Source organism: Pituophis catenifer, unplaced genomic scaffold (genome assembly GCF_029215685.1).
Source record: "Pituophis catenifer annectens isolate HBS135680 unplaced genomic scaffold, rPitCat1.0.hap2 SCAF_5, whole genome shotgun sequence".
Taxonomy (NCBI): Eukaryota; Metazoa; Chordata; class Lepidosauria; order Squamata; family Colubridae; genus Pituophis; species Pituophis catenifer.
Genome location: NW_027256885.1, coordinates 64859647 through 65003825, shown reverse-complemented (window position 1 = coordinate 65003825; position 144179 = coordinate 64859647). Strand labels below are relative to the sequence as shown.

Here is a 144179-nt window from a genome sequence, read left to right as displayed (position 1 = left end):
AGCTTTTCTAAAAGCTTGCAGTTCATGATTGATTGCTGAAATTGCTGAAGAAGTGGCATTAATGGTTTTTGCTAGATTACATGCAATAGCATTAAGGTTCCGATGAGCACGCGCAGCAAGTGCTGGCACACCCACCATAGATATAACCAATGATCTGTATTCTGCTTTATTAAATAAAGCTACTTTAGAGTTACAAGTGTCATCTAGGGTGACCCCACGCCGAATACGGCTCAAGTGAAGTTGTTGTTTAGAAAGCAAAACAGGAACCAACCAGCTAAGACAACACTGCACTTCACTAATATTAGCAGGAATATAATTAAAGGTTTCTTGACCACATGTAAAAAACCACCCTTGCAATAGCCAAACATGAGCAAAATTAAAGGAGCCTCCTCAAAAGCTGTAGAGTTTAAAACAGGTGAACTAATGCAAAGACAGTGAGGATTTTTGCTTGAAGAAGTACAATTAACCATTTTTACACATGTTACATTTTCAGGGACCGCCACCACTGGAGTATGCAAATCAATTGCGTTAGGAGGTGGATAATATGCAGCTACCCCCCAACTAGCTATAGTCTTATAGTTATAGTGCCCTTCTAACAAATATCTACCCAAGCCAGTAAGATTCTGAATTACAGCAGTAGGGATACAAACAGGGATTAAACATGTAGAAAGCAAATTTTCCATATCATAAACTTCAGACAAACAAAAGGCATCAGTTTTTGTGATGTTTGCAAGCTGCACCCATAAGTTTTGTTTCATCCGTTGTTCAAGAGAATGTTTAGGTGGGATGACAGCTGATGATGCCAAAGTACAGTTATTAACAATCAAGCACAAACAAATTATGACTAAGGAATTGGCAGTTAAAACCGCAAAAATGGCAGCGCACAAATTCTCAGGTGTTTGTTCCACTTGTTGCTGCTGCAGTACTGCCTGTGCTTTGGTGGTCAAATTCTTCACATCCCCATGTCACTGGATGACTTGCACGACAGGATCGGGTTGGTTGCTGCACCGTCTGTAGAGTCACCTTTGCCATCTCTGGGACCGGGTTCAGGGGCTGGTGCCACGACATCCTTGGCTGGACGAACACAATGTGCTGGAACCCACAAAGGTCCTGTAGATGTAAGCACAGTAGCATAGCCACGCCCCCAAGTAATCAGAGGGACCGGTCCTAACCATGTTTTGTCTGGTAATGCTCTATAATATACCAGAGGAGGCAAACTTGTTTTTTGTTGAAAATGCCTCTGATAAGCGGTCGAATTAGAAATTGAAAAATTCAATTGATTCAAAGTAAATAAAACTTTTGTAACCTGTTGTGTTACCCATGACAAATTTGGGACCCGAGATCCCTCTTTTTTATTTGTTTGTGAAGGCAGTCCTTAAAAGATCTATTAGCACGTTCCACAATGGCTTGACCTGTGGAATTATAGGGAAGACCATGTTGTGGCCCGCCAGTGGCCTGCGTGGATCGTGGCTGATCCCGACGACGAGGAGGCTGGTGTGGGGTTATGCCAGCAGCCGGTGCCCACGTTGGACAGCGAGGAGGCTGAAGAGGATGTGGTTCCAGAGGCAGAGACTCAGCCAGGGCCTTCAGAACCTCCAGAGGCTCCTTCTAGTGGAGAGAGCGAAGTGGAGGAGCCTCTCCTCAATGCTCGAGCACGCAGGGCTGCCAAAAGGCAGGAGTGGCTACTCAGGAGAAGGAGGTCTACTCAAGAGTAGGGCTTGAGGATAATTGGCCACTCCCTTAGCCTATTTAAGTCGCACGCAGCTAGTGTGTTCTTGCTGGAAACAACTATTATTATTATCAGAGTATTTTGGTTTATCATATCTTGTTTTTTGGGCTGGTTGCCAACCTTTGCCGGTCTTGTTTATTCTTGCTGCTTAATAAATTTGATAAGGACCATTGGTGTGTGTCAATATCCTTGGAAATCCGGAGCTGGGGCAGAATAGACCATGACTAACAACAATATTCCAGGTTGTACAAAATTGCAAAAAAGCCTGTGAAGAATAGGCAGGCCCATTATCTGTTTTTAAAGAAGAGGGCTTGCCCAGAGCTGTAATGGCCGAAAAAAGATGAGAAATAACATGATTAGCTGTTGCCCCTCATTGAGGCGTAGCCCAAATCGCTCCAGAATAGGTATCAATAGATAAATGAATATATTTCCAAGGAGCCAAAGAAGGAACATGGGTAACATCCATTTGCCATAATTGATTAGAGGTGAGACCACAGGGATTAACTCCCATGTCCCCTGAGGGGGATGCCTCAGAACATTGGGGACAGGATGAAACAATTTGCTTAGCTTGCTCTAGTGGAATGTGGCAAGCTTGTGCGAGCCCCCTGGCATTTTGATGGAAAAAAGAATGACTATAAAAATGGATCTGTAAACAAAGTAGGTAAAACATGAACAGCAGCATCAGCATGACTGTTGCCTTCAGAAAGAAGCCCAGGAAGGGATGAATGACTGTGTATGTGAGAGACAAAATATAAATGCTTCCGGTCTTGTAGAAGTTGCTGTAAAGTGAGAAATGGAGCCATAAGATTGGAGTCAATCCTGGGCATGATATAAGCACCTGGAAGATTAAAAATAAGTTGACACACATACTGAGAGTCAGAGATCAGATTAAAAGGTTGTTGAGAAAAAGTGTGGAAAGCTAAGATAGCCGCAGACAATTCTGAGCCTTGTGGTGAAGACTGTCCTGCAGTGTAAGATACTTTCCAGATGTCGTCATGAGGATCTTTGTAAGCAATTGCTCCTCTCATTCGTCCTCCATCAGAAAAAAACAGTAAGAGCTTGCGGTAGTGGAGAAGAAGAAAGCAATGAGCGAATAGGAAAAGAGGAAGTCATTAAGCAAGCAAACCTAGGATCTTTAGGCAAATTTATTGATTGATTGATTGATTGATTGATTGATTGATTTATTTATTTATGCAGTTTATATGCCGCCCTATCTCCGAGGACTCAGGGCGGCTCACAACGGTAAAATGCATAATTCCTTATTAAAATGATATAAAATTAAAACCCAATTTAAAACAGTTTAAAATTCATTAAAAAACCCCCATCAGTCCAGGCTATGGAACAACCAGGTCTTCAACTCACGGCGGAACGAGCGAAGGTCAGGGGCCATCCGGAGCTCCAACGGAAGTTGGTTCCAGAGGGTGGGTGCGCCCACAGAGAAAGCTCTCCCCCTGGGGTTCGCCAGCCGACACTGTCTGGCCGATGGCACCCTGAGGAGGCCCTGTCTGTGGGAACACACCGGGCGATTGGGGATTTTCGCTGGCTGCAGGGGGTCCGACAGATATCCCGGGCCTAGGCCATGAAGGGCTTTATAGGTGATAACCAGCACCTTGAACCTCACCCGAAGGGCAACCAGTAACCAATGCAAGCCGCGCAGGAGGGGTGTAACATGGGAGTGTCAGGACGCTCCCATCACAACCTGCGCAGCCGCATTCTGCACCAGCTGAAGCCTTCGAGTGGTTTTCAAGGGCAGCCCTAGGTAGAGAGTGTTGTAGTAGTCAAGACGGGAGGTGACCAGTGCATGAGTAATGGTGCATAGGGCATCTTGGTCCAAGTAAGGGCGCAACTGTCGCACAAGGCGAACCTGGGAAAATGCCCCCCTGGTCACGGTCATCACATGGTCTTCCAGAGACAACCGTGAATCCAGGAGGACACCCAAGTTGCGGGTCCTATCCACAGGGGGTAACACCTCACCCCTGATGGTCAACGATGGAACATCTCGATCGGAACAAGATGCCGGTACCCACAGCCACTCGGTCTTGGCAGGGTTGAGTCAAAGCCTGTTCCTCCCCATCCAGGTCCATACCACTTCCAGGCAACGGGACATCACGTCGAGGGCATCACTGGGCTGGTTTGGGGTGGATATAAAAAGCTGGGTATCATCAGCGTACTGATGATACCGCACTCCAAAACCACGGATGATCTTCACAAGCGGCTTCATATAGATGTTGAACAGGAGAGGTGAGAGGACCAACCCCTGGGGCACCCCACAAGTGAGGGGCCTCAGAGCCGACCTCTGCCCCCCTGCCAACACCGCTTGCGTACAGCCCTAGAGATAGGAGGAGAACCACTGTAGAACGGTGCCTCCCACTCCCAACCCCTCGAGCCGTCACAGCAAGATACCATGGTCGATGGTATCAAACGCCGCCGAAAGATCCAAGAAGACCAGAACAGAGGAATATCCCCTGTCCCGAGCCCTCCAAAGATCATCCACCAGTGCGACCAATGCCACCTCTGTGCTGTACCCTGGCCTGAAACCCGATTGGTACGGATCCAGGTAGTCTGTATCCTCCAGGGCCAATGGGAGCTGCCGTGCCACCATGCTCTCAACAACCTTCTCTACAAAGCGAAGGTTGGAGACCGGACAAAAGTTATCCAATATGGTTGGATCCAAGGCAGGTTTCTTGAGGAGGGGTCTCACCACCGCCTCTTTCAGGGCGGCAGGGAAGATCCCCTCATCCAAGGGTGCCATTATTACTGCCTGGATCCAATCCCGTGTCACCTCTCGGGCCGCATAAGCTAGCCAGGAGGGACATGGGTCCAGTACACATGTGGTGGCACTCAACCTTCCCATGATCCTGTCCACTTCCTCAGGGGTGACAGGATCGAACTCTTCCCAGATCCCAAGACCAGCTGCCTCCTCACCGTCAGACCCTGCCCAGTCAGAGTCCAGACCATCCCAAATCCGAGCGATCTTGTCCAGCAGATGCTGACTAAACTCCTCGGCGCGTCCCTGCAAAGGGTCATCCCCCACCCTCCGATTTAGGAGGGAGCGGGACACCCTGAACAGGGCGGCCGGGCGATTATCTGCAGACACAATGAGGGCAGAGAAGTATACTCGCTTCGCTGCCTCCATCGCCACCAGATAGGATCGTGTAAACGATCTCAACTGGGAACGGTCAGATTCGGAACGGCTGGCTCTCCAACAGCTCTCTAGGCCTCTCCTACGGCGCTTCATCTCCCAGAGCTCCTCCGTAAACCACGGAGCCAACTGGGATCTGCGTCGAGTCAGAGGCCACAAAGGCATGACACGGTCGAGTGCCCCTTTTCCCAGGCATCCACCAGAGCCTCGACCGGGGCGTGGGAGAGGGAGAGAGGTATTGTCCGAAGCTCCGTCTGGAACCTCTCCGGGTCCATCAGGCGCCTGGGGCAGAACCAGATGGTTGGTCCCGCATCCCAGCCGGGGGGGGGGGGGGGTTGGCATTCAGGAAGCCTAGCTGCAGGAGATGATGATTGGTCCATGACAGGGGATGGATAACTGGTACTCCCCCACTGAAGTCATCGTGCCACTGTTCCGAGATAAAAACAAGATCGGGGGTGTGCCCCCCTCATGAGTCAGGCCCTGAATTATCTGGGTCAGGCCCATGGCTGCCATGGAAGCCATGAACTCCTGGGCCGCCCTCGACGCTCCACCCAGGGACGGCAGATTAAAGTCCCCCAGAACAATAAGTTTAGGGAACTCAACCACCAACCCCAAGAGAGCATCGAGCAGCCCGGGCAGGGCTGTTGATACGCAGCTGGGAGATAGGTACGTAATCAACAGGCCCAACTGCCCTTGCGGACCCCATCTCATAAGGAGGAACTCACACCCGTCTATCTGAGGAAAAGTGACCTCCCGTGGGCCAAGGGACTCCCTAATAATAACTGCCACCCCCACACCCCTACCCTGGGCCCTTGGCTGGTGTAGCACCCGAAAACCTGGTGGGCAAATTTCAATCAGAGGGACCCCTCCCTCCGAGCCCAACCCATGTTTCCTTAATGCAAGCCAGGTTATGATATATGATAATGAAATGAAATACAGCCTACATAGTCAGTTAGAGAACACTGAAGAGATAAATTATTCTGAAAATAAAAGTGAAAGTCAGATTTTGAGATAGGAAGAACAATATTTATTAAATCAGTTCCATTTCTTTGACAGGCTCGAGTATGCCTCAAGGTTATAATTTCAGCTATAGCTTGGATAAAGGCAGGGGTGAAATGCTCCCGGTTCGGACCGGCTCGGGTGAGTAGGTAGCGATGGCGGCGGGCAGTTCGGAGAACTGGTAGCAAAAATCCCTGCCCCCGCCCCCTATGCCCAGCTGAGCCACGTGATCATCAGAGCCTTTTTTTTCCTTTTAAATGGCTCTGACGAGCCAAGCTCTGACGAGCCAAGCTCTGACGAGCCAAGCTCTGATGAGCCAAGCTCTGACGATCCCAGCTGAGTTGCCTGCTAATCAGGCAACTCAGCTTGGATTGTCAGACCCATTTAAAAGAAAAAAAGTTTCTTTTTTTCTCCCCCCGCCCCCCCGGAGCCTCCAGCTTGCTTACCTTTGCTGCTGGTGGCAACGCCTGCCTTGCTTCGCTTGCTGTAATACCTGCAATCCGTTGCATCAGCAAGCAACTGAATCTCCCTGCCTGCAATCAAGCTCATCGGTGAGCAGCTCTATCTGCACTTGTGGACTTCAACTCCCAGCAAAGCTGGCTGAGGAATTCTGGGAGTTGAAGTCCACAAGTCTTAAAGTTGCCAAGGTTGGAGACCCCTGTTCTATTGGGTAAGTTTTTTTCCCCTTTGGGAGCTTTAAAAAAATAGTTAATGGGGGTTTTTTATAGTTGTTCTTTTTTTAGACCTAGCCATTTAAAGTTTAGGAAGTTTTAAATGTAGCTGCTTTTATATAAAAATAAAAATAAATAAAAATAAAATAATATTTGTGGAGCTTTCTGAGATTTAGTGTGTTTCTGTAGTGTTTCACTCTAACTACACAAACACACAAAATCTCACAAATTTGTATGTGGAATTTTGTGTGTGTGAAGTGTGAAAGTTGGTTTTTTGGGCTTTTTGTGGCTGTGTGAGGTTCCTGCTTGTTGCAGGGGCCATTTTGGGTCTAGCACAGCTGCTTTTACATTGTGGGTGAGCCAGTTGTGTTGTGTTGTGTTGTGTTGTGTGTGTGTAAAGTGTGAAAGTTGTTTTGGGGGGCTTTTTGTGGCTGTGTGAGGTTCCTGCTTGTTGCAGGGTCCATTTTGGGTCTAGCACAGTTGCTTTTACATTGTGGGTGAGCCAGTTGTGTTGTGTTGTGTTGTGTGTGTGTGTAAAGTGTGAAAGTTGTTTTTTGGGGCTTTTTGTGGCTGTGTAAGGTTCCTGCTTGTTGCGGGGCCATTTTGGGTCTAGCACAGCTGCTTTTACATTGTGGGTGAGCCAGTTGTGTTGTGTTGTGTTGTGTGTGTGTGTAAAGTGTGAAAGTTGTTTTTTGGGGCTTTTTGTGGCTGTGTAAGGTTCCTGCTTGTTGCGGGGCCATTTTGGGTCTAGCACAGCTGCTTTTACATTGTGGGTGAGCCAGTTGTGTTGTGTTGTGTTTTGTAGGTTAAAAAAGGGCAAAGAAGTGACATTGACTTGGCCACGCCCACCCAGTCACCTTACCATCAAGCCCCGCCCACTAATTAAGCCACGCCCACAAAACCGGTAGCAAAAATTTTTAGATTTCACCCCTGGATAAAGGGTAAAACATTTTGAATTGGTGTATTTGGCAAATAAAGCCATTTAATACAATATGCTTTTTGCTGTTCTAAAACAGCCAATACTCCTGTGGGCAGTTTACTAGTAGGAAATATTAAAAGAGATAACTGACAATCTCTATGAGGGATTCGATCCACAAACTGAGTACTCAAGATGTTATTAATTTTCTCAACTGTAGCAAATACTACAGATGGAACTATAATTAAATCTCCTGGCTTTTTTCCTTTAGTCAATAACTCAAATAATGGACTAAGTAAATGCGTAGGTAAAGAAAAATATGGGCGGACCCAATTAATAGTACCCAGCAATTGTTGCAAATTTCCTAAGGAAATAACTTTGGGTAACTTTAAATGAGGAAAAGCCGGAGCAGAAAAAGACTGCAACATTTTATGTCCTAAATACAGATAAGGAGCGTGCAGCTGTATTTTTTCTGGGGCAATTTGCAATCCATAGACACATAAATCATTTTGTATTTCAGAAAGCCAATTAGGTTGTATTTTTGCACTCCAATTAAAATGTCATCCATACGATGATATACCAGGGTTTTGATCCCTGATGAAAGAGAGGGCAAGATGTTACAGACATGCCCCCCCTTGAATTTTTACACTCTCTTTTAAAATAACCAGGTTTTCCACAATCGTAACACTTTCCTTGAGGTTTGCTGCCTGATGATAAAGCAGCTGCTAACAAATTAGTTTGATAGGAGATTGTTCCTATATCCTGGCATGCTTTAATCATATCTGCCAAATCAGGATCTTTTCCCAGCCCAACAATTGCTCTTTGACACTCAGAAGTGGCGTTGTCTTTTGCCAGCCTCATCAACAACTCATTTTGAGCTTCAGGATTGTCTATCTGTCGCCGTAAAGCATCCTGTAATCTGTTAATAAAATCAGGATACAGTTCAGTAGCCTTCTGTCTGATGTTAGAGAAAGCTTGTTGAGGCTTGCCAGAGACAGGCACTTTACCGAAGGCTCAATAAGCACATTCAGAAGAAACTTGCAAAGTGGGAACTTCTGGTTTGGCGTCCCAGCGATGCAGTCAGGGAAATAGCGGGCTCTGATGAGCCCCACGAAAACCCTGACTGACGAGCCACCACCGATGGGTCTTTGGACCAAACCTGTCTTGTAGGGACAGGGGAAGGAGAGGGGCGCCTCAGACGGCCGAGAGGAACAGGCAAGTTCCTCGGAGGCTGGAGGGAACCCTCTGAGTCGGCAGCGGGGGGAGGCAGCCATGGCGGCTGCCACAAAGCTGGGACAAACCAGGAAAGAATTGTGTAGGAGGAAAGAAGAAAGAAAGAACGATGTGCTTTGAAGCTGGGTGAGTGACACCAACCCTGGCGAGAAACAACGTTAGACTATGGACTTTTACTAATAAGACCCCCAGCCTTAAACAGCGGCTGTAGATTTGCGGGGCTTGAAGATTTTGTAAAGTAACAATAGGGGATAACGACCCATTAAGGAATTTACTTTAGTACTGATTATTTTGGACGAATTGGCTATTAACAAATTAGAAAACTGAGTTTTCCTTCAAATTGGAACAGATTCGATCTTTGGAAAAAGAGAAAAGCGACAAATAAGGATTTAACACCTTTAAAAGTTAGATGAAGCAAGGCAAACGGATGGTTACATAATTGCTACAAAATGGAGATTGCTGTGACTAAGCAAAAGTGTAAATTGCGGAGACTCGCCTTCTGCTTGAAAAATAACTATTTTGACTGGCTATTTACCCTGGATTACTTAGAAAATAACTATGGATTTTTGGATTTTGGAGATTCCTATTCTGCCTATGGGTGGTTTTATAAAGAAAGAAGAAATATAATGGAACTAATAAAATCGAAACTAAGTGGCGCAGGGACAAAAGAAGTGGCACAGGAACAAAAGAAGGAAACTGATGGATTCTACATGGCACAGACTTTACAATAGAATTAAAATGATATATAGAGTTTCAAACATGGATATACTGATTTTGAAGTGGAATACTTATGGACAGATAGGGAAATGAAGAAATAAAATAGATAAACTTAAAATGTAATGTTTAAATGTTTAAATGAGTTTTAAATATAAGCAGGAGGTGTCTATGGAGAAATAAAGATGGAAAATAAAAGAAGGTAACTAAAATAGAAATTTGATGTTAAGGTGGTTAAAATTATATTTTTACAAAAGCATAAGAGTATATATTAATATGAGACAAATTTAAGAAAATTTATTAGACTATGGGAGAATAAGTGGAGAATATGTCTGATGCAATATGTTGTAATTTTAAATTGTAAAATTTATTAGACTATGGGAGAACAAGTGGAGAATATGTTTGATGTAACATGTTTTAATTTTAAACGGTAAACAAAGTTGAGAATGGTAAATATGATTAAATGTGAATGATTAATGAACTATTGGATGATAAAATAAGAAACGCAGACTTAAGTAACAAATTGCAATTGAATTTAATGTATGTTGGAAATGATCAACATTAAGAAATAGGATGGGAAACACCCTAGAAGAGTATATTTGGAAATAATTAAATAATAGATAAATATACTGAAAAGAAAACACTCAAAACAAGATATGCTGTGTATCAGCCAAATAAGAGGTGGAGATGTGGAGGAGAATATGCTGGAAATCAGCCAAAATAAAATATGCTGGAAATCAGCCAAACAATAGTTGGAGGTAGGGAGGAAAATATGCTGGAAATCAGCCAAAATAAAAAAAAAAATGCTGGAAACCAGCCAAACAACAGTTGGAGTTATGGAGGAGAATATGCTGAAATTCAGCTAAAATAAAATTTGCTGGAAATCAGCTAAACAATAGCTGGAGATATAGAGGAGAATATACTGGAAAATAGTCAAATTAATATGGGGTGAAAAAGAATATGTTGGAAGACAATTAAAATGAAGAGAAACAATTTTGAGATTATTCTGTGTAAAATGAAATGTGTAATAGATGATAAGCTCAAGAAAATTAAGTGTAAATTGACAAAGTTTAAGATCTAAAGATTGGAGGAAATGGGTCCAGACATTAAGAAATACAGATAGAATTTTGATTTATAAATTGAAATAAAAATAGAGTTGTATATATTGTAAATTAAGATTTGTGGTGATAAAATAGTAAGGTAAATACTTAAATTAAGAGGTTATAATATTTCTTAAATTAGTGTTTTGATATTGATGTTAAAAGAAGTGATGGAGGAAATTTAGGAAAGAGTTAGAATGAACTTTGATTTATATTTGCGCTTCAAGGTTTTGGTTACCACCTTTAAAGCGCTCCATGGCTTAGGACCTGGTTATCTACGGGACCGCCTACTACCACCAATAGCCTCCCACCGGCCAGTACGCTCTCATAGAGAGGGACTCCTCCGGGTGCCGTCAGCCAAACAATGTCGGCTGGCGACCCCTAGGGGGAGAGCCTTCTCTGTGGGGGCACCTACCATCTGGAATGGGCTCCCCCCAGAGATACGGAGGATCCCGGATCTGCGCACCTTCCGCCGCGCTGTGAAGACCTTTTTATTCCATCAGGCAGGCTTGGCCTAATCTCTTCCCTTTTTAAATATGTAAATTTTAATCTGTTTTTAAATTATTGGGGTGTTTTAATTTGTCTGGGCCAAAATGATTTAATTTGATTTTATCTGGTTTTTAAATTTTTTGTATCTATGTTATTTTATTGTTTGGCTGTTCACCACCCTGAGTCCTTCGGGAGTAGGGCGGTATACAAATCAAATAAAACATAAAACAAACATTTGGATATAAAAATGAGTGGAGTTTATTTGGGAATTAAGATTTGTGGTGATATAATAGTATGGCCTAAATTAAGATGTTAGAATTTATGTTAAAAAAATTTGTTTTGATTTGTAATTTTAAAAGATGCAATGAGGAAATTTTGAATGGAGTTTGTTAAAAAATGTAAGCGATTGTACCTATTTATGACCGGATCAAGACTTCGTTCTTATTTTATGTTTATGTTTGAAAAAAAATAAAAAATATTTAATAAAAGAAACTTGCAAAGTGGCTGCTGGCAGAATAACATGAGCATCAACTGGAGCAAAAGGACCAGATCCATACAATTGATCAGGAATAAATGCTTCTCCCAAGTGGAGGGCACGCATGGCACATTGATTTTAAATTCACTATCCCAAACTACATATTGCGCTGGAGTAAGCAACATGCGAAAGGTAGTTTTCCAATCTTCAGTTACTAAAATATGATTTCTCATCAAAGCTTCTAACATCCCCTGCATATAAGTACTTCCCAACCCCATATCTCTAATTCCTTTTCTAAGTTCTGTTAAAATTGCATAAGACAAAGGACGAAATTCCACTATTTGAGCCCCATTCTGATCTAATTGGCCCGTGACATGCACTGGACAAACAGTAAGCATATCAGCAATTTCTTCTATATTTCCCCCCCTCCCCCTTTGTCTAACTGTTTCTCTAAAATCTGCCTAATGGGGGTGTACAGTGGCCGTGGGGATGCAATATAACCAGCTCCTTCAGAAGGAGCTGATGGTTCAATTAAATATGGTTTTGGGGGAACAATTTTAATTTTATCATAATCAGGTGGAGGGCTTGTAGTTAATTGTTGCCCTTCCAAAGCATCAGAGCCATATTTTTCTATTGCCTGACAGCATTGATACCATTGATGTAATATTTTCACAGGAGCCCAAGGTTCAAGATGTAATGTATGTCCTATCCTTGTCCAGTCCCTTAAACGAAGTGACCCCCTTTCAGGGTACCAGGGACAATGTTTCCCTATCTCAACTACCAGTTGCCTTATGTCAGTCTTGCACGTAGTAACGCCAGACTTGTGCAAAAGAATCTTAGTTCCTGCACATGCTTTTGCTGCTATTGAGACAGATTGCAGCCCATCACTTACCACTAGGGATCCCGTAGGATGAAAGGTGCGCCAATACGGGTCTATTTCAGACGATAAGGATGTTAAGGATGCTGCTCCCCATGGAGGGTGTCCCGCTTCGGGCGCCAGATGTTGTAAATCAGAGGTCCAGGCTTTTACTCTGTTCCAAGATGTCTCTCCCGCTTTCGTAGAGAGCTTTATTTTTATACACTTTTACAGAGGCAGATAAAAGACTGGACAGTAAGAGTATTCTAATTGGATAGAAATTATTCACCCCCCTCTCAAGATGCCATCCTCTGAAGGTACAATGAGATAATCCAGATCCGAGCCAACATTGAGGTAAGCAGTCAAGATCCACAGAGCATGAGCTAAGGCAGTGTGCTGCTCTTAGCAGGCACCATGAACCTTGACCTATTTACCTACACTTGGGCCCTAGTTTTCTGCTGGGCACCTTCAGATTCAGATATTTAGTGGACAGATATACCTTCTGGCCTACCTGAAATGGACCTTGTTGTTGTCTCTTTTTGTCAGCATAATATTTGTATGTTTCCCTTGCTTTAAGTAGGGCCTTTCTGACTGCTTCCCACATGCTTTGCATACGGAATATCCATTCCTGTAATCCTAGACCTTCAGCTGTTTGTTGGGGACATTCTAGTATAGGTACAAATGCCATTCCAGTGGCTACTTGGAACGGGGTATATCCGGTGCTACTATGAACAGCGTTGTTATACGCTACTTCCGCGAAGGGAAGTAGGTCCGCCCAGTCTGCTTGTTGGTGTTTCACGTAGCACCTGATATATTGTTCTATCATGGCATTTGTCCTTTCTACTGCACCATTAGTGTCCGGGTGAAATGCTGAGCTGAGACCCTGAGACGACCCTATTTTGATCAGGAAGTTTCACCAAAATTTGGCGGTAAACTGAACCCCTCGGTCAGATATGACTCTCCATGGCACCCCATGTAACCTGTAAATATGCGTAATGAAAAGCCTGGCCAGCTTCCTTGCAGTGGGTAATTCTGGACAAGCCACAAAATGGGCCTGTTTTGAAAACAGGTCGATTACTGTCCAGATTACTGTGTTTCCCTGACTGGGTGGCAAGTCCACAATAAAGTCCATGGCTATCTCCTCCCACAGCCTATTTGGAGACACTACAGGTTGTAACAGGCCGATAGGCTTGCCTGGTTGTTTCTTCATTGTGGCACAGGTTACACAACTACGGACGTATTCTTCGACGCCCTTCTTGAGCTGAGGCCACCAAAACTGACAATTCGTCAGATGGAAAGTTTTGAGGAAACCAAAGTGTCCTGCAGCTCAGACATCGTGACATCATTGAAGGACTTCCGTCCTGAGGCTACTTGGTATGCATATTTTTGACCCTTTCCAAGCCAATCCAGCCCTCAGGCTGAGAGTGTTTTGGTGTGCTTGGAATCACTCATCCTTGAGAAGGGCCTCCTGAATGTCCTTGGTTAGCTCGAACATCTGGGGTTTTCAGCGAGAGGCAGCCACTCATTGTGTTACATTGCCCTCCTGCGGCTGTGACAACACCAGTATTATCCTCACGGTTACTGGAATACTGTGGCATGCAAGATAGGGCATCCAGCAAGAAGTTTTTCCCCCCAGGAATATATTTCAGTCGAAAATTAAAGCGTCTGAAATATAACGCCCATCGTACTTGTTTAGGTGAGAGCTTACGCGGGGTCTGGAGGGCTTCCAAGTTCTTATGATCCGTCCAGAACTCGAATGGTAAGCTGCTGCCCTCCAAAAGGTGTCGCCAGGTCATCAAAGCCCACCGAACCACAAATGCCTCCTTCTCCCATATGGCCCATTTACGTTCGGTTTTGTTTAATTTGTGGGAGGTATATGCACATGGTTGCAGCCGGCCATCATTATTTGATTGCAAAAGAACCACCGCTACTGCAACATCGTTGGCATCTGCCTGTACCACAAATGTCTCAGCAGGGTCTGGGTGTTTTAGGACTGGTTCTTTGGCAAACAACATCTTTAGATGTTCAAAGACCTGCTGACACACCAGTGCCCAATGCACTGGCTGCCCTGGATGTGGTTTTTGGGATAAGTGTTTGGTTTTCAAGAGATCCGTTAATGGGAGAGCTACTCGAGCAAAGGATGGAATGAACTGTCTATAAAAGTTTGCAAACCCCATGAAGCTTTGCAGCTGTTTTTGCGTTCTTGGGGCTTGCCAGTCCAACATGGCCTTTACTTTTGTGGAGTCCATCTCTATTTATTTATTTATTTATTTATTTATTTATTTATTTATTTATTTATTTATTTAATTTATATACCGCCCTTCTCCCAAAGGGACTCAGGGCGGTGTACAGCCAGCATAAAACACACAAATATAAAATTTAAAAACAATTTAAAAATATGAAATAGTTTGGCCCACATCTAATTAAAATAAAGCTACCCAATTTAGACATTTAAAATTAAGAATTAGCAATTAAATTAATAATTAAAAAATTAAAATTAGACCAGCCCGGCTTGTTGAAATAAAAGCGTCTGAGGGCCTGGCGGAAGGTATGTAAGTCGGGAATCCTCCGCATCTCGGGGGGCAGTTCGTTCCAGAGGGCAGGAGCCCCCACAGAAAAGGTTCTCCCCCTGGGGGTCACCAGCCGACATTGCTTGGCCGACGGCACCCGGAGGAGCCACTCTCTGTGGGAGCGAATTGGCCGGTGGGAGGCTATTGGTGGCAGCAGACGGTCTTGTAAATATCCAGGTCCTAAGCCATGGAGCACTCTGAAGGTGGTAACCAATACCTTTAATTGCACCCGGAGGACCACCGGGAGCCAGTGCAGCTCGCGCAGGAGGGGTGTTACATGGGAATGCCATGACGCTCCCATAACCACCCGCACGGCCGCATTCTGGACCAGTTGGAGCCTCCGGGTGCTCCTCAAGGGGAGTCCCATGTGGAGAGCATTACAATAGTCCAGGCGGGAAGTGACGAGGGCATGAGTGACCGTGCGTAGGGTCACTTTCCTGATCCAGAAAGGGACGCAACTGGCATATCAGGTGAACCTGATAAAAAGCCCCCCTGACCACGGCCATCACATGTTCTTCCAAGGACAACCGTGCATCCAGGAGGACACCTAAGTTGCGAGCCCTCTCCGTGGGGGCCAGTGATTCGCCCCCAATAGTCAGAGATGGCACCAACTGACTATATCGGGATGCCGGAAGCCACAGCCACTCAGTCTTGGACGGGTTGAGCTTGAGCCTGTTTCTCCCCATCCAGCTCCGCACAGCCTCCAGACACCGGGACATCATGTCAAGGGCATCATTGGGGTGGTCCGGGGTGGAGATGTACAGCTGGGTGTCATCAGCGTACTGGTGGAACTGCACCCCGAAACCACGGATGATTTCACCCAGCGGCTTCATATAAATGTTGAACAGAAGGGGTGAGAGGACCGACCCTTGCGGCACCCCACACATGAGGCGCCTCAAGGTCGACCTCTGGCCCCTTGTCAACACAAACTGCCACCGGTTAGAGTGAAAGGAGGAGAACCACCGCAACACGGTGCCTCCCACTCCTAACCCCTCTAACCGGCACAGCATGATACCATGGTCGATGGTATCAAAAGCTGCTGAGAGATCTAACAGGACCAGGACAGAGGAAAAAACCCTGTCCCGAGCCCTCCAGAGATCATCAACCAATGCGACCAATGCCGTTTCCGTGCTGTATCCAGGTCTGAAACCCAACTGGAACGGATCAAGATAGACCGCTACACCCTTTGGAGAAATGCGGAATCCCAAATAGTCCAATTATGAGTTGTGGAACTCACATTTTGACATCTTGATGTATAGCTTGGCGGCCAACAATTTGCTTAAGACCTGGCGTACAAGGGTGATGTGTTCTTCCAAAGTTTTTGTATATATCAATATATCATCCAGATACACGAGCACCCCGTTGTATAGATGTTCCTGCAAAACCTCATTGATTAGTTGCATAAATACAGCGGGTGCTCCCTGTAAGCCAAACGGCATCACCCGGAACTGATAACTTCCCAGCGGGCAGTTGAATGCTGTCTTCCATTCATCGCCAGGTCTTATGCGTACTCTGTAATATGCCTCATGGAGCTCTAACTTAGTAAAGACACTACCCTCCACCAAGAGAGCTAGCATTTCTTTCATTAACAGTAGGGGGTATGTATTCACACAAACAGCATTGATTTCCCTAAAATCAACTCACAGTCGCAACCCTCCATCCTTCTTTTCCCGGAAAAGAACAGGTGTGGCTACCCTAGACCGAGCCGGCTGTATAAACCCCCTTTTCAATTTTTTTTCTATATAAACCCTCATTTCTGTTAGTTCCTAGGGGGTCATCGAATACATCTTAGGTTTTGGTAGGGTTGCCCCTGGCAGAATTTCGATAGTGCAATCTGTAGCGCGGTGTGTCGGTAAATGATCGCACTCCTAAAAATAGTCTTTATTTACATTTTCCATTAAAAAGAGAACACACACACACAAAAAAAAGAACAACACACCATATAAATAACATACAAGACAATGTAACAAATAATAAACATATCTGCAAGTACATTATATTCCGAGGGAGACAGAACGACTTATCTCTCTTTATACATCAATTAGGTCTATCCGACCTCACTTTATTAATATAATATAGGTTTCTCAAGAAATACTTTTCCTCTTTTCAATTGGGTTGAATCTTTCTCTTCGCTAACCAAGTATAAAATTTTTCCCAGGATAAACATGTTTGAGTTAGATCTTTCTCTTTTAATTTTTTAGTCAATTTATCTGCTTCCGCACATTCCAAAATCTTTTTTATAGTTGCTTCCTCCGATGGGATATTTTTGTTTTTCCAAAATTGTGCGTATATCAATCTCGCCGCTGTGATAATGTGTAGAGCTAAATACCATAAATCTTTTTTTATACAGTCAGGTCCAGAAATATTGGGACATCGACACAATTCTAACATATTTGGCTCTATACACCACCACAATGGAGTTGGAATGAAACAAACACAATGTGCGTTAACTGCAGACTGTCAGCTTTAATTTGAGGGTATGTACATCCAACTCAGGTGAACGGTGTAGGACTTACAGCAGTTTGTATATGTGCCTCCCACTTGTTAAGGGACCAAAAGTAATGGGACAATTGGCTTCTCAGCTGTTCCATGGCCAGGTGTGTGATATTCCCTCATTACCCCAATTACAATGTGCAGATAAAAGGCCCAGAGTTCATTTCAAGTGTGCTATTTGCATTTGGAATCTGTTGGTGTCAACTCTCAAGATGAGATCCAAAGAGCTGTCACTATCAGTGAAGCAAGCCATCATTAGGCTGAAGAAACAAAACAAACCCATCAGAGAGATAGCAAGAACATTAGGCGTGGCCAAAACAACTGTTTGAAACATTCTCAAAAAGAAGGAATGCACCGGTGAGCTCAGCAACACCAAAAGACCTGGGAGACCATGGAAAACAAGTGTGGTGGATGACCGAAGAATTCTTTCCCTGGTGAAGAAAACACCCTTCACAACAGTTGGCCAGATCAAGAACGCTCTCCAGGAGGTAGGTGTATGTGTGTCAAAGTCAACAATCAAGAGAAGACTTCACCAGAGTGAATACAGAGGGTTCACCACAAGATGTAAACCATTGGTGAGCTTCAAAAACAGGAAGGCCAGATTAGAGTTTGCCAAACAACATCTAACAAAGCCTTCACAGTTCTGGAACAAGATCCTATGGACAGATGAGACCAAGTTCAACTTGTACCAGAGTGATGGGAAGAGAAGAGTATGGAGAAGGAAAGGAATTGCTCATGATCCTAAGCATACCATCTCATCAGTGAAGCATGGTGGTGGTAGTGTCATGGCGTGGGCATGTATGGCTGCCAATGGAACTGGTTCTCTTGTATTTATTGATGATGTGACTGCTGACAAAAGCAGCAGGATGAATTCTGAAGTGTTTTGGGCAATATTATCTGCTCACATTCAGCCAAATGCTGCAGAACTCATTGGATGGCACTTCACAGTGCAGATGGACAATGACCCAAAGCATACTGCAAAAGCAACCAAAGAGTTTTTGAAGGGACAGAAGTGGAATGTTATGCAATGGCCAAGTCAATCACCTGACCTGAATCCCATTGAGCATGCATTTCACTTGCTGAAGACAAAACTGAAGGGAAAATGCCCCAAGAACAAGCAGGAACTGAAGACAGTTGCAGTAGAGGCCTGGCAGAGCATCACCAGGGATGAAACCCAGCATCTGGTGATGTCTATGCGTTCCAGACTTCAGGCTGTGATTGACTGCAAAGGATTTGCAACCAAGTATTAAGAAGGGAAAGTTTGATTTATGATTATTATTCTGTCCCATTACTTTTGGTCCCTTAACAAGTGGGAGGCACATATGCAAACTGCTGTAAGTCCTACACCGTTCACCTGAGTTGGATGTACATACCCTCAAATTAAAGCTGACAGTCTGCAGTTAACACACATTGTGTTTGTTTCATTCCAACTCCATTGTGGTGGTGTATAGAGCCAAAGATGTTAGAATTGTGTCGATGTCCCAATATTTCTGGACCTGACTGTATTATCCGGTTTGGAGCCAAGCAAGCATGTCTCTGGTGCCCAATCCATCTTTTGGTTTACAATCTCATTAAGCCATTTTTTAATTCTTCCCCAAAACTTAACTGCTTCCGGGCATGTCCACCATTGATGATAGTAACTGCCTCTCTCCTGCCCACATTTCCAGCATTCCGCCGATTGTCCAGTGAACATTTTAGCCAATCTGTTGGGGGAAAGGTGCCACCTGTATATCATCTTATAGATATTCTCTTTATATGCCGTGGATACCACTGATTTTATGTTCTCACCCCAAATCCCTTGCCATTTGTCTAAATGAATTGGGTAACCAAAATTTTTCCCCCAAGCGATCATTGTATCTTTGATTACCTCCTCACCTATCTCTAATCTCATTAATAATTTGTAACTTTTTGCAATCATACCTTTTTCTTGACCCATCAAAATTTTGTCTAATTCTTGTAGGTCCACATGTATGCCTTTCCCATCTCTATCTTTCTTAAATTTAGATTGAATCTGTAAGTAAGTCCACCAGTCCACTTGTATTCCTAAAGAGTTCAATTCCTGTTTGGATTTTAAATTTCCCTGTGCATTCAATAACTCCTTATATATTAATTTCTTTGTCGGATTGTAGATTTTGGGGTATGTCAGTGCTTCCACTGGTGATATCCAGCACAGTGTTTTAATATAGTATTTTTTGCTAATCTTTTCCCAGTTTCAAATTAAGATGTTTCTTATATAATGTCTAGTAAACCATTTACTTTGTGGGTTACTGTCTCGCCAGAGGGCCGAGTGCCAACCCTGTTGTAGATCATAACCTTCTAATTTGAGAAGACGATTGTTACCCAAGGTAATCCATTCTTTTACCCATACTAACAAAGCTGCTGAATAATAATTCTCCCAACAGGGTAAGCCCAGGCCCCCTCTTTCTTTTATCTCCTGCATCATCTTTCTTTTAATCCGAGGCTTTTTCCCTTGCCAAACAAATTTAGTTATTATCTGATTTAATTCCATAAAAAAATTTTTGGATAGGTTCACTGGAGCCGTTTGAAATAAGAAATTAAATTTCGGTAGAATATAGGATTTAACTGTTGCTACTCATCCCAGAAGTGAAAGTTGAATTTTACCCCATTTATCTAAATCTTTTCTTATTTGAATTAATAATTTATTATAGTTGTCTTCTTGTATATTCGAGCATCTGCCAGATAACCAAATTCCCAGATATTTAACTTTATAGTATAGTATAGTTTATTGAATAGCCCGAAGGCCTTTTCAAACAAAACAGAAAAGAAAAAGGGGAAAAGATAAAACAGTTACAAAAATAGCAATCTAAAAATATATGATAGATGACATTAAAATTTTACAATATCAAATTTCAATAGCTACGTTGCCAAGACTAGATAACCCAAATAGGCTAGCTCCTCTCTAACTGAGCTCATCTTCCTTACAATCGATAAAATGTTTTTTGATATAACTGGCTCATATTGCCGTCATTCTTTTAAGGTATCGAGTGATTGCTCTTACCAGGGGAGGAGAGTCAGCCCTCAACAGAAATGCTAATTTTTGGCTTATATTCCAGTGGGGAAATTTATTTATAATTGGGGACAGATATTGTTTTCTTACTTCTTGATAGAGACTACATTCGAATATTATATGCGCCGTGTCCTCCACGACGTTTACCCCACATATGCATATTCTTTTGTCATACAGGATTTTCCGATAGCGGCCGAATCTAACCTTGGTATCTAGAAGTTCGAATCTAAACTTAACAAATAACTGTCTCTCCACTGATGGCATTTCTAAATGTAAATACTTTTCCAGAGTGAAAGTTGTTTTAACTGCTGTCAGCAGTTTAAGGGAATGATTAGTTGAAAGGGTTGCCATGTCCATTTGCCCATGTATATCTTTAATCCGTTGTTTAACTTGGTTCAGTGTGTCACACAACGGGAACCCTACGCCATATCGGTTCAATATTTCTGACAGCCGGGTTAGCCAGGAATACCTTTGAGGATTTGAAATCTGCTGTTCCTCTAGACATATTTTAGGGAGTCTGCTGGCATCCATCTGGGTCATTTTTAGCCAGTAGGCTACCGCCCTAGTGATTGTATAGGTGTACAGTGAGAAATGTCCCAATTCAGCTCTAACGGCTGCAGCTGAAGTGGAATTGTTTACCCCAAGCATCCTCCTTAACAAATTATTTTGAGTTCTCTCTAATATGGGGGCCTCTGTAAGACCCCAAATTTCAGCACCATAGAGCATGATCGGAACAAGTTTAGCCTGAAAGACTTTAAGAAGAGGTAAAATGGAGTTTGGTTGGATTCGTTTACTTAATTTGGATACAAGGCTTGCTCCTGCTCTGACCTTTTGAGAAAGGTATTGATGGTGCGGAGTCCAACCTCCTGCACTGGAAAAAACAATTCCGAGATAAGTATATTGGGTAACTTGCTCAATTTTTGTGTCATTAATCTGCCAATTGTGCTTTTTATTCTTATTGCCAAAGACTAAAACTTTTGATTTAGCTACATTTATAGTCAAGTGGTTTGCAGTACAGTAACGTGTGAGCTTGTCAAGAAGTCTTCTCATTCCTATTTGGGTTCTACAAAACCACACTAAGTCATCGGCATACATTAATACGTTAATAAATCTAGAGCCTATTTGCGGGCTGTGCGTCAGAAGATCATCCAGCTGCGCTGGGATATCATTTATATAAAGGTTAAAAAGAGTAGGGCCCAGCAGGCAGCCCTGCCTCACTCCTCTAGTTGTCGGTATGCTGTTTGTTGAGGCCCCATTTGCTGCATATCTGACTCTAATTGCCGTATTAGTATAGAGAATCCTGATCAACAAAATAAGTCTGGGGTCCATCCCCATAACTTGTAGTTTCCTCCACAAGTGGTTCCTATCTATAGAATCAAAAGCAGCAGTAAGGTCAATAAAGGCGGTATACAGCTTTTTCCCCTGGGTCTTGTATTTATTAATTAAGTGGGAAAGGACAAAACAATTGTCTATGGTAGACCTACCTGATCTAAAACCTGCCTGCTCATTTGCCAGAATTTCCTTATCCAAGCACCAGTCCTCTATTTTATTTAGGAGATGTTTCATATACATTTTTGAAATTATATTAAGAAGACTGATGGGTCGGTAGTTGGATAGGGTGGCTCTGTCACCTTTCTTAAAAATTGGAAAAACTATAGCTAACCTCCACCCTTCAGGGATTATCCCTACTTTATCGATATAAGTAAACAGTGCTACCAGCACCGGTACCCAAAAGTCAATGTTGGACCTAAAGAGTTCAGGAGGCAACAAGTCCTCTCCAGGGGCCTTCCCGGCCTTTAAGGATTGAATTATATGCTTAACTTCGGTAGGGGTAACTGGTGTCCATTCCGGACATTTCCTTAATTCTTGCTGGAGGATATCCAATTGCAAGACATTTGTTGTATTGTTACCATCAAATAAAGCAAGATAGTGCTTCTCCCATTTTACTGCTGATATATCAGTGTCCATAAATGGGGAACGTTGTTTTAATATACCGGCTATCTTATGCCAAAAGATCGTAGGGAATTGGGATTTCGTTGCCATTTCTACCTCTTTCCACATCCTGGTGTTATAGCTACTTTTCTTGTTTTTCAGTAGGGATTTGTATACTCTCCTGAGTTGAACCATATTTGAATAATCACCATCCTGTCTGGATCGGTTAACTTTCTTGAAAGTTTCCTGTGTATTCCAGCAGAGAGAGAGCCCGACAAGCCGGCATCGAAATAAGAAAGAAAATTGTATTGACAGTGTCCATGCCAGAGAGGATCGGTGAGAAAATTTAAGACCAGCACTTATTTCCCTTTTTACTGTGAACACAAGTAGACCCAGCGGAGGCTGAAATTGGGTGGATCGAGTTTGGCTTTCTTTTTTGCACTGAACAGGAAGCTCAGCCATTAGAGTGACTTGACGGAGGAATAGCCTGCCTAGCAGTGGACAGTCTGGCAGCAAGAATATGATAGAGTGCTGAACTTGGAGGACTCATAGAAGATCAGAGACTGGGCAAAAAAGAATAGACTATTTCCCAAAAAGGAATAATAAGTATATATATATATACATAAAAAAAAAAAAAATTAACAACAACACTTGAACCTTTAGATAATTTGTCTTTAGCATCCTGATTATTAGATCTGTATATATCTTGATAAATTGACTTCCTTTTCTTTTTGACTAGATAATATAATATAATACACTCCTAAGTTTTAATATTCTAAATCTTTCTATATATATATATATTTAACTGCTTAGCATTTATAGTATTTATCAGTATTTTTATAGTATTTAAAATTATAATTATACAATTATAATTGTATTTAAACTTAAGTATTCAAATTTTCTATTTATAGTACTTACAGTATTTTAAGCATTTAAAGAGTATAATATTGAGTCAAATTAATTTGCTTAATTGATATATTGATTGTGAACTGCTGATTAATTGATATTTTGATTTGTATAGTATTGAACTGTCTAACTTATATTTACCAAGCCAATTTAACATCAAATATATTTAAATAACATTTTGAGTATAAGATACTGTGAGGAAGAGGTTAGAACCATCGTATAGACATTGATATTGATTGCCCACCGGAAAACTAGCCATACTTGTTTACGAATTTAGAAGGAAAATTTAGATATAGTAATATAGATATATAAATATATATTTATATATATATATATATATATATATATATATATATATATATATATAAAAAAAAGAAAAGAAAATAGAGGCGCTAAGTGGCGAATGAGAATTTGGAGTAACATCGACAGGATAACTAAAGAGCAAAAGAAAATCTTAAAAGAAATGACAAGCATGGCATCCACTGTGGGGAAAACAGGAAAAAAGACTCCCTCTAACCCCACCATAGCGACAACCTCTCCGGCGACACAAAAATCTACAGAAAGTCTGGCAATGCAAACTCTGCAAGCATCATTAACCCTGATCCAAGAAACGATGATGGCAATGCAGGAAAAATTATTAAATAACCATGTCGAATTAAAATCAGATATACATGCATTGGACCAGAAAATGAATGATATCCAAACATCAATAGTCAATAATGAACTACGAATTCAAAAAGCCGAAATAAGAATAGACCAAACTGAAAAGAAATTAGACATTGTGGATCAAGCACTAACGAGTCAAAATAAAGAGATAGAAGATACATTAGTCCAATTGGAGATGGACCGGGCTTCCTTTTATTTGCGATTCCAGAATGTTGTCGAGGACAAAGAGGAAGACTTAGGAGAAAAAATGGCGGAGCTGATAGCCGATGCACTCCATCAAGACAAACAGGCAATAATTAGGGAGCTGGACGACGTATATAGGGTCCAGACTAACTATGCAAGAAGGAACAAGCTTCCTAGAGAAGTTCATATCCGCTTTGCACGGAAAAAAGTTAAAGATACTCTTTATAATATGGCAAGAGACGAACAGATTACGTATCGAGGAAAAGAAATAATAATCCTAAAACAGATACCAAGAAGAGTCCGGGAGATGAGGAAGGGATATAGATTTTTGGCGATACAGTTGAACAAAAGAAAGATACTATTCAGGTGGCTTCTCCCAGAAGGGATGCTAATAACCTGGCAAGGAAGAAAAATTAAAATAGAAAATCTGAGTACAGCACAGGACTTCCTTGACCAGCTAAGAGGCGCGGAAGAAGAGCAGGGGAGTAAGGAAGATCTAGAAATAGCAGCAGTGGAGGAGGAAGCCCTACATCAACAGAACACGAACGAGGCAACTGTCGAGGAGAAGACAGAAGAAGAAGGAGAAGCCAAAGAGAAGAAAGCGAGACCAGTAAGGGCCGTAAGAAATAAACAAGAACCAATAATCAGATAGGGGCTTAGAGATGAATGGCTTGAAGTTAATATCCGTAAATGTCAATGGACTAAATGATTACAAAAAGAGGAAAAGAATATTAACAAAACTAGGTAAACAAAATGTTGATATAATGTGTTTACAAGAGGTGCACATAAAAAAAGAAGAAAGTAAATGTTTAGAATATAAAAAATTTGGTCAAACATTTGATTCGCTGGCAGAGAAAAAGAAGAGGGGGGTGGCTATCTACGTAAAAAAAGGAATTGAAGCAGAATTGAAATTTAAAGATACAAAGGGTAGGATCCTTATGATTGAAATTAAGATAGGGAACTCCAAGGTATTATTAGTGGGCATTTATGCCCCAAATAAAAAACAGGGAGAATTTTTTAAGAAATTGCATGAACAATTAGTGAAAATGGCATATACTGAAATCTGTATGATAGGGGATTTTAACGGCATTGTAGACCCGGAGAAGGACCATAAGAGCAATAAAGTTAAAAAAAATAAAAGGACAAACTTACCGAGAGCATTCTTTGAGTTAGTCGATGAATTAGATCTAATTGATATTTGGCGTACCCTGCACCCAAATGACAGGCAATATACCTTCTTCTCAAATGCACAAAAGTCGTGGTCCAGAATTGATATGGCATGGGCCAGTAGAAATTTGGGGTTGGAAATTGAAACCGCAGTAATTAACCCAAACGATTGGGCAGATCATAATCCATTAGAAATCAGATGGAAATCTCTCCAGAGAAAACACCAACGGAGGTGGAGGTTTAATGCCAAATTACTGGGCGACAAAGACTGCATACAAAAATTCAAAGAAGAAATAAATTTTTTTTTCAAGGAAAATGAAAACAAAGGCACATCCCGCGCAATAGTTTGGGACACAATGAAGGCCTATCTGAGAGGAGTCGTGATTTCATATATTGCACATAAAAATAAAGAAGAAAGGAAGACCCTGGAAGAGTACTTAAATCATATAGGAGAATCAGAAAGAAAACTCCAAGACAATCCAGAAGATGAAGCAGCCAAAGAAAATTGGATGATGTGGAAGCATAAAGTAAACATCATGGAGCAAGAAGAATTGGCACAAAGAATGAAAAGAACGAAACAATATCTTTTTGAGAATACCAACAAATCGGGGAGGTGGCTGGCCTATAAATTAAAAAAGGAAAATGAAAGGGGAATAATCCATACTTTAGTAGATTCTAAGGGCAAATTATTGATTAACGAGGAAGAAAAACGGGATGGAGTGAGAGAATATTACGAATCTTTATATAAAGAAGAGGAGATATCGGATGATAAAATAGAACAATACTTGATAAAAGCAGAGCTCCCACAAATAACTGATGATGAGAAAGAAATGCTTAACAGAAAGATTACAATTGAAGAATTAAAAATAGCCCTTTCCAAATTGAAAAATAATAAAGCGCCAGGACCTGACGGATTTCCAGGGGAAATATATAAAAAATTAGAAGAAATACTCCAACCGAAATTAGTAGAAATTTTTAATGATGCACTGTTAGACCACAAAATTCCAGAGTCATGGAAAGAGGCGCATGTCACACTTGTGCCGAAAGAAGGTGCCGACTCAAAACAAATTCAAAATTACAGACCAATTTCGCTCCTAAATACGGACTACAAATTATTCATGGGCATAATGGCAGAAAGAATGAAAAAGATTTTAAACAATTGGATATATAAAGACCAGAATGGATTCTTACCGGGGAGACAAATTAGGGATAATATGAGAATTGTACTAGACACGCTAGAGTATTATGAGGAACACCCTGGAAAACAGATGGCTTTGATTTTTGTCGATGCTCAAAAGGCATTTGACAATCTAAATTGGAAATTCATGATTAAACAAATTGAGATGATGAAATTTGGAACAAATTTTGAAATGATGATTAAATCTATTTATAATAACCAAAAGGCGAGTATCCTGGTGAATGGGGATAGGACTAAAACATTTCAAATTAGTAAGGGAGTAAGGCAAGGTTGTCCCCTATCCCCTTTATTGTTCATTATGGCCCTAGAAGTCCTTTTAAGGAAAATTAGATTTAACGATGAAATAAAAGGACTGCAGATCAGGAAGGAGATTTACAAGACGCAAGCGTTCGCGGATGATGTAGCCCTAATCCTTGAAGACCCTATAGAGTCGGGACCTAAAGTATTGGAGGAATTACGTAAATATGGAGAGGTGGCAGGCTTCATACTGAACAAAACCAAAACCAAAGTATTGATCAAGAACACAACTGAAAGCCAGAAAAACGAGATAGAAGAAGTACTAGGATTACAGGTTGCCAAAAAAATTAAATACCTAGGAATTTGGATTACATCAAGATGTTCAACCTTGAAGGAAGACAATTATATCCCCCTAATCAGGAAAATAAAACAAGACCTAGATTGCTGGAAAAAAATAAGACTATCACTTTTGGGCAAGATAGCCACAATTAAGATGAACATCCTCCCCAGAATATTATTTCTATTTCAAAATATACCCATAAATTTAGATAAAAAATTCTTTTTAGAACTAGACAAAATTATTAGAGAATTCATATGGGAGGGGAAAAAACCGAGATTTTCCATTAAAATTTTAAAGGGCAAAAGAGACATAGGTGGATTTGGACTCCCGGACTGGGAAACATACTATAGGTCAGCCAAGCTAGTATGGATAAAAGATTGGATCACCCTGGAAAATAAGAGAATTCTTACCTTAGAAGGCCATGACTTGCAAAAAGGCTGGCACGCCCACATCTGGGAAACGGAGAAGAAAAGGAAGACACATTTTCATAGACACAAAATTAGAGACTCCCTGATACAAACATGGACCCAGATTAGGCAAAAATATTACAAAAAAATCCCAAATTGGCTCTCAACGATGGAGGCCCTGACCCACCCAAATAGGTGGGAGAGGGAGAAAATGGGCAGATATAAAGATATTCTAGATGAAAGAGGGTGGCTTAAACCAAATGATATCTTACGAGAGCAAGGAATAACTTTAGATTGGTGGACTTACGCACAAGTAAAATCCAGATATCAGAAAGACAAAGAACAATATGGTTTAGAACTGGGATCAAACGGACTAGATAAAGTCTTGATGGGAACAAACAAAAAGATTCTGGCAAAACTATACAATTATATATTAAACGAGGATAAGTTCGAAGAGGTCACGAAGAATCAAATAATTGCATGGGAGAAGAATACAGGGCGCAATATAAATTTTGGGGAATGGGAGGAGGCATGGAACAGAAATCTTAAATTGACCAGAGCGGTGACATATAAGGAAAACCATTACAAAATGTTTCATAGATGGTACTTAGCCCCGGCCAGACTAGCGAAGATATATCCCAATATACATCCCAATTGCTGGAAATGTGGCTACGGTCAAGGCACCTTCTTTCACATGTGGTGGACATGCCCGGAAGCAAAAGGATATTGGAATAAAATTAGGAGATGGCTATATGAAATAACCGATGAAGATATTGCATTAACACCAGAGATTTTCCTCCTGGGAATAATAAAGAAGCCATATAGAAAGGAAATGATGCATTTAATGATCCATATAATTACAGCCGCTAGATTGGCATACGCACAGTATTGGAAAGAGAAAATTCAACCACCAGAAGAGCTTACAATTAAGAAAATACTCGAGTGCGCAGAGATGTCTAAATTAACCTATGAATTAAATGATGAAAAGTCAGTTTACTATATGGTGTGGGAAAGGTGGTACAAGTGGTCGCATGATAGAATGAAAGAAAGATCTAAAGGTGTATTAAATAATGGATAAAAGTGAGTTAAAATGTCACCAAGTATTATCTATGGAAATAGTTAAAACACTGCACATCCGATACAAATTGAAAAGCTATATTATGTATATGTTGTTTTATGTTATTGTTTGAATGTTTGTTTGTTTTTTCTTCTTATTTCTCTTTTGTTTTTATCATTTGTCTTTTGTTTGTTTGTTTTTTTTTAAAAGAAAACCTCAATAAAGTTTAATTAAAAAAAAAAAAAAAAAAACTTTCTTAACTGCGGCTCTTAGATTTGACCTCAAGTTATGGCAATCATCATCAAACCACTTTCTAGAGATCCCATCTACTTTTCTATCGTTCTGGATCATTAAGTTCTTAAGAGTAGAAGTTAGCTCTGTATAAGCTGGCATTGGGGTGTTGTCTCCGGGCTTAGATTGGGAGATTTCCCTTGCTAGGTGTCTGGCTTCGTCTGAGCCCAAATAAGTGGTGACAGATTTGACATCAAGTCTGTGCCAATATAACCTTTTATAGTTATAAACCCGGGCGTTTGCTAAGGTGTCAATTTCCTCTCTTGAATGAGGCCTAACTTCTGAAGAGAGTGAAACCAGAGCCGTGATGGGAAAGTGGTCACTTTCCTCTCTAAATATAGCTCTTACTTCTGAAAAATGGTGTACTAAACTAGAGGAAGTGCAGATATAATCGATAGAGGTTGAGGTTTTGTCGGACGAGAAAGTATAGGGATATATATACCCATCACTCAAAGCTGCTGAATAATAATTCTCCCAACAGGGTAAGCCCAGGCCCCCTCTTTCTTTTATCTCCTGCATCATCTTTCTTTTAATCCGAGGCTTTTTCCCTTGCCAAACAAATTTAGTTATTATCTGATTTAATTCCATAAAAAATTTTTTGAGATGGGTTCACTGGAGCCGTTTGAAATAAGAAATTAAATTTCGGTAGAATATAGGATTTAACTGTTGCTACTCGTCCCAGAAGTGAAAGTTGAATTTTACCCCATTTATCTAAATCTTTTCTTATTTGAATTAATAATATATTATAGTTGTCTTCTTGTATACTCGAGCATCTGCCAGATAACCAAATTCCCAGATATTTAACTTTGTTAACTACTTTCAATCCGGTCACTTCCTGTAAACTCCTCTTATCTTCCTCTAAAATATTTTTCGTTAATAAATTTGTTTTTTTTTTTATTAATCAATAATCCTGCGACAGCTCCAAATTCCTCAATCAATTCTAATAAGTATGGGCCAGATTTTATGGGGTCTTCTAAAATAAAAACCATATCGTCCGCAAAAGCCTGGGTTTTGTATACTTGTTGTCCAATTCTGAGGCCTTTTATTCTTTCCTCGTTCCTTCTTTTTCGTAGTAGGGTTTCTAGTGATAAAATAAATAATAAAGGGGATAGGGGACAACCCTGTCTTGTGCCTTTACTAATAGAAAATTCTTCCGTCAAATCCCCATTTATCAATAGTCTGGCCGTTTGTTTGGAATAGATCGCTTTAATTGCATTTGTAAATCTCTGTCCAAAACCCATATATTCTAGCTGTAGTAATATAAACTCCCAGTTGACCCTATCAAAGGCCTTCTGGGCATCTATGAAAACTAGTGCGACCTGTTTACCGGGATGATCTTCGTAATATTCCAATATATTTAACATGATTCTCAAATTGTCTCGTAATTGGCGTGATGGTAAAAATCCATTTTGGTCTATATGTATAAATTCGTTCAAGAAACCTTTTAATCTATTTGCTAAAATTGTTGTAAAAATTTTATAATCCGAGTTCAGGAGAGATATTGGTCTATAATTTTTTATATCTGTCAAGGGGGGGATCTTCTTTTGGAATTAGACTAATATTAGCCTCTCTCCATGAATGTGGAATTTCTGCTTTCCCCAGGACTTCATTAAATAAGTCTTTCATATGCTCTCCCATTACCTCAAACATTGTTTTATATAGCTCTGCGGGGAGTCCATCTGTACCCGGTGTTTTCAGATTCCCTTGTTTCTTGACTGCTCTTTCAATTTCAGTTAGGGTAATTTCCTCTTCTAATATTTCTTTTGATAAATTGGATATTTTAGGTAAATCCGAATTCTCAATATAATTTTTTGTCACCTCTGTTAAAATTTCTTCTTTTTTGTATAATTCTTTATAGAAATCCACTGCAATTCTTTCTTTTCCTCCTTTATCTCTTATTAAGTTTCCCTCCTTATCTTCTAACTGATCAATTCGTCTATTCTGTTTTTCTTTTTTAAGTCTATATGTAAGCCATCTTCCTTTTTTTTATTGAAAAAGTTTTCAATTACAAATTTTTCCCCCTTTTTCCCCCCCTCCTCCCTAACCCCCCCTCACCACCCCATCCCCCCTGTGACTTCTTCAAAATAAAAACCTAATACATAACAGATTATATAATATTTTACCATCCCCTTACTCCCTCCTCCAAATACTGACCCTTACTTCTAATGATATTATTAATATTATTACTTCCCCCTCTTACCATGCACTTCAAAATAACATTCTACTATAACACTGTATAATAACTTCTGATTTAACACAGTAATATTATTATGACTCCCAATTTAACAATAATCTGCCCTTTTTTCTCCTCCCCCATACTTATGTCTGTATGTTAATATAACATTTCAAAACAGCCTTCCACTTTAAAACTATATAATAAATCCTACTTTAACATTTAATCTTTTGTGTATATTAATATAACATTTCAAAGCAGCCTTCCCCATAAATTCTAATTTTACATTTGTTCTGCTCTATCCATTTCCTCCACTCCCATAAATATATCTCTTAAGCATCCCTTTTCTTGATCTATACAATCAATACACTAGCCTGTCTCCACCCACTTTCCTACAAAATTACCATACACAACAATTCTTAATATCTTTGTTCTTCTGCCCACCTACTAAAAAAATATTCCCTTATATAGATAAAGTCCATGACTTTAAACTTATAATCCATATAATATCTTCTTTGATGTCTTTCCACTGGATTGCTGACTCCATCATCCGTATTAGGGTAACATAACATCCCAGTTGCAACAGAATATTCAAAATCCTCAGTTATCATCTGCCCCCATCAATAATGAATATCTTCATATATATAAAAAAAAGAAAACAACCACCCGAGTGACTTTATAATTATATTCCATATAATATCTGTAATAGTGGCTTTCTTCAGGATTATTAATTGCCATCGTCATAATGGGGTAACAGCCAGATCTTCTGCATGCCCCAGCATAACTCTCTTGCCTTATAGCTCAGCATAGATATAATACATTGATCAATGAAAAGAAAACCAAAATAGATGATTCCAATCCAACAATTTAAGGCCCTTTTCACATCCCAAAATTACGGCATTGCAGAAGTCTGTCACTCTCCTCAGGATAATATTAACCACTACTTCGCCTCAACCATCTTTTCATATATTCAGTCATGTATTTTTAAAAATAACTGGCTTCGCTGTTGCTTAATTTAGAAATTTTTATTTTTGTGAGACCTGTTTCTTTTTTTCCTTTCTTTTTGTGGGTTTGATCTCCATCCTAATTTCCTTTCTGCAAGTTGTATATCAACTGATCGGTTTTCATTCTGATTTATGACTTGAACTTGTTGGTTTTGCTTTTGTGACTCATATTTCTTTTCTATAAGTTGTGTATCAACTAGTTGATTTCCATGGTTGTCTGTGACTTGATGAATCATCACGTTAGAATCTGATGCCACTTCTCTCTTATTTATAAATAATCCAGCTGAGGTGTCTGAAGAATCCAAAGGCAATTCATCTACAGAGGCCTCTGTAACTCAATATTTTTCCTTTATTTCTAACTCCTTCTGCTTGTCTTGTGTTGTGCATAAAGATATTAAGTTCATTTTTAAAAAATTTTGATAAAATTCTTCTGCTTTTTCAACAGTATTTAATTGATATCTTTCTCCTTGATATCTCAATATTATACCAACTGGAGCATTCCATCTGAATAAGATATTTCTTTTTTTAAGCTCAGCCACCAGAAAACCAAATTTCTTTCTTTCCAATAACATCTTAGGCGGTAGTTCTTTGTATATCCAAATCTTTCTTCCAAACAGTTGCAAAGTAGACTTAAAAGATTTTTGCACAATATTATTTCTTATTTCTTTATCTGTAAAATAAATCACCACATCTCTAGGCAATTGCCTTTGCTTTGCAATCCAGGAGTTTATTCTATAGACTCTATCGATCCTACAAAATACCTCCTCAGGTTGAACCTTTAAAATCCCAGCCAGAACTTCAGAAGATATTTTCCTTAAGTCATCTCTGTTATTTTCCTGTAATCCTCTCAGTCTAATCGCATATTCAGTAAAATTATATTGCATCATTAAAACTTCCTTTTCAATCCATTGTTGTATGTTTTCTACATTACAAATCTTTGGATCAACTTCCATTTTAGGTTTTTCTTCTAAACTATTGTCTTGAATATTTATCAAATCATTTTCAATTTTTTGTGTTTTATTGTCCAAATTGTCCTCAATTTCCTCCATTTTAGACTCTAATAGATTAATATTTGTATCCAACTTGATCATAAATTCTGAGAAACCATTAGCCATTTTTGTAATCTTTCGTTGCAAAATATCAAACTTTAATTGCACCAGTTCTTTAATTTCCTGCTTAAATTTCTCAAAGTTCTGATTCATAATCTCATCCCTTCTTACAATCTCCTCCAGGAGAAATTCAATTATATTAAAATCAGTTTTCTGAGACTGTAGGTTAAGAACTTGTTCATATAGTTTGTGGATGGGGGGGGGTCCCCCCCCCCACTGCTTGTTTGTCCGGCTTTGTAAGCCTAAACGCCATATTTCCACACAGGCAAACTTTTTTAGAAAAGAAAAAAAAAAAGCAAAGTAAAGAGAAAAAAGCTTCTTTCCAAACGAGATCAATATCAAATCAACTCTCCAGGAAAGAGAAAACACAAAAGTGGAGCTTTTTCTTCACTTGTAGCCAGGAGTATTTATTCCGCTACTTTGTGGCTTAATAAGAAACGGAAGGACTTTCCCTTTTCAGCTTCCCTGCTCAAACTTTGGCAGTCGCCATTTTAAAAGTTCTTTTTTACTTTGTTCAATATCCTTTGCAAAATAAATATAAATACTTGCGATTTAGGGTCACAGGTCCAGGTCCAGATCTCATCCACTTTGCTTAATCTGTTAATTATCTTGAAAAGCTTGTTTTCGTAGCCTTGCTCTGCAAAAATGCAGAGGTCTCCCAGCGCCTGGAGCAAACGGCGAGTGATATAGGGAGCCTCATCCGCTCGCCCCCAAGAGTAAAAAAAAAACTCTGGGGGCTTCGCAGAAAGCTCTACCTACACTCACCTGCTCTATCTCACATTTCCTCCTGGAAATGGAGTTTTTCGAGCCGCCTTTCCGTTGTAAAGGCGGCTCTTTACAGGCGATGGGGCTGGCGGTCCGAAGGGACCGTCTGGCGGCTATGAGAAGCAAACCGGAAGTCATGTAAGCCATCTTCCTAATTTATTAGCTGATTCAAAATGTTTTTGCTTTGCAGCTTTTATCTGATCTTTCAATTTAGCACGGTGTGTCGGTAAATGATCGCACTCCTGTTCACTACAAACTTCACTTAGATCACTATATTCTTTAGGAAGTTTCATCTGTTCCCGGGAGGGATGGTTCTCTGTGTCGACCTTTCCTACCACCTGGGGGTTCTTCACCTGCTCATGCGGTGGTGGATCGGGGCCTATACCAATCCAAAGATGTCGACAACCCCCTCTCCAACAGATTGTCGGACCCCATTTATTGAGCCATGCAAGGCCCAGTACTATATCTTCCATTATCTTGGGGACTACCACAAAATGTATGCATTCCTGGGGGGGGGGGGGCTATCTCCAACTTCAGTTGCTCCGTGATGTGTGTCACTGGTTGGCCCCCTAATAACAACCCATCCATTTGCTCGAAACGGATGGGGTGTTTTAAGTTATGTACCCCAACCTCTGTGCTGTAGCCTTACTTATGAGACAGTGGGTGCAACCTGAATCAACCAGTGCCTTGCATTTTAGCCTGCATTTGGTGGTAAGCACCACTGAAATGAGGAATGGTCTAATTGGTTTGCTCACCATGGGGTCCGCCTCCCCCTCATCATCGCTTCCGCTGGTGCCCTCCTCCTCGGTCAGGTTCGCGCTGTTTTCAGCAGGGCTTGGATGGGCAATTTGTTGTGTTGCCCTCACCGGGGTCTTCCGTATACTTTTCCTGGTGGTGCTCTGCCATGGCCCCGGAGTTCCAGTCGGCGCTTTGGGTCCTGTCCCGGGGCAATTTACCACCTGGTGGCCCGGCTTTCCACACTGGAAACAGAGCATTGGTGCTCGGGTGGAGCTGGTCTTTCCTGGCGAAGGTGTGGATTGTACTGATGGTATTGGTTCAAGTGGTCTCAACGACTGGACAGGGTGGGTGGGTCGGTCTGGTGTCCTCCGGCTCCGTGCAGACCAATCCGTTTTCACCTTCTCGTCTCTATGAAATTCCATGTCCAGTTCGGTAGCTGCTTGAACCAACGCTGCCATCCTGGGTGGCAGGTCACATGTGACACATGCCTTCTGCAAGGATTCATCCAGTCCAGTTTTAAAGTGATGGACTAGCAGTCTCTCTGGCCATTGCCTCACTTTTCCTGCTAACCCATGGAAATCCTTAATGTAGTCACTCACCGGCCTACCTCATTACCTAATCGCTAATAGTTCCCCCTCAGCCCATTGCATCCTTGTATTATCTTTGAATCGCTCTTGTATAGCTGAAGGGAACAGGCCTATGTCTCCTAGCTCTGTGCATGGTCACTATATAGGTCTGCAAGCCAGTCAGCTGCCTCACCCTCCATAACTGCAGCTACTGCCATCACCATTGACCACTGGGAGGAGTATAAGTGTCCGTATTTGTCCAGGTGGTCAATCACTTGTCCCAAAAATAGTGCCACCCTCTCTGGGCTGCCATCAAAGGTAGCTCTTACAGCCGGTGGCTCCCACCTGCCTACTGGTCCTTGTCCCGGGCTGACCAATGGCCAGGTTGGGGTAGTGAATCAACTATCCTGGCCAACAGGGTGTTCAGGGCGGCCTCTGAGAGGTGGAGGGGTATTTTGGATTTGCCTTTGGTCTTCTGGGCTGATTCGCTCCCGCCCATCAACTCCCAGGTAGCGAACCGAACCCTCCATTGGTGGTTGGGCATCATGTGCCAGGGTGAGTCCTACCTGTCTTCCCCAACCTCCTCCAGAACTCGGGCCTTTAAACCCAGCTGGGCCAAACATTTCTCTCAAAACATCTAGAATTTGGCTTCCCAATGCTGTGGAGTAGCTCCACTCATCCTTGGAAATATGTCTCTTCCGCCATTGAGTGAAATGACCTCTAGAGGGGGTGAGCATTGGTGGGGGTGGGGGTACCTCATAACCCCCCTGTCTCACAGGACCTAACCACCATTCCCCCACAATCCCTGTATTTGGTATCACCCTCTGGTCAGAAGTCACCTGCTCCCGTTCCAAATGTGGTGGCCTTTGTGAGGTTTCACGCTGTTTAGGTTTAACATCTGGTTGTAGCTGCTGCTGCACAGGCTCTAACTGCTGCTGCACAGGTTGGTCTACGGGGATATAAGGCTCAACTGGCACCACTGATTCTGCTAAGTCCTCCGGTTCCAGTCCTTGCTGTGTTCCCTCTGCCACGCCTACTTGATTGAAATATATGGAGTAGCGCTGACTACCTGTCAAGTTCCGAACAGGTGCTTGGAAAAAACCAAAACCAGGTTCCTGGGTATGGTAATCTTTATCCTGTGCTCCAGCACATTCCAACAATCAATTACAGTGAAGAAGAAATCGTCAGCGCTACTGCGCAGTGCTCCCTTCCACTTTTTATTGTCTCCCGCGCTCCACCCGTGACTCTACCCCCTAGCCGCACCTCCAGCACAACCCCAGCCTATCACACAATCAATACGCCTCCCCTAATCCATGCTAGGCAGTCTGGCTGGCTAGTTCCTTAGCCAAGCCAAGATGCAGCAACTCCTCCACGGTTTAGCTCTTTGGGCTGTTCATTGGCCCTGCCTCCCAGTTGTGGTGCGAGGACACCAGAATCAGCTTCTAGGAACCAGGCGGCAGCCGCAGCAGCAGTGAGAGCTTCATATCCCGTCTGATATGGCGACAACAGCCTCAGTGACGGCGTGATGCAGGGGCAGCTACAATCAGCATTGGACCTGTCTCCTGGCCCCACCTGAATGACAGCCCCGAGAATCATCGAGTCAGAGCTGACATTAACATCTTTATAATATCTAGATTGTATCTGTACATGCGGCCACCATGCTAAATTTATCCCTTGGCTATTCAATTCCTGTTTGTTTTTCAATTTCCCTTTCTCATTTTAAATATCTTTGTATCTTACAGTTTTTCTCATATCCATCACATTTGGGTATGTTAGTGCCTACATCATGGAGAACCAGACTGGTATTTTCAAATAGTGTTTTTCCTTGATTTTTGCCCATATTGAAAGTAGAGCATTTCTAATGTTGTGTCCCTGAAAGTATTTATGTGCCATATAAATTTGGTTACCATTCTATTTAGTTCCTCAAAATATTTCCTTCCTAGCTTTATTGGTATTGTTTGGAACAGGTATAACAGTCTTGGTAAGATATTCATTTTGATGGTGGCTATTCTTCCTAACAGTGATAATTGCATGTTTTTCCACTTTTCCAGATCCAGTTTGATTTGCTGTGTCAATTTTAAGTACTGTATTTTTCGGACTATAAAATGCACTTTTTTGTCTCCCAAAAGGGGGTGAAAATGTCTGTGCATCTTATAGACAGAATATTGCCGAAACCCCAGCCATCCACTGGCCTTTTTTTGGCCTCCACACACCACATTTTTGGGCCTTTTTTCAGCCTTTTTCAGGCCTTTTTTCAGCCCGTTTTTGAGGCTTTTTCCAGCCCATTTTCAGGGCATTTTCAGCCTGTTTTTGAGGTGTTTTGGCCCATTTCCGAGGGTTTTTTCAGCCTGTTTTTTTAGAAAAAACGGGCCAAAAAGGCCCCAAAAACGGGCCAAAAAAAGCCCCAAAAATGGCCTGAAAAAAGGAAGGCCAAAAACTTTCTTTTGTTGTTTTCCTCTTCTAAATTTAGGTGTGTCTTATAGTCAGGTGCGTCTTTTAGTCCGAAAAATACAGTAATTGTCTTCTTTTATGGTTACGCATCTCGCTGATAGGTGGATTCCCAAGTATTTTACTTTTTTTACTATCTAAATGTCTATCTTTTCCATTATTAAATAAATTTAATTGTTTAATAAAATTTAATAATTTTATTATTATAAATTTAATAAATTACCATTATTGTTTTTTTCATGAATCTTACCTGTACCTCCCTTGGGAGTTTCTTCTTTTTAGCATAGCTAGTGTGAATTCTGAACACTTTGTCTATCTCCACCCTCATCTCATGTGTTGTTATCTGTAATGTTTGAGCCAATAGATCTACCATCAACTCAGCTATGTTTTCTTCTGTCCCTTCCTCGATATTCTGAAACCTCAGGAAGTATTCAGCCTTCTCCATTTGCAACTGGATTACAATTCCTTCGAGTTCTTTATTGGCCTGTGTTAGTCTCTGATTTATTTCCTCCATTTTTTCCCTACTTGTTCTGATTTTTCTTCAATTATTTTAATCTTTTCTTCATTTTTGGTTAGCATTTGTTGAAAAGTCCCCAGTTTTTCATCCATATTTTGCATTTTCCCCTTGATCTCTCCCATCTCAGTCCTCATCTCACCTGTCTCAGTCTTTATTTCAGTATAGTTCTTGGTTATGGCCTCTTGTAGCGATTGGAACAGTGTTTGCATATCTTTTTGAATTGTATTCATTTTTTCCTGATGGATTAAGCTTTCTATTGGCTTGAAGGGTTTGATGTTGCTGATGATGGGGCGGATGATGATGCCGATCCAGTTTTTCCCCCTAATTTAGATAGGTTTGAATTTGACATTTTGAACTTTATCTATGTATCAGAATCTTTAGATAAGATGTCCCACCATCCTTCAAATTTCTCCCAAATTCTCCACTCCCTCTTCGTGCCCTTTTTAAGCACCCAATATTGCAGAAGAATGCTATTGATGAAACACTTTTCAGTAGCTAAAGTTCAATATCATCTATATTCAAATGTTATGCAAATTTTCTAGAATTTTTTTTTAGTTTGTGTTTAATTTCTAGCATGATTTTTGCCACCAGGCATGTAGGCTTGCAGCCAAGTTACACAAATGTAGACATAACCGCTAACCCCTTTCTTCTCTTCACCATCACTAACAATTTTCTGTGGACCACTTTCTGTCTGGGAGGAACTTCAAACTGCCATGGCTGGATGAACGAAGTCGTTGCCGGCTAGAGATGCAGAAGAAAAAGACAGCTCATCGAACGTGCAGGAAATAAGCATGTCAAACTAGGAGAAATCTGTCTTGATGGTTGGCCTGTGCTATTTGCTACAAATGGCAGAGAACTATATATGTTTTGTTATGTCACTTTCTTCTACCATCCTCCATGATGTACACTGTTGTCCACTATAAATATTTTTATGCTTATCCTTTTTTTTTCTTTTTCCCCTGGAATTTTTTTCAGTTGTTTTTCATTTTTTTTTCTTTTGCTTGGTAGAAAGTATTGGAGGCTTGTGTTGAGAGAATAAGGTTAGCAATTTATGGTATGCCTCTGTTGCACTGTATTGGATAGCTGAAACAAACACAATCCACTGAGAAGCTATGAAAGATGAACAAGCATATAATGAAAGATTTCCCATTTCTGAGTTCCTCACAAACATGAAATCCACCTCTGATTTTTACACATAGACACACACACGTGCTTATGTGTTTATCTGTGTGTGTGTGTATGTGTGTGCACAGTACGTGTGTATATTTATTTCTTAGGAATAATTAGCTTGCTAATTAAGGGCCTTGAAAATTTGGGGGTTAGGGTCCACATCAGGGGTGAAATCTAAAATTTGTTACTACTGGTTCTGTGGGCGTGGCTTGGTGGGGGGTAATGTGACTGGGTGGGTGTGGCCAACTTTTTTTTTTACTTTTAAAAGCATTTTTTCTACATCCTTAAGAGGTTGCAGAAAAAATGCTTTTAGAAGCCTCTGACGATCCCAGCTAAGCCGCGCGATCATCAGAGGTTTTTTTTTTCTTTTAAAAGCATTTTTTCGGCCGAAGAGGTTATAGAAAAAATGCTTTTAAAAGTAAAAAAAACAGCCTCTGATGATTGCGCGACTCAGCTGGGCATGGGGGAGTGCAGGGATTTTTGCTACTGGTTCTCTGAACCACCCGCCACCATCGCTACCAGATTGGTCCGAACCGGGAGCATTTCACCCCTGGTCCACATATTGATTCATGTATTTTCCCCTTCTCCATTGGCTTTTCAAGGCCTTTTTATGGGTTCCTTCATGCCTTCTGCTCAAAATACAATTACTAATCAGGTCTTGAATTTGTAATATTGAATGCAGGTAGTTCTGGTAATGAAGGGCTACATGCCTTCAAAACTTTGTCACAGTTCTGATAATTTGGCAAAATCCAGAATTAACCATATAATGCTAGTTTGTCTCTAGATATTTTCCTGTTTTGTTTTGCCAGATATCCTGTCAAAACTGCAACAACTGTTGTTGGGTTTTTTAATTTGAACTGTTTGGGTTTCCCAATAGAAATACTGAGTAGTAGCTGAAATTTTAATTTGTGATTGTTTTAAAGTTTGACACTTTTTAAAGCCAATCATAATCCTGTAATTTTTACAGGATTATCCATCCTTCCTTGAAAATAAGGAATTCCTTTGTAAACCTGCATGTCCTTCTGCCTGAGCTACATAATTTTTGGAAGCTGCCTTTGTTTGTGTATTGCCTGCTTAGGAGAATACTGATTTTTTTTGGGGGGTGGGGGTTGCAATCACTAAAATTTCTAGATAAATGTGGCAAAACGTTTCAGTTTCCTGGATTGAAAAAAACAAACAAACCCTAATTTAGGTTATTTTCCTGCATCACTTATGCAGGACACTAAAAAAAGTTTCATTTTTCCATTTTAATTTCCAGATGTTTCAGAACAGTTGCAGTCCCACTTTATTTATTTATTTATTAGTCCAATTTATATGCCGTCCTTCTCCGTAGACTCAGGGCAGCTTACAATGTATTATAGCAATAGCCTGCATACTTTTTTGTATATATCTGCTTATTAGGGCTTTGCCCCCCCCCCAAGCGGTGTTGTTCTATACAAAGTTGGCTTATTGCCCCCACAATCCAGGTCCTCAATTTACCTACCTCGAAAGGATGGAAGGCTGAGTCAACCTTGAGCCTGGTGAGATTCAAATTTACACTAATTGCAGGCAGCTGGCAGCTAAGTGCTAGCACTTAACAGCACTTTAGTCCGCTGCACCACCGAGGCTCCTCACTTCTGGGTAATTTCCCCTGGGAATTTAAAATACTATTTTCCCACCAAAGGTAGCACACTTAGTATGAGCATTGTTGAAAGTTATATTCTATGACTTCAAATTAAAATGACAACAGAACCTGTCTTCTGCCATGTAGTCTATTGTAGTTTTTTTTAAAAGGTTTATTTTTTAGACAAACAAACATTTAATACATCAGTCATTCCTTCCATATGACATCTTGGTGTTATCTCCCAAGATTCTTCTTTTTGTTGTTTCTTCTGTCTTCATTCTCACCCAGTCCATTACAGCAATTCATCACTAACACAATATTCTAGTCATAACATTTTTTATACATAACTATAAATTTAATTATTTGTATCTCTTTTCTAACCAATGGTAAAAATGATTCCATATCTTAAAATATTCTGGCTCTTCTCTTTCTTTAATCATCAAACTCAATCTGTTCATTTCTGCACAATCTAGAATTTTTTTAATTACTTCTCCTTCCAAAGGTATTTTCTCTGCTTTCCAATTTTGTGCATTAACAATCCTTCCAGCTGTTATTACATGTATAATCAAATAAATATTTTCTTTACTATTTTTTCGGGGAGGATACCCAATAGGAACAGCTCTGGTTTAAATTCAATACGTTGCTGTGTCATTTCTACCAGCCATATCTTAATTTTATTCCAATAGTTTTTAGCTTCTGAACACGTCCACCACATATGGTAATATGACCCTGGTAACTGGTGACATTTCCAACATTTGGCTGATTTATCTTTAAACATTTTTGCCAGTTTCTCAGGTGGCATGTGCCATCTATAAAACATTTTATATTGATTTTCCTTATATGCAGTGGACATTGTTAATTTATAATTCCTTTCCCATAATTGTTGCCATTTTTCTAGATCAATTGAATATCCAAAATTCTTTGCCCAAGCTATCATTGTTTCTTTTACTTGCTCCTCCTCCAATTCAATACCTATTAAGAAATTATAGAATTTTTAAAATTAATTTATCCTCTGTTCCTGTGAGTATCTTATCCAACTCTGTCTTTTCCAGATAAAAACCATATAATTTAGCATCTTTTTCATATCTTGTTTGTATGTGCATGTAAATATACCAATCTGTCTCAATCCCCTGTTCTTCCAGTTCTCATTTCCCTTTCAATTCCCCCTTATCTGTTAATAAATCCTTATATCTAACAATATTTCCAAAATTAAAAACGTTGATAACCGGTGAATCAGCTTATCTGGATCCGTTCCAGTCGGGCTTCAGGCCTGGGTACAGCACGGAAATGGCATTGGTCGCATTGGTTGATGATCTCTGGAGGGCTCGGGACAGGGGTTGCTCCTCTGTCCTGGTCCTATTAGACCTCTCAGCGGCTTTTGATACCATCGACCATGGTATCATGCTGCACCGGCTGGAAGAGTTAGGGGTGGGAGGCACCGTGCTGCGGTGGTTCTCCTCCTTCCTCTCCGACCGGTTGCAGTCAGTGTTGGCAGGGGGGCAGAGGTCGACCCCGAGGCCCCTTGTATGTGGGGTGCTGCAAGGGTCGGTCCTCTCGCCACTTCTGTTCAACATTTATGTGAAGCCGCTGGGTGAGATCATCCGTGGTTTCGGGGTGAAGTACCACCAGTACTCTGATGACACCCAGCTGTACATCTCCACCCCGGACCAGCCCAATGATGCCCTTGAAGTGATGTCCCGGTGCCTGGAGGCTGTACGGATCTGGATGGGGAGGAACAGACTCAGGCTCAACCCATCCAAGACCGAGTGGCTGTGGTTTCCGACATCCCGATATAGTCAGTTGGTGCCATCACTGACTATTGGGGGCGAGTCGTTGGCCCCCACAGAGAGGGCTCGCAACCTGGGGGTCCTCCTGGACTCACAGCTGTCTTTAGAAGAGCACTTGACGGCTGTGGCCGGGAGGCCATTTTATCAGGTTCGCCTGATTCGCCAGTTGTGTCCCTTTCTGGATCGTGACTCGTTAAATACAGTCACTCATGCCCTCGTCACTTCCCGCCTGGACTACTGTAACGCTCTTTACATGGGGCTCCCCTTGAGGAGCACCCGGAGGCTCCAGCTGGTCCAGAATGCGGCTGTGCAGGTGGTTATGGGAGCGACGTGGCGCTCCCATGTGACCCCCCCTCCTGCGCGAGCTGCACTGGCTCCCGGTGGTCTTCTGGGTGCGCTTCAAGGTTTTGGTTACCACCTTTAGAGCGCTCCATGGCTTAGGACCGGGGTATCTACGAGACCGCTTTCTGCCACCAGTAGCCTCTCACCGACCAGTACGCTCCCATAGAGAGGGGCTCCTCAGGGTGCCGTCCGCCAAACAGTGTCGACTGGCGGCCCCCAGGGGGAGAGCCTTCTCTGTGGGGGCGCCCGCCATCTGGAACGAGCTCCCCCTGGAGATACGGAGGATCCCGGATCTGCGCGCTTTCCACCATGCCATCAAAACATTTCTATTCCAGCAGGCCGGCCTGGCCTAACCTCTCTTTTAAATTGTTTTTAAAAAGTTTTTAAAAAAATTTTAAATTTTAAATTTGTCTTATGAATTTGGGGTGTTTTAAATTTCATTTTCCGGGCCAATTATTTAATTGTATTTTAATAGTTTTTTAACATTTGTATTATATGTATTTTATTTGGCTGTTCACCGCCCTGAGTCCTTCGGGAGTAGGGCGGTATACAAATTCAATAAATAATAAATAATAATAATAATAATAACCATATTGGTATTTTCACATAATATTTATCTCTAACCTTCTTCCATACCAATAACAATGCATTCCTTATATAATGTCTATGAAAGTATGTATGTATGTATCTTATTTCTACCATACCACAAAAATGCATGCTATCCCAGTTGTAAATCATGACCTTCCAGTGTTAATAATCTTGTATTTCTTAATTCAACCCATTCCTTCAACCATGTCAATCCTGCTGCCTGGTAATATAATTCCCAATTCGGCAATCCAAATCCACCTCGTAGTCTCGTATCTTGAAGCATTTTTATGCTTATTCTTGCTTTTTTCCCTTGCCATATAAATTTCCTTATTATCTTATTAAGGTGTTGAAAGTTAGTCTTTTCTATTTTTATCGGTACTGTCTGGAATAGAAATAGTAATCTTGGTAATATATTCATCTTTATTATTGCAATCCGTCCTATATGTGATAATTGAAGATTCTTCCACTTCTTCAAATCTTTCTCAATTTGTTGTTTAGTTGTCTTCTTTTACCATTATGCATCTTGAGGTTAAATATACTCCAAGGTATTTAACTCTTTTCACCACTTGTATATCTAAATTCTCTTTTATCTCTCTTTTTTGTTTTTCTGTAATATTTTTCACCAAAATTTTTGTTTCATCTTTATTTATTTTCAAGCCAGACACCTTTCCATATCCCTCTATTCGTTCTAGTAATTTAGGGCCTGTTATTTGTGGTTCCTCTATGATGAATACTAAATCAACTGCAAAAGCTTGCAATTTATACTCTTTTTAATTTTCATCCCTTTTATCTCTTCATTTCGAGAGAAGCAACCTAGAACTAAGACATTTCCTGACAGTGAGAACAATGAACCAGTGGAACGACTTGCCTCCAGAGGTCGTAGGTGCTCCATCACTGGAAGTTTTCAAGAAGAGATTGGACAGCCATTTGTCTGAAATGGTATAGGGTTTCCTGCTTGAGCAGGTTGTTGGACTAGAAGACCTCCAATGTCCCTTCCAACTGTTATTCTATTATTTTACAGAGACAACTATTTCCTTTGTCTCTTGTGGCAAAGCCTTCCCAAAAGAGGTATTTTTCTTTGAGAAGCATGATGGCCTTTCAGAAATCTATGAAGACTTTTTTTAAAAAAAATTGTCAGGCTTTTGGTTTTTATCTGAATTTCCCCTTGTAGAATCATATTGGACTCTTTGTGTCACGCCCAAGGCAAGGTAGCAATTAATAAATTCTTATTGTTTTTCTTTATCTTGATACATAAGATCTAAGGGTCACCAATGCAAGTTGTGGAAAGATGAGGGACGGTGGGAACATGACAAGTTTCAACAAGATGAGCAAGCACCCAAAACCAGTCAAGAGCTAATTGTATCTGCTCTGCACACAACTCTGATGACATCAAATCCAGGAGGGTGCATAAACCAAGGTGAGTTTGTAGGAACATGGTTCTGGGTACTTTTTATGGAATAATATTGTGGGGCTTGAATTTTTTCCTGACCTTGACAGAGGAACAATTGTGACTGTTAGGGTGTGTGTAAAAAGTATTTGTTGCTTGTGCAACGAGCAGAGCAGAAACACACAGGGAAGGAGATAAACGTACAGCTCGTGTGAGAAAAATACTTTATATACAAGATAAGAAGCAGTTTCGGTGTAAGTAAAACAGTCCAAGGTCATAAACAGTAATATCAGTCCAGTAAGTATCTTCCCTTACCAAAGCAAACAGACTTTAGTAACTCTCGGTATACAGTACCATATACCAATCCAGTCTAACACCAATCAGCAGAAAAACGCAGGAAGCAACAGTAACAGGATCAATCAGGAACAAGGAATGCTTCTCTGCGCTGCTTATTTATGCACTGTAGCCTAATTGCAGGGTTCAGCAAACCCTGATTACGTGGCTCAGTTGTTTCTTAAAGAAACAGATATATTGCCTGACCAACAAGTTAGGAGTAAGCTACAAGCTGAACCTAACATTCTCCCCATTGGGCAGGACAATATACACAATAGATACAGAAACAAAAATACACATCCAAATCATACATTGTACAGTGGTATCAGTTACATTTCAGATTCTTAATCCAAATCTTTCCCAACAATTGGTGTGTTTAATGGCACCTTGTGCTTTGGTAAAATTATCGGCAATATTGTCCTCTGATGCGCAATATTCCAATGTAATCATGTTATCCTTAACACATTGCCGAACATTCAGATAACGTATATCAGTGTATTTAGTCCTTGTCTTTACAGCAAGATTCGTTGCCATTTTAATGGCTGCCTGGTTATCTTCATAAACCGTAATAAGATAGTCCATTTTGAATCCAATATCTTCCATCAACTGTTTATAATAAATCAGTTCAGTACATGTAAGTGATAGACAAGAAAACTCCGCTTCCATGGTAGACAAACTGATGTGTTTCTGGCGAATTGATCTCCATCCAATCAGGCAGTTATCCAACATGATTGCTATTCCAGACGTAGATTTTCTGGCAAAACTGGCATCAGCATATGCCTTTAATACCATATTGGCATTTGGTTCTAAATACATAGCAAAATGTAACGTTCTTTTAAGATATCTAAGAACACGTTTTGCAGCTTGCCAATGCCTATTAGTAGGCTCTGAACTATATTGTGCTAGTTGATTAACACTAAAAGCTATATCAGGCCGTGTCCAGTTGCTCAAATACGACAAACTGCCTATTAATGATTGATACAATTCTTTACTGAACTGTGGACTCTGCAAACTATCCTGTTGGAATTCTTGTGTCATAGGAGTCTTGGCAGGTTTACATAATTCCATCCCATATTTTTTCAACAATTTGCAGATTTTATTAGATTGTGAAATTTTAAATCCTCTAGATGTTTTCAGGATATCCAGCCCTAGATAATGCCGTATATGTCCTAGATTTCTAAGTTTAAATTTTGTTTGCAACTGACCGATAATCTCTCTGGCCTCAGCGTCAGTTCTGGTAATTATGGCAATGTCATCTGTAAAGAGTAACAAGAATGAATCACATCCATCCTGTTCTTTTTTAAACAGACATTTATCTGCTACGCCCTCATAGAACCCAATGTTATGTAATTTCTGCACTATACATTGGTTCCACTCGTAACCTGATTGCCTTAAACCATATAGGCTTTTTTGTAGCCTCCAACACTCAGTGCTATCCTGTGTATCATAACCAGGAGGTTTCTTCATATATATTGTATGCCTCAACGGAGCGTTCAAGTAAGCTGTCTCGACATCTATATGAGTAATAGAGCATTTACTTCTAGCTGCCCAAACCAGCATCATTCTCAAAGTGCTCGCTCTTAAACTTGGAGCAAAAACCTCATCATAGTCTCTATCTGTCTGTGAGAACCCTTGTGCAACAAGCCGAGCTTTATGGGTTACTACCCCATCTACACTTTTCTTTACCTTGTAGACCCACCTACAGCCTATAAGTTTCTCATTTGGTGGTATTCTTACAACTTCATAGACACCAAGCCTCTTCAATGAATCAATTTCTCTATCCATTGCCTCTTGCCAGGCTTTTTGCTCCTTTTCTGGATATAATTTTATATCATGATAACTGGATGGTTCGATATCTACTTGGCAAACCACTGTGGCTTTATAGCGATCTGGTGGATGCCGGTCCCTGGAAGATCGTCTAGGCATAACAGGACTAACATCAGGTATATTGGGTTCATCCTCCCCTAACCCTGATTCCTGTTCCTGTTCTTCAACCTTAATAGATGGTTTATCATCCATCTCAGATGAACTATCATCAGGAATATGGTCTATCTTAACATCCACATCTGTAAAACCATAGTCTGCTTTTTCTAACCTGTCCCAGCCTTCATGTTCTAGGAATTTAGCACTAGCGCTACACAAAACTTTTGTTGTTCCTTTTTCCCAGAACCTATAGGACCTATGGTTAGCCTCATAGCCAACAAAAATCATTTTCTTTGCTCTCTGTTGGTCCTTCCTTCTCTGACTAACTGGTATATGCACCCAGGCTGGTGCACCAAAAGTATGTATATAACTTAAATCAGGCTTCCTCCCGTGCCATAAAGTAAAAGGTATTTTTCCTGTAGAGGAGTGCACCACATTATTTAAAATATGATTGGCACATAGTATTGCTTCTCCCCACAATTTATCAGGTAAACAAGCATCAGCCAGCATAGTCCTAGTCATAGCTTGTAGGGTCTGGCCTCTTCGTTCTATAAATGCATTATGTTCCGGCCGAAAAGGGGCAGAACGTTTATGCTGTATCCCAGCATCCTTCAAAAACTTAGCCAACTGATGGTTAGTAAACTCAGTTCCATTGTCAGTAACAATGCATTTCACCTTAAACCTCTGCTTCCTTTCTACAAAACGAAGCCAGTTTGTGATACATTGGAACGTATCACTTTTGGACTTCATAAGGTAGCAAAAACCATATCTGGTAAAGTGATCAACTATACTCAAAATATAGCATGCTCCCCCTAAACTGGGTTTCTTTGGCCCTATTAAGTCTAAAAAGACTACCTCCAAAGGTTTAGTTGTTTTAAACCCATTGCAGCGGTTTGCAGGTGTAACTTTACTTTTATGCTGGTTACAAGTATTACAGTTCAGGTATTTGCTGCAAGCCCTTAACTTAATGCCTTTAGACTGCTTAACAGTCGAATGCAACAACCTGAAATTCAGATGACCAAGCCTTCTATGTAGTAAATGTACGCATTCATCATGCGGCTTTACATTTCCAAATTTAGCTTTTGACTGAACTAACAGTAATGACTTATCCCTAATGACAAATAAGTCGTTTTCTAATTCTGCAGTAACTACAGTGCCTTCACATTCCAGCAAACATTTGTTGTTTTTAAAAGTTACTGTAAACCCAGAATGTAGTAATGACTTTACAGATAAAAGGTTATATTTCAAACTAGGGATATAAAGCATGGGTAAAGGGTGCTTACTAATAGAACATTGAACAAGTCCCTCCCCAGCTACAGTCACATTCCAGCCATTAGCTAATTTGACCTTTTTAGTACTTTTCTTCATGTTTAGAAACAGTTTTCTGTTTTTTGTTATTGATTGAGAGGCACCGCTATCAATCACCCACCAATCATCTTTTATATTATTAGATGAACTGGTTGCTAAATTACACCCTTTCCTGGGTTTAGCAAAGTTTCTAGCAGATACTTTCTTATTTTTACAATATTTTGCAATGTGCCCCTTAGCCCCACATGCATAACAGCGTTTAACAATATTTACATTCTCATATACAGCTTCCACTTTTGGTTGCTGTTGCATCCTTAACTGGTCTCGTTCTTGCCTACGTTTGGCCTCATCTAGTAACCTACCAGTTATACTGGCCAATGTTAGTTCATCTCTAGACAATACTTCTAATGATGAAACAAAAGAGTCATAACTGTCATCCAACGATGAAAGAATAATATAAACTTGCTGCAGTTCAGTAAACACAAGGTCTTTCTCATGTAGCTCCTGGAAAAGCCCTGTCATGGAGTCCAGGTGAGCCATCATGTCTCCTCCTTTCTGAAGATGTAAGCGAAATAATTTCCGTGTCAGGTAGATATGGACACCCACAGAGTCACGAACGTAGAGCTTCTTTAGCTTTGTCCAACACCTCGCAGCAGACTCTTCGCCCCGGAAATGGACAAGCTGCTGGTCTCCCAGTGTCAGGCCAATGATGCATAAAGCACGCTCGTTGTCCCTGTGAAACTTCGCTATCTTTTTGGCATCTTCTTCGTCAGCAGCATTCAATGCAGTTATGTCCGGTGGATTATTAACCATGTCCCACAGTCCTTCTTTTCGCAAAAGTAGACAGCATTTTGTGGACCAGGTAACATAGTTTGTACCATCCAACCGGGTTATGGTAGAATAACTTGTACCTTGCTCAAAAGCCATCATCTTGACTACTACACCCACTGCCTGCACTTCTCACTTCCGCAAAAACAAATTAAAGAGCCCTGGAACGTTCTGGGCCCATAACCAATGTTAGGGTGTGTGTAAAAAGTATTTGTTGCTTGTGCAACGAGCAGAGCAGAAACACACAGGGAAGGAGATAAACGTACAGCTCGTGTGAGAAAAATACTTTATATACAAGATAAGAAGCAGTTTCGGTGTAAGTAAAACAGTCCAAGGTCATAAACAGTAATATCAGTCCAGTAAGTATCTTCCCTTACCAAAGCAAACAGACTTTAGTAACTCTCGGTATACAGTACCATATACCAATCCAGTCTAACACCAATCAGCAGAAAAACGCAGGAAGCAACAGTAACAGGATCAATCAGGAACAAGGAATGCTTCTCTGCGCTGCTTATTTATGCACTGTAGCCTAATTGCAGGGTTCAGCAAACCCTGATTACGTGGCTCAGTTGTTTCTTAAAGAAACAGATATATTGCCTGACCAACAAGTTAGGAGTAAGCTACAAGCTGAACCTAACAGTGACGAACAATTCAACATAAAATATTCATTTCTGAATGATAGCACCTCTTCTTCATTCAGGTTTGGGAGTCCTCCACAGAGAGAATCCAATTGGCCCAGTGAACAACCAAGTCTAGACTGTACTTCTGTAGCACCTCGAACATTCATTAATCAAAACTCAGTGGGGACAGGACAAATGGTCACTCCAAGGGCATTCCCCAAACCTAGTGGCTGTAAATGGACTCGCCCAAGCTATTGAGCTGTGCATGTGAATAGTCAACATGCACCTCACTTCAGTGAACAGTCAAAGCCTGAGAGCAGTTACCGTGCCAGATGTTTATATCCAATCCCAGCAAGGGAATCTTCTCCCAAGTCTGAGATACCACATATTCAAAACAGCCCTGTTAAAAAAGTTGTTGTTTTGGAAAATCAAACTCCACCTGCAGATGTTCTACAGACACAAGCAGATAGGCCTGTGGGGGAAAAAAATCCCATTCTCGGGCAAGGAGGAGTCAGAATAAAGCAGGCAAGACAGGAAAATTGGTAGATGAAGTTCCACCTCTGTCAGGGTTGATACCGGCACCATTAAAAACTGCCAATATTATACTATCACCTTCTCCAGCAAAGAGTGGTAATTGGGAGTTGCCTGTTGAGGCAAATCTGGATGGTTTTGAACAAGACATGACTCAGTTGAATATAACAGAACAAAACTGGAATCAAGGGTAACACCAGTGTCTCTTGGGAGGAGTGACTGGGGACAGTGGGCCGACGCCAATTATGATCATCCAGTATCCATCTTCCCATTTAATGGTAGGGGCCCATTTGTCAAGCCACGCAAGGGATTCGGACATCTTTGGTGCCACTATGAATCGTATGAGTTCACAATGCATCCCCATTTCTAATTTAACCAGTTTGGTTATTTGGGTGGCTGGAACCCCTCCAATTAACGTTCCATCCACCTGTTTGAACTTAATTGGGCTTTTCAGGGCTCTCATTTTTATCCCTAATTGTTCAACGATTGGACGTCCAATTAAGCACCTGGTACAGCCTGTATCTATTACTGCTGATAGTTCTCCTTGCTCCCCTGTTTCAGGCACCACCAATTTCACTTTAACTGAAAAGGTGGGGGGTGGCTGCACTCACCATCGGGTCATCTTCATCAGTTGCCTTGCCGTGAGGGGCTTCTTTGGCTGGAGGTTCCTCGCTCTCTTCAGTGGGGAGGGGAACCTCTATGGCTTGTTGGGCGAATCAGCTGGTTTCTGGGGGCTTTCTTGGAGCCCTTCTGCTTCTGGTGGCTGTGGGAGGACGTGGTTGTGGAACTGGCACAGGGGCCAGATACTCGGAAGCCCGATGACCCATTTGTTCACAACGGTAGCACTTAATAGTCCCTGTAGGTTGAGAAGGAGGGGTCTCAGCAGGTTTAGAAAGAGGACGTCTAGCCAAAGTCCTCCGGGGTGGCTTCTCCGCTGAGGGTTTGTGGTGTGGGTAAATTTCTCTATCCAGAGCTATGGACATGGTATATCAGTCCTGCAGTCGCTCTGGCACCCCTCGAACACCACATACTTTTCTGACTTCCTGATCAATGGCTTCTTCAAAGTAGTGCAGGAGTATGTGGTCCGGCCAATGGCCCAGGTTCCCTGCAACCTGTCTAAAGTCCCATACAAAGTCTTTTATGGGTCGGCTACCTTGTTTCATCATTTTTATTGTGGCTTTGTTCTCATTGATCCGGTCAGGGTCTTTGAATCTGGCCTGGAGAAGTGCAGCAAAACCTTCAGCATCGTTTAGTTCAGCAGCTCCCTCCCTATCCAGTCTGAAGCATCTCCTTCATTCATGCCATTGGTAATCACTGACACTAAGTCGCAATCAGTTTCGTATTGTTCTCCATACTGATCTATATGGGCCCATATTTGGCTGAGGAAGTAAGCCAATTTGGTAGGCTTACCGTCAAATGTGGCTCTAAAATGGGGTGGTGGTAGCCTTGCTGGTGGAGCGGCCACAGCGACGGGCGGCAGGGAAGGGAACTGCTGTAGCACCACGATGGGTGGTGGAGGTACACCGGTGGCAGAGCTGGAATCTGCGGCGGCGCTGCTGCTGGCTGGATTGCGGCTGGCAGCGGGACAGGGGCCGGCTGCTGCGCTGGTTGTTAAGCTGCAGAAGGGGGGGGAGCTCCAGCCAGCTGCCAGAGCAGACCCCACTGCTGTGCTGGGATCATTGGGGCATATTGGGCCCATGGGGATCCCGGAAAAAATGGAGCAGAAGGTCCTGGCATCCACTGGCACTCGACCCACCCCTGGCTGGGATAGAATCCCCAGCCTGGGGGGATATATTCTGTATGGGGTAGCTTGAAACCCGGTTAGCGAGGGGGGACAACTGGTGGGGGTAGCGGTCCCCATGCCGGCTGCGTCTGAGATATGATAGAACCTAGAAATTTGAAGGTCTCTACTATTGATACTGTGTTTAGATTTTAGATTTAGATTTTATTACACTTCTATACCGCCCTTCTCCCAAAGGACTCAGGGCAGTGTACAGCCATCTTAAAACACATATACACTTACAAAATTTAAAAACAATTTAAAAACAAATATATAAAAATTTGGCCCACAAAATTAAAAGCTAACAGACATTTAAAATTCCTATTAGGCCAGCCCAGCTTGTTGGAATAAAAGAGTCTTCAGGGCGCGGCGAAAGGTACGCAGGTCGGGGAGCATACGAACCTCTAGGGGCAGCTCATTCTAGAGGGCTGGTTCCCCCACAGAAAAGGCTCTCCCCCTGGGTGTCGCCAGTTGACATTGTTTGGCCGACAGCACCCTGAGGAGCCCCTCTCTGTGGGAGCGTATTGGCCGGTGGGAGGCTATCGGTGGCAGAAGGTGATCTCGTATATACCCCGGTCCTAAGCCATGGAGCGCTTTAAAGGTGGTAACCAACACCTTGAATTGCACCCGGAAGACCACCGGGAGCCAGTGCAGCTCGCGCAGGAGACGTGTTACATGGGTGCGCCGTGTCGCCCCCATAATCACCCGCGCGGCCGCATTCTGGACCAGTTGGAGCCTCCGAGTGCTCTTCAAGGGGAGCCCCATGTAGAGAGCATTACAGTAATCCAGACGTGACGTGACAAGGGCATGAGTGACTGTGCGCAGTGCATCCTGGTCCAGAAAGGGACGCAACTGGCGTATCAGGCAAACCTGATAAAAAGCTCCCCTGGCCACGGCCGTCATATGATCTTCCAAAGACAGCCGTGCATCCAGGAGAACACCCAAGTTGCGAACCCACTCTGAGGGGGCCAAGATCTCGCCCCCAATAGTCAGCGATGGAACCAGCTGACTATACCGGGACGCCGGGAACCACAGCCATTCGGTCTTGGAAGGGTTGAGTCTGAGCTTGTTTCTCCCCATCCAGATCTGCACGGCCTCCAGGCACCGGGACATCACGTCAAGGGCATCATTGGGCTGGTCCGGGGTGGAGATGTACAGCTGGGTGTCGTCAGCGTACTGGTGGAACTTCACCCCGAAACCACGGATGATCTCACCCAGCGGCTTCACATAAATGTTGAACAGAAGGGGCGAGAGGACTGACCCTTGTGGCACCCCACAAACAAGGCGCCTCAAGGTCGACCTCTGTCCCCTTCTGTGTTGTCTAGTATTGTAAGAGGTGGTACTATGGGAGGGTTTCTCCTAAAGTCTACCACCATTTCTACGGTTTTGAGTGTGTTCAGTTCCAGATTGTTCCAGTCACATCACGAGGCTAGTTGTTCAACCTGCCGTCTGTATGCGGATTCATTGTTGTCTCGAATGAGACCAATCAATGTTGTATCATCTGCAAACTTCAGTAGTTTAACAGATGAATCGTTTGAGATGCAGTCACTGGTATAGAGAGAGAAGAGAAGTGGAGAAAGCACTTCTGGGTGGGGGGGCTGTGCTAATTGTACAGGTATCTGATGTGATTTTGCTTAGCTTCACCTGCTGCTTCTTGTCTGTTAGGAAGCTTGTGATCCACTTACAAGTGTGTTCAGGTAGCTGATTTAGTTTAGTTAGAAGAATGTCCAGTATGATGGTATTGAATGCTGAACTAAAGTCTACAAAGAGGACCCTTGCATAGGTCTTTGGAGATTCAAAATATTGTAGGATGTAGTGCAGAGCCATATTAACAGCACCATCTGTTGATCTATTTGCTTGGTATGCAAATTGCAGGGGGTCTAACAGTGGATCCATGATGGTTTTCAAGTGGGACAGCGCTAGCCTTTCAAAGGTTTTCATAACTACATATGTTAGAGCAACTGGTCTAGTCATTCAGTTCCTTGATGGAGGGCTTCTTCGGCACTGGGATGATAGTGGAGCGTTTGAAGCAAGAAGAAACGTGGCACATCTCTAGTGATTTATTGAAGATTTGGGTGAAGATGGGGGCCAATTGGTCAGCACAGACTTTTAAGTAAGAAGGAGTTATCTTGTCTGGGCCTGGAGCTGTTCCTGGCTTTTGTCTGTGAAATAGGTTGTGCACTTCCTTTTCTGTGATCACCAGGGGTTGTGAACACAATGGGATGGGGTCAGTTGTAGGAAGTTTGGCTGTTGTTGGTGTGTCTGGGATGGGGGTTATGGAGATAAGTGGCTGTAGTTTCCTTTCAAGCCTGCAGTAAAACACTCCAAAAAATCTTGCCAATAAAACTGCAGGAACAAGTCTAGGCAGTTGCCAAGAATCAACACTGACTCAAAGCCCCCTCCCCCCAAGTTGTGGTTATACTGGTGTAGGAAGTTAGCACCCACCCCTTTCCTGGAAGAGTGAAATATTTTAGGAAATATGAAAAAGGCAGAATATTATATTTCCCTGGATGAGAAATGGAGAAGCATATTTTACAGACAAAGCAGCTCCCACCTTCCTGCCCCCCACCCTTTGTCAATGGGCCATTAAGGCCTGGGCCAGTCTATTCTACATAACAAAGATCTGCCTCCTTCAGGCAGAGCCATAGTAGGAATTGCCAAAGATCCAACAAAGATAGGATTAGCCCTCTACACAATAGCAGCAGAAACTCACCACATGTGACCTGGGAAGCACATGTGACTAATGTGGGAAAGTGACAAATAAAGTAATAAATAAAGTAAAAGCGGATCCAACTAGATGATGCTTGTAATTGTATCCAGCACGTAGGCAGACACATTCCTTTCAAGAAGGATTTCTACTTCAAGGCCCCTCAGTTGTCACAGATAAGGACAGTCTGGTGATTTACATTTTTAAGGTCAGAGAAAGGAGATGTCCATATTATTGTTTCAACAAGAGATAATTTGAATCTATGCTTCAGTAACTTCTAAGAAGAATTATAACTGTTTTGCAAAGATAGTAACAAGCTCAGTAATTAAGGTATGTCATTTTGTGTAACATATGTCTGTGATAATAAGAAATTGCTGACTTCACAGAATCCTTTGTTTGAAACTGTATAAATGCTTTGAGCTGAAAATCAGAGATTGTTCAAACTTCTTTGGTAGCAATACCAGGTTTGATCCTTTATTGCAATAAATAAATAAACTGATTCTGTCTGCCCTGAAGGGATGGTTCTGAATTCCTTCTCCACAACATGACCATCAGCCAGCAAGGCTAGCTAAGACCTCCCCCCCCCCCCCCCCCGGGAGTCTGACAACCAATCAGGATACTCTTTCAGTGCCCCAAGAAATGCAGAGCCAGAGAGAGCATAAAAACCCGAGGATTTACTGTATCTGCCCCTTTTCTGTTCAGGAACTCAAGCCATGTGATCCTGTCCACCATTAAACCATCTTTCCAAGCAGTCTCCATGTTTCCAGTGTCTGTTTCCCCACTTGGAGCAGAACCTAAAAGGAGATTTCTTCCAACACTGGAGCAATGAAAACTTGATAACTCTCTTATTTTTAAGCAATACTACTTGATGTGGAATAGTCCTGAAGTGAGTTTTAAATGCACTGATTTTCCATCTGAGCTGAAAAGTAGACCACCTTAGTTTCAGTGAGATGTCTAACTCAGGTACCTTTGGACTAAGCCAAAATACTGGTGTTGGGAGGAAATACTCCCCTTAGGATTCTTCCAGCCGGGACGCAACGGTCAGTGCTTTGAAGAATAAATTGAATCAAGAAGGAAGCTGCCAGAAATAAGCCTTTAATGACAAGGAACCAAGATGAGTTACATTCAGCAAGGTTTCTTGGCTAGCTAGAAAGATTGACATTCAAACGTGAGTTTCTGAGTTATGGTCTAAAACTGGTTTTTGGTGACGTTTAATCCTTTGTCTATTGATGGGATAATTTTCCCTATTCAGTTTTGTTTGGAAGGAAAAGGTTAATCTGTTCCTGAAAAGAAGCAGAGTTGAGAAATCTGGCTATTTCCTGTGTCTATTTGTTCTGGTAATTGATTTAACAAGGGCAGCTTCTGTAAACTCTGGCAATGAGCCAGACAGGGTTTTTTTTATTCCCTTGTGTTTTAGTTTAAAAGGATTTAAACGGTTTGTGATTTAATTATTTGTATTGTGTTTGGATTATTTGCTGTCTCATGTCTTCTTCCTCTATCTGGGGAGGGGGGGCTCCCTTCAATCCCCCCCCATTTTGTACTATTACTGTTAATGCTGGATGGATCTAACCCAATAACTCACAGGAGACAATGGTATCTCTTCATTGATTCTTTATTCTAGGCCTGGAGTCCTCCTAGGCCGAATTCAGGGTAAAGGTCACTGACCTCTGTCTTGTCTTTGCAGGCACACATCTGGAACTGCTGGATGCCCACGTGTAGGACCCTTTTATACACCAGGGGAGGAGTCTGAGGTAAGGGGGTATGATGGGATATGGGGAGGTGCCAGCCCCTGCCTGGGAGAATTAGACATTTACCCTGACAATTACTGATGGTTCAGTAATTAGTACAAGGTTTAAATAGGTGGAGTGTAAACTTGGTAGTGGCTGTCAATTTGGCTCATCATCAGAGAGACTTTGTTGGCCTGATTGTTTGATTTGGTGAGAGCTGTCATGCACTTTCTCTGGCATCTAAGGCATGGGAGAATGCATTGGCAGAGACAACAAAAGATGAACCCCATTATTGTGACTGCAACTATGGTTCCAATGAGGATTTTTAACCAATGGAATTCTGGGAGCCATGAAAAGAGCCATGAAAAGTCCCAGGAGGGTTGGCTATAAGAAAAGGTGATGGTCTCAGTGTTGTTGCAGGCTAGCTCTGTGTTATTGAGGTTCTGGCATTCTGAGACTTTAGGGGCCTGGCACCCTGTCAGTGTGAAACAGGTGGCTGAATGGGTTATGGCTGCCACCTGTAGTATGTACAGGCTGTTGTCTTTTATGTCTGAATTAGTTAACCAATTGAATATATTAGAGTATGAAGCTGTGAGAGGGAACTCCCTTAATTTGGTGTCATTGGTAATGGCTTGTGGTCCTATCGCTACTCCCATTAAGCATGTAGTTAAAATATCTTTCACTGACCTACCTCCGGCAAGGCAAAAGTCTGTAGTAGTCAATACTTCCCGTGCTTAGTATTCCCATACATTCCCCTTTTCTGGAAACAATTTTGGTTCTATGAACCCAGAAGTACATTTAACATATAAAAATATACAGCAAATGTTATACAAAAATTTAACAAGTCCAAACTTATTCCCCTTCCTCATCCCTGCCCCCATTTGGTTCAGTTTCAAAAAGTGTTTTCAATGTCCACTCTTCAGTGTCTGGAACTTTCCTGAGTCATAGGGGTGGAACCTTTGGTGTCGCTTCAGGTGTGGTGCTGTGGTCCACTACAGCTGGTTTTATGTGATGTCCAGTGGATCCAGGCATTTTCTGCAACCTTAATTGCTGTCTGAGTGGTTAGTAAAACCTGGACTGGTCCAGTCCACTTTGGTTGTAGTGGTGATTTAAGGGTGTAAGACTTTATCCAAATCCAGTCTCCTGGTTCAAAGGGGTGAAGTTTTTCTTCCAGTGGTAGGGTCTGTGTTAAGACACTCTGCTTCGGACTTCCGGTTGGCGCCGCTGTCGTCGTTAGACGGTATCTTCAAGACCGCCAGCCCCGCCGCCCGTAAAGAGCCGCCTCTACAGCTGAGAGGCGGCTTGAAAAACTCCACGATCTTGAAGAATCGGGAGGAGAGCCGGCGAGACAAGGTAGAGCCCCCTGCAAAGTCCCCAGACTGTCCTTTTTGCTTCTGGGGAGGAAGCAGGGTGTGGCTCCCTATCCAGCTTGCCGAGGCTCCGGACTCCGGGGACAACTCTGCATTCAGCAGAGCCAGACGACGCGACCAACGTAACTAGCGAAAGCCAAGAGAATTACCAAAAAATAAACAGGGTGGAATCTGGACTTGAAATTCAAACTGCAAGTATTTTTATTAGCCCTGTGAATGAGTTTAAGAACTGAGACAGTAAAAGTTTGCTAAAATGGCATCCAGCTTCAGCGATAGGGAAAGCTGAAAGCGAAAGTGGATTTGCCTGAGTGTTTAATACGCTACAAAGTAACTAAAAGTAACAGCGCTGGCTAGAAGAAAAGGGAAAAGTTCTTTTTAAAGTGATTCTGATCTGTTCCTTCTCCCTTGAGATTTGATTAAAGCTGGGGAAATCTCTGAAAGGATTCTGTGGTGAAAAGGGAGGGAGGACTTCCTTCTTAGAAAGATTCAGTCTGCGTGGTAGAATGGCTTCAAAGCAGACAAAGCCAGCCAAAGCTGCAGGGGGGGGGGTTCCCCCATTCACAAGCCACAGGAGCAGCCCTTAAGTTTGCAGACCCAGAGCCAAGCACAGGAGACTGGTTTTAAAGATTTGAAGGAATTTATTGCTGCGGCTCTGTTGAATCAAAATGAAGTTTTGGACCAGAAATTTGAAAAATCTCAACAGGAAATTAAGGAGGCGGTTCAAGAAAAATATGATAAGATGAAGCGTGACATACTGACGGTTGTGACTGGCTTGTCAGAAGCAGTTGTTCAGATTGATAAAAAAGTGGAAGAAGTAGAATCTAAAATGAAGGAAGCTGATTATAAAATTTCTAATGTTGATAATAAAACGCAAAGGATTGAAAATGAAGTGACAATGATGCAATTTAGATTCATGGAGTTTGCTGTAAGACTGAGAGGAATAAAAGAGAACAATAGAGAGGATTTGAGAAGGGTTTGTGCTGATGCCTGGGCTGTGATGCTAAAGGTTGACCCTGAGGAGATTTTGTGCAAAATCAACAAGGTTTATAGAGTGAATTCTTGGGTGGCAAGGCAAAGGCAACTGCCTAGAGATGTGGTGATCTACTTTACAGATAGAAGAATAAGAAACGCTATCTTACAAAAGTCTTTTGTTTCTACCATTCAAGTGGAAGGAAGGGAGATTGGGATCTACAAAGAGCTGCCACCTAAGATGCTAAGAGATAGAAAGGATTTTGGATTTTTGGTGACTGAATTAAAGAAACAACAAATTCCATTTAGATGGGACGCTACAGTTGGAATAATATTGAGGTATCAAGGAGAGAGATATCGATTAAATACTGTTGAAAAAGCGGAAGAATTTTATTTCAATGTTTTTAAAACTGGTGCAGCATCTCCATGCACATCCTCAGCGTTAGGTATAGTGGAGGGTGAGAAAGAGAAGCAATTTGAACAAGAGCTTGAAGAGCAGCGGAAACAGATGGAGGTGGAGGCAACGGAAACTCAAGGAGCAACAGGGGGATTTTTAGATGAACCGTTGCTGGATCTTCCTCTAGAGGCTATAGGTGGACCACCTAAAAATACAAGAGAAGTGGCAGCGGATCTCGATCTGATGTTGCACAATGCTAAGGACCAGCGTATAACTCGAACAGCTTATAAACAAATTCTAGAGAAACAACAACAGCAGAGGTCTAAGTCACCACAAGATAAGCAGGGAGTCAATGGTACAGCACAAAAATCCGAAGCTATGGGAGGAGCTAAGCCAAAGACTACTAGTCTGGAACAGAGACTTCAGCAAATGCTCTTAACGCTTCAGGAGACTACAAATGACAATTAAGTTTTTATCTTGGAATGTGAACGGACTGAATTCACCACAGAAAAGAAGGAAGATATTTCATTATTTGAGACAATTTAATAATGATGTTATTTGCTTACAAGAAACTCATATTAGAACACAAGATCAAAAATATTTGATAAATTCTAGATTAGGAGCACAGTTTATAGCCTCAAATTCGGAGAAAAAGAATGGTGTAGTGATTTATATAAATAAAAGATTGCCAGCAAAAATTTTAGAAGCAGATGACTGTGGAAGATATATAGCAATTGAACTTTCTACAGACAATGGTCCAATTTTGGTGATTGGAATTTATGCTCCTAATCAGCAACAAGAAAAGTTTTATAAAATATTGTACTCTAAACTATTACAGTGGGACTTCAGATCTATTTTACTTATGGGAGATTGGAATGGAGTAATAGATCCCAAAAAAGATAAAAAGAGTTTGGCAAAGGCATGTGTTAAATTACCACAGATTTTTTTTGATATGAAAGAAGATTTGGAATTGAAAGATATATGGAGAATGCATAACCCAAAAGAATTGGACTTTACTTTTTTTTCAGATAGACATAGATCCTTCTCTAGGATTGATTTTATTCTACTTACGGCTGATTTACTTTTAAAAACAAAGAAAACAAAGATACTTCCGAGGACTTTAACTGACCATAGCCCGGTATGGATAGAAATAGAAATGGGAAAGAATGAGAGAAGATCATGGAGAGTAAATGAAAACTTGTTTAGATATGAAAAGAATGTAAATGAACTTAAAAAACAAATGAAGGAATTTTTTGAAATGAACTTGAATAAGGGTACCCCTATTGAAATTGTTTGGGATGCGAGTAAGGCGTATATGCGGGGGGGTACTGATCTATATGAACTCTAAACATAAATCAAATAAACAAAGAAAAAGATTAGAACTGGAAGGAGAGATAAAGAAAAAAGAACAGATGCTTATAAAAAATCCAACAGATGAAAAATTACAAGGAATTATAAAACTTTTGAAAGACCAATTTCAAATGCTTACAGCGGAACAAGCAGCAACTAATTTACAATTTGCGAAACATAATACATTTTGCAACGCTAATAAGCCGGGCAGGTGGTTAGCTTACACACTAAGGAAACAACAGAGTACTCGGATTATTGGTAGTATTGAGTATGGAGGGAAGGAAGTTTTTCAACAAAGATTAATTAAAGAAGCCTTCTTAGATTATTATACCAAACTATATGCCAAAGATTGTCACTGCGTTATTTTATTTAGCAGCTGAGCTCATCATTTCTGGACTATCTGACTTTCCGTAGCTTGCCAACTTCTTATCAGTAAGCTATGTGCTTCCGCATTCCTTTACATTCCTTCTCACACTTTTCCTTTGTTCTCTTGCCACGGCTGCCGGTTGCTGAAAAGCAGCTGGCCCGAATTATTTCAAAATGTAGCAATTATCTTTCTTAGTTAGTGAAGTGTTTTATTTTCTTTATAACAAATAAATGAGTTTTATTAGAGAACTTTTCTTCGCGTTTTCTTTTCAGAATATTGCAACTTGGAGAAGCCTCGATCCATCCTCTAATTAAATCAGGGTGATTTGTCCCAGAGCCAAACATGGGATTAATCAATGCCCTGACATCTGGTAGCTCGGACGGTTGATTTATGGCTTTTTTCCTTGTTTTGTTATTTCTGATAAGAGCGCATAGGCAATTAGTTTTTAGCTACTGAGGTACGCTAATTATTTTGCTAAGATGCCGAAACAGAAGAAAAACAAATACAAAATGTATTTTGCTGAGAAGGTGGCAGAAAGGAGTTTTTCAGATTTCCATCCCCTTACTACAGCCACACGCCTGGAACAAGAAGAAACCGTGGGAGAAGGAACGAAGGGAGATAACAGAGAAATTGTTTTTGAAGATAACGTACTGGAACTGAGGTCAGTGACATCTTCTTCTGAATATGCATGCTCCCAAAAAGTCCTCCCAGAACCTTCTGAATTTGTAACGCTCGGTGCAAGGCCAAAGCAAACTGCCGAGCAAAATTACTCCCACGCAGAGAGAGAAACAATTCATTATTCTCCTCGAAGCTCTAAGCTCACCCTGGATGAGCTGGCTATGAAAGCCTATCGTGACCGTATAAAATTCTATGAACAGGAGCTATCCCAGGCAAAAATGGCTATATCTATGCTTGAGCAAGATAAGGCAGAGTCCCGTGACTTAAGATTTTCAAAAGGGGCCATCTTGTCTTCTTCCTCAGAGCCAAAGACACTCCCCCTGGTGGATACTGTGTCAGGCCAATTAAGGCAGAGAGCACTGCATACGTCACATGAAAGTCTCCCTGATCAAGTTACATATAAACCTGCCACGCAGTCATTTCTTGTAACTGCAAAGCTGCCCGAAGCTAAAGGTGCAGCACCATCTGCTGGCGAAAGTAATTTACTACAGGAAGCTGAAATGCCACAAGTGTTTCCACAGGCCCAAACTCAAACACCCCCTGATGGTGTTGGTGTCCTTTTAGATGGAACACAACCATGCTTAGTGCAGCAAAGGCAAATGACTGCATCTCCAGCAGGTCGTGCCAATATTGCAGCTCAAGCACAAATGCCTGCATATGTGCCCCAGCCACAAATGCAAATAGGGACAGCTCCTGGCCCACCTCCAATGGCACAACCAAGACCATTTTTAGGTCCACAACAGGCACAGCAAATACCACAGGCATTTCTGCCAGCACAGCCAGCATATCAAATGCAGGCTCCTTACCAGGCATTTTCTGTCTCTCCACTAACTGGTGAGTCAAAACAAAAAATGTCAGGACACAATTACAAAGCCTGGGTCAGTGAGATTACACTATTGCTTCTTAGAGAAGGCACTCACTGCATGGTTTTTAATCCTCCTGCTCAACCTTGGACTTATGCAATAAGAGATTTAGAGATAAGGGCTCGCACAACATTATTGATGTCCATGGATACTGAACTGCAGGTCACTTTTCCACCAAATACAACAGCCCGACAAATTTGGGCCGAATTGGAAAATTGCTACAGGCCTATCTCAATTGAATCTTCATGTTTACTCATGTCTGAACTCCACGGTTCGAGATTGAAACCCGGTGAACAAATTGGAGGACATTTGACCAAACTGAAAGGACTGAGAACAGAATTGAGAGAAAGAGACCATAACATTGAAGATATTCAAATGATCAGCATCATTATTAACTCTTTGAACTATGAATGGAAAGATGCTGTTACAAAAATTAACCAAGTCCCAATTGCTCAATGCACAGTGGACAATGTCTGTAGACTTTTAATTGAAGAAGAGGCATTCATGTTGGCCACGCCACACTTGAGAGAACCACCCGTATCAAGAGCTCCAGCTAGGCGCCCCTTCCGAGGAAGGACCTACGCTCCAAGGATGCCAAGATGCTACACCTGTGATCGTGTGGGACATGCCACCCGGGATTGTCCCCAATGAGTTCCAGCTCCCGTCACGTACCAGCCCAGAGGAACAGATTCCAGAGGCAGAGGCGGAAGACAAGGTCGTCGTGGTCCCCGGCGTGATCCACAAACTCCACTCGCCACATTGGCTTTAACCAATGATCCACAACCTCAACCAGAGTATGACAGACAACTCCTGTGGACTTTGGACAGTGGTGCAGCATTGCATGTTACCTACAGAAAGGAACTTTTCACAGAGATGCACGAGCCTGAACCTGAACTATGTGAACTTTATTCTTATTCAAATCATCCTTGTCAGGTCAAAGGAAAAGGAACTGTTTATGTTGAAGAGCTCGATGCATTCATTCCTGATGTTTATTACATACCAACAGCAACCAGTAACCTGCTTAGCCAGAGTCACTTGTCTAGAATGTTAAAATTCCAGGTTCACCACCTTGAAAATGCAAGTTACATAGTTAAAGATGGAGATATTGTTGCTGGAACCATATTAATTGGTGGTGTTTATTACTTAAAGCCAAAGCCTAAAACACAAACACAGGCAAGTATACAAACTCCAAAAAGGGAGAGCACAGGCCCAGAGAGAGATGCTCCAGAGAGAGTTCCTGTTGCTACCCCAAAGGCTCCTAAAGCCAACAAAAATAGAATTGGTAAACAGGTTGCTCAGAGCAAGCCTGAGGTTCCGCATAAAAATGTTAATGTTGAGAATTCACTAACTGGTAAACCTTTGCATTCCAGGTGTATCCACAAATGGCATAGAAGATTGGGGCATGCCAGTTTCCGTGTTCTTAGGAAGATGCCGGAGTTCGCAAAAGGTTTGGATCTAAAGGGGTGTAAGGGGTTTTTGGATTGTGCTGTATGCAAAAAGGCCAAATCCAAAGCAGCAGCCATTCCCAAACGCGCTACACGCCTGTCAACACGCATTTTTGATTTGGTTCACACTGACATAGTTGGTCCTTTTCCGCCATCATTTGGTGGTAGAAAATATTTTCTAACAATTGTTGATAATTACTCTAGATATGGATATGGATATCCTATGAAAGAAAAATCAGAGACTTTTCAGATCTTTAAAGACTTTGCAGCCCTTGTTTCTACCCAACACCAAGTTCGCATCGCCAGAATCCAGAGTGATCATGGTGCCGAGTTCATGTCTCAGCGTTTCCAGCATTGGATGCGTAAGAATGGAATTATTCATCAGACGTCGGCGCCTGACACACCGGCTCACAACGGAAAGGTACTGCAAACCATGATGCGTTGTCTCCTAGAAGACGCCAATCTTGATATGATATACTGGGGTGAAGCTATCAAGTATGCAAATTACATTGTCAACTGTACTTGGAGCAGTGTAATAAATCAGACTCCTTTCTTCATGTTGTATGGCTATAAACCCGATCTTAAAAACATCCATATTTTTGGTTCATATGCTATGGTGAACATTCCCTTAGCTCAAAGAAGAAAAGGAAGTCCAGCAGCAAAGAGACTGAGATTTATGGGTATTGATGATAATTCAAAATAGAGCAAATTTATTGACTCTAAACATGTAATTGTGATTTCCCAATCTGCTAATTTTGAAGAAGATGTTGACTGGTCCAGGATTCATTCCAATGATCCTGGAGTTTATTTTCCCAGAGATGATACTGCTGATGCCACGCAGATTGATGATCAAGATTCCACTGGTTCTTCTCAACCCGATGTTCCGTCTTCGCAAGCCGCGGATGCTGACGCTAGCGACGAAAGTGAGGACGAGGACGAAGCAGAAGAAGACTGGACAGTTGTTCCGAGACGTTCCAAGAGGGCCACAAAAGGAATCCCTCCACAGCGATATTCTTGGCAACTGACAAAAGCACCCTTGCCTTTGATTTGCAATGTTACACTTCCACCTGATAATTTCACACAAATCAAGCAGCTCCCTGATTCAGAGCAAGACAAATGGTATGAAGCAATGCAGGTTGAAATGGACAGTCTAAAGAAACTTAAAGTATTTACACCTGCAAAACCTCCAGCAAACAAAAAGGTCATTGGCACTCGATGGGTCTACAGAATCAAAAAGAAGCCAAATGGTGAGTCATTGTACAAGGCCAGACTTGTAGCTCAGGGTTTCGCTCAACGTTATCCTGAGGACTACACAAATACTTACTCACCGACAGTCAGAACTGAGAGTGTAAAAATTGCCTTAGCAACTGCAACTATCCTTGGTTTAGAAGTTTTCCAGTTTGATGTTGACACGGCTTATCTACATGCAGACCTAGATGAAGAGACCTACGTGAGAAGTCCTCCAGGATTCTGACAGCAAGAAGGGGATACCTGGTTCCTAAACAAAAGTCTTTATGGTCTGAAACATTCTGGTTTAATGTGGTACTTATGTCTTACTGACAAACTAAATTCAATGGGCTTTATTAAGTCCGAAACTGATGAGTGCGTGTTCACAAAAAGATCTAACAATGCATATGAGATAGTTCTTGTTTATGTTGATGATATTGTTTATATTGGTCCAAATAAGCAAATGAGTGAAATTTTTGCCAAAGCTTTGCAGAGATACTTCACATTGAAATCATTCGGTCACATTAGCACTTATTTAGATGTTCAGATTGAAAAAACACAGAAGGGGTTTAGTCTTTCACAAGAAGATAAAATTGAACAAATGTTGCATCATTGCAACATGAAAGATGCTAACACAACAAAGACACCCATGCAAACAGATTTTCATAACTTGACACAAGAAGCAAGTCCTGAGTTCGAGGATCAAACACTTTATCGTTCAGTCATTGGGTCACTATTGTACATTAGTAGTTGGACCAGACCCGACATAGCACTTAGTGTTAATCTCTTATCTCGACACGTAGGTAAGGCAAAACAGTTTCATTGAACATGTATTAAGAAATTATTGAGATACCTAAAATACACTAAACATTTGAAATTATTGTTAGAACCAACACATACTGATTATGCAGAATTATGTTGTTATGCAGATTCTGATTGGGCAAGTGATAAGAAATCACGTAAAAGTACTTCAGGTTATATGATGTTCTTAAATGGATGTCCTGTTTATTGGCAAGTACGTAAACAGAATTTTGTTTCTTGTTCATCTACTGAAGCTGAATATGCTTGTGTTTCAGATGCATGTAATTCTTTAACTTGGTTTGATGCTTTAGTCACAGATATCTGGACACACCCGATCCGACCGATCACCGTGATGGAAGACAATGAATCAGTGGTTTATATTTCTGAATCACATTTCACAGGTTCTAGGTCCAGACACATTGACATCCGTTATCAAAACATAAAACATTTAGTGAAAAAAGGTTTTGTCAAAATGTAATATGTATCTACACATGATCAAATTGCTGACATGCTCAACAAACCACTTCCAGCAGCTCAACACGAGTATCTGCGTAAGAAGATGTGCCTTATTTGATGATGTACCTGATGTTCGCTCAACTGGCAAAGAAGGGGAATGTCACTGCGTTATTTTATTTGCCAGCTGAGCTAATCATTTCTGGACTGTCTCACTTTCCGTAGCTTGCCAACTTCTTATCAGTAAGCTACGTGCTTCCGCATTCTTTCACATTCTTTCACACTTTTTCCTTTGTTCTCTTTCCAGAAAGGTCTGGCTGAGAAATAGCCGGCAAGAACTATTTCAAAATGTAGCAATTACTTATCTTAGTTAGTGAGGTGTTTTATTTTCTTTATAACAAATAAATGAGTTTTATTAGAGAACTTTTCTTCGCGTTTCTTTTCAGAATATTGCAACTTGGAGGAAGCCTCGATCCATCCTCTAATTAAATCAGGGTGATTTGTCCCAGAGCCAAACATGGGATTAATCAATGCCCTGACAAAGATGATATACAGAATGAACTTATAAATAAATATCTAGATGAAAGGAGAGTTATGAAAATTTCTAGCGATCAAAAGGAAAGAACGAGTTTACCAATAACAGCTGAGGAGATTATTGCTGCTATTAAACAACTGAAAACAGCTAAAGCTCCAGGAACGGATGGTTTAACTGCAGTGTATTATAAAACTCTACAAGTAGAAATGATTGAACATCTTAAAGATTTATTTTGTAGCATACAACAAGGGGGTAAAATACCCCCTTCATGGAAAGCAGCTTTTGTTTCTTTGATACCGAAAGAGGAAGCAGGTTCTACAAAACTGAAAAATTTTAGACCAATATCTCTCCTGAATACGGATTATAAAATCTTTGCAAAAGTATTAGCCAACAGATTAATGCCAGTTATTCAAGAGGTGATTCATCATGATTGAGCAGGATTTATAGAAGGCAGATATATGAAGGACAATGTGAGGCAAATTATAGATCTATTGGAATATCTTGAGAAGAATAAACAGATCTCTGCAGTGCTGGTGTTTTTGGATGCGGAGAAGGCCTTTGATCGAGTGAACTGGAACTTTCTATTAAACACTTTAAGAAAGATGGACTTTGGGGAGCAGTTTGTGTGGGTGGTTTCAGCAATTTATCAAGAGCAAACGGCACAAATTATTATTAATGGAAGCTTAACCACAAACTTCAGTATAGAAAAAGGCACAAGACAAGGTTGTCCGTTATCCCCGTTGTTGTTTATTCTAACTCTAGAAGTCTTGTTGAATACAATACGGGACTCGAGTACTTTGAATGGAATAGTTATAAGGCAAGAGGACTACAGAACAAGGGCATTTGCAGATGATTTGGTTGTTACCCTAACACGGCCGATGGAATCAATAATTCAGATGAAAGACATTATAGAAGAATATGGTATGGTATCAGGATTTAGACTGAACCAGAAAAAAACCAAGATGATAGTTAAAAACATGACAGGTGATCAAAAGAAAGAACTTGAAAGGAAGGCAGGCTTTGAAATAGTATCAAAGGTGAGATATCTAGGAGTTCAAGTTGCAGACTCAAATATAAAACTGTTCCAAAACAATTATGAGGTGTTGTGGCGAAAGGTACAAAAGGATATGGACACTTGGAAAAAACTGCAGCTCTCTTTACTTGGAAGAATAGCAGCAGTTAAAATGAATGTTCTACCTAGTTTTTTATTTTTGTTTCAAATGATTCCGGTGCTTAAAAGTGATAAACAGTTGATGGAATGGCAAAAAGGAGTGAATAAGTTTGTTTGGAATGAGAAAAAGCCAAGAGTGAAATTGAAAATTATGCAAGATGTTTGTGAAAGGGGTGGTCTTAAACTTCCAAACCTGCGATTGTATTATGAAGCAGCAGCGTTGACACAAGCAAGCGATTGGTTTGGAAGGACAAAGACTGGAATATTGAATATAGAGAGTTATGATCTTGAATTTGGTTGGCATGCATATTTATTCTACGAAAATAAAGTGGATAAAGTATTCAACAGCCATATGCTTAGAAACTCCTTGATGAGAGTATGGAAGAAGCACCGGCTCAAATGGGATTATAAAATACCGTTGTGGTTGGATCTTGGTCATATCATACGGAATATAAATATAAAGTCACTCGGGGGGGGTTTATACAAAGAAGCACTTTTTAATGATGGGGGCAGATGGCAGCTAAAGACATTGAATACACTGTTGGAAGAAGGGATTAATTTAACTTGGTTACAGTATAATCAACTTCAACTGAGATGGAGAGAAGATCAAAAAACTGGTTTAATGTTGCATGAAGAAGAATTGGTTAGACAGATAAAAGAGAAAGGCCCAATGCATATCAAGAGGGTTTATAATGTTTTGTTAGAAAGAGACTCAGAAAATGAACTGGTTAAAGATTGTATGATAAAGTGGGTGCAAAATTTTACACAACCAGTTATGATGGAAACGTGGGAAAAAATATGGGTTCAGAATGTTAAATTTACGCAGTCACAGAACTTGAGGGAAAATTTTTATAAAATGTTTTATAGGTGGCATTTAGATCCTAAGAAATTGTCATGGATGTCAGGGCATTGATTAATCCCATTTTTGGCTCTGGGACAATCACCCTGATTAGAGGAGATGGATCGTGGCCCCTCCAAGTTGCAATATTCTGAAAAGAAACGCGAAGAAAAGTTCTCTAATAAAACTCATTTATTTGTTATAAAGAAAATAAAACACCTCACTAACTAAGAAAGATAATTGCTACATTTTGAAAGTAATTCAGGCCAGCTGCTTTCCAGCAACCGGCATCCGTGGCAAGAGAACAAAGGAAGGAGTGTGTGAAGGAATGTGAAAGAATGCGGACATGCATAGTAAAATACTGATAAGGAACTTGGCAAACTACAGTAAGTCTATTAGTCCAAAAATAATGAAGGTCAGCTGGGAAATAAAAAAATGCAGTGACATGTATCCTAATGTTCAACCAAAATGTTGGAGATGTGATTGTTTGGATGCTACATATTATCATATATGGTGGACTTGCAAGAAAGTGAAGGCTTTCTGGATAAAAATTTGGTGGGTTATGCAAAATGTTCTGAAGAAAAAACTCCAATTTTCTCCTCAATTGTTTTTATTGGGTATAGTTAAGGGTTTTTCAATGGGTGAAACAAAATTGATATCGTATATGGTGACAGCAGCTAGGTTACTGATTGGTCAATATTGGAAAAGGGATGTTTTGCCTACTATTGAAGAATGGACTTTGAAGGTGGCCAGTTTTGCAGAAATGGCGAAGATATCAGCATACTTAAAAGACCGGACTCAAGAGACTTATGCATGGGAGTGGAAGAAATGGATAGATTATGTGCAGAATAAATACCAAACTAGGAAGTATCAGATAGCTTTTAGTTGAATGTTGTGTAGAAATGTATAGTATATAGGGGGTAGAATAGTTCAATGTTATGTAGAAATGTATAGTACACAGGGGGGAGATTAGAAGGGCGGTAAAGTATGATATAATATGATGTGGATTTGGATTTCACCTTGGGGAAGTCATGGGAGGAGGGGAGGGCTAGGGAGGGTTAGGGAGGGAAGGGAAATGGGAAAATTTGTACTTGTAAAACTTTTTCAATAAAAAAAAAAAAGACACTCTGCTTCCACAGTTCTCAGACCTGCTGCTGTAGAGCTGTAAGATAGGATGATAAGACCACCTCCCCTCTCTCTAGCAAAGAGACTGGGGGTCCAGGCCTTTAAGTACATCAGGTGGGCGGCCAAATAGTAATTCAAAGGGGGAGATGCCCAGGTCTCGCCTTGGTTGGGTTCTAAGGTGGAACAAGGCTATAGGTAATACTTGGGGCCAGGGCAGGTGTGTCTCTTGGCAAAGCTTACCTAAGAGGGTCTTTAACTCCCTATTTTGTCATTCTACCCCCCCCCCCCCGAGGAACTGGGGTGTCCCAGTGTGTGGAAGTCCTGCTTAACGCCCAACGCCTGGAGAACATGAGTGACAACTTGTGACACAAAGTGTGTCCCTCTGTCAGTGTCTAAAACACTTGGGACTCCAAACCTGGGCACAAGGTCTTTTAATAGGTGTCGGGCTGTCTCTAGAGCAGTGGCATGGTGGCATGGGAAGGGCTCCACCCAGTGGGTGAGCTGGTCCCTACACGCTAATATATACTGGTAACCATTGGCTTTGGGGAGCTGGATGTAATCTAGTTGGAGTTTTTCGAAGGGGTGTTGGGCCCATGGCCTTCCCCCTGAGTGGGTTGCTTTTCTTGAGGATGCATTATTTGCTTGGCATGTTTGACATGTTTTGGCTATATGAGTGGCTTCACTGTATACTCCTGGTACACACCCTCCTTATGGCATCTACCATTGCTTGAGTTCCACAATGCCATTTGGAGTGTAACTGCTGACAGATTAATCTGTTAATCTGTCAAGAGTTACAATCTGGGTAAAGGGGAAGCCCAGGCTGTTTTGTGCAGGGAAACAAGAGCTGCTCCTGTTACCCGGGCTCCCTCAAGCAGGTACGAGGAGATAGCAGTGAATAATTCTAAGTCTGGGTTTGGCAAGGAAGTGTCTGTCAGGTCAGGACGTGACAGCTCAGCATCCTGGACCAAATGCAATACTTTGCCTGATACAGTGGTGGGCTTCAAATAATTTAACAACTGGTTCTCTGCCCTAATGACCGGCTGGGTAGGCGTGGCTGGGTGGTCATGTGACTGAGTGGGCATGGCCAAGTTGATATCACTCACGTCAAGGGGCACTTAGCCTCGCCTGGCCTCTTGTGACCATGGGGATGCTGCAACGGTTGTGTTCTGTCCCCGTCTCACACACGCACACCAGCAGTCGACCAAGAGTTAAAATAAACCAGCAGACAAGAATTTCCTTTGATAACAGAATTGGCAGCAACCCAGTGGCTGCTTGCCAAAAGCTTTTACTTACAAAGGGAGGTTTTTCTCCTCCGTCCGAAACATCAAAGTAAGGCCACAAAAGCCAAAGAATAGTCAAGTCCAGTCCAAAAATCAATCCAAGCAGAGCATATAACAAAGTTCCAGAAATGCAGAATGACTTGCTAGCTTTCAGTTTTGTTTGTCACAAGGCTTGACTGGCCACCACACCCCCTTTTATCCCCTGTGGGGTGTGGTCCAGTGACTCAGCTTAATCTCTGGCACGCCTCTTCCTCTGCTGCACGCGCTTATCTCTGCAACGCTGTCGGGGGTCCAGCCAAGACACATCTCCATCGCTGTCCAACTGCGGCTGCTCCGAAGTGCCTGGCCCCTGGCCTATCTCTTGGCCTTCGGAGGACATCTGAGGCATTGCCAGAGAGGAGGGTCCTGGAGAGGGAGGCCTTGCCAACTCCTCTCCTTCACTTTCGGAATCTTCTCCCTCTGATAAGACAGGCTCGGGGGTCGGAGTCACAACAGGTTGTATGTGTGAAAAACAGTCATAAGTCACTTTTTTCAGTGACATTGTAACTTTGAATGATCACTAAATGAACTGTTCTAAGTCAAGGTTTACCTGTACAAAAATACAAAAAGCTTCTTTGCTTGCAAAAAGCTGTCCTAAATACCAATCATTAGATTAGAAATGGGGGAATACACACTGAAGATCAATGAGTCACACCTGTCATGGAAAGCTAAACCATTCTGTCTGAATACCTTCCTTTTCCTCAGCAATACCTGCAACCCAGAGTTACAAATCAGGCAGGGTGCCAGAGCACATTGAGGAATTAAAATAGTTAAAATACAGCCAACTCTTGCTCATAATAAGAGCCTTGCTAATAAGAGCCTTGGTGGAGCAGCGGACTAAAGTGCTGTTAAGTAGCACTTAGCTGCCAGCTGCCTGCAATTACTGCGAATTCAAATCTCACCAGGCTCAAGGTTGACTCAGCCTTCCATCCTTCCAAGGTAGGTAAAATGAGGACCCGGATTGTGGGGGCAATAAGCTGACTTTGTATAAAAAGAACATCGCTTAGGGGGGCCTGAAAGCCCTACTGAGCAGGTATATACAAAAGTATGAAGGCTATTGCTTAATGCATTGTAAGCCGCCCTGAGTCTCCGGAGAAGGGCAGCATATAAATCGAACCAATAAATAAATAAACAATAATAAATAATAAAGTGAAACCCTTTAGCAGAGAGGTCATTTAAGCTCTCCAGAAAGTGGGTGGGCATATTTGGGCTACAAAACGCCAAGCTAAAGAGACAAATTAACAAATTAACATATTGAGTGAGGGCTAATCCCAGTCTTTGTTCAGACCTTGGTGCAGGGAATTTTTGCCTATGAGTATAGCTATCTATCTCTTTATCTCTTGAGTGCTGACATCTGCTGTGGGCTATTAAGGAAGGTGGGGGCTGCTTTCTCCCTCTAAGAAAAACATGTTACTCCATTTGTCATTCAGGGAAATATATTCTTCTTTTTTAATATTTCTCAAAATATTTCATTCTTCTAAAAGAAGGGTAGGTGCTAACTGTTGTGACCCAGGCCCACGTGGTTAATATTAAATGCAAAACAGTTCCAAACAACAAACAGATTTTATTAAAACAGCTGAGAATTAACTCATTCTCAGCTTATTCCAAATTAAATGAAAACAAAGTTCTCAAAACACCTTCAGTTTATCTCTGACCTTGGGATAATTAGGCAAACTGCCAAAGGCTTTTCTTGGCAACAGTTCAGGAACAGAAGACACTGACAAGAAAGAAATACATCCAAACACGAAGCAAATCTCTCAACGGTTGTTTTCCAGCAAAGAGGCCAAGAGCCGTTGCTGGTCTTTTAAGCCTTATGGGAGGGGCCAATCATCTCTTGGCCCTACTCCTGAGTTGTCCTCTCTGCTTTAACTGCTCCTGCCTTCTGGCAGCTCTTCTCATATATGCACTAGGAACAGGCTCCTCCTGTTCCTCTGCCTCTCTACTGTCAGCCTCTGGAGGCTCCAAAGTCTACACATCACTTCCCGATGGCCCTGGCCCCATCTCTGCCTCTGACGCAGAGCCCTCATCCAGGCCTTCCCCAGCCTCCAGGACTGGCCCATGTTCTTCCTCAGCCTCATCGCTGTCCGACTCCGCTGCCAGCTCCGCAGGCTGCTGGCGGACCACAACACTAACTTTCTACAATTGGTGCCATGGTACTATGCCATATTATCATGAGAGCAAACTATAACAAATTGGAAGGAGGATCCACTTATTATCAGTGAGCAATCATGTAGCTTGGCCACTCTAAAGCAATGCAAGAGACTCCTGTCCCAAAGGTGCTTTTTCAAGGGGCAACTGGACTTTCTGGAAACCAAGAAAGTCCAGTTGCCTCTTGAAAAAAGCACCTTTGGGACAACCATGACCTGGATGACTGAAGAATCCCCATAGACAAGAGACTCCTGTGCTCAGTGAACTGACAAAGCACCCAGGAGAAGCAATCATTAGATCCATTTGCACCACTTAAAGATACCAGCTGGTCTCACTCACCTCACAAGATATCCTAAGGTAATCATCCAGATTTAAGGAAAAATCACATGCTCTCAGAAAGGCAGTAAAAAAATCAGACAGAATGCCAAGCTTGCATCCTGCCTCTCAGCCATTTCTTCTATGGCTATGCCAACCCTTCTGTAAATAGCTGTTCAAGCCCCAGGAATAAAAGTACCACAAAAAACTCCGGGGGGGACTCCGGAGAAGCTCAGCTACAGACAGAAAGTCTGGGCATACTGCCAAGAACCATTAAGGCTGTTACAATGTAACAAAGCTTAACCCACAGGCAGTTTCTGAAAACACTTAAAGCAGCAGGGGCAGCAATTAAGATAAGAAATACAGGCACACTAGAATCTTTCCTTCCTGTGTTCCTTGCAGGATTAGACCTGTAAAGTGGGAAAAGATTTCTTCCAACAACTGGTTCTCCGAACTGCTCAGAAAATTAACATACGGTTCGGGAGAATGGGTGCAAACCGGCAGGAGCCCACCACTGGTCCTGTCAGGAATTGGTATTGCTGGGGGGGCGTGGCTAGTGTCGCGGCGAGACGACGTGCTCCTGGGGGGTTCCCGAGGAAGCCGTCGATATCTCCATTGCCGGATGGTCACAGAATTGGAAAGGTGAAGAGATTCCTGCAGATGAAAATGTGATTAAGAAAATATTGGAATGTGCAGAAATGAATAGATTTAACACTTGCAATTAGAGGGAAGGAAGAATCTGATTATTATAATATATGGGATTTATTTTATCAATGGTTAGAGAATAAATATGAAAGTAATGTATAGTAAAGTTAAATAAGTTAAGAAGAGAAATGTGATGATAATAGATATGTTAAGTATTAAGTATTAATATTGTTAAGGAATTCGCAGAGCAACTCTTGAGTAGCAAGGGTGTGCACATGAAAGCGATTGAGAGTAGTTACAAAATAACACAGCCAACACAGAGATACACTGAGTTGTGTTTACTAGGAAATAGTAATAAGACACAGTCCAATAAACAGTCCAGGTCATACACAGATAAGCAGTAGATAGTAAAACAATAGTCCAGGGATAATCCAATAACAAAGTCTTCTTACCAGTCGTTGTAGTCATACACAATAAACAGTTGCAAACAGTAGCAAACACAGCAAAAGAGCAGTAAAGAGCACACAGCAAACAGCAAAGAGTCAGCAAAAAGAGAAACAAACCATGTTTCTAGCTCCCTCTTAAGGACATTGGCTACAGAGCTAACCAATCAGGACACAGTATGATGCAATACAGCAATACAGCAGTCTTAAAGCTATAATGATGGTTTATACGGTTTATACGGAAAACCACTCGGAGGCTTCAGCTGGTGCAGAATGCGGCCGCACGGGTAGTGATGGGAGTGTCCCAACACTCCCATGTCACACCCCTCCTGCGTGACCTGCATTGGCTACCAGTTGCCCTCCGGGTGAGGTTCAAGGTGTTGGTGATTACCTATAAACCCCTACATGGCTTAGGCCCGGGTTATCTGGCGGATCACCTGCATCCAGCAACAACTCCCCATCGCCCGGTGTGCTCACACAGAGAGGGCCTACTTGGGGTTCCGTCGGCCAAGCAATGTCAGCTGACGGCCCCTAGAGAGCGAGCCTTCTCTGTAGGCGCACCTACCCTCTGGAATCAGCTCCCCTTGGAGCTCCAGGTGGCCCCCGACCTTCGCTCTTTCCGCCGTGACCTTAAAACATGGTTGTTTCGCCAGGCTGGCCTGGACTGAAGGGGTTTTAATGGGAATTTTAGATTCTTTTATTGTTTGAATTTTAATTTGGACTTGTTGTTGCTTATTGCTGTGAACCGCCCTGAGTCCTTGTGGAGAAAGGGCAGCATATCAGTCCAATAAATAAATAAATAAATAAATAAATAAATAAATAAATATTGCCAACCCAACAAGTTAGGTAAAATCATTTCCTAACAAATATTAAACTAAGAGTAGATATAAATAATGAATATGGTGGTAAGCTCTAACTGTTATGACACAACAAATTTGTACCCAGACAACACACTGTTTAATGAATGATGGAATGTTTTGTATTAAAAGAATTTTTTTTAAAAAAGGAATTGGTATTGCTTCCGCAGATCTCTAACTCTTCTGGGCACTTGTTTTAAAACCACAATCTCTCTTCCTTTATATTTTAGGGTTTCCTCTCTTGTTTTTTTTAAGAATTTCTGCTCTTGTTGATTTTTTAATGAATCTTACATGCATCTCCCTTGGAAGTTTCTTCTTTTTAGCATAGCTAGTGTGAATTCTGAACACATTGTCTATCTCAGCCCTCATCTCATGCGTCGTTATCTGTAATGTTTGAGCCAGTAACTCTACCATCAACTCAGCTAAGTTTTCCTCTTTTTCTTCCTCTATATTCTGGAACCTCAGGAAGTGTTCAGCCTTTTCCATTTGCAATTGAATTACAGTTCCTTCCAGTTTGTTATTGGCCTGTGTTAGTCTCTGATTCATTTCCTCCACTTTTTTCTCTACTTGTTCTGACTTCTCTTTAATTGTTTTAATCCTTTCTTCATTTTTGGCTAGCATTTGTTGAAAAGTCCCCAGTTTTTCATCCATACTTTGCATTTTTCCCTTGATCTCTCCCATCTCAGTCCTCATCTCACCCACCTCAGTCTTTATTTCATTATGGTTCTTGGTTATGGCCTCTTGTAACAATTGGAACAATGCTTTCTGAATTGTATTCATTTTTTCCTGCTGAATTAAACTTTCTATTGACCTTTGGCTTGAAGGGCTTAATGTTACTGATGATGTGGCACATGCTGATGCTGATGCAGTTTTCCCCCTAATTTGGATAGGTTTGAATTTGACATTTTGAACTTTATCAATATATCAGCAACTTTAGACAAGGTGCCTCACCACCCTTCAAATTTCTCCCAAATCTTCCACTCCCTCTTCATCCCCTTTTTAATATTAACCAGTAATGCTCTTTCCCCTACAATTTTTTTTTCCTTTCTCCCTTTCAATCCTCAACTAATGTATATGAACAGTGTATTGTCTGGGTCAATTTACTTATACATAGTAATAACAATAATAGCAATTAAGATAAGAATTAGGCTAGAAATACAGGCACGCTAGAATCTTTCCTTCCTGTGTTCCTTGCAGGATTAGCCCTGTAAAGAGGGAAAAGATTTCTTCCAACAACCTGTTCTCCGAACTGCTCAGAAAATTAACATACGGTTCAGAAGAATCGGTGCAAACTGGCAGGAGCCCACCACTGCTCTCCCCCCTGCCTCCTGTCTACATAGGAATTATAGAGGAGGAGGAGGAGGAGGAGGATGGGCAGAAGCAGCCCCTTCCTTCAGCTAATCACCCTCCAGGTTTTCAAGGACCAGGAGCCTCTGTGATGTCACACTGACTCTCCGGACGAGTGTGGAGTTAGAAACGAATTCAAAGATCAACTAGATTTCACTCACACCCCGCCTGGTGATTGATTAGCAATTCCTGCAGGATTTGCATAATCTGTCGTTGGATGTTGGGAATCCACCTCCCTTCTAACCTGGGTGAATTCGATCCCGGAGTGAAAATGCCACACACAGGGTTTGGGGAGCTCCCCCCCTTTTTTTTTTCCAAAGGGAAAAAAAAAGATGGAAATGAAAAGTTTGAAGAGTGATTTTTCATTGGGTTATGGTCTGCCCATGTATTTGTCTCTATTTCTACTTCTTTTATTTCTGCATTTAGTTCTATTGACATCCATACCATGTCAAGTCTGGACCAGGACTGATGTCTGTTAGAATAATATGTATATTGCTTCTTCCCCTGGTTTCTCTCCCTCCACGTGTCCTGTAAAATTTAATTCATCTACCATTTTGAAGAAAGTTTTAGGCAAAGTTCTTCTAATTCCTTTTTTAAATTTGTTGCTTCTATAGTCTAATTCTTTGTCTACTATCGCATTAAAATCTCCTAACAAACAAAGGATATCACATTCTATTTCTCAGATAATATTGTCCAGTTTGTTATAGAACTGTTCCTGCCCCCCATTGGGGGCGTAGATTTCTACAAATAGGATCTGGTTTTGGTTTACTATTATTTCCATGATCAAAATTCTACCCTCGTCATCTTTGATGATTTGTTTGGCCTGTATTGTTTCCTTAATATACAGTGCTACCCCTCTCTTTTTTTGTTGTGCCAGTGATACAAATAATTTCCCCAGTTTGGGGCACTCCAATACCTGTTTGTATTGTTCTTTTATGTGCACTTCTTGTAACGCTATTATATCCAGATTGTAACTTTGAAATTTATGAAAGGTCTCTCTCCTTTTCGCGGGAGAGTTTAGTCCATTAATGTTCAAGGATAAAATCTTACTTTCCTCTTGCATTCCTCTGTTCATGTCTGATATCTAGGTCTTGTCGTTCTTGTTATCCTGGTCTCTCTCGGTTCTTTAGGCCTTTCCCCATTGCTCTCTGGTCTGTCCCCTTTTTCTTTTTCCTTCTTTCTATGACATAGTTCTCTTTCTTCCACAACAGGTATTCTTTGATCTCTTTGTTCTGCTATTTCCCTCTCTTCCCGTTCTTCCTCGCTTCCAAAATGTTGGTTATAAAATTACTCTGCTTTGTCCAAAGAGTCCAATCTATACCTCTTTTCTTGCCAGGTAACCATTATACCTTCCGGTGTCAGCCATCTGAAGCTCACGTTATACTTGGTCAACATTGATGTTAAGAAGTGGTATGGTCTTCTCAGTTCCCTAACTCTTCTTGGGACCTGTTTTAGAACTGTCAGTTGTTTCCCACTATATTCTATTGGGTCATCCCTTGTTCTATGTAATATTTCATCCCGAATCAATTTCTTCATGAACCTAACGTGTACTTCTTTCGGTAGATTGTGTCTCCTCATGTAATTTGTATGGATTCTATAGATCTCATCTATTTCTGTTAGCATTTCTTCCTTTTCTGTTCCAAGTGCTTTCGCTATTAGTTCTGCCATAATATCTGGCAGGTCTTCTCCTTTCTCCTCTCTAATATTCTGGAAGCGTATGTAATGTAATGAAGGCTATTGCTATAAGTGCATTGTAAGCCACCCTGAGTCTTTGGAGAAGGGCGGCATATAAATTGAACAAATAAATAAATAATGCCCCACTTTTTCTGATTCGAGAAAAATAACTGTAGTCTCTCATTCCTTATTCACCTGGATTAATTTCTCACTCATTTCATCCACTCTTTTTTCTTCTCTCTCCATCCTCTCCTCCATCAACTGCAATTTCTGTTCATTTTTAGTAATTTGCTGTTGGAAAAATTCAAATTTATCATCCATCTTTTGCATTTTTTCTTTAAGTTCTCCCATATCATTTCTTACCTTTCCTATATCTTTTTTCATTTCGTCGTGATTCTTAGTCATGGCTTCTTGCATTGACTGTAACATGGCCTGCAGATCTTTAAAGGAATTAGACCTCTCCCTTTGGACCATGTCCTCTATTGATTTCTGTGTTGACGGACTAGATATAGCTGATGATATCTGGGCAGTTTGCTTCCTCCCTATCCCTACCTTAGTTAAGTTCGTAGTACTTGTCGTTTTTAGAAAATTTTCTACAAAGTTAGACTCCAACCAGCACTCCCACCACGTTTTCACACCAATAGAACCTTCCACTGCGCGATACTTAGGTTATTAGTATTAGTCGTTAGATATCAGGCTTATTCTATTTATATAAACCAAACTGTTGCATTCATCCTGGCGGGCTTCTCATGAGTAGTCCGGATTAGAGAAAGCACAAGGACAGGTGTTTCTCGTGATGAGAGAGCAGAGAACAAAAGGCTGCCATCTCTTTTATTAGTTATCAAAATACAGCGTCATCAGAAGGCGTTATTATGGTTACACATCTCATATTACATACACAAAATAGAAAAGCATCCATATATTCTCCATATAGGTTTCACATTCTACCAATTACAGTAAATCACGTGAATTCTAGGAAAGCGATACTTAAGGTGAAAACAAAACTTATCATATTTGCTGCTAGCCGAGAGGCCCATCTTCCCATTATCAGATTACTTCAACCCTCAGGAATGTTCTACAAGGAGATGTCTCTGCCTTTGCAAATACAGTCTATGTTCTGAACAAAGAGAGAACGAATAGGGCCCTTCAGAGAGTATCCAGCTGAACCCGCATTCCCACATTTCCTCTGTTTTTGTTTTTTGCAACAGGGTTCAGCTGTGTTGTTATTATGATGTTTTTTTTTAACACTTGGCAAATATGTTTGTTATCATAGCAAATAAAGCAGGAATACATTGGATACATACAGAAATAAGCAAAGCAATAATAAAGGTATACAAATGATTATATATGATTGCGGTTAGCTTCTAGATTCGTAGGGAAATTCTCTCAATTTTTCCCTGGTCCCATTGTCACTTACAGATCTGACTCAGAATCTGCTTCTTCCACAGGGTAGGGATCAAGCTGATCAAGAAGATGTTCTGTCAAAGCTAGTTCCTTCTCAACTTGAATTTCTTTAACAGCTCTGATTAATAATTGTCTTAAGATTGGTATAACACATGGAATGAATGTTAAGCCAGCTATAGCACTTATGAACAAAAATATCATCTGCTTAATCCATCCGGATCCAGGCACCCAAGAAAACCACATGTCAGAAGTTTGTAACCTCTGACTTATCTTGGAAGCCCTATCCTGCAATTCTCGAGCACCTTCTCTGACCACACCTGATTTGTTCTTGTAGAAACAACAATCTTCACCTAAAAATATACATGTTCCTCCTTTTTCTGCTGTCAGGAAATCTAAGGCACGTCGGTTTTGTAACACTACAGCAGCTAAGGAATCTATTTGATTTTGGACCTCAATCAAAGTGCCTGCTATTCGATTCAAACTTCCCTGCAACTCCTCTGAGATCTGTTTAAATTGGATTACAGAGTGCGTGATGCCGGCTACTCCTGTTCCAACAGCTGTTCCCATCCCTAGAAGCACTAATAGTGGGATGAGAATGGGGACCCTCTTCTGAACATGTCCCAGAAGGGGAACAGGGATAGAGTGCTCAGCACTGACAACACCCACTTTAGGAAAAAGGTGGGCTAATGTACACACTCCTGTCCAGTTTGCTGGCAAACACAGATATGCATTTGTTCCACACAAAAAAAAACACTCCTTTTTCTTCCACACATATTCTGATGTTCATGGAGAAGGCATGGAGTCTACGGTTGTTTTCATTAGTCCAGACTCCCAAAGTGCCTGCTACAAACATTCCCGCTAAAGGTTGTAATGGGACTTCTAGTGATAGGTCCTTCTGTTTATCTCTGAGAATTGGTCCTTCAAAAATATATCGAGAGGTAGTATTCCCCGGTGGAAAAAGGATACACAGACCTGCCTTGGACTTTAAATTGAACCAAATGGGAAATCCTGGAGGGTGAAATGGTCTTGGACAGCTTTCCAAAGACAGATTCCATCCACCCCACCTGTCCTTTCTAAAGTGTAGTTCTGGTGGAGCTGAGAAAGTAACCTTTTGTTGAAATTTGCGATAAGCAGAGGGAAAAACTCCCTTTGTTAATTTTATGTCCACCAAATTTATTTTTGGGCCTAAATATATTGCTGAGCGACATTGTTCATCTGTCAGGGATCCTACAGGCCTACCAAGTTTCTGATGTCTCTTTACACACAAAGAAGGTGTTCCTATGAGGTCTACACCTGTAGCAATTGGGCCTGTGATAGGAAGACGACTTTTTCCCAATCGTTTGAATGCTTCATAAAAATCTCCTTGTATTGGTGAGACGGGTTTTTTATCTCTACTATCCCTTTCAAGGAGAATTGTTGCCTTTGTTTTTACCCAGAGTTGTGATTTTACAGGAATAGCATGATAAGATGCAGGGTCAGCAGATAGGCATAACCAGCATTTCTGACCTAGGGTAGGGTTGTACTGATTAACAAGATCTTGACTTAATTCAAGAATCCATGAGATATAATCTCCTTTATGCAATTGTTGCAGAGGCCCATTGTCCTTATTCATTCCCCCCTCAACTGGAAACGTCAATATGGGAACCTTAGGTGATAGAGTAGACTTAGGTAGAAAGTAAGGACCTCGTGCATAGACAATGCGTTTCTGGCGGGAGCGTACTTGACTTGAAGTGTATGTATGTGGGGATTTGATGTTCCTTACATGGTCACTTGACAGTCCCAAAGCTAACAATGTCCAAAGCCATAAACAAATCATAATCAACTATGGTGTGAAGGTCACTACGTCAGGGAGAGGGTCAGTGGTGCGTGTGGGTTGGGATATAGCAGTAGCAAGAAAAAGCCTAGGTCTACCACAAAGACGCTCCTTATATGTGTAAAAAAAAATTACTAGTAAAATTAAAAAAACAAGTGTCCACAAGACCCATTCCCAAACTTCTACTAACATTAGTATGTGTAAGAAAGTGTTATATTAAGACTAATAAAATGTATATGTACAATGTGAAGGTAGTTTCCTCCTGATGAATCTTCTGCTGTGCGCAGGGGACTAGCTTCCGGTGTAGTCCTGCAAAGCTGATGGTCACCACCGTGCGTTAAGAGTCTGTTGCCGTCTCAGCACCAGGGGTTTTTCCTTCTTTTTGTTGTAAATGAAATAGTCTTACGTGTCTTCCAGGGATCCAAATAATGCGATCGTTATACTGGACAGCAGCGTATCCACGGCCCCAGGTAATAAGGTCAGCGGGTCCTTTCCAGGCAGGATCGGGTGGTTGGCGGAAATAAACCTTCGGTTTTGGGGTAGCTGATGGAGAAGCAGAAAAATGACGGGTTGCAGCCGACGTGGGAGGCTGTCCAGTCAGGTTAAGAAAGTTCAAAGTATATAAGCAAAGATTGAGTTTGTTTTGCATGGCTGGGAGGCCGAGGCATTTTTCCTCTTTTAATTTATCCAGGGTGTTTTTGAGGGTCTGATTAACCCGTTCTATAATTCCCTGGCCCTGAGAATTGAAGGGTATGCCAAATTTGTGTATGATGGACCACTTGTTACAAAAGTCTGCAAAGGCAGTACTGGTGTACGCAGGTCCATTGTCAGTTTTAAGTTCAATTGGGCGTCCCATCGATGCGAAGGTCCGAATACAATGATTTATTACATGTTTGGTTGCTTCTCCCCTTTGTGGGGATGCCATGATGAATCCTGAATAAGTGTCCACGGAAACATGCAAATATTTCCATGGGGCAAAGGATGGATACTGAGTCACATCCATTTGCCAAATTTCACAAGCTTTTAGTCCTCTAGGGTTTACACCCATAGGGATAGAATGAGCTTGTTGACTACAGGTAGGACATTGTTGTATGATGGCAGTCGCTTCGGCTGCCGTGAGACCAAATTGTTTCGCTAATGCCTTTTTATTTTGATGGAAATAAGCATGACTGTCCCATGGTGTGATGGGAGATATTACCATGAGCGCAGTTGCAGCAGCATCAGCTTTGTCATTTCCCTCCTGGAGGGGGCCCGGGAAGGGCTGATGACTTCTTATATGGGCCACAAAGAATGGCTGAGTTCTATCTGAAATAAGTTTCTGTAAAGTAAGCATTAAGGTTAACAGATCAGAATCCAATGCAGGAGACAAATAGGAATAATAAATTTGTTTTATAATTTGAGTAACATACAGACTGTCTAAAATCAAATTGAAAGGCGTATTAGCAAAATGCTGAAAGGCCAATATAGCAGCGGCAAGCTCAGCCCGCTGCGCAGATGTTTGGGGTGAGGTAATTTTGGTGTTCCATTGCCCGTCAACGTTCCAGGCACAAGCACCATATGTTTTGCTACCGTCTGCAAATACCGTAAGTGTATCCGGAATCGGCTGGGTTGCCATGGGAGATTGCCATACAAACGGGACTGCTTTTAGAAGAGCCAATCGTGGATCAGAAGGAGGATGACAGGAAATTTCCCCCGGCCATTGTGCCAAAGAATTTTGTAAGGGATCCGAATTAATGTACATGACTTCCCAATCCGCTAATGAACAGGGAAGATACAGGGTGCTGGGTTCTATTGCCATAAGGGCTTTAGAGCGAAGACGTCCTTTTTGGATTAGCTGAGCGAATTGAGATGGTTTTGAAGTAATTGTTTTTCGAGGTGTGTGCGGTAAATGGAGCCATTCAATAATTAGGAGTTTGTCAGTTTTTTGAGCGAGTACTGCAGTGGGTAAATTTAGAGTGTTAATAATTATTAAAGCAATAGGTGTGTCTATCTCACAACAATCCACCCATTGCTGTTCCATGGTTTTTTGTATTAACTCTACCACATTCAATTGCTCTTGGCCCAATTTAATCCTGTCTCCCGGTTGTTTTCCTTTTTTCAGGGCGTCAAAAAGAGGCGAAAGTGCAGAAGTAGAGATGCCAAAAAACGGACGAGTCCAATTGATGGCACCTAAATATTGTTGTAATTGCACAAGAGTAGTCTCAGAGGGAAGCTTTAGCACAGGAGTAAGGGGAGCAGCATGAGAAGAGAGTAATTTATGACCTAAGTATTTAAAAGGTGAATGAGTTTGGATTTTTTCTGGAGCCACATGCAAACCATACACCTTTAGATGGTTCATTATTGTTGGTAATTTTTGCGCCACCGTGCCCATAGGGCCTGGGGCTGCAATCAAAATGTCATCCATATAATGGTAAATAAGAAAGTGTTTGTAAAGCTGTCGAATTGGAGCTAGAACCTTGTCCACATAGTACTGGCACATAGTAGGGCTATTTAACATTCCCTGTGGCAATACCTTCCATTGAAACCGTTTGGTGGGCTTAATGTTGTTAGGTTCTGGAATGGTGAATGCAAATAATTGTCTGTCCTCCTTATGGAGTGGAATAGAGAAAAAACAATCCGCCAAATCTATGACAACTAGATCGAAATCTCGAGGGATTAAATTTGGATTGGGCATCCCGCATTGGAGGGGCCCCATAGGTCGAATTACAGCATTTACAGAGCGAAGATCACAAAGGAATCTCCATTTTCCTGATTTCTTTTTTATAACAAATACAGGGGTGTTGTAAGGACTTAAGGAAGGTTCTATATGCTCCAGGGAGAGCTGCTCCTGTACTAAAGAATGTAACGCAAGGAGTTTTTCAGAAGTTAGTGGCCACTGGTCCACCCACACGGGGGCGTCAGTGGACAAGGAAAGCTTAAGCGGAGGGATAGTAGTAATTCTAAAAGCAACTTTGTATTAAATTGAGAGAGAAGGTCTCTACCCCACAGATTTGTATGCAGTGGTAAGATCAAAGGTTTGATGTTAGCTGTGCCTGCAACATTTGCCGCAGACGCTCGAAGCCAATTTTTACTTATACGAGCTGGTTGGATTCCGCCCACTCCTCTTACGGATGGAGAATTTTCAGTTGGCCAAGAGGAGGGCCACTCTTCCGCTCTGATCACCGAAACATCAGCACCGGAATCTAGAAGGCCAGAAAAGGTTTTACCCTTAATGACTACCTTTAATGTAGGCTTAGTTTCGGTTATAGAGGTGGTAACAGCTAAAATTTCTGCGTTATCTGAGTCTTTTGATACAAATATCATTTTTGCGACTACATCCCCAGCGGATAGATTTTGAGGCAAGGTGGAAGATAGGTGAAGTTGGAATTGCGAGGGAAATGGTGATGAGAAAATAGTAGGAAAAACCGAAATGCCTTTTATTTGGGCATTTGGATGAGATTCAATCAAGACAGAGACAGTATCATCAAGATGCAAAGAAGGTGTAACAGAAACAGTACACAACGCATATGGTAAATCAAAAGAAATTGGATGTTGAATTGTTAATGGTGCAGAGGTTGGTTGATCCTGCGCAACCTTTGAGACGGGGCTAGTTGCTGGCCCCAAATCTAGTTTCCCTGGTCAGAGAGTTTTGTTCGACATTGGTTTGCCCAATGGAAACCCTTTTTGCATTTTGGGCAGACTGTTTTTGGCTTACCTCTGTGATTTAAATTTGAATTTCGTGCCGCCCCCCCACCAGGTGCTCGGCATTGAGATTTAAAATGACCAGGTCTTCCACAGTTGAAGCAATTACCAGATGGCTGTTTCTCACTCCCCTTTTGAATTGCTGAAGCAAGAAGTTCAGCATGATAGGCGTGCGTGCCAACGGCACGACAGGCAGGCAGATATTGAGCCAATGTGACGCCTGGTATATTGACTAATGGGGAGAGCAAGGCACGACAATCATTGTTTGCGTTTTCAAAGGCCAATTTCATTGTAATTTCATGCCGTGCGTCAGCGTGGGTGATTTGACGCGAGAGCGCAACTTGCAGTCTCTCAACAAAGTCTGAATAGGACTCATTTGGACCCTGAACAATTTTTGCAAAAGATTGTTTGGATGTACCAGGGTCATCCACTCGAATAAGAGCCTCGAGAGCAGCTTGAGAAGTTAAAGTAAGAGTAGGAATTGGTAAAGCGTATTGAGCGGTAGGAGGCAGAAACTGTCCCTCACCACAGATTTCATTAACTGTGATGGGGGGGTTCCTAGCTGCTAAGGTGATTGCATGGCGCTGGAATTCTGATTGCCAAACAACATACTGAGTCCCTGTTAGAATCATGCTAAACAAGTTCTTCCAATCAGCCGGAATCATGAGGTAGGCGTTTGCCATGGTTCTCAACAAGCCTTGGGTGTAAGGGGCTTGGATACCATACATCATGCAGGATTGTTTAATGTCCCTTATCAATTTAATAGGGAGCGGTTCCCATTGCAGAACTTGTGCTCCTCCCTGATTTACAAATACCAAGGGAAAGGCTGAAATCATTTCATCATCTTCTAATTCTCCGTCTCTATAGGCTCTCATTATAGCAGATTGCACAGCACCTACAGCAGAGGGGGGAGATGCGGAAGCAAGGGTTTCAGGAATAGACAAAGGAAACATCTCAGGGGAGGGGGGAGCGGGGGCTGTAGGAGAAACAGAAGATTTGGATGGAGAGGGGTTGGTTTTAGCAGAAGAGCCGTCATAAGGCGGCGGAAGTTCGGGAGACTTTTCAGCGTCCTGAAGGCTTTTTTCATGCATCATTAAACACTCTACGACTAATCTCCAGAGTGTAAAAATTTTTTCAGGGGCTTTAGGAGATTCGTGGAAGCAGGTTCCCATCTGTTTCCACACTTTCACTTTTAAAGAGCCCTTTTCCGGATAAGCCGGATAATTTTGCCAAATGTATTTTAGAAGGTAGATCAAATTCTTTTTTGATATAACGGGCAGGACTTTCCCGTTATCTTTTAAAACATTAATATTAGTCTTGGATATCTCACCAAGCTCCCTCAGATGCTCAGTCTGTAGCTTGGAAAGACCTTTCCCCATACTCACGAAAGATTATCGTCGTGTTTCAGGTGAAATCGGGTGCGCAGCCTCTTTTCAGGCAGTGAGAACAGGGGTTCCAAGAGACGTATAGCCTCAGCGGGTTATCACGTCGAGACGTATCCGTTTCACGAGATCACGTCGGGGTCACCAGATGTTGCATTCATCCTGGCGGGCTTCTCATGAGTAGTCCAGATTAGAGAAAGCACAAGGACAGGTGTTTCTCGTGATGAGAGAGCAGAGAACAAAAGGCTGCCATCTCTTTTATTAGTTATCAAAATACAGCGTCATCAGAAGGCGTTATTATGGTTACACATCTCATATTACATACACAAAATAGAAAAGCATCCATATATTCTCCATATAGGTTTCACATTCTACCAATTACAGTAAATCACGTGAATTCTAGGAAAGCGATACTTAAGGTGAAAACAAAACTTATCATATTTGCTGCTAGCCGAGAGGCCCATCTTCCCATTATCAGATTACTTCAACCCTCAGGAATGTTCTACAAGGAGATGTCTCTGCCTTTGCAAATACAGTCTATGTTCTGAACAAAGAGAGAACGAATAGGGCCCTTCAGAGAGTATCCAGCTGAACCCGCATTCCCACACCAAACTGTATTTAACTCGTTGGTCTAACACCATATATACTATTATCTATACACGTAAAAATAATGCCATTAAACTTCATTTATACAATCCTAATAATACTTGTAATAGTTACAATAGTCACAGTGGTACATCAAAAATACTTCTGATATTGACAGCACTATTGATGATAACTTCTGGATTCCAATATCTTCTAGACAGTTGTTAAAGTTCAGTTGAACAACAATTTTCTGATGTTGCCTTCTGCTCAGATCAAATGTTCAACACATGACTCTATGTATTCTTCTCTCATTACTATATATGACTCCTATTTGTCCGCCACTACAAATTTGTGGAGTTATCGCTTCACCAAAGTTCCTAAATATACAATTCAACAGGCACAAATAATGTCACTTATAGGGATTTTCCTTCTTCAGATTTTCCAACTTGCATGCAGTTACCTTCCTTGGCCAGTAGATGTCTCTTTAGGGCCCTAGAGCCTTGTCTCAATTCTGACACAAAAGTGCTTTGTCAGTGTTCAAAGAAAAGGAAGAGAGCCATTTCCTCCCGTAAATTTATCCAATCTTCTCCAGTTTTCACACTGTTCAGCTTTCCCAATAGCAGGCCACAAATGTCTCCAGCTCCAAATCCACCCTTTCTAGTTAACTTCCGCTGCCTCTCTCCTTTTATTTTCTATCTTTATGGGTCTTAAGATCTTAATAATAAAGCTCCACGATCTCCTTCGCAGTTTCTTCCACCGGGGGGGGGGGGGGGACTTCACCTCTCCTTCTATTAGGAGTCCCTTTTCTCTTTAGCCAGCTAGGGATTTCAATCCACTTCCTCCCATTCCGCTCACTCTTTAGAAGCTGGAGCTCTTTTCCACCAAGCCTGGTCCACCAATGTACCACTTTTCACACCGCTTTCTTTATCCCGCTGTCAGCTCTACGATTCGGCCATTGTAGGCCATCTTCTTCCCCGTTCGCTCTCGTCAAAAATTCCACCGCCTCCTGGTCCAGACCGCTGCCCAAACTCAGTCAATCAGCTACCTTCTTCGCAAGTCTCCCCTTCAGGGAGACTTTGGCTTCAGAGAAGCCCGCAGGATGGCTGGAAATCAGTTGTGCTTCACGGAGCGCCCATTTGCACAACTTTCCAAGCTGACAGCTGGCTCCGCCCCCCCCCCTCCACCAAACCCAATGAAGGTCTGTTGGAAAGGACAAAAAATGGTAAAATGGACTCTAAATAGGTCAATTCTAAAAGAAGAAAAATTTAGGCTGACAATGGAAAAACAAATGGACTTTTTCTTTAAAGAAAACGAGAAAGAGGACACATCCCTACAAAACCTATGGGACACTGCGAAGGCATATATGAGGGGAGTCACTATATCATATATGGCAAATAAAAATAAAGAGAAGAAACAGTGACAGAAACATCTAGAAGAAGAATATAGAAGAGCTGAAGTAGAGCTACAGAGGGAGCCTCAAAAAAGAAAGCTAAAACAACAAATGGATTTAACAATGGAAGAAACAAAAAATATGCTAAGGATGCCAGAATTAATAGAGGCAATTAAAAAACAAAAGAATAATAAAACACCAGGCCCGGATGGGTTGCCAGTAGAAATGTACAAAGAATTACAAGACATGTTTGGACAAGTGTTACTTGAGGTATACAATGCAGTGTTAAATGAAGCAAAGATTCCACTATCATGGGTAGAAGCAAATATCACATTGATTCTGAAAGAAAACACTGACTTAACTTTAATTAAAAACTGTAGGCCTATCTCCAGATGTGGTATTCATCCAGTTCACACCGGTTCATGTGAACCGGTGGTGGGAATTTGGCCAAGGCTGGCTGGCCACACCCCTGAACTGGTCCCCCGGTCGCCACTCTCTCACCTGCCCGCCCGACGCTCACTCGCTCCTCCCATCCTCCCGCCCAACGCTCACTGGCTCGCTCGATGATGCCATTCGAGCCCTATATATACCGTCGCTTAACCACACAGGCCACCTACTCACCTCGCAACTCATCCACGTGACCACCTGGCCTCCCTCTGAGGCTTGCTGACTTCCCTTCCACAGTGCCTGCACCCCAACAGAACTGCCTCCTCCTGCCTAAAGGTAAGCACTCGCTAGCCTAAGCCTATCCCACTGTCCCTGGGCTCGCGTCAGTTGGAAACTTGCTGGTGGCCTTGCTTCCTGCCCCCCAATCCCCAGCCTCGCATACCTTGCAAAGCCCACCAGAGCTCTCTGGCAGCCTTGCCTCCCGCCCTCCCCAATCCCCAGCCTTGCATACCTTGCAAGGCCTGCCACGACTCCATCCCAGGCAGGCCTAGCTATCTGGGTTGTCCCTTCAGCCTCCAGTTACCTTCAGCCGAATCCCAAGCTGCTGGTCTGGTCGCTTGCCTGGCTGGAAGTGGAAGAAGACATCCATCTCATCAGCGAGCAACTGATTCTGCCTGCTGGTAAGTGGCTGGGGTTTTTTTTCTTTATGCTTTTTTAAAAAAAATGACTAATTTTTTTAAAGGAAATTGTATTGTTTTTAGGAAATATTTTATTTGTGACTCAATAGCTTGCTTGTAAATGTGCAGCTTTGTGCAAGGTTTGTGAGATTTTGTGTGATTCACACTCACTACAGAAACACAAAATCTCACAAACCTTGCACAAAGCTGCACATTTACAAGCAGCTATTGAGTCACATAAAACGTGGTTGTGTTTTGGACTTCCGGACCGCCAGCCCCGCGATTCTGTTAAAGCCGCTTTGACAGCATCAAGCAGCTGTCTGGCGGCTTGAAAACCTCTCCATCAGGAGAAGAAGGAGAGGAGAGCCGGTGGGTGAGGGTAGAGCTCCCCATAAGCCTTCTGGAATAACTCCAGAGGCTTGGAGGGTGAGAGCTCCCTGTTCAGCCCACTGAAGCTCCGGATCCGGGACGACTCTGTTTTAAACAGAGCCAGATGTCGTGACCAACTCTGCAGCCAAAAGTGAGTTTGATTGAAAGCAAGCGCAGACAGAGCGGAAACAGGAGAACAAGCATTTACAAGCTACAGTGCTTAACTCCGGGGTTACATTGTTTCTAATTGAATTTCTTTGAGCTGGAGGCTGGAAGATGGCGCCTTTGTTGTGGGCGTGAGAGTGAAAGCTAAAAACGAAAGTGCTTATTGAGAACTTTGCGCTCTGAGAGTGGATTAAAGCTGCTGGGAATTGAGAGTTTGTGGAGAAAAGACTATTTTGCCTGATAAACTATAAACTATAAACTTTTGAAAGCTGTTCAAGGGATTTTGCGGCTGTGAAAGGAAAAAAGACTTTTAAAATAAAGATGGCTTCTAAACAAGTTAAGCCAGGAGTTCCTAAAAGTGGAGGAGGTTCCCCAGTAGTGTCAGTAGTGACACAGAAAGCACAACTTCCGGCTGATTCACAGAGTCAGGAGGCTTCTTTTAATGAACTTAAAGAATTTATAAAAGAAGCCATGAATAATCAAACTGCAGCTATGAATAACCAAACAGTAATTATGGAAGGAAAGTTAAAAAAATTTGAAGAGGATATAAAGTCAATTAAAGATGTTGTTGAAGAAAAGCATGATGAAATAAGAGATGACATTGTTCTTGCAGTTTCAGGATTGGCAAAACTCCTTGTTCAGCTGGATGAGAGAGTAGAAGAAATCAATGAAGCTAATCTGAATTTGGAAAATAAAGTGGGAGACATTATGACTAAAACAGAGAAGGTGGATGATGAATTGGTTATGTTACAATATAGAACTATGGAATTTGCCCTGAGATTGAGAGGCCTGAAAGAAAATAGCCGGGAAAACTTAAAGGATATTTGTGCAGAAGCTATGGCAGGGCTAATCAAAGAAAATCCAGAAGATGTGTCAATCCGAATTGATAAAATTTACAGGGTTAACTCTTGGGTGGCAAGACAAAGGCAGTTACCAAGAGATGTGGTGATCTATTTTACAACCAGGAGGATTAGAAATGACATCTTACAAGCTTCCTACAAGAATAAGGTTCAAGTGGCTGGACAAGAAGTGGAAATTTTGAAAGAGATCCCCCCAAAAATGTTAAGAAGCAGAAAGGACTTTGGCTTTCTGGTAAATGAACTGAGAAACCAACAAGTGCAGTACAGATGGGATATTCCAACTGGTTTAATAGTGAATTATGGTGGAGAAAGTTACCGTTTAAACACAGTTTGGAAGGCAAAAGATTTCTATGTTAATGTGTTAAAGGCTGGGCGCCCACCTTCACCGGGGGGGGGGGGCAGAAAGAAAATGGAGATGTTACAACAAGAGAAATATGGAAAGCAGATACAAACGTATGCTGAAGCTGCAGCTGGAGGAATTATTACGGAAGAAGATTTAGAGCTTGGGGGCCCACCCCCAACTTTGGAACCACTCAAGAAGACAGAGGAACCAAGAGAACAACGATTGACACGAGCAACCTATAAACGTCAAGAACAACAGCTAAAAGTGCAACAACCACAAGAGTCATCTCAAGAAGTTAAAAAAACAGAAGCAGTGGAGGGGGCTAGGCTGAAGAGTAAGATGGAGGAGGATATTCAGCTGATGCTTTTGAAGCTTCGAAGGGCCAAAAATGGCAACTAAATTCCTATCCTGGAATGTTAATGGTTTAAATTCACCACAAAAAAGAAAGTATTTCACTACTTGAAACAATTTAAGAATGATGTTATTTGCTTGCAAGAAACACATATTAGATTATCAGACCAAAAATATTTGATAAATTCAAGATTAGGTACACATTTTGTGGCATCAGTATCAGAGAAGAAAAATGGGTTAGTTATATATGTAAAGAAAGGATTATCAGCTAATTTAATTGAGGCAGATATCCAAGGAAGATATATTGCAATCGAACTATTAACTCAGAGTGGAAAGATGCTTTTAATTGGAATATATGCACCTAATCAACAACAGGACAAATTTTATAATTTTTTACACACTAAAATAATACAATGGGATTATAAATCTTTCATATTAATGGGTGATTGGAATGGAGTAATAGATACACAGAAAGATAAAAAAAGTCTATCAAAGATTTCAACACATGCGAAATTACCTAAATCTTTTTTTGATATGATGGAAGATATAGAACTGAGAGATATTTGGAGAGAACGGAATGCTGAGGAAAGAGATTTTATGTTTTTTTTCTGATAGACATCAATCCTTTTCCAGGATTAATTTTATACTAATTACAAATGATTTTTTCTCTAAGGTGAAGAAGACAAAGATATGTCCAAGAACCTTAACTGATCATAGTCCGGTCTGGGTGGAATTTGAACAGGAGAGGGGAGAAAGGAGGTCTTGGAGGTTAAACAAAAATTTATTTAGATATGAAGAAAATGTGAATGAGCTTAAAAAACAAATGAAAGAATTTTTTGCTATTAATATGCATAAGGGTACTTCTATGGAAATGGTTTGGGACGCAAGTAAGGCCTACATGAGGGGAGCTTTAATACATATGAATAATAAACATAGATTAAAACAACAAAAGAAACGGAAAGAGATAGAGGAAGAAATAAAAAAGAAAGAACAATTACTTATAATTAATCCAGGAGATAAGAAAGTAAAAGAAACAATAAAAATATTACGAGAGCAATTCAATATGTTAATGGCTGATCAAGTGGCAACTAGTTTACAATATGCTAAACACAATACATTTTGTAATGCTAATAAACCAGGCAGGTGGTTGGCTTATGTGTTGAGGAAAAAACAGAAATCACGAGTTATTGGTAAGATAGAATATAGAGGTAAGGAAGTTTATCAACAGAATATGATTAAAAAAGCTTTTTTAGAATTTTACACAAAGTTATATGCCAGTGATTCAATACAAGGTATAGATATAGATAGATATCTAAAAGAAGAGAATATTCCAGAATTAACGCTGGAACAGATGGAAGGATTGAATCAGCCAATAACCTCTGAGGAGATTGTGGCAGCAATTAAACAGTTAAAAACAGGTAAGGCTCCGGGAACAGATGGAATACCAGCTGTTTATTACAAAAATTTACAATCTGAAATGGTAGAACCGCTTAGAGTTTTATTTTGTAAAATTCAATCAGGGGGAGGAGTCCCACCTTCTTGGAGAACAGCTTTTGTTTCATTGATCCCAAAGGAAGATCAAAACTGTGCTAAACCTGAAAATTTTAGGCCAATATCACTTTTGAACACTGATTATAAAGTTTTTGCGAAGATATTAGCTAATAGATTAATGCCAGTTATGCAACAAACAATTCATAATGATCAATCAGGGTTTATAAAAGGGAGGCAAATGAAATATAATGTTAGACAAATTGTAAACCTATTGGAATATTTGGAAAAAAACAACCAAGTCCCTGCAGCGTTCATATTTTTGGATGCAGAGAAGGCATTTGATCGATTGAATTGGCAATTCCTGTTTAAGATAATAGAAAAAATGCAGTTTGGACAGTATTTTATACAATCAATTAGAGCAATATATCAGGAACAAACAGCACAAATAATAGTTAATGGAGGTTTAACAGAAGCTTTTAAAATTGAGAAAGGAACAAGGCAGGGTTGCCCTTTGTCTCCATTGCTGTTTATTTTAACTTTAGAAGTTTTGCTGAATAAAATACGTGAATCTGATAAAATAAAAGGAATTGTAATTAGACAGCAAGATTACAGATTAAGAGCGTTTGCAGATGACTTGGTTGTTACTTTATCTCAACCTATAGAATCAGCTCCACACATGTTGGATATAATAGGTTACTATGGTAAGGTATCTGGATTTAAAGTAAATCAATATAAGACAAAGATGATAACTAAAAACATGTCTACATCTCAAAGAGAAGACTTAGGAAGAATAACGGGGTTTGAAATAGTTAAAAAGGTTAAATATCTAGGAGTATATATTGCAGCCTCAAATACGAAATTATTTAAAAACAATTATGAAGTTCTCTGGCAAAAAGTGCAGAAAGAAATGGAGAATTGGAAAAAGTTACAACTATCTCTACTGGGAAGGATAGCAGTAATAAAAATGAATGTACTACCCAGGTTTTTATTTTTGTTCCAAATGATATCAGTGCTTAAGAAAGATGGAAATTTGAGGGAATGGCAGAAAGGGGTTAATACTTTTATTTGGGGTGGGAAGAAACCAAGAGTGAAATTGAAAATTATACAGGATGTACGTGAGAGAGGAGGTCTTAAAATGCCTAATTTAAGATTGTACTATGAAGCAGCTGTTTTATCACAAATTAGTGATTGGTTTAACCTAACTGAAGAGAGAATGTTAAATATAGAAGGTTATGATCTGTTATATGGATGGCATGCTTATTTGTTATATGAAAAAAAAGTGGATAAAGTGTTTAAGGGTCATATACTTAGAAATGCGTTGTTGAGGGTTTGGAAAAAGTCTCAATATTGTTGTAGAAAGGAGAGGCTGAAACACATTCCTGGGTCAGACAGATACATTTATTTGCGCAAAGGTTCAATGCTATGTTTGGTTATTGCAACCTGAACAAAAATGATTATGATTCTACGACTTAAATATGTTTTCAAGACAAAGAGTTCTATGAGCCTTTCCGGCTTCCATATATGGTTACATTAAAAATACATTTCACTTACATTACACTTTACTAATTATCAAACCATTACCTACTATTTAATAAAATTATTTAGGCTACACATTTTCCCTACTCCATCATTTACTCATGATTAAACTATTACAACTTTTACTAACCCATCACTTTATGTTTTACAACTGTCCTTTAAGTGCTGTAATGTTTAAATGCTGAAATTATGACTATACTTTAAACAATAAGTAACCTTTTGTCTCCCATGTATATCCGTCCAGATGTTCACATTTGATTCTATTAAGAAGATGTATAGAATCAGTGGGTTTGACACAGGGCCATAGGTCAAGTAATTATGGGGACATCCATGAACTAATTGCTTAGTTTCATTCACCAGAACTCCACTCTTAACTTTCCTGCTGGATGACAGTTGAGCCTCATCAGAAGATATATTTACCAATAATGGAGTCCAGCTGCCTTTATCCAGCACGTGAATAGATGAGTACATTCAAAGTTTATTCAGAGTTCATAGGATTTGATCTGATTTTATATACCTGACTTGGAATGATTATTTCTTTTATTCACCTTTTATTTTCTTTTATTTACCTCAATATAAGCTAAACTATAAGTTACCTATATGGGCAAATCCCAGACATGCAATAGAAAATATAAGTATAGAACAAAAACAGGAGGTGGTTACTTATAAAGAGCTTCTTTTTATGGAAAGGGCTAAATGGCAATTGAAACCTTTAAATGTATTGAAAGAAGAAGGGATAATTTATACTTGGTTTCAGTATGGTCAACTTCAAGCTAGATGGAGGGAAGATCAGAAAATTGGTGTCATGCAAAATGAGGAAAACCTGGTAAAACAGATTAGAGATCAAAGTCAAATGCATATTAAAAGGTTGTATAATGCATTATTGGAAATAGATTCAGAAATGGAATTGGTTAAGGATTGTATGATAAAATGGGCACAAAATTTTCAGGAACCAGTGATGATAGAAACATGGGAAAAGATTTGGGTTAGAAATGTTAAATTTACACAAGCACAAAACTTGAGAGAAAATTTTTATAAAATGTTTCATAGATGGCATTTAGATCCTAAAAAATTATCATGTATGTACCCGAATTTGCAAGCTAAATGTTGGAGATGTGAATGTGATGATGCAACTTATTATCATATATGGTGGACTTGTAAGAAAATCAAGGCATTTTGGATAAAAATTTGGTGGGTGATGCAAAACATTCTGAAAAAAAGGTTGAAATTCACTCCTCAATTGTTTTTATTGGGTATAACTACGGATTGTACAGTATTAGAGACTAAACTGATTTTAAACTTAATATCAGCAGCTAGGCTGTTGGTTGCGCAATACTGGAAGAAAGACTCTTTGCCTACTATTGAAGAATGGACATTGAAAGTAGCGAATTTAGCGGAAATGGCGAAAATTTCAGCGTATTTGAAGGATTACAAAAAGGGTGGGGGGAATATTGGGGGGGGATTTTTTTTGTAAAACTTTTTAATAAAAAAAAAACGTGGTTGTGTTTTATGTGACTCAATAGCTGCCTGTAAATGTGCAGCTTTGTGCAAGGTTTGTGAGATTTTGTGTTTCTGTAGTTGTGAGAAATATAAGAATTATTCCTGTAAAAGCATAACCTGAGTTACGCCATTTTAAAATCATGTTAAGGCTTTATTTTACCTTGTATAACCTGATTATATAACTAGATAAAAAGTACATAATAAGGATTTTCTGAAATGATTACCTTGAAGGAAATATGTATCATGCAGTTGTTTTGACGGAAGCTGATGTTCTGGGAAAAGTACTGAAATGAGATTGTTTTGAGGTTTGTCTGTTCTAGGAAAAGGGAAGTACGCAATTGATGTTTTTGAGGGGTATTTCTGTTGGGAATTGGGGAATTTCCAGGGTGGATCATGTACTACATATGTTATATAAGATGTTATGTAAGATCTGAAACTGATTCCCAAGGGACTTTATTGACGTGTATTCTGATGTTCCTGAAGACTATAAAAACTCATGTAATCTGTTGTTTTTTTGTCTTTCCTCTCCTCCAGAGGGGAAGGCCCTTTGCAAAGAATAAACTCTGTCCCAGGATTATTTTAGTCTCTGTCTCTTTAAAACGGTAATGGGGTTTTCCTGTCGATCGCAGTAGTGATAACTGGCTTTTGAGGTTGTGTAATTTTTGTGAGGTGGTTGCTTCTTGCAGCAATCACCTTTTATGTGACTCCATTGATGTGAATAAAGTAGGAATTATAGCAAATAAGAAATAATGTGAATAAAATAGGAATCATACAGAGTCAGATATATGGGCTCTGGGGGACCCTCTCTATTCACATTATTATAAGGGGAAGACGTGCTTGGATACATGAACTCTGAGAGAACCTCTCTATTCACATTATTATAAGAGAGGAAAGTGCTTGTTGGAAATTATATTTACAAACAGTTAAACCCCATTAAGTGGTAATATATCTTCTGAGACCTAGATGTCACGAAAGGACCGCCATATGGAAAACTTCTGAGTGACCTCACTATGAATGACACAAAGACCTATATGTTACAAAGAGTTATTTAATCCAATAAATTTACCCAAGGACAGTAGTAACTCTCCCATTAGCAACTCCAAGCACTTATGGAAAAGTTGTGTGGCTAAGATAATTTTGTAAACTAAAATTAATGCTTTAAGTAATTAGATGAACATATTATCCAATTTATGTAACCATATAGGGAAAATTGGATGTATGATCTCATGATTAACCATATATGGAAAATGCATGATCTCACTGAATCCTTTGTCTTAGAAATGTATAAAACCAGTTGTATCAGGGTTCTCTCCTTGTTCAAAGCTTCATGTACAAAACTTGCTCTGAACCTTGCGCAATAAAACTGTCTCTGGCTGACCTAGGAATGTTGCTTGGTCCTTCAATTCCACAACACCATGGCTGCATTCATATGTTCAGCTTTGTGCAGGTTTTTGAGCTCCTGCCGCTTGATGGGTTTTGATGTGTTTCTGATTGCTCTGGTTTTGTTTTCCTGGGTTAACCTTGGTCCCAGGTCTTTTGTCTTTCCTATCCTGGGGGTTAATTCTGCCATGAAAGAGGAAAAGGGGAGTTATTTTTAGCCTGATTCCCCTTATCTTAATGGCTGTATTTAAGTGTTCCTTTCAGCTGGTGCTTTTGCCTGGGGTTTTCTTAAAGGGGGAAGGGCTGGGCTGGCTTGAGTTTTTTGGCACTGTTTTCTGAGGTTTCTGGTGCTGTGAGGTTTCTTGCACTGTCCTTCATGCTAATGCTTCCCACAATGCCTTGATGGTTTTTATTCCAGTGGCTTTGTCTTTCCTGTCCTTAGGGTTAGGGAAAAAACTGGTTTTATCTGCAGTCCTTTGGGGGAAAACTGTTGCTATTCTTTTGGTGTTTTCCTGGCACTGTCCTTGTTTTTTTGTTTTTTTTTGGGGGGGGGGGTGTAATGTCCTGCAGTTATCTACACATTAATACTGATTAAATACTAATAATATTTGCTTATCCATTTTAGTGAAATTTCCTTATATAATTGTTTTCTTTCATACTTTTAGATTTCTAACTTCTGTTTCTGTTATTTACCCATTGATAAAACAAATCCCACGTTAAAAAGTATTTGAAGCCTTTTCCTTGATTTTAATTGTTAATTTATTCATTTCTGCACATTCTAATATTTTTTATTCATTTTCATATCTTTGTTTTTCCACTGTTGTGCAAACACAATTCTAGCAGCTGTTAACATGTGTAAAATTAAATATGTATTCCCTTTGAAATACCCAACAAAATATTTCTGGTTCTAAATCCATATGTTGCTTTACCATTGTTTCTAACCATGACACCACTAACTCTTGAATAGCTACTTGTACTGACCTAAGTACTGGACCGAATTTGTATATTCCTGTTTTTTGAACTGAGGAATATATTTCAGAAAAAGAATTCAGTATTGCTCTGTGAATCTACCTATGAAATTCATTCTTCTTGATCTAACTTCTTAGATGGAAAACTTTATCTTTCCTGTTTGTTGGGGGACATCCTGAAAAGATTGTACATTGTTGGGTGAAAAAAGAGATCCCTTTAGTTACCTGTAGTCCTCAGCTTACAACCACAATCGAGTCCAAAGCACAATCTTGTTTTATTTCTTTTGCATTAGTGGTAGCCTTCAACAGGATGAAGAGGCAACAGAGTATGACCGCTTTCCTCAACAAGAAACCAAGAGTGGAACAATCCGATACAACAGCTGATCCAAAACCATCACAACAAGCACCACAAGCACCACCACTTCCACCACTTGAAGTTGGAGAAAGCAGCAAGTCCATCTCCGACATTGACAGTGATCTTCCTGGCTGCTGGACAGCGTTCCAATATAGCAATTTTCAAGAGAAGTATGATGGATTGGAAGTTTTAGACAAAAAATTAGGATGCAAGTACTGCACAAAACATGACTTCGCAGTAGAGAAAGGCATTCATGTTTCCAAAGAATGGAAACATTTCAAAATTGAGGCAGCAGGGAAAACTAAAGAAGTCCAGCAAGCTTCTCTTAGGAAGAAAATGAAAGAACATTTTGCATCAAAAGCGCACATCATCTGCAGAGACAACATAAAACAAGGGGAGCAGGATGTTCTACCAAAAGCAGTAGATAAGGTATCTGAAAAACTTTTTGGGGGGAATTTTTTTTTTATTTTTAAACAAAACTTAAAACATAAAACAATTATCATCCATTACAATTACAGAAAGTGTATTGATCGGTTACAAATCTTTTGTGCTTAATCCTCTATCCAACATTTTCTTATTTAACAGTTTATTACATTATTATTCTCATTTACCAATTATTTAACAGTAAATTGTCCTCTATAAGGGGGGAAAAAAACCCCTTTATATGTTTTATTATCTTATCCATTTCATATTTCATATTTCATTTCCATTCTTTCTTGTCTAACCATTGATAAAATAGATCCCATATCAAATAATATTGTTTATCTTCTTGTTCCCTAATTTCAAATGTCAATTTACTCATTTCAGCACACTCCAAAATTTTCTTGATAACGTCGTCATCCATGGGTATCTTCTCACCTTTCCAATTTCTAGCAAATACAATTCTAGCCGCCGTTAAAACATTCACAATTAAATATCTGATTTCTCTATTGTATATTTCTGGTAAAATCCCCAATAAAAATGTCTCTGGTTTAAAGTCAATATGTTTCGGACTTCCGGTTTGCCTCTTGCCGCCGCCAGACGATCCCTTCGGATCGCCGCCCCATTGCCTGTAAAGAGCCGCCTTTACAGCTGAAAGGCGGCTCGAAAAAACTCAATTTCCATGTGGAAATGGAGATAGAGCCGGCGGGGGCAGGTAGAGCTCTCTGCATAGCCCCAAAAGTTTTTTTTTTACTTTTGGGGACGAAGCAGACGAAGCTCCCTATTTCCCCTGCTGCCGCTCCGGGCTTTGGGAGACCTCTGCTTATGCAGAGCTAGGCGACAAGAACAAGCCTACAAAAATTAACAGAACAATTAAAAAGGATATGAGCTGGACCTGTGACCCTGAATCACAAGTATTTTATTCATTTTACAACAGTTATTGAAGAAGGAAAGGGGAAAGGAAAAAAGAATTTTTAAAAATGGCGACTGCCGAGGCTTGAGAAGGGGCTGAAAGGGAGAGTCCTTCCGTTTTCCATTAAGATACAAAGTAGCGGAATAAATACTTTTGGCTACACTTAAGATAAAGTTCTATTTTTGTGTTTTTCTCTTCCTGGAGATCTGATATTGATCTTGGTTGGAAAGAAGTTCTTTTTTTCTTCTTTGCCTCTCTTTTTTTTTTTTAAGAAAATAGTTTGTCTGTGTGGAAATATGGCATTAAAGCTTGTAAAGCCGGACAAACAAGCTGTGGGGGGGGGGATTCCCCCATTAATAAACTACGTGAACAAGTTTTAAAGCTCCAGTCTCAGAAAACTGATTTTAATATAATTGAATTTCTTTTGGAGGAGATTGTAAGAAGGGATGAGATTGTGAATCAGAACTTTGAAAAATTTAAGCAGGAAATTAAAGAATTAGTGCAATTAAAGTTTGATACTCTGGACCGAAAGATTATAAAAATGGCCAATGGCTTTTCAGAATTTATGATCAAGTTGGATGCAAATACTAACTTATTGGAGTCTAAAGTGGAAGAAATTGAAGACAATTTGGACAATAGAATACAAAAAATTGAAAATGATTTGACAAACACTCAAGACAATAGCTCAGAAGAAAAATTTAAAATGGAGGCTGATCAAAAGACTGGTAATGCAGAAAACATGCAACAACAGATTGAAAGAGAAGTTTTAATGATGCAATATAATTTTACTGAATATGCGATTAGACTGAGAGGATTGCAGGAAAATAACAGAGTTGATTTAAGTAAAATATCTTCTGAAATTCTGGCTGGGATCTTAAAGGTCCAACCTGAGGAAGTATTTTGTAGGATCGATAGAGTTTATAGAATAAACTCCTGGATTGCAAAGCAAAGGCAATTGCCTAGAGATGTGGTGATTTATTTTACAGATACAGAAATTAGAAATAATATTGTGCAAAATTCCTTCAACTCTACTTTGCAATTGTTTGGAAGAAAGATTTGGATTTACAAAGAGCTCCCGCCCAAGATGTTATTGGAAAGGAAGAAATTTGGTTTTCTGGTGACTGAGCTAAAAAAAAGAAATATTCTATTCAGGTGGGATGCCTGTCACAAGTAAATGCCTTATTCTCTAATAGGGGAATTGTATATACATGGGGTATTAGGGGTTAATTTATTCTTCCTCCCTTAATATATTCATATGTAACCACTCCCATACTTTACTCCGCCTTGTTAATATAAAAGGAGTTGTATGCACCTCCTCCTTGCTTCTATCTACAATCATTCAGAGAATATAGAATGCCTACTGTAAATAAATAGTGTTATGTTTGAATACTTCATTCTTGAATCATTTATTGAGTCTGATCCTTAAAATTACACAACAATCTGGTAGCAGAGGATGGTTGAATTGACTCAATAAAAATCAGATATGCCTAAGAGAGAAAACTCCAGAAACAAAAGAGAAAGACCCAACACCAGGGCACACAATAAAGAGATGGAAACGGATCAAGAAATGATCGACGAATCCACAACTATAATAACAAAAGAATCTGAAGACTGCACTACAGACAACAAGGAGATAATTGATGAAACTGATGACCAAGAAGAGAACGAGATAGAAAACAACAAACTCAGATCAGAGATACTGAGACTTTTGAAAAGTCAAAAGGATGACGAAAATCTCATCGCGAACCTCCAAGACATCATAAAAAACAGCGGAGCAGCGAGAGAAAAACACTTCGTAACAGATGAATCTAAAGAATCAAAAATGGTGAGCGAATTGCCTGTAGATAAGAATATAACAAAAAAGAAGACTAACGGTCCCGCACAAAATTTTGAATGGCAGCCATCTTGGTTTCAACAGACCACTAAGATGAGCGAAGCAGAGCCAATCAGAAAACAGAATTCAAAATGTCTGGCGCGAAAAGCCCTACATAATGCAAAAGGCAAAAAAGAAAAAATCTACTCTTCAGAAGAATCTGACACAGACATCAAAGAAACTTCAATTGAAATGCAAATAGAATCAGCAATGAAAACTCTTTTTGCAACATTCGGTCCAAAATTAAGAATTACAAAAGAATCAACAAAAGCTAGCAATCGAGAAATAAAGAAAAGACAAGCAAGCAAGCAAACATCTCAGAATCTACCCGCTTCTATCCAAACGACGAGAGCACCGACACCTGAACCCAGAGAACCCTGCAAATACTCCCCCACGCCACAGACGATTCCAGGAACCAGAGATCTCAACAAGAACTATTTCAGCGAAAAGAAACAAGCGCCTGTCGTCACCTGGACACCCAAGATCGAACCGGAGACCGAATCATCGGAAGAAGAACACTACGATGGAGCTGCAGCAGCGAGAACCTCTTCCGACAGCTTCAGAAGCGAAATGAGCAACGCGCATGCGCAAACACACGCAGACAACTACGGAGGACATGAAGAGCAGAGAGAGCCATTCAGACTCATTGCAAGCATACCCACACCATTCTGCAACTATCAACACTTGCAAGATCACGGACTACCTCCAGTTGTAAGTAATGGAACAAATAATATTGGGAACTTGCCCAATGATTTCCCAAAACTGAGAATAGATGGTATTAATTTGCAGGAATGGTGTCAACAACTTCAGGTTGTTTTTCTAAAAGAGAACTTATTATTCTTTATAACTAACCCCCCCAAAAGACCTTGGACTCTAAAATTGGACTGCCTGCACCACAGAGCATTCTACTTATTAATATCTAGTATATCTCCTGCTATGTACCATAGTATTAAGCATAATTTGACTGTCTCAGAAATTATTCAATGCATGTTTAAATTGTTTCATAGTGAAAGTGTAGCAACTACTACAAGAATGTCTAAAGATTTCTTCTCATCTAGGATAAAGCCAGGGGTTACTATAAGTGAACATTTGATATCTCTAAACAAAATCAGAGCAGAGCTACATTTAAGGGGAGAGATAATTTCAGATCAAACAATGAAAAGTGTTATCATTAATTCATTAGACCCATCGTGGGATAACTATATATCACATTTAGACACAATTAATTTAGGATACTTATCCATAGAGAATTTATCAAATAAGCTAATAGCTGAAGATAATTCAAGAAGGAGTCGCTGTAATAATCACATAGAACATAGACAAAGTAAGAGAGTAGTATTTCAAGAAAAATATCGAGAATCAATTGAATGTCACAATTGTGGATCCAAGGAACATTGTAGAAGAGATTGTCCTAAATTCCTTAGAGAAAGGCAAAAACATGACTATAGAGGTAGATACCATAACAGACAATCATCCATTGATAGACATAGATATAGAAGCTCACCTAATTATAGAGAACATAGAGGGGGCAGGGATAATTCGAGAGATAGAAAGTCTGGATCACTAAATGGATTAAATAAACATAATACAACTAACATACAACATTCAGGGGACAATGATTGGCTCATTGATTCTGGAGCTACTAATCACACAACACATAACAAAAATATATTATCTTCTTTTATAGAAGATAAATTTGTAATTAAGGTAGCCAATCAAGAAAAAGTCCAAGTTATTGGTAGAGGAAATGCAAACTTACCCGGTCTAGGAAAAATAGAGGGGGTATTATTAATACCAGAAATACCTCATAACATACTTAGTGCAATAAAACTAAGTAGAGATTCTGACATAAATATAGTGTTCTCAAAAGGAAAAGCAACACTAGAGAAAAACAAAACAAGCTTGGGTAGTGTGATTATCAAAGGAGGTCTACCATATTTGGTTATAAAAGAAAAATGGTTACACAATATTGATTCTAACATGGAAGATGACAATAACATAGAAAATGAAAACAATAGCAATAGTGATAATGAGGAACATGAAACAATTCATAGCCACAATGACACATCCAATAACAAAAAACCTACAATTGGAAAACCAATCCACGATGAATGTGCGCATATTTTACATAGAAAATTGGGACATGCTAGTTTTCCTGTAGTACAAAAAATGATTGAACATGCTGAAGGTGTTAAAATTAAAAATTGCAAAAACTATTTGGAATGCTCAGTATGTAAGTCCACAAAACTCAGAACTAGTCCCAAACCAAGAAAGGCAACAAGATCAACTAATCAAATTTTTGATTTGGTACATATGGATCTGGTTGGTCCATTAACACCATCAATCACATATAGAAAACGATACTTTCTGACTATTGTAGATGACTATAGTCGTTACGGATTTGTCTACACTTTAAAACACAAAGATGAAACATTTCAAAAATTTAAAGAGTTTTACAAACGTGTAGAAACACAACATAATATTAAAATAAAACAAATCATGACAGATAGGGGATCGGAATTCATGTCAAAAGAATTCTCCCAATGGCTAAAAGACAAAGGGATGCTACACTTCACGTCTAGCCCTTTCTCTGCATTTCAAAATGGAGTAGCAGAGAGAAAGAACTCGACACTACAAACCATGATTAGATGCACATTAGAAGATGCTGGCTTAGGAAAACAATTCTGGTCAGAAGCATTACAATATTCCAATTATACACAAAATAGAACTTGGTCCAGCATTATAAACAAGACACCATACGAATTAATGTATAATAGAAAACCCAAAATAACACACATGCACATATTTGGAGTCACAGCGGATGTACACATACCAAAACAATTGAGGCGTAAAGGAGAGAACGTATCCAGAAGACTTAGATTCATGGGATACGAAACAGGCACAAAAGGGTACAGATTTATTGATAATAACAACAAATTTATAATTTCTAGAACAGCTGTATTTCATGAACAGGCCAATTGGTCTAAAATACATCTTAATGAAATATTCCCAACCACAAATTTAGACACTGAGCATCAAGATAAAATAGATAGAGAAGAACGCAATCACAACACTCATAGAAATAAAAATAAAACATGGACAAATAGTCAACACAGAATAAAGACAGATTCATTAACAAAAAAAGAGGCAAGATACCTACACGATAACGATAGCAAACCAGAAAAAACAATCAGATGTAACAGAAATCAAGTGCCAAGCAAATACAAGGATTACGTAATGTACATGGATAGTGAAACATCAACGCCAAACACATACGAGGAAGTATTAAAGCTCCCCATTGAAGAAAGAAAAAAATGGGAACTAGCCATGGCTAAGGAGATGGACAGTTTACGAGAATTAAGTGTATTTACACCTACCCCTGCACCTAAGGATAAAACTATTATAGGCACCAGGTGGATATTCAAAATTAAAAATCTGGAAGAAGGAAACACATTATATAAAGCTAGATTAGTTGCACAAGGTTATGCTCAAAAATATCCTGAGGATTACACAGACACATACTCTCCCACAGTAAGGACTGAGAGTGTTAAGACAGCTTTAGTTATAGCATCTGCACTTAACCTTGATGTATTTCAATATGACATACAGACTGCGTATCTACACGCAAAACTTGATAAAGAGATATATGTAAGAGCACCTCATAGTCAATACACAAATAAAAATGAAACTTGGTTATTGAATAAAAGTTTGTACGGATTAAAACAATCTGGCAAACGTTGGTATGAATGTTTAGTCAAAGTACTCAAAACTATGAATTTCAATGCCACCACTGCAGACAACTGTTTCTTTGTCAAAAAAGAGGGTGATTCCCTAGAATTTGTGTTAATTTATGTGGATGATATTTTGTATATCGGTAAACATAAAGAAAAAAGAGATACATTTGTAACAAAACTAAATGAACATTTTTCTTTAAAATCATTGGGAAAGGTAAATAAATATCTTGGAGTTCAAATCAGTAAAACCAAAAAAGGATTTAAACTTTCTCAGAAAGATAAAATTATAGAACTCCTAAACAAATGTAATTTGAATGATGCTAAAACTTGTGACACTCCTATGCAAACAGATTTCTTAAGAAACATGGATGAGACATCCCCTGAATTTAAGGATAATACACTTTACAGATCAGTTATTGGTTCCCTTTTGTATATTTCTAATTGGACTAGACCTGATATTGCTTTGCCCCTCAATCTGTTATCCAGGTACGTTAGCAAACCCTTAATGTACCATTGGGAAGCCGTTAAAAGAATATTAAGGTACTTAAAGCACAGCTTAGACTTCTGTTTACTACTGGAACCTAATAATGTCAAAGAGCCCGTCCTCACTTGTTACGCTGATGCGGATTGGGCAGGTGATACCATATGTAGAAAAAGCACATCAGGTTATATATTTTTTCTTAACGGTTGTCCAGTTTACTGGTATACTGGAAAACAGGATTTAGTAGCTACATCAACAACCGAGGCAGAATATGTTTGTTTGTCTAAAGCCTCCAACAATCTTGTATGGTTTAATGATTTATTATCAAATATTTGGAAAAATCCTTCATTACCATTTATCATACATGAAGATAACAAAGCTGCTATTGAGATATCTAGATCTGATGCTATTGGTCAAAGATCCAGACATATAGATATAAAGTTCAAGCACGTGAGACAATTATCTCAAGATGGATTTATTAAAGCAGTTCACTGCGAAACATCAGAACAAATAGCTGACGTATTGACTAAGCCATTGCCATCTAAACAACACAAATATTTAACTTCTAAATTACAAGTTTTGTATTGTTCTGAATCTGAATGCAATTATTGTTGTATATCGAATCGGCATTTAGAGGGGGATTTGTCACAAGTAAATGCCTTATTCTCTAATAGGGGAATTGTATATACACGGGGTATTAGGGGTTAATTTATTCTTCCTCCCTTAATATATTCATATGTAACCACTCCCATACTTTACTCCGCCTTGTGAATATAAAAGGAGTTGTATGCACCTCCTCCTTGCTTCTATCTACAATCATTCAGAGAATATAGAATGCCTACTGTAAATAAATAGTGTTATGTTTGAATACTTCATTCTTGAATCATTTATTGAGTCTGATCCTTAAAATTACGCAACAATGCCCCAGTTGGTATAATACTGAGATATCAAGGAGAAAGATACCAACTAAATACTGTTGAAAAAGCGCAAGAATTTTATCAAAAAATTTTGAAAATGAACTTAACATCTTTAGGCACAATACAGGATAAGCAGAAGGAGTTGGAAATAAAGGGAAAACATCGAATTACAGAGGCTGTGGTGGACAAATTGCCTTTTGATTCTTTAGACACCTCAGCTGGATTATCTACAAATATGAGAGAAGTGGCATCGGAATCTAACGTGATGACTCATCAAGTCACAGACAAGTATGGAGCAAAAAAGAAATATGAGACACAAAAACAAAACCAACAAGATCAAGTTATAAAGCAGAATGAAAACTGATCAGTTGATATACAACTTGTAGAAAGGAAACCAGGATGGAGTTCAAACCCACAAAAAGAAAAGAAAAAAAGAAATAGGTCTCACAAAAATAAAAACTTCTAAATTAAGCAACAGTGAAGCCAGTTATTTTTTTTAAAAAAATGAATAAATATATGAAAAGATAGTTGAGGCGAAGTATTGGTTAATATTATCCTGAGGAGAGTGACAGATCTCTGCAATGCCGTAATTTTAGGATGTGAAAAGAGCCTTAAATAGTTGAATTGGAATTATCTACTTTGGATTTCTTTTTTTATTGATAAATATATTATATTCATTTTGAGCTATAAGGCAAGAGAGCTATGCTGGGGCATGCAGAAGATCTGGTTGTTACCCAATATGATGATGGGAATTAATAATCCTGATGAAAGCCACAATTACAACTATATGGAATATAATTATAATGTCACTCGGGTGGTTGTTTTTTTTTCTTTTATATACATATGAGGATATTCATTACTGATGGGGGCAGATGATGATGGAGGATTTTGAACAAACTGTTGCACCAGGAAGCTATGTTACCCCAATATGGATGATGGATTCAACAATCCAGTGGAAAGATATCAAAGAAGATATTATATGGATTATAAATTTAAAGTTATTGATTTTTTTTATATAACGGAATATATTTTTTTTAGCAGGGTGGGCAGTGGTTTAAAGATTGTGCATGGCAATTTTGTAGGAAAGTGGGTGGAAATAGGTTAGTTTACTGATTGTTTAGTTTAAGAAAAGGGATGTTTAAGTGATATATTTAGGGGAGTGGAGAAAATGGATAGAGTTGAATAAATGTTAAATTAGGATTTATGGGGAAGGCTGCTTTGAAATGTTATATTAATATACACAAAAGATTAAATGTTAAAGTAGGATTTATTATATAGTTTTAAAGTGGAAGGTTGTTTTGAAATGTTGTAATAATATACAGATAAAAGTATGGGGGAGGAGAAAAAGGGCAGATTATTACTAAATTGGGAGTTATAATAATATTATGTTAAATTAGAAGTTTTCATACAATGTTATAGATGAATGTTTTTTTTAAATGTATGGTAAAAGGGGGAAGTAATAATATTAATAATATTATTAGTAAGTAAGGGTCAGTATTTAGAGGAGGGAGTAAGGGGATGGTAAAATATTATATAATCTGTTATGAATTAGGTTTTTGTTGTGAAGAAGTCTCGGGGGGATGGGTGGTGAGGGGGGGTTAGGGAGGAGGGGGGGAGAAAAATGGGGGAAAAATTTGTATTTGAAAACTTTTTCAATAAAAAAAAAAAAGTCAATATGTTTCTTTGTCATTTTTTCCAGCCATTTGTGGATTTTAGTCCAATATCTTTTAGCTTCTGCACATGTCCACCACATATGGTAATATGAGCCCGGAGTCTGATGACACTTCCAACATTTCTCCGATTTATTCTTGTACATTCTGGCTATTCTCGCCGGGGGTAAATGCCACCTGTAAAACATCTTATACAAATTTTCCTTATATGCTGTTGACATTGTCATTTTATAATTCTGCAACCATAATTTTTCCCATTTCTCTAAGTCAATCCCATGACCCACATTTTTCCCCCATGCAATCAGTTTCTTTAACTTGTTCTTCTGCCAATTTTACTTCTAATAAATGACTGTACAGTTTTTTAATTACATGGTCATCAGAACCTGTTAAGATTTTATCTAAATTTGTCAAGTTACTATAAAAACCCTCCTTTTTAGAATCTTCATCATATCTAGACTGTATTTGCATATATGAAAACCAATCCATTTCAAGCTCTTGTTCTTCTAGTTCTTGCTTTGCTTTGGTTTGGTTTTGGTTTTATTAAATTTGTATACCGCCCTACTCCCGAAGGACTCAGGGCGGTGAACAGGCACAGGATAAAATACAGAAATACAAAAGTTAAAAACAATTTAAAACCAAATTAAATAATATTGGCCCACGACAATTAAAATCCCAATAAATTTAAAACAAATTAAAATTGCGATTTAAAATTTAAAAGAAAGGGGAGAAAAATTAGGCCAGGCCGGCTTGCTGGAATAAAAGGGTCTTAAGAGCACGGCGGAAGGTGCGCAGATCCGGGATCCTCCGTATCTCCGGGGGGAGCTCGTTCCAGATAGTGGGTGCCCCCACAGAGAAGGCCCTCCCCCTGGGGGCCACCAGTCAACATTGCTTGGCTGACGGCACCCGGAGACCCTCTCTATGAGAGCGTACCGGCCGGTGGGAGGCTATTTGTGGTAGTAGGCGGTCCCATAAATAACCAGGTCCTAAGCCATGGAGCGCTTTAAAGGTGGTAACCAAAACCTTGAAGCAAACACGGAAGACCACCGGGAGCCAGTGCAGCTCGCGCAGGAGAGGTGTTACACGGGAGCGCCATGTTGCTCCCATAACCACCCGCGCGGCCGCACTCTGCGCCAGTTGGAGCCTCCGTGTGCTCCTCCAGGGGAGCTCCATGTAGAGAGCATTACAATAGTCCAGGCGGGAGGTGACGAGGGCATGAGTGACTGTGTGTGCTTTGACTTAAGTTCACCCCTTTCATTTAATAATTCACCATATCTAACAATTTGTTCCTTCCTAAATGTTATTGCGTGTGAGACTGCTTCAATAGGTGATAACCAGACTGGAATTTTTAAATAGTAACATTGTTTGATCTTCTCCCAGTTTAATAACAAAGACTCTCATATCATATGTCTTCTGAAATAACCCTGTACTTTTGTACTTTTATACCACATAAAAGCGTGCCAACCCAACAATAAATCATGTCCTTCTAAAGTCAACAATCTAATATTCCTTAGCGTTATTCATTCTTTAATCCACATCAAGTTACAAGCTTGATAATACAATTCCCAATCTGGCAAACCAAAACCTCCTCTTGATCTGACATCTTGCATCAATTTTAGTTTTATCCTTGCCTTTTTGCCCTGCCATATATATTTTAAAGGTATCTGAAAAACTTTTATCTACTACTTCTAGAGTATTTGTTACAGTTTACAGTCTGGCCCACAGATGTAAACCATTTTCAGACATAGAAGGAGCGGTAGAAATGCAAACTAAAAATGGATTAGATCTGGGAGTAGGATTGCATTCACGGTCAACTGCAGTGAAAATAGTTGCTTTCATTGCAAACGAAATTAAAACTGAAATGTTTAGTAGCATTATTGGGCAGAATCTAAAAATAGGTTTGATAATTGACGAAACCTCAATGCTATCATGCAAACCAGTTGTGATAGTTTTTGTAAAAGTTGAGGATTCAGATAACCCAACAACAGTTTTTGTTGAGCTTGTGAAATTGGAAAAAAAAGATGCAGAGACAATATGTTCTTCAGTGATGGGAAGTTTGCATAAAGTTGGGTTTACTACGGAATATCTGCAAAAACATTTTTTTTTATTAGATTTATATACTGCCCTACTCCCGAAGGACTCAGGGCGGTGAACAGGCACAAAATAAAATAAATAAATACAAAATTTAAAAGCAGAAATAAAACCAGATTAAACAATTTAGCCCGAGACAAATTTAAAACATCCCAATAATTTAAAAACAGATTTAAAAATTTCGATTTAAAAGAAAAGGGGAAAAAAGGTTAGGCCAGGCCAGCTTGCTGGAATAGGAAGGTCTTAAGAGCGCGGCGGAAAGTGCACAGATCCGGGATCCTCCGTATCTCCGGGGGGAGCTCGTTCCAGATAGTGGGTGCCCCCACAGAGAAGGCCCTCCCCCTGGGGGCCGCCAGTCGACACTGTTTGGCCGACGGCACCCAGAGGAGCCCCTCTCTATGAGAGCATACCAGCCGGTGGGAGGCTATTTGTGGTAGTAGGCGGTCCCATAAGTAGCCAGGTCCTAAGCCATGGAGCGCTCTAAAGGTGGTAACCAAAACCTTGAAGCGCACCTGGAAGACCACCGGGAGCCAGTGCAGCTCACGCAGGAGAGGTGTTACATGGGAGCGCCATGTCGCTCCCATAACCACCCGCACGGCCGCACTCTGCGCCAGTTGGAGCCTCCAGGTGCTCCTCAAGGGGAGCCCCATGTAGAGAGCATTGCAATAGTCCAGGTGGGAAATGACGAGGGCATGAGTGACTGTGTGTAAGGAGTCCCGATCCAGAAAGGGACGCAACTGGCGAATCAGGCGAACCTGATGAAAAACCCTCCCGGTCATGGCCGTCAAATGCTCTTCTAAAGACAGCCGTGAATCCAGGAGGACACCCAAGTTGTGAGCCCTCTCCATGGGGGCCAGCGATTCGCCCCCAATAGTCAGTGATGGCATCAACAGACTATATCGGGACGTCAGAAACCACAGCCACTCGGTCTTGGATGGGTTGAGCCTGAGCCTGTTTCTCCCCATCCAGATCCACACGGCCTCCAGACACCGGGACATCACTTCAAGGGCATCGTTGGGGTGGTCCGGGGTGGAGATGTACAGCTGGGTGTCATCAGCGTACTGGTGGTACTTCACCCCGAAACCACGGATGATCTCGCCCAGCGGCTTTACATAAATGTTGAACAAGAGGGGCGAGAGGACTGACCCTTGTGGCACCCCACATATGAAGGGCCTCGGGGTCGACCTCTGCCCCCCTGCCAACACAGACTGCCACCGGTCAGAGAGAAAGGAGGAGAAACACCGTAGAACAGTGCCCCCCACCCCTAAATCTTCCAACCAGTGCAGCATGATACCATGGTCGATGGTATCAAAAGCCGCTGAGAGGTCTAATAGGACCAGGACAGAGGAGCAACCCCTGTCCCAAGCCCTCCACAGATCATCGACCAACGCGACCAATGCCGTTTCCGTGCTGTACCCAGGCCTGAAGCCCGACTGGAACGGATCTAGATACGTCGTTTCATCCAGGTGCTGGGGGAATTGTCGCGCAACCACACTCTCAACAACTTTCGCCACAAAGCAAAGGTTGGAGACCGGACAATAATTAGCCAACACTGCCGGGTCCAGGGAAGGCTTCTTGAGGAGAGGCCTCACCACCGCCTCTTTCAAGGCGGCGGGGAAGTCACCCTCACCCAATGAAGCATTTATAATCCCCTGGAGCCAGCCTCGCGTCACCTCCCGGGAAGCCAGCACCAACCAGGAGGGGCACGGGTCCAATAAACATGTGGTCGCGTTCAGTCCACCCAGAATCCTGTCCACGTCGTCAGGGGCCACAGGATCAAACTCATCCCAGATAACATTCTCAAGACCTGCCTCAGTCATCCCCCCTGACACTACCCAGTCGGAGTCCAGGCCTTCCCGAATCTGAGTGATTTTGTCATACAGATACTGAACAAAATCCTCGGCTCTACCCTCCAAGGGGTCCTCCTGCGCTTCCTGGTGGAGCAGGGAGAGGGTCACCCTAAACAGGGCGGCCGGGCGATTATCTGATGACGCAATAAGAGCAGCAAAGTATGTACGTTTTGCTGCTTTTATTGCCACTAGGTAATTCTTAATATGAGATCTTACCAGTGTCCGGTCAGATTCAGAAAGACTGGCCCTCCAGCTACTCTCTAGGAGTCTTTTCCGGCGCTTCATCTCCCTCAGCTCCTCGGTAAACCAAGGAGCCAGGTCAGATCGGCGACGGGTCATTTAATAGCATTTTGCTCTGATGGTGCCAGCGTTATGCTTGGGAGAAAATCTGGAGTGAGCACTAAAATAGCAAAAGACTTCCCAAACATCGTAATATGGCACTGCTTGAACCATTGCCTCCAACTTATTTTAGATGACACTATAAAGGACATCAAGCAACTGAACCATTTCAAAATATTTATTGACAAGATACACACTACTTTTCATAAATCCTGTAAGAGCCAGATGGAACTTTTCCAAATCTCTGAACAACTGGGCATTGAAATCGTAAAGATTGGTAGAGTTTTGGGACTAAGATGGGCTGTGTTCTGTCCCCCTTCCCCACACAGGCAAACATACAACCAGGCACGCCTGCCAAGATTTTATTAAGCAATCAGACTAGAAACCCTTGCAGATAAAGAGTTTTGGCAGTAAACTGCGAAATGCCTGCCAAGTCAGTTTTCACTCACAGTAAGCAAGAAAGAGTTTATCCTCAGTTTGGTTCAGTAGCAAAAAGTAATCCATGAAGCAAGAGTTAGCCAAGGTCCAATCCAAATATGCACAAACCAGATTTCAGGTAACACGATGTGACTCTCAGGTTTTTAACTTTGACCGTCACAAAGCCTGAAGAGCAATCACACCCACTTTTATTCCTTGTGGGGTGTGGCTCAGTGACTCAGCTCAATCTGTGGCCCTCCCACACCTCTTTCGTTGCTGCGCACGCTTCTCCCTCCAACGCTGCCTGGGATCAAGCCAGGATTCATCATCCTCGCTCCCTATCTGTTGTTGTTCCGATATGCTTTCCTCCTGGCATATCCCAGGCTGTTCCTCTTGGCCTTCGGATGGAACCTGAGGCATTGCCAGAGAGGAGGGTCCTGGAGAGGGAGGCCTTATCAGTTCCTCCCCATCACCTTCTGAGTCCTCTTCCTCTGTTAGGACAGGCTCGGGAGTCGGGGTCACAACAGGATGCCTGTAGATTAAGGTCAACCATAGCTGTGTGGTGTGCTTATCCAGCGCTACATCAGTTTTTTCATGGAAATGAAAAAAAAACAGGTATGGCTGCCCATCTTGAAAATATAAATATTTTTACTGATTTGGCCTTGATGATTGATATTCTGAATGAGATTTCTCTTTTGTCAAATGCACTGCAAGGAAGAAATACAGACATCATAAAGGCCGAAAAATTTGTGCTGAGATCAATTAAAGCATTTGAAATGCTTAGATGGGGAAAGGGTCCATATGAAAAAAAGGTTGATGGAATGATCACTTCAGAAGCCTGCAAAAATATAAAATTTGTTCAAAATCATCGATTTATTGGACTTCCTCAGGAAAAACTTTTGGAAAGCACCATAAAAAATTTGAAGAAAAGACTGATGGATTGCGAACATTTAAAAACAGGTAGCCAATTGCAGGGCTCGAATAAATTATGATTTCTCACTTTTTGGAGCCAGATTACTGGAATATTGAAGATGTAGACATTCCATGGCCAGAAGCTGAAGAACAATTGCTTGAATTTGGTGAAATTTTTAATTATGAAATTAATATGAATGATTACAGAGATTTTGTAGAAAATGTATTAAAAGATTCATAGAACTATGCAATTCCTGACAGTATTAAAAAAGCTAAAGATATTGTCAGAACAATTGTTGTGAGTTCAGCAGATGCGGAAAGAGGGTTTTCAAAAATGAACCTCATCTGTTCAGAACAAAGAACTCGCCTAACTATTCCCAACATAAGCAATCTGATGACAATTAGTATGATTGGCCTACCTGTACCAAAATGGGACCCTATTCCTTCTGTCAGAAATTGGATAAGAGCACATCACACAGCCGATGATCTGAGAGTCAAGAGCAAGAAAATTGCAATTGAGGAGGCTGCCAATGAAATAACGATGTGGAAACATCTTAAAGCTACAGACAATTAACACAACTAAGTACTTGTGTGTAGCTCTTTCAGTGTGTTATTCTTATGTAAGGTGTAAGTGCATGCAATTAAAACCTTCCTTTCTGTATCTCTTCTTGGTGCAGGTCATTCATTAAAGCAAGGTGGTCAGTGACGTTGAAGACAGACAACACTTTCATCGTTCTTCTGTAAGTACTTGTGTAGCTCTTTTATTGTTTTGTGTACTTATTTTATTCTTATGTAAATAGTAAGTGCACTAAATAATAAACTACCTTTTTGTATATCTTCTTTTTGTAGGTCATTCATTAGGGCAAAGAAGTCAGTGATGTTGACTTGGCCACGCCCACCCAGTCACATGACCAGCGAGCTACACCCACTGGTCACATGACCACGAAGTCACGCCCGAGTCACATGACCACGAAGCCACGCCCACTGAGTCACATGAACACGAAGCCACGCCCGCCGAGTCACATGACCACGAAGCCATGCCTGCCCAGTCACATGACCTCTAAGCCACACCCGCCTAGTCACATGACCTCTAAACCACACCCACAAAATAAGCCACATCCACAGAACTGGTAGTAAAAAAATTTGAATACCACCACTGCCTATCTCACTGTTGAATACAGATTATAAAATATTTATGTCAATAATAGCTGAAAGATTGAAAAGGTTTCTAAATGAATTTATACATGTGGATCAAAATGGCTTTTTGCCAAAAAGACAAATTAGGAACAACATGAGAACAATACTTGATACGCTAGAATATTATGAAATACACAGCGAGACACATGTGGTAGATGCCCAAAAAGCCTTTGATAATGTCAAATGGAATTTTATGCTGCAACAACTAAGATACATAGATTTTGGTGATAAATTTTTAAACATGTTTAAGGCAATATATTCCAAACAGGAGGCCAGAGCAATAGTAAATGGAGAGGTGACAAAAAAATTTAAAATCCAGAAAGGTACAAGACAAGGGTGTCCATTATCCCCGTTGTTATTTATATTGACTTTGGAAGTACTAACAAGAATAATAAGAAAAGATACACAGATTAAAGGATTGGAAATCAAAGGAGAAAGTTATAAATTACAAGCTTTTGCAGATGATTTAGTCTTCATACTAGAGGAACCATTGCAATCGGGTTTGAGGTTTATGGAGGTACTGGAGGAATATGGAGAAATAGTCGGACTAAAAGTAAACATCGATTAAGGAGGACAATTATATTAAATTATTAAATCAGATAAAAGCAGACTTGGAGAGATGGGAAAACATCCAACTCTCCTTGATGGGTAGAAAAGCGACTATTAAAATGAATGTTTGCCAAAATTACTCTTCCTATTCAAAAATATACCTATAAAATTAGAAAGTATTTTGATAATTTGAACAAAATTGTGTTGAAATTTATATGGCAGGGGAAAAAGTCAAGAATTAAATTGAAACTACTTCAGGAGGCCAAAGAAAGAGGAGGGTTTGATTTGCCCGATTGGGAACTATATTACCAAGTGGCAACGATTACCTAGGTCAAAGAATGGATAACCCTAAGAAACAAAAGATTATTAACATTAGAAGGTCATGACATTCAAGCAGGATGGCATGCATTCCTCTGGTATGAAAGACATAAGGCACATCAATACTTCCAAAGACACCACATACGACAGGCATTATTGGGGATATGGAACAAAATAAAAAAGCAGAACTATAAGGGAAATACCGATCTGGGTCTCCACCCTAGAAGTGGTGGTATATCCAAATCTTATCAACTGGGGAAAAATTGTAACATATAAAAATATATTAGATGAACAGGGGAGATTAAAATCGAGACTGCAGCTAAAAGAACAAGGGTTAGATTTGGAATGGTGGTCATATTTACAAATTCAGTCAAGTTATATGAAAGATATGAAAACGTGGGGCATCATTAGAAATTTAACGATATTAGATAAACTTTTATTGGGGACAGAGGAAAACGTGATTAAAGCAATGTATAAATTTTTATTAAAATACAAAATGGAGGAAGAACGTGTTAAAGAGACGATGGTGGTATGGGCAAAGAACTTTGGGTACAATATCAAATTGGAAAAGTGGGAAAAATTGTGGGAAAGAAACAGGAAGTTAACTTTGGCCACGTCGTACAAAGAGAACCTATATAAAATGTTTTATAGGTGGCACCTACCACCAGCTAGGCTAGCCAAAATGTACAAAAATGTATCACCTAAATGCTGGAAATGTGATCAAATACCGGGCACCTATTACCACTTATGGTGGACATGTAGAAAAGCAAAAAAAATTGGCAAAGGATTCAAATGTGGTTAGAAGAAATGACAGGACAGAAAGTATAACTCAAACCAGAACTATTTCTATTAGGAATTATCAAAGAAGGTTAAGGGTTAACATATTCAACACTGCATATCATAACAGCAGCAAGAATAATTTATGCCCAACAATGGAAGAGTGAAAACATACCGAAAGAATGGGAAATAATAAAGAACATACTTAAGGTGCAGAATGTGATAGACTGACGTTAGAACTGAAAAATAAACGAGAGACAGAATACTATGAGATTTGGAATAATTTTTATCAATGGTTAGATTTAAGGAATGGAAGTCGGAACAGATAAGAACAAGGATGTATAGATTGAAACAAGATGTAATATATGTAATATAGTATGTATCTGTAAACATGTAAAAGAAGTTAAGTATGTGTATAGAATTAGTAAGTAGTAATGTATATTGAAGATATAAGAAACTTATGCTATATTATGTATGGCGGAGATATCACCAAGACGGTTTCACCATGTCCAACTTTTGTTTTAATAATAAAGGCTTAATTTTTTTAAAAAAGTTTGAAGAGTGATTTTTCTGTTACCAAAAAGACAATTGCAAAGCATGAGGGGTGGAGCTGGCACAGAATGGAAGAATTCTACTTGACTGTGTAAGAAAAGACACAACTTCCCCAAAGGAAAAGCCCCCCCCCAATTAATAAAGAACCCCTAAGGAAGAGAGAAGCAAAGGGAAAGAACACACAAGCCACTAAAAGTAAAAAGAACACCACGTCTGTTTTTTCCCCTCTAAATTGTCAAACTAGAGCCAGAGACACCTGTCTCAGCCTACAAGGATCCAACCTTGCAATCGGAAGCCTGAAGAACTTCAGCTGTTGTGGAAAGCGGAAACTTTGAATCCAGCCTGTCAATTCACAAAGAAAGCTTGCTAGCCACATCAGGCTAAAGATAGGGGGCTCATAGGATTAATTACATTTGTTAAACAATTAAAAATCCAAGAAAGCCAGCACTTTAGACTCATTGCGGCACCATCTTGGATCATCATCCACATAATCAGAATTAGAATTAAGGAGGGGGACGAGTGGAAAGCGACGTTTAACACCCCATTTGGGTGCTACCAATTCAAAGTGCTCCCCAAAAGCTAAAGATTATTGGAGCAGAATTAAGATATGAATAGAAGAAATGACTCAACAACATATTGATTTAAAACCTGAGTTGTTCCTACTGGGTATCCTACCAGAGAAAATTAGTAAAGAAAATGTATACTTGATTATACATATAATAACTGCAGCAAGAATAATATTTGCACAAAGATGGAAAGCAGAGAAAATCCCTTTAGAAGGGGAAGTAATTAGAAAAATTTTGGACTGCGCAGAGATGAATAGATTAACTTTAATGATTAAAGAGAAAGAGGATACGGAATATTTTAAGATATGGGGGAAATTTTATGATTGGATATAAAAGAGATATAAAAAATTTGATAAGCAAACAGGAGAAAGTTACATTAAATATATGTATTTTGGGGAAAATGTTGACATAGAGAAATGGGATTTATTAAGGAAGAAATAAGAAGAGGAGAAGTAAAAAAAAGAAGTAGTCACCGAAGAAACACCGAGATGACACACGGAAGGACTAATGTATTATATGTTTATTTGTCTTTAAAAAAAACTTTTTATTAAAAAAAAAACCAAAGTGCTCCCCTTTGGGTTACAAGGGCCCCCCCACAGTGTTTATGCAATTAATAAACGAAGTGCTACATGAGCATTTGTATAAGGGAGTCCTGGTCTACTTGAACAACATTTTAATATATACCAAGACCAAAGCAGAACATGTAAAACTAGTCAGGGCTGTTTTAAACAAACTCTGCTGTGCCAAACTTTATGCTAAACTCTCTAAATGTGAATTCCACCAAGAAAAAAATGACTATTTGGGGTACCGCATAGTACAAAACAATCAACTGGCCGCTAAAGTAATCACCAGATCCCAGGCAAAAGAAGAAACATTGACGGACAATGACACCAACCAAACTTTTAAACAAGCATTGGCCACCGATGAATGGTTCTTGAGCCACAAATCCAGCTGTCTGATGAAAGATGACTTAGCGTGGGTGGGAGGGAAGTTGTACGTTCCAGCCAGCCAAAGACTACGCTTAATGGCAAGGTGCCACGACTCCAAATTAGCTGGACACTTTGGTTTTGTGAAAACTTTACACCTAATTAAAAGACAATTTTGGTGGCCATCACTAAAAAAGGACATAGAAAGCTATGTAGCTAGCTGCCCCATTTGTGCAGCAGCAAAAAGACGTCAGGGAAAAACCCCAGGACTCTTACAGAAGGTAGCCGAATCTTCAGCGCCCTGGAGAGAGATTGCTATGGATTTTATTGTAGAACTGCCAGAAAGTGCCGGGAATACTGTCATTTGGGTTGTGACAGACCTGTTTTCAAAACAGGCACATTTTATACCTTGCCAAAAGATCCCAACTGCTAAAACTTTAGCCAAATTATTCCTAATACACATTTAGCGGCTTCATGGAGCTCCACAAAGAATCATCTCCGACAGAGGAGTTCAATTCACCTCCAAATTTTGGAGGGCATTTTTGAGCTTACTTGGCACTGCCCAGGGGTTGAGCTCATCGCATCACACATGTACAACAGAAATTGTGAGAGGACGAACTCAGTGCTAGAACAATATCAAAGACAGTGATGGCTAACCTTTTTGCCGTCGCGTGCCAAAAGTGGGGGGGAGCACAGTGGGTCCAGAGGCTTTCTTGGAGCCTGGAGAGGGCAAAAACAGCTTCCCCCCCCCAGAGGCCCTCCGGAGGCCAGAAACAGCCCGTTTCCCAACTTCCAGTGGGTCTGGAAGGGCTGAAAATCAGGTGGCCGGTGCGCGCATGCATGCTGGAGCTGAGCTAGGGCAACGCTCGCGTGCCCACAGATATGGCTCCGTGTGCCACCTGTGGCACACGTGCCATAGATTTGCCATCACGGATCTAAAATGTTTTATTAATTTTCAACAGGATAACTGGACTGAACTTTTACCTTTTGCTGAAGTTGCATTTAATAACTCTGTACACTCAAGTACTGGTTTTACCCCTTTTAGAGTAGCAACAGGCCAGGATTTCAGCCCCATGCCTGAACTACCCACAGAAGAACCCACTATCCCCTCACTTAAGGAGTGGATGGATACTTTACAAAATACATGGTCAGTAGTTAGATTAGCTTTAAAGGAAGCTAGAGAGGCTTTTAAAATTCAAGCTGACAAGAAAAGAATGGAACCCAAACCTTTCCATGTTGGAGATAGAGTATACTTATCTACAAGATTCCTGAAATCATTACAGCCATCAAAGAAATTAGGGCCAAATTTCATTGGACCTTTCCCTATCACTAGGGTCATCAATCCAGTAACAGTTGAACTACTCCTTCCAAAGACACTCAGGCAAGTCCACCCAGTATTTCACATTAGTTTACTCAAACAAGAGGTAATCTCGTCACTCAGACCACCTGCATCTACACCACCTGTTCCCATCATGATAGAAGGTGAACAACACTTTGAAATCAAGGAAATCCTTGACTCTAGGATCCACAGAGGGAAAATCCAATACTTAGTTGCTTGGAAACATTTACCCTCATCCCAAAACGAATGGGTCGCTAAACACCATGTTAGGGCTCCTAACTTACTGAAAAAATTCCACTCTCAATACCCTAACAAAACTTGTTAATATACTATAATGGATTTTTTTTTGTTTAGATCTTTTCACAGGTGGATCCTTTCTTCTTCTAAGGAAGGCAACATGTCAGATTCCTAAAAGTGATACTGCCATTCAATTGGGAGAAGGGAGGGGCTTGGATTCGATTTATTAGCATTGCCTGTGTCAACTGATATTTTACAACCTAGATCCTGGCGCCGAAGTGCCCTGAGATCTCCTTACCTTTGGGGCAGTGGTGGGTTACTCCCAGTTTGCACGAACTGGTAGTAAAAATTTGTAGTAGTTCAGAGAACCGGTAATAACATTGGCTGGCCACACCCCTGAACTGGTCCCTGGCCCGGTTGCTGCTCGCTTACCCCGCCCACCTCATCAGAGGCTTTTTTTTCTTTTAAAAGCATTTTTTCTACAACCTCTTCGGCCGAAAAAATGCTTTTAAAAGTAAAAAAAAAGCCTCTGATGATCACGCAGCTCAGCTGGGATTGTCAGAGGCTTTTAAAAGCATTTTTTCCTGCAACCTCTTTTTTTTTTATTGAAAAGTTTTATAAAAGATACAAACATTTTCTCCCACCCTCCCACCCCTCCACCCTCACCCCATCCCACCCCGCTTGCCCACCCACCCACCCTCCTCCCTAGACTTCCCAGAACAAGCACAGGGTATAGCATTCACAAACATAAAACTAAAATATGCTAACAATTTGTTGGCTTCAAATTCTCCCTAGGTCTTTAACTCCTTATAACTCAAAACACTATAAACATAAACTAAAGATTAAAAATGTTTCATTCATAAGCTATATGAAACTTCTTAGTCTGATACTTGTTTTGAATATAGTCAATCCATCTTCTCCATTCCGATATATATCTTTTGTTTGAGTGATCTTTAAGATATGATGAAATTTTCGCCATCTCTGCCAAATGCGCGACTTTTAGTGTCCATTCCTCCATAGTAGGTGGATCTTCTTTCTTCCAATACTGTGCCACCAGTAACCTGGCTGCTGTTATTAAGTTTAAAACCAACTTAGTCTCTGTCACAGTACAATCCGTAACTATTCCCAACAAAAAAAACTGTGGTGTAAATTTGATCTTTTTCTTTAAAATATTTTGAATAATCCACCATATTTTTATCTAAAAAGCCTTAATTTTTTTACATGTCCACCATATATGAAAATACGTAGCGTCTTCACACTCACATCGCCAACATTTAGGTTGTAAATTTGGATACATACAGGCTAGTTTTTTTGGATCTAAATGCCATCTATAAAACATTTTATAAAAGTTCTCTCTTAAATTTTGGGCTTGTGTAAATCTTACATTTCTAACCCATATCTTTTCCCATGTTTCCATCATTATTGGTTCTCCTATATTTTGTGCCCATTTTATCATACAATCCTTGACTAGCTCTGCTTCTGAATCTATTTCCACTAATAACATTATACAACCTTTTTATATGCATTTGACTTTTATCTCTTATTTGTTTTATCAAGTTCTCATCCTGTTGCAAAATACCAGTTTTCTGATCTTCTCCCCATCTGGCCTGCAGCTGTCCATACTGAAACCAAGTTCTAATTATTCATTCTTCTCTTAATTGTTCCATAGATGTTAGTTGTAATCTAACTCCTTCTTTATAAAGGAGTTCCTTATATGTAATCTTATCTTGTTTTTGCTCCACATTTATATTCTCTATCGTGTGTCTAGGTACTGTCCATATTGGTAACTTATCGTTTAATTTGTATTGATACTTCTTCCAGACACGCAATAAAGCATTCCTTAATATATGACTTTTAAAAGTCTTATCTACTTTCTTATCATACAATAAATAAGCATGCCAGCCGTAGACCAGACCATATCCTTCAATGTTTAATATCCTTTCCTCCATTAAATTTATCCAATCAGTAATTGCTGAGAGGGCAGCGGCTTCGTAATACAATCTTAAATTGGGCATGTTAAGACCTCCTCTTTCTCTTGTATCTTGCATTATCTTTTGATTTACTCTCGGTTTCTTCCCTGCCCACACAAACTTATTTATGCCCTTCTGCCATTCCTTCAAATTTTCATCTTTTTTAAGTATAGGTATCATTTGAAAAAAAAAAAAAAACAATCATTTTTACTGCCGCTATCCTTCCCAGCAAAGACAATTGTAATTTTTTCCACTTTTCCATCTCTTTCTGTATTTTTTGCCACAACGGTTCATAATTGTGCTGATATAGTTTCATATTTGTGGTCATAATATAAACCCCTAAATATTTAACCTTCTTTACTATCTCAAATCCTGTTACCCTTTCTATCTCTTCTTTTTGGCTTCTAGTCATATTTTTAGCTATTATCTTTGTTTTAGCTGTATTTATTTTAAAACCAGATACTTGTCCATATGGGTTAATTATATCCATCAAGGCTGTAATCGATTGTGCTGGTTGGGCTAAGGTAACAACCAGGTCATCCGCAAACGTCCGTAACTTATACTCATGCTGTCTGATTTTAATTCCCTTTATTGTATCTGTCCCACGTATTTTACTCAGTAAAATTTCCAACGTCAAAATAAACATCAATGGAGACAAGGGACAACCTTGCCTTGTTCTTTTTTCTATATTAAAAATATCTGTTAAACCACCATTATTATTTGCGCTGTTTGTTTCTGATATATTGCCTTAATAGATTGTATAAAATATTCTCCAAGTTGCATCCTTTCTGTTAATTTCAATAGAAAATGCCAATTCAATCTATCAAAGGCTTTCTCAGCATCCAAAAATACTAGCACTGCGGGGACCTGGTTGTTCCTCCCCAAATACTCTAGTAAGTTAACAATTTGCCTTACATTACTTTTCATTTGTCTACCATTTATAAAACCAGTTTAATCATGATGAATCATTTGCTGCATAACTATCATTAATCTATTTGCTAATATTTTAGCAAAAATCTTATAATCTGTATTTAAAAGTGAAATCGGCCTGTAGTTTTTTGGATCTGTATGATCTTGACCCTCTTTTGGGATCAAAGAAATAAATGCTGTCTTCCAAGTTGGAGGTACCTCTCCTCCCTGTTGTATATTGTTAAATAATTCCTTCAGTGGTTCCACCATTTCCTCCTGTAAACTTTTATAATAAACAGCTGTCAAACCATCCGTCCCAGGAGCTTTACCCACTTTCAACTGCTTAATTGCAAACAAAATTTCCTCGGAAGTTATCAATTGATTTAAACTATCGCTCTGCTCTTTTGAAGTTATATAAATGTTCTCTTTCTGCAAATATCTATCTATATCTGTATCTTGAATTTTATCACCAGTATACAGCCTTGAGTAGAACTCTAAAAAAGATTTTTTAATCAATTCTTGCTCATAAACCTCTTTACCCTTGTATTTTATTTTTTCTATAGTCCTTGATTTCTGCTTTTTCCTTAACAAATATGCTAACCATCTGCCAGGTTTATTGGCATTACAAAAAGTATTATGTGTAGCATATTGTAAATTAGTTGCCACTTGGTCTGCTATTAACATGTTAAATTGACCTTTCAGTAAATTAATTGCCTCTTTAATTCTCTTATCTGTTGGATTAACTATCAAAGCTTGTTCTTGTTTACTAATCTCTTCTTCTAGTTCCTTTCTTTTTTCCCCATTTTTTTCTGTACTTATTATTCAAATATATCAAAATACCTCGCATATATGCTTTACTTGCATCCCACACCATTTCCATTGATGTACCCTTTTGCATATTCATAACAAAAAATTCTTTCATAAATTTTTTACACTCTTTAACATTTTCTTCATATCTAAACAAATTATCATTTAACCTCCAGGACCTCCTAAACCCTTTTCCATACTCCAGTTCCATCCAGACTGGACTATGGTCTGTCAATGTTCTTGAACAAATCTTTGTGTTCTTCACCCTAGAAAAGAGGTCGTTAGTAATTAGTATAAAGTCAATCCTTGAAAAGGATTGATGTCTATCCGAAAAGAAAGTAAAATCTTTTTCTTCTGGGTTTCTTTCACCCCAAATATCCCTCAACTCCCAATCATCCATCATCTCCAAAAACGATTTGGGCAATCTTGCTTTTGCTGAAACATTTTGCTTAGGTCCCTTCTTGTCCTTTTTAACATCCAAAACACCATTCCAATCACCCAGTAGGATACAAGTTTTTTTTTTTATTGAAAAAGTTTTTCAAATACAAATTTTCCCCCTTTTTTCTCCCCCCCCTCCTCCCTAACCCCCCCTCACCACCCGTCCCCCTGTGACTTCTTCAAAGTAAAATCCAAATTCATAACAGATTATATAATATTTTACCATCCCCTTACTCCATCCCCCAAATACTGACCCTTTCTTTCTAATAATATTATTACATCCCCCTTTTACCATACATTTCAAAATAACATTCTACTATAACATTGTATAATAACTTCTGATTTAGCATAATAATATTATGACTCCCAATTTAGCAATAATCTGCCCTTTTTCTCCTCCCCCATACATATATCTATATATTAATATAACATTTCAAAACAACCTTCCACTTTAAGACTATATAATAAATCCTAATTTAACATTTAATCTTTTGTGTATATTAATATAACATTTCGAAGCAGCCTTCCCCTATAAAGCTATATAATAAATCCTAATTTAACATTTATTCAACTCTATCCATTTCCTCCACTCCCATAAATATATCTCTTAAACATCCCTTTTCTTAAACTAAACAATCAATAAACTAGCCTGTCTCCACCCACTTTCCTACAAAATTACCATACATAACAATTCTTAATATCTTTATTCTTCTGCCCACCCTACTAAAAAAAATATTCCCTTATATAGATAAAATCAATGACTTTAAACTTATAATCCATATAATATCTTCTTTGATGTCTCTCCACTGGATTGTTAACTCCATCACCCATATTAGGGTAACATAACATCCTGATTGCAACAGAATGTTCAAAATCCTCAGTTATCATCTGCCCCCATCAATAATAAATATCTTCATGTATATAAAAAAAGAAAACAACCACCCGAGTGACATTATAATTGTATTCCATATAATATCTGTAATAGTGGGTTTCTTCAGGATTATTAATTCCCACCATCATAATGGGGTAACAACCAGATCTTCTGCATGCCCCAGCATAGCTCTCTTGCCATGTAGCTCAGCATAAACATGATATATTTATCAAAAAAAGTCCAAAATAGATAATTCCAATCCAACAATTTAAGGCCCTTTTCACATCCCAAAATTACAGCATTGCAGAGGTCTGTCACTCTCCTCAGGATAATATTAACCAATACTTCGCCTCAACTATCTTTTCATGTATTCAGTCATCTTTTAAATAACTGGCTTCACTGTTGCCTAATTTAGAAATTTTTGTTTTTGCGAGATCTATTTCTTTTTTTCTTGACTTGTTGTGGGTTTGATCTCCATCCTAATCTCCTTTCTACGAGTTGTATATCGACTGATCGGTTTTCATTCTGATTTATAACTTGATCTTGTTGGTTTTGCTTTTGTGACTCATATTTCTTTTCTATAAGTTGTGTATCAACTAATTGATTTCCATGCTTGTCTGTGACTTGATGAATCATCACGTTAGAATCCGATGCCACATCTCTCTTATTTATAGATAATCCAGCTGAGGTATCTAAAGAATCCAAAGGCGATTCATCTACAGAGGCCTCTGTAGCTCGATATTTTTCCTTTATTTCCAACTCCTTCTGCTTATCTTGTGTTGTGCATAAAGATGTTGAGCTAATTTTCAAAAAATTTTGGTAAAATTCTTCTGCTTTTTCAACAGTATTTAATTGGTATCTTGCTCCTTGATATCTCAATATTATACCAACTGGAGCATCCCACCTAAATAAAATATTTCGTTTTTTAAGCTCAGTCACCAGAAAACCAAATTTCTTTCTTTCCAATAACATCTTAGGCGGTAGCTCTTTGTATATCCAAATCTTTCTTCCAAACAATTGCAGAGTAGAATTAAAAGATTTTTGCACAATATTATTTCTTATTTCTTTGTCTGTAAAATAAATCACCACATCTCTAGGCAGTTGCCTTTGCTTTGCAATCCAGGAATTTATTCTATAAACTCTGTCAATCCTACAAAATACTTCCTCAGGATGAACCTTTAAGATCCCAGCCAGAATTTCAGAAGATATTTTCCTTAAATCATCTCTGTTGTTTTCCTGTAATCCTCTCAGTCTAATCGCATATTCTGTGAGATTATATTGCATCATTAAAACTTCTTTTTCAATCCATTGTTTTATATTTTCTGCATTACAAGTCTTTTGATCAACTTCCATTTTAGGTTTTTCTTCTAAGCTATTGTCTTGAGTGTTTATCAAATCATTTTCAATTCTTTGTATTTTATTATCCAAATTATCCTCAATTTCCTCCATTTTAGACTCTAATAAATTAATATTTGTGTCCAACTTCATAATAATTTCTGAAAAACCATTAGTCACTTTTGCAATCTTTCGTTACAAAGTATCAAACTTTAATTGCACCAATTCTTTAATTTCCTGCTTAAATTTTTCAAAGTTCTGATTCACAATCTTATCCCTTCTTACAATCTCCTCCAAGAGAAATTCAATTATATTAAAATCAGTTTTCTGAGTCTGTAGGTTTAGAACTTGTTCATATAGTTTGTAGATGGGGGAGTCCCCCCCCACTGCTTGTTTGTCCGGCTTTGTAAGTCTAAACGCCATATTTCCACACAGACAAACTCTTTTAAGAAAGAAAAAAGAAGCAAAGAAAGAGGAAAAAAAAAGCTTCTTTCCAAACAAGATCAATATCAAATCTCCAGGAAAGAGAAAACACAAAAGTGGAGCTTTTTCTTCAATTGTAGCCAAGAATATTTATTCCGCTACTTTGTGGCTTAATAAGAAATGGAAGGACTTTCCCTTTCAGCTTTCTCTGCTCAAACTTCGGCAGTCGCCATTTTAAAAGTTCTTTTTTACTTTCTTCAATATCTTTTACAAAATAAGTAAAAATACTTGCGATTTAGGGTCACAGATCCAGATCTCATCCTCTTTACTTAGTCTGTTAGTTTTCTTGAAAGGCTTGTTCTCGTCGCCTGGCTCTGCAAAAAAGCAGAGGTCTCCCAACGCCCGGAGCAGCGGCGAGTGAAATAGGGAGCCTCATCCGCTTCGCCCCCAGGAGTAAAAAAAAAACTCTGGGGACTTCGCGGAAAGCTCTACCTACACTCACCTGCTCTATCTCACATTTCCTCATGGAAATGGAGTTTTTCGAGCCGCCTTTCCGTTGTAAAGGCGGCTCTTTACAGGCGATGGGGCTGGCGGTCCCGAGGGACCGTCTGGCAGCAACGAGAGGCAAACCGGAAGTCACAAGTTTTGTATCCCCATTGTGTCAACTTAGAATGTAGAGAATTATAAAAATTTTCCTGTTGTTGGTTCGGGGCGTATACTCCAATTAAAAGTAATTTTTCTCCCTTTATTAAAAAAGTTCAATCGCTAAGAATCTTCCTTGATCGTCTGCTTCAATTAATTTAGCAATTAAGTCTCTTTTCAAATATATAACTATACCATTTTTCTTCTCTGGTGCTGCCGCTACATAATGTGTACCTAATCTTGTATTTATTAAGTATTTTTGATCTTGTATCCTAATATGAGTCTCTTGTAAACAAATTACATCATTTTTAAATTGTTTAAGATAGTGAAATATTTAAGAAAGATGGACTTTGGGGATCAGTTCGTACAGGCGGTTTCAGCAATCTATCAAGAACAAACTGCACAAATTATCATTAATGGAAGTTTAACTACAAATTTCAGTATAGAAAAAGGCACAAGACAAGGTTGTCCATTATCCCCGTTGTTGTTTATTCTAACTCTAGAAGTCTTGTTGAACACAATACGGGACTCAAGCACTTTGAAGGGAATAGTTATAAGGCAAGAGGATTACAGAACAAGGGCATTTGCAGATGACCTGGTTGTTACCTTAACACGGCCGATGGAATCAATAATTCAGATGAAAGACATTATAGAAGAATATGGTATGGTATCAGGATTCAAACTGAATCAGAAAAAAACCAAGATGATAGTTAAAAATATGACAGTTGATCAAAAGAAGGAATTGGAAAGGAAGGCAGGCTTTGAAATAGTATCAAAGGTGAGATATCTAGGAGTTCAAGTTGCAGATTCAAATATAAAACTGTTTCAAAACAATTATGAGGTGCTGTGGCGAAAGGTACAAAAGGATATGGAAACCTGGAAAAAACTGCAGCTGTCTCTACTTGGAAGAATAGCAGCAGTTAAAATGAATGTTCTACCTAGATTTTTATTTTTGTTTCAAATGATTCCGGTGCTTAAAAGTGATAAACAGTTGATGGAATGGCAAAAAGGAGTGAATAAGTTTGTTTGGAATGAGAAAAAGCCAAGAGTGAAATTGAAAATTATGCAAGATGTTCGTGAAAGGGGTGGTCTTAAACTTCCAAACCTGTGACTGTATTATGAAGCAGCAGCGTTTACACAAGCAAGTGATTGGTTTGGAAGGACAAAGACTGGAATATTGAATATTGAGAGTTATGACCTTGAATTTTGTTGGCATGCATATTTATTCTATGAAAACAAGGTGGATAAAGTATTCAACAGCCATATGCTTAGAAACTCCTTGATGAGAGTATGGAAGAAGCACCGGCTCAAATGGGATTATAAAATACCGTTGTGGTTGGATCTTGGTCACATTATACGGAATATAAATATAAAGTCACTCGGGGGGTTTTTATACAAAGAAGTACTTTTTTGTGATGTAGGCAGATTGCAACTAAAGACATTCAACACACAGTTGGAAGAAGGGATTAATTTAACTTGGTTACAGTATAATCAACTTCAACTGAGATGGAGAGAGGATCAAAAAATTGGATTAATGTTGCATGAAGAAGAATTGGTTAGACAGATAAAAGAGAAAGGCCCAATGCATATTAAGAGGGTTTATAATGTTTTGTTAGAAAGAGACTCAGAAAATGAATTGGTTAAAGATTGTATGATAAAGTGGGTGCAAAATTTTGGAGAACTAGTTATGATGGAAACGTGGGAAAAAATATGGGTTCAGAATGTTAAATTCACACAGTCACAGAATTTGAGGGAAAATTTTTATAAAATGTTTTATAGGTGGCATTTAGATCCTAAGAAATTGTCGTGCATGTATCCTAATGTTCAACCAAAATGTTGGAGATGTGATTGCTTAGATGCTACATATTATCATATATGGTGGACCTGCAAGAAAGCAAAGGCTTTCTGGATAAAAATTTGGTGGGTTATGCAAAATGTCTTGAAGAAAAAAATCCAATTTTCTCCTCAATTGTTTTTACTGGGTATAGTTAAGGGCTTTTCAGTGGGTGAAACAAAATTGATATTGTATATGGTGACAGCAGCTAGGTTACTGATTGGTCAATATTGGAAAAGGGATGTTTTGCCCACAATTCAAGAATGGACCTTGAAGATGGCCAGTTTTGCAGAAATGGCGAAGATATCAGCATACTTAAAAGACCGGACTCAAGAGACTTATGCATGGGAGTGGAAGAAATGGATAGATTATGTGCAGAACAAATATCAAACTAGGAAGTACCAGATAGCTTTTAGCTGAATGTTGTGTAGAAATGTATAGTATATAGGGGGTAAAATAGCTTATTGTTATGTAGAAATGTATAGTGCATAGGGGGGAGAATAGAAGGGTGGTAAAGTATGATATAATATAATGTGGACGGATTTCACCTTGGGGAAGTTATGGGAGGAGGGGAGGGGTAGGGAGGGTTAGGGAGGGAAGGGGGGGAAATGGGAAAAATTGGTATTTGTAAAACTTTTTCAATAAAAAAAAAGAGTGAAATATTTTCCTCCTCTTCTGTGAAGAATTCAAACCATTAACATTCCAAATTAAAAATCTAGTTCCCATGTTTGGGCCTCTGAAGCATTTGGAGCATTTGCTGATGGTCTTGGCTCATTTTACCTTTAGGTCTGGTTCCTCCCACTGCTTCTATTTTTGTAGTTCCTTGAGTTGCCATCTGGAGTTGTTGCTGTCTTAATTCTTCCTTGCGTTTAGCTGTTGCTGCTCTGGTCTGTCTTTGATCCTTTGGTTCTTCTGGTATATCAATTAAATCCAAATCTTGAACATCAATCTGGATTTGTAGCAAATCTTCTTGACTGGTCGAGGCTCCTCCATGGACTATTGTCATCAGCTCTTCTCTCTCTCCTTCCATTACTTCCTTTTTTCTTTTAACTTCTGGTGATTTTGGTGGCCTCGCTGATCTGTCCCCGTACCCACACACACACCAACACAGCCAGTCGAGGGTTAAGGAAACACTTTGGAACGCACCCAGGTCTTATCTCCCACTTGGCAGCGATAGACACACCGTCTGCCAAGTGACTTTATTTTCAAAGTAAAACAGAAAGATAAATACTCAAGAGTCCAAATGTCCGACACTTTAAATCTTTCTCTCAGCAGTTCCGGACGAGGCTTTAGTGACTATCCAAGGTTTGCTTTGTTCGTCACAAGGATCCTTGACCACTACCCTCTATTATATAGTCTCTGGGGTGTGGTCCAGTGACTCAGTTCTAATCCCTAGCACGCCTCCTAAGCTGCTGCAAACGTTTATCACGCCTTCGGAGGCGTGCGTCCAGGAATGATGTTTCTTCATCACTCTGATTCGAATCAGCTGTCTCCTCTCCCTCGGCCGGCACTTGAGACAATGCCAGAGGGGAGGGGCCTGGAGAGGGAGGCCTGGCTGACTCCTCTTCCTCATGCTCGGAGCTTTCTTCCTCCGATGGGACAGGCTCAGAGGGCGGGGCCACAACACTCGCCTTTAACACGTTGGCATAGAAATCTCTTGCTTTCCATACTGTATTAAGCCGATATCTCTCACCCGAATAGTTCACCACTAGGCCGTCTGGCACTTCCCATCTATACTGTATTTGGCGTTTTCTCAGTTCATCCACCAGAAAGGCATAATCCCTTCTGGCTCTCAACATTTTGGGGGGGATTTCTTTCATTGTCATCACCTCCTGGCCTTCCACTTGAAGCTTATTTTTAAAGGTAGCCTGTAAAATTTCATTACGTAGTCTCCTTGTGGTAAAGTATATTACAATGTCTCTTGGTAAATGTTTCTGTCTGGCCACCCATGAGTTGACGCGATATATCTTGTCAATCTGTCAGCCTAACTCCACTTTCTGCTCCCCCAACATCTGTGCCAATGCCTCTGACATCATCTCTTTCAAATTCTCTTGTTTATTCTCCTTCACCCCTCTTATTCTTAGAGCAAATTCCATATCTCTGTATTGAATCATTATTACATCAGCTTCAGCCCTTTCAATTTTGTTCTGAGTCTCTCCTAATTTATTGTCCAAAATTTCCGTAGATTGCTTAATTTCTTCAACTTTATCATCCAAAATTTCAATATGACCTGCCAAACCTTTAAATGCCAATATTATATGTGGGAATCAGGTGGCCATAGTACATGTATAGACCAGTTTAATTGGTTGGACACGTGTATGGAACTTAGCACCGAAATAATCTGACTATGAAAAGCGGGTTCAGCTACATGACCATTGGAGGGGCCCTATTTAGATTGGAGGCTGTGTTTGCCTGCATAGCAGAGACATCTCCTTGTAGAACATTCCTGACAACTGAGGTAGATCTCTGGTAACGGGGCCTCTCGGCCTAGCAGAGGAATATGCTGGGAACAAAGCCAAATATGATAACATAGCAGAGTTAAGTTTTGTTTTCACCTTAAGTATCGCTTTCCTAGAATTCACATGATTTACTATAATTGGTAGAATGTGAAACCTATATGGAGAATATATGGATGCTTTTCTTCTTCATGCATGTAATATGAGATGTGTAGCCATAATAACGCCTTCTGATGACGCTGTATTTTGATAACTAATAAAAGAGATGGCAGGCTTTTGTTCTCTGCTCTCTCATCACGAGAAACACCTGTCCTTGTGTTATCTCTAATCTGGACTACTCATGAGAAGCCCGCCAGGATGAATGCAACATCTGGTGACCCCGACGTGATAACCCTCGTGGCTATACGTCTCTTGGCACCCTCATACTCATTCGGCTGGAAGAAGCCTCTGCAAACCAGGGCCGGTCGTCTGCGGACGAAGCACCCTCCCATAAATCGTGAGTATGGGGGCAGAATTGCCAAGTACCCCGACGTGATGACCCTTGAGGCTATACGTCTCTTGGAACCCCTGTTCTCACCGCCTGGAAGAGGCTGTGCACCCCGATTTCGCCTGAAACACGACGATAATCTTTCGTGAGTATGGGGGGAGGTCTTTCCAAGCAGCAGACGCAGTATCTGAAGAGCTTGGTGAGATATCCAAGACTAATATTACTATTTTAAAAGATAACGGGAAAGTCCTGCCTGTGAAAGAATTTGATTTACCTTCTAAAATACAATTGGCAACATTATCCGGCTTATCCGGAAAAGGGCTCTTTAAAAGTGAAAACGTGGAGACAGATGGGAACATGCCTCCACGAACCTCCCCAGCCCTGAAAAAAAATCCTGCACTCTGGAGATTGGTTATAGAGTGTTTAATGATGCAAAAAGAAAAAGAAAAAGCCTTCAGGACACTGTTAATGGTTCCTTTTCAGACTTTGTTGAGAGACTGCAAGTTGCGCTCTCATGTTAAATCACCCACGCAGACGCACGGCATGAAATTAAACATCAGCTCCTTCTGAAGGAGTCAGTTACACCCTCAGTAAACAAATTTAAAGAAACAGTTAGAAAAAAGGAGGGGGTGGAATATAGAAGAAATTCCTGAAATGCCTTCTGTCTGCTGCACGTTCCTTATCTGTACGTAGGGCATAAACTATTGCAATCTCTTTCTGCTCCGGCTTTTAAAGTTACCCAAAGTTAAATTTGCAACAATTACTGGGTACTATTAATTGGGACTGCTCATATTTTTCTTTACCTATGCATTTACTTAGTCCATTATTTGAGTTATTGACTAAAGGAAAAAAAGCCAGGAGATTTAATTAACATCTTGAGTATTCAGTTTGTGGATTGGATCCCTCATAGAAATTGTCAGTTTGTCAATATTTCCTACTAGTAAGCTACCCACAGGAGTATTGGCTGTTTTAGAACAGCAAAAAGTATATTGTATTGAATGGCTTTATCTGTCTCATCACCATCTAAAAATGTTTTACCCTTTATTTAAGCTATTGCTGAAATTATAACCTTGGGGCGTACGCCAGACTGTCGAAGAAATGGAACTGATCTAATAAATATTATTCTTTCTTTCTCAAAATCTGACTTTCACTTTTATCTTCAGAATAATTCATCTCTTCAGTGTGCTCTAACTGACTATGTAGGCCGTATTTCATATCATTTGCCTAAAGATCCTAGGTTTATTTGCTTAATGACTTTCTCCAGAGGAGCCATTGCTTACAAGGATACTCATGACGACATCTGGAAAGAATCTTACACTAATTGTCTGCGACTATCTTAGCTTTCACACTTTTTCTCAACAACCTTTTAATCTGATCTCTGACTCTCAGTATGTTTCTCAGGCTGAAAAAAATAAATTGTTTATTGTTCTTCCCACCCGGGGTTTAGCAGGTAATAAAATTAGAGCCTGTCTAAATGGAAAGACTCAGATAATTTGAACTGATCAACTTGAAGTGATTTCTGTTAAAAATATTTTGTTGATGTACATCTATAATGATAGTGTGTGGAATTAAATGTGGTTGAATTCATTTTTGATATATTTGGCTGGCCAGCAAAAATTGACTGGGCTTGAACTTGAAACTGTGGAGAGCCGGGCAGTGGTTACGGGCCCAAAATATCACCATTGTGATTATGACTGCTGCCTGTGTTTTCCACGGTTTTGGGGATAAGCTAGTTCATTGAAATAATTTGAATGACTGATTTGCATGAAGGACGTATTATACAAAAGGTCTGATTGCAGTACAGATGTGAATGGGTGTGTATTGGATTGCATGAAATGTAATTTTGTGTATAAGCACCTTTTTTTCTTCTCTCTTCCTGCCTTCCAAGGAGGAGGGAGGCTTGTCTGTTTTAAAAAAATTTTCCCTTTCTCTCACCCCCTCCTTTTTTCCTGGGAGGTGAGAGACACAAGAGGGGGGCTATGGGTCTTTGTTCCTTTAACCATTTTTTTTTCTCTCAGAGAACCAGCCAGAGAAAGGCGGGGTAAAGGGTGATATCTGATACCTGCCTTTGCAGTTTCAGAGCATTGACTCAAAGTACCTCATTTAGATTGTTTTATTTTTGAAGCTGTTTTTCTTACTCCTTTATGTTTTTATGTCTGCGTGCATTTTGCATACTTAACAGATGGCACGTTTGTTCTTTGTTTGTCTGTTGTTTATTTGTTTGTTTGTTTGTCAGCAGCATAAGCTGCTGCCATTTTAGGAATTATCACAGAGATGAGTTAGAGGTTACAATATGTAGAAAGAGAGATAAAATACATAGGACATTTAATTAATGAAAGAAGATAACACCTGAAGAGTTGAGGAAATTTTTAGGATTGACTGGATATTGTAGGCTGTGAATAGATAATTGTGCTATTTTGTATGAAGACTAGTATGCAAAGAACCCAGAAGTTGGGGGGGGGGGTGGAAGAGAGAGTTAGTAAGAAAAGCAGAAAGTTGACTTTTGGAAGTATGCTTGTTTACAAGGAGATTTAGAAGGAAGTATCAGATATTGGTGCTGAGAAGGGGTTGAATTGTTTAAGAGAAAGTTGGTTTGCACAGACTTGGGCTGGAAGTCAGAATTGCAGTGGGAGGACTTGAATGTTTAGTGTTATAAGGAGATTTGTTTATTGGAAGGTTATAGATATTGTGGGTAGCGGAGACAGAGATTGGAAGAGGGAAATGACAAAGCTGCAACTGCGCTCATGGTTATATCTTCCATCACACCATGGGACAGTCATGCCTATTTTCATCAAAATAAAAAGCATTAGCGAAACAATTTGGTCTCACGGCAGCTGAAGTGACTGCCATCATACAACAATGTCCTACCTGTAGTCAACAAGCTCATTCTATCCCTATGGGTGTAAACCCTGGAGGTCTCAAAGCTTGTGAAATTTGGCAAATGGATGTAACTCAGTATCCATCCTTTGCCCCATGGAAATATTTGCATGTTTCCTTGGATACTTATTCAGGATTTATTAATGGCATTCCCAAAAAGGGGGGAAGCAACCAAACATGTAATAAATCATTGTATTCGGACTTCTGCATCGATGGGATGCCCAATTGAACTTAAAACTGACAATGGACCTGCGTACACCAGTACTGCCTTTGCAGACTTTTGTAACAAGTGGTCCATCACACACAAATTTGGCTTATAAATTGAAAGAGGAAAAATGCCTCGGCCTCCCAGCCATGCAAAACAAACTCAATCTTTGCTTATATACTTTGAACTTCCTTAACCTGACTGGACAGCCTCCCACATCGGCTGCGACCCGTCATTTTTCTGCTTCTCCATCAGCTACCCTAAAACCGAAGGTCTATTTCCGCCAACTACCTGATCCTGCATGGAGAGGGCCCGCTGACCTTATTACCTGGGGCCGTGGATACGCTGCTGTCCAGGATCATCAGCTTTGTAGGTCCTGGTCCCCTGAGCACAGCGGAAGATTCATCAGGAGGAAACTACCTTCACATTGTACATATACATTTTATTAGCCTTAATATAACACTTTCTTACACATACTAATGTTAGTAGAATTGTTTTTCTAATTTTGCTAGTAATTTTGTTTCACACGTATAAGTGACTATGATTTGTTTATGGCCTTGGACATTGTTAGCTTTGGGACTCTCAAGTGACCATGTAAGGAACATCAAATCCCCACATACATACACTTTAAGTCAAGTACGCTCCCGCCACAAATGCATTGTCTATGCACAAGGTCCTTACTTTCTACCTAAGTCTACTCCACCACCTAAGGTTCCCATATTGACATTTCCAGCTGAGGAGGGAGTGGATAAGGACAATGGGCCTCTGCAACAATTGCATAAAGGAGACTACAGTCAGGTCCATAAATATTGGGACATCGACACAATTCTAACATCTTTGGCTCTATACACCACCACAATGGAGTTGGAATGAAACAAACACAATGTGCTTTAACTGCAGACTGTCAGCTTTAATTTGAGGGTATGTACATCCAACTCGGGTGAACGGTGTAGGACTTACAGCAATTTGTATATGTGCCTCCCACTTTTTAAGGGACCAAAAGTAATGGGACAATTGGCTTCTCAGCTGTTCCATGGCCAGGTGTGTGATATTCCCTCATTACCCCAATTACAATGTGCAGATAAAAGGCCCAGAGTTCATTTCAAGTGTGCTATTTGCATTTGGAATCTGTTGCTGTCAACTCTCAAGATGAGATCCAAAGAGCTGTCACTATCAGTGAAGCAAGCCATCATTAGGCTGAAGAAACAAAACAAACCCGTCAGAGAGATAGCAAGAACATTAGGCGTGGCCAAAACAACTGTTTGAAACATTCTCAAGAAGAAGGAATGCACTGGTGAGCTCAGCAACACCAAAAGACCTGGGAGACCACGGAAAACAAGTGTGGTGGATGAGCGAAGAATTCTTTCCCTGGTGAAGAAAACACCCTTCACAACAGTTTGCCAGATCAAGAACACTCTCCAGGAGGTAGGTGTATGTGTGTCGAAGTCAACAATCAAGAGAAGACTTCACCAGAGTGAATACAGAGGATTCACCACAAGATGTAAACCATTGGTGAGCCTCAAAAACAGGAAGGCCAGATTAGAGTTTGCCAAACAACATCTAACAAAGCTTTCACAGTTCTGGAACAAGATCCTATGGACAGATGAGACCAAGATCAACTTGTACCAGAGTGATGGGAAGAGAAGAGTATGGAGAAGGAAAGGAACTGCTCATGATCCTAAGCATACCACCTTATCAGTGAAGCATGGTGGTGGTAGTGTCATGGCGTGGGCATGTATGGCTGCCAATGGAACTGGTTCTCTTGTATTTATTGATGATGTGACTGCTGACAAAAGCAGCAGGATGAATTCTGAAGTGTTTTGGGCAATATTATCTGCTCACATTCAGCCAAATGCTGCAGAACTCATTGGACAGCGCTTCACAGTGCAGATGGACAATGACCCAAAGCATACTGCAAAAGCAACCAAAGAGTTTTTGAAGGGACAGAAGTGGAATGTTATGCAATGGCCAAGTCAATCACCTGACCTGAATCCCATTGAGCATGCATTTCACTTGCTGAAGACAAAACTGAAGGGAAAATGCCCCAAGAACAAGCAGGAACTGAAGACAGTTGCAGTAGAGGCCTGGCAGAGCATCACCAGGGATGAAACCCAGCATCTGGTGATGTCTATGCGTTCCAGACTTCAGGCTGTGATTGACTGCAAAGGATTTGCAACCAAATATTAAGAAGGGAAAGTTTGATTTATGATTATTATTCTGTCCCATTACTTTTGGTCCCTTAACAAGTGGGAGGCACATATGCAAACTGCTGTAAGTCCTACACCGTTCACCTGAGTTGGATGTACATACCCTTAAATTAAAGCTGACAGTCTGCAGTTAAAGCACATTGTGTTTGTTTCATTCCAACTCCATTGTGGTGGTGTATAGAGCCAAAGATGTTAGAATTATGTCGATGTCCCAATATTTCTGGACCTGACTGTATATATCACGGATTCTGGAATTAAGTCACGATCTTGCATCTATTGCCCCTACATCTCATGATCCTTCATGTCAGCAGCCTCTACATTCAATCATGATGGGACAGTAATAAAAGACATTCAAATAGCTGCTAATCGGACAAACTCCACTACTCCTATTTCTCAAACCACACCCACCACTGACACTGGGTGGCTCATTAAAAACTCAGATATCCAGAGGCATCTTGCCCAATCTCGGGTGGCAATGAACTATTGGGATCTTCATTTATTATTTAACTGGACAGTACATATGTTCAACGAGACTATCAAGGTGCTGAAGCTGATGAACAAAGAACTGGCTGAAATCGGGGAGGTGGTCTTACAAAACCGATATGCCTTAGATATTATGCTAGTAGCTAAAGGAGGCAATTGTGCCCTCATGCACTCACATTGTTGTACCTATGTATCTGATTATCAGTATAATATCACTCACACCATAGAACATATGGAAAACTTGATAAAAAACAATCCCTTATCATCCAATGGATCTGGCGCCATTGACATCTGGGCTGCTCTTTGGTCATGGCTCCCGGATGGTTCTTGGTTGAAATCAATTATGCCAACTATTGTATCTATAATTGTACTGCTTGTTTTGCTTTGTTGCTGTATCCAATGTCTCCCCTCCCTTCTGCAAATGTGCAAAGGTTTTATTCCCTCCAATAGGAAGGACGTCCTGATAAGTGAAACCAAAGTGTGGGAATGCGGTGGCCATAGTACATGTATAGACCAGTTTAACTGGTTGGACACGTGTATGGAGTTTAGCACCGAAATAATCTGACTATGAAAAGCGGGTTCATATGGATACTCTCTGAAGGGCCCTATTCGTTCTCTCTTTGTTCATAACATAGGCTGTGCCTGCATAGTAGAGACATCTCCTTATAGAACGGGGCCTCTCTGTTGGCAGGTGATGGGATGCTGGGAACAAAGCCAAATATGATAACACAGCCAGAGTTAAGTTTTGTTTTTACCTTTGGTATCGCTTTCCTAGAATTCACGTGATTTACTGTAATATGGTAGGATGTGAAAGTTATGTCCAGATATGGAGAAAATCCTTTGTATCACAGATGTAATATGAGAATGTATAGCTGTAATCATGCCTTCTGATATGCCCTATACCCTGGTATAATAAAAGAGGGTGACGGAGTCAGCTCTGGGCTTCCTCATCCCGAGAAAACACTTGTCCTGTGTTTTTTCTAAACTGGACCTCCCATGAGAAGCCCGCCAGGATGAATGCAACACCAAAGCCCTTCTGGAACTGGAGGAACAAATCAGGTGTGGTCAGAGAAGGTGCTCGGGACTTGCAAGATAGGGCTTCCAAGATAACTCAGAGGTTACAAACTCCTGACATGTGGTTTTCTTGGGTGCCTGGATCCGGATGGATTTACAATTTGTGTGAGCAATTTGTGGAAATGTATAACTGGAATACAACTCAGAAACTTGATGGCCTACCTCGCTTGACATCTCCCGGCCACTTTTCCACTAACTTTGTTCACCGTAATAAAAGGATGGGTGAGCTAAAAACATTTGCAGAAACCAGATGGCTGAAGAACATATTGTCTACTGTACTCATGATCATTGCTTTGCTTATTTCTGTATGTTGTAGTATCCAATGTATTCCTGCTTTATTTGCTATGATGACAAACATATTTGCCAAACGTAAAGAGAACATCATAATAACAACACAGCTGAACCCTGTTGCAAAAAAACAAAAACAGAGGAGAAGTGGGAATCAGGTGGCCATAGTACATGTATAGACCAGTTTAATTGGTTGGACACGTGTATGGAATTTAACACCGAAATAATCTGACTATGAAAAGCGGGTTCAGCTACATGACCATTGGAGGGGCCCTATTTAGATTGGAGGCTGTGTTTGCCTGCATAGCAGAGACATCTCCTTGTAGAACATTCCTGACAACTGAGGTAGATCTCTGGTAACGGGGCCTCTCGGCCTAGCAGAGGAATATGCTGGGAACAAAGCCAAATATGATAACATAGCAGAGTTAAGTTTTGTTTTCACCTTAAGTATCGCTTTCCTAGAATTCACGTGATTTACTGTAATTGGTAGAATGTGAAACCTATATGGAGAATATATGGATGCTTTTCTTCTTCATGCATGTAATATGAGATGTGTAGCCATAATAACGCCTTCTGATGACGCTGTATTTTGATAACTAATAAGAGATGGCAGGCTTTTGTTCTCTGCTCTCTCATCACGAGAAACACCTGTCCTTGTGTTATCTCTAATCTGGACTACTCATGAGAAGCCCGCCAGGATGAATGCAACAATTATATCATCCCTATTTTCCTGAATCCGAACTGAAATCTCATCTGAAACAGACTGTATTTTTTCATTAGTTTCATTAATTTTTTCATTAATCACAGTAGCAATTTTATCCTGTGTAGCTTTTAGGGCTTCTTGTATCATTTCAAACGTTAAATTCTGTGGATCTGTTGGGGGAACAGAGGCTTGCATTCTAGAAGTATGGGCTGGAGAGCTTCCGACACTCCCAGTTCCTTTAATAGGAACAGTCTTTACAGGTTTTGAGGCCATTTTTTAGTTTAAGTTAATCTTTATATTTTAATCAGAAGCCAAAAAGAAGAGTTCAACAAAGTCAAAAATTTTCCCAGTCTTAAATTGATGTCTTAAAATCCTCCTTCTCTCAGTACAAAAATTTTTCCCAAGCAAGAGGCTATCAGCGAAACGAAACTTTCCTTTAATTTTCACTTTCCATGCCCTTTCAAGCCTCAATCGCCATCTTGTTACAAATTTACTAAGTTGTTATTTCTGAAGGAGGTAATGAACATTGGAGTTAAGTTTAGATACTTGCAGTCTGACTTCTCCTGGCTTGTTCTGCCTGCAGCAATTTAGGATGTTGGAAATCCCCTCAGTTGTTATTGGCAGAATTGGTCGTGGCGCCTTGCTCCGCTAATTAACAGAGTCGTCCCAGGTCCGGAGCAGATTGACAGGCTTCTAGGGAGCTCTCGCCCTTCGCGCCCCAGAATTTCTCCTAGGGCACTTGGGGAGCTCTACCTTCACCTGTCAGCTCTTCTCTCTCCCCTTTGCCTGGGGAGAAAGTTTCCAAGCCGCCAGACAGCTGTTTTTCGGCTGTTCTGGTGGCTTTTACGATACCGGGGATCGGGCGCTCACGGAGGAGCTTCTGCGACGTGCACGGAGCCAACTGGAAGTCCTCTTTCCTGCAACCTCTTAAGGTTGTAGAAAAATGCTTTTAAAAGTAAAAAAAAAACTCCCCACCAAGCCACGCCCACAAAATAAGCCATGCCCGCAGAACTGGTAGTAAAAAATTTTAGAACCCACCCCTGCTTTGGGGAATGTTTATGACAGCCATGTGGGATGTTTCACTTTAATGGATAAGGGAAGATAGCAGTGGGAATGCATGCTTATCCAGTTCTCAGGGCAGCTGGTAACGGAAACATCTTCACACTTGTGTATTGGCTAAAATCTGCATTCTGGCTAATGGGAGGGGTCTCTACTGCTTTAATCCTACTTGTCTTGCCTAAGGGTATTCAGTTGTTGCTTTGAATCCATTGCTGTCACTTCTGCTTAATAAAAGGTTCCTTTTGAAATACTCCATTTCAAGAGTTTTCACAGTTGGAAGAAATATCCTTCTGGGTTCAGCTCCAAGTGGGGAAAAAGACACCGGAAACATGGAGACTGCTTGGAAAGATGATTTAATGGTGGACAGGATCACATGGCTTGAGTTCCTGAACAGAAAAGGGGCGAGATACAGCAAGTCCCCCGGTTTTATGCTCTCTCTGGCTTTGAACTTCCTGGGGCCCCCAAATAGTATCCTGGTTGGTTGTCAGACTCCCAGGGGGTGGGGGTTTTAGCTAGCCTTGCTGGCTAATGTAATCTTCCCAGGTGCCATGTGGTGAGTTTCTGTCCTAAATGGGTCCTATTGTGTTAGTTTCTGTTGCTATTGTGTTGCAGATTATGGCCCATTAACAAAGGTGTGTGGGGGGGAGGCAGGAAGCTGCTTGTCTTTTAAAACATGTTTCTCCATTTCTCATCCAGGGAAATATAATATTCTGCCTTTTTAGTATTTCCTAAAATATTTCATTCTTCCAGGAAAGGGGTGGGTGCTAACTTCCTACACTTTCTTAAGCTAGAGTGAGAGGCAATCCTTATAGTCGTTCATTTATGAAATTGCAGTTGTATTCATCTACCTCTTCCAATCCAGGATCTTCCCAGATATCAGTTGGGGCACTATTGGAACTGGTTAACAGAGGCGGGAAGCTCCTCAGCCTTTGGTTTTATCTAGCTCCCGCCGATCTTGCGTTACTCCTCCCCGCCTTTATCTTCTCTTCTGCACCTAGTTAGCGTTGCCCCTTCCCCTCCAGGGTGCCTCTCTTCCACCCAATGGCGGTTGGCGCATGCGTAGTGCCGGGAGGCGGCCTGGGTCATGGTGGCCGTTTAAAGGTAACCGATTAAGCAGAACTGGATTTTTGCACCGAACCCCCCCCCCTTTTCCCGCTCCGCCATGTTGTCAGAATGTGACAAAATTCCAGACTAGGAAACGCCTAGCATTTTCCGCTTCTCCCGTAGACGGTTCAAGTCATGCATCTCCTAGCTGGCCCCTCAAAATAAGTATTCGAGGAGGGGAATTTTTCTTACGCCCCTGCGCCTT

General features: G+C 40.4%; 2 protein-coding genes and 1 pseudogene across 2 annotated transcripts; all 3 read left to right on the top strand.

The window, feature by feature from the left end:
* Positions 1-44125: 44125 nt before the first annotated feature.
* On the top strand, positions 44126-50733 carry CASC3 (CASC3 exon junction complex subunit). Its single transcript, XM_070944778.1, is given in 5 exon segments — positions 44126-44154; positions 44866-44966; positions 44969-45026; positions 50089-50485; positions 50488-50733. Coding segments are annotated over 5 exon segments (831 nt in total).
* Positions 50734-52236: 1503 nt separating this feature from the next.
* Positions 52237-63398, top strand: LOC139317698 (uncharacterized). Its single transcript, XM_070944777.1, has 3 exons — positions 52237-52337; positions 57893-58106; positions 61734-63398. The coding sequence occupies exons 1-3, from the start codon at positions 52237-52239 to the stop codon at positions 63396-63398; spliced, it is 1980 nt and encodes a 659-aa protein (XP_070800878.1).
* Positions 63399-89054: 25656 nt separating this feature from the next.
* Positions 89055-115915, top strand: LOC139317697 (E3 SUMO-protein ligase KIAA1586-like; annotated as a pseudogene).
* The last annotated feature ends 28264 nt before the right edge of the window (positions 115916-144179 follow it).

Coding starts and splice junctions, on each gene's coding strand:
- LOC139317698 (XM_070944777.1), top strand. CDS start 52,237: ATGGGGATCCCGGAAAAAATGGAGCAGAAGGTCCTGGCATCCACTGGC. Junction 52,338..57,892: donor AGCCTGGGGGGATATATTCT/GTATGGGGTAGC, acceptor ATCCAAATCCAG/TCTCCTGGTTCAAAGGGGTG. Junction 58,107..61,733: donor AGGAGAGCCGGCGAGACAAG/GTAGAGCCCCCT, acceptor TTTGCTGAGAAG/GTGGCAGAAAGGAGTTTTTC.